Source organism: Dipodomys merriami, unplaced genomic scaffold (genome assembly GCF_024711535.1).
Source record: "Dipodomys merriami isolate MVZ:Mamm:240054 unplaced genomic scaffold, mDipMer1.0.p SCAF_30, whole genome shotgun sequence".
Classification (NCBI taxonomy): domain Eukaryota; kingdom Metazoa; phylum Chordata; class Mammalia; order Rodentia; family Heteromyidae; genus Dipodomys; species Dipodomys merriami.
The window spans coordinates 14,205,501-14,343,196 of NW_027204493.1; the positions used below are offsets into that span (position 1 = coordinate 14,205,501).

The 137,696-nt window shown below is 41.0% G+C and overlaps 5 protein-coding genes across 7 annotated transcripts; 3 read left to right on the top strand and 2 right to left on the bottom strand.

Annotated features, from left to right (window-relative positions):
- Positions 1-21,669: 21,669 nt before the first annotated feature.
- On the top strand, positions 21,670-31,527 carry Gzmk (granzyme K). 2 transcript variants are annotated; one of them, XM_070041167.1, is made up of 5 exons: positions 21,670-21,786; positions 22,042-22,189; positions 27,747-27,900; positions 28,666-28,935; positions 31,145-31,527. In XM_070041167.1, the coding sequence occupies exons 1-5, from the start codon at positions 21,726-21,728 to the stop codon at positions 31,304-31,306; spliced, it is 795 nt and encodes a 264-aa protein (XP_069897268.1). In that variant the 5' UTR covers positions 21,670-21,725; the 3' UTR covers positions 31,307-31,527. The 2 variants fall into 2 exon arrangements, with proteins under 2 accessions (XP_069897268.1, XP_069897269.1); XM_070041168.1 differs by having other exon boundaries at positions 27,750-27,900.
- A 36,934-nt stretch (positions 31,528-68,461) lies between these two features.
- On the top strand, positions 68,462-74,201 carry Gzma (granzyme A). The gene is made up of 5 exons (XM_070041169.1): positions 68,462-68,573; positions 69,312-69,456; positions 71,470-71,611; positions 71,799-72,068; positions 73,977-74,201. The coding sequence occupies exons 1-5, from the start codon at positions 68,501-68,503 to the stop codon at positions 74,136-74,138; spliced, it is 792 nt and encodes a 263-aa protein (XP_069897270.1). The 5' UTR covers positions 68,462-68,500; the 3' UTR covers positions 74,139-74,201.
- Positions 74,202-76,712: 2,511 nt separating this feature from the next.
- Cdc20b (cell division cycle 20B) lies at positions 76,713-112,302 on the bottom strand. The gene is made up of 12 exons (XM_070041170.1): positions 112,240-112,302; positions 111,749-111,811; positions 96,698-96,926; positions 95,662-95,783; positions 94,230-94,308; positions 90,432-90,548; positions 88,174-88,370; positions 86,337-86,431; positions 85,545-85,770; positions 82,971-83,096; positions 82,338-82,455; positions 76,713-77,296 (listed from the first exon to the last, which is right to left on the bottom strand). The coding sequence occupies exons 1-12, from the start codon at positions 112,300-112,302 to the stop codon at positions 77,178-77,180; spliced, it is 1,554 nt and encodes a 517-aa protein (XP_069897271.1). The 3' UTR covers positions 76,713-77,177.
- Gpx8 (glutathione peroxidase 8 (putative)) lies at positions 103,383-107,647 on the top strand. 2 transcript variants are annotated; one of them, XM_070040938.1, is made up of 3 exons: positions 103,452-103,697; positions 104,205-104,466; positions 107,069-107,647. In XM_070040938.1, the coding sequence occupies exons 1-3, from the start codon at positions 103,494-103,496 to the stop codon at positions 107,230-107,232; spliced, it is 630 nt and encodes a 209-aa protein (XP_069897039.1). In that variant the 5' UTR covers positions 103,452-103,493; the 3' UTR covers positions 107,233-107,647. The 2 variants fall into 2 exon arrangements, with proteins under 2 accessions (XP_069897040.1, XP_069897039.1); XM_070040939.1 differs by lacking the exon at positions 104,205-104,466 and having other exon boundaries at positions 103,383-103,697; positions 107,069-107,230.
- A 20,142-nt stretch (positions 112,303-132,444) lies between the features above and the next one.
- Positions 132,445-136,539, bottom strand: Mcidas (multiciliate differentiation and DNA synthesis associated cell cycle protein). Its single transcript, XM_070040940.1, has 7 exons — positions 136,423-136,539; positions 136,244-136,340; positions 135,967-136,058; positions 134,541-134,613; positions 133,786-134,018; positions 133,093-133,203; positions 132,445-132,879 (listed from the first exon to the last, which is right to left on the bottom strand). Exons 1-7 carry the CDS (start codon positions 136,537-136,539, stop codon positions 132,445-132,447), a joined length of 1,158 nt encoding a protein of 385 aa, XP_069897041.1.
- Positions 136,540-137,696: the final 1,157 nt, after the last annotated feature.

Here is a 137,696-nt window from a genome sequence, read left to right on the forward strand (position 1 = left end):
CAACACAATTACATTTCTTTGGCCAGTGTTTCCAGGCTGACCCTGAAAAATACTTCAAAATTTTTCAAAAGAGACTAATCAATGGTAATAGTGGTTAATAATAATGCCTAGCCTTTACAGAGATCTTGCTTTTGACTTGATACTATATTCAGCACTTTACTATGTTAAGCACTTTCCATAGACTGTCACATTTAACTTTTCAAATAACATTACAAGCTAGGTATTATTCCTCTATCTTAGATATGAGAAAACTAAGGCCTAGAGAAGTTAATCATCCAACATCACATGTAGGAAATGGTATAGGCAGGACTCTAGCCCTAAGACAAAGGGGGCTCCAAAGACTAGAATAAGGATTTTGAAAAAAAAAATCTATACAGAAGATAAACAAGTAACCAAGTTAAGAGAGTGGTGAGCTACACCAAACATAATTCAGAAGGCATAGAGTGGATTCAGTCATCTGAATTGCAAACAAGCCATGAATATTTCCCAAATGGTAGACAAAGACTAACATTGTTTTAGTAAAAGAAAAACACTAAAGGTAATACACTAAAGGTAATAAATCCGTAAGAGTAAGCCAAACACAGTACATGAAAGAGAGCAGAAAATAGGATCCATCTATGTATGGAACCATCATCAGGGTTCATCAAAGGTGAAACTATCTCAACACTTAGTACCTAATGCCTCATTTTGTATGTGGAGGAGGGAGATTACTAAAAAATATTTTTTCTAGTAATATTCCTATCTTCCCTAACTTTCTTTCTTTTTGGGCAGGGGGATCTGGTCATGGGGCCTGAACTCTGGGCCTGGGCACTGTCCTTCAGCTCTTCAGCCCAAGGCTAGTGCTCTATTTTTGCTTATGCGGTGCTGAGGAATTGAACCCAGGGCCTCATGCATGCAAGGCAAGCACTCGGCCACTGAGCCACCTTCCCAGCCCTCTTCCCTAACTTTCTAATAAGGAAAGTTAGCAATGAAGAAACCAGAATGTAATTAGCTAATTTTAATCTGCAGCTCAGGAAAAAAGTTAAGGTAAAGGCAAAGATGATGACACTGAGAGAGTGAAGTGCACCTGGCTGGCTTTGTGCTAGAAGCCGGCACCTCTAACTTTGCTTTACCTATGCATCACTTACCAAATCAAAGAATGACACAGGACACATCTTCACTATTCCAAAAATGAAAGTTCAAGCTACAGTGGATCAAAACAAACCATCTGTCTCTAGACACAAAGGATATAGCTAGTGATTACTGAAATGGGACTGAAGTGATATGACCAAAGTGTTAGTTTAACCCAGTTTAACCCAGTACACCATGCACTTTTTAAGTAGAATTGTGACTGATTTTTTTATCTCAATTCTTAAATTTTTCTTTAATTTTCCTTAAATTCTATTCTGCTAAGCCAAAAAAAATTCTAGATAAGGTACACTGGTATTTTGCACCTTATCTTGTACAAAATGATTGCCTATAATCACATACCAAACATTAATTGCATATAAGCTCATGGTTGAGCCAACTGTATGATATTAATTGTGCCTTTCCAATGAACTATGTCTACCAGGGAACTCTGATTTCAATGAAATTTCAAAGACACACTTGGAATATATTCCCAAGTAACAAATGAGTTTACAAGCAGAATTTTGCTTATGAGACATGGTTTTGAGTTTATTTTTCTTTGGAAAGTGTGTCTGAAAATCTTCGTACCTTGACATGTGCCTCATTCAAGGTCTACTATGTATTAGAAGTTGATGGTTAATAAACTCATAAATGAAACCAGCTCCTTCTCAGAATAATTATAAGAGGATAAATAATAAATTGAAATGGACATGAATGTGTTCCCTCTCTATCCAGGGAAGCAAGATGAGGGCCAGGCTGAACTGAGCTGCAGAACATGAGTGTTTCTTAATAAGAAGCTTTCAGAAATAGCAAGAGATACTGGGAATTGAGAGGAATCTGAGCAAACTGTAATCCTATCATGTCAGTTCCCCCACAGTTAATTCATTTGGCCTTTCTGACTTTCTAGTCTTGGGTTTGGTAGTGTTATATGGATCCCCAAGAAGTTCATGGGAGCCAAAAGGCCATGATAATACTCATCTGCCAAACACTTGATCTTTGTGGCAGTTACAAGTCAGCTACTGAAGCCAAAGGCCTAGGTTCTCTGGAAACAGCTTACAGGCATTCTAGAAACATCTCTGCTACTACCAAATGACATGATTTTAGGCAAGTTATATGCCATATGGTTTAGACCTCTCCTCTTTGCTTTCTACCTAAATAATGAGTTAAGAGCAGTAAACAGATCAGCATCTGTGAAACATAAAGACTATTATGATCAAGGTTATAATTTTGATGATTTATTTCACTCTTCAAAAATGCTTATGTCTTAGAGAAAGGTTTTTTTGGTTTGTTTTGTTTTTGTCGGTCATAGGGCTTGAACTCTGGACCTGAGTGCTGCCCCTGAGCTCTTCAGCTCAAGCAAGCACTCTACTACTTGAACCACAGCACCACTTCCAGTTTTCTGGTGGTTAATTGGAGATAAGAGTCTCATGGACTTGCCTTCCCAGACTGGCTTTGAACCGTGATCCTCAGATCTCAGCCTCCTGAGTAGCTAGGATTACAGGCGTGAGCCACCAGCCCCAACAAGGAAGCATTTTTTTTTAAAGAAACATATTATAATTCTCTACATTTCAATTTCTAACAAATACAATTTTCAAAGTCACAGGAAATTTACAAAAACTACATATACTCAGAAGAGTCAAGTGGAGGCCGGGCACCGATGGCTCACACCTGTAATCCTAGCTGCTCAGGAGGCTGAGATCTGAGGATCACAGTTCAAAGCCAGCTCAGGCAGGAAAGGCCATGAGAATCTTATCTCCAATAAACCACTAGAAAACTGGAAGTGGCGCTGTGGCTCAAGCGCACTTGCCTTTACCTGAAGAGCTCATGGACAGTGCCCAGGCCCAGAGATCAAGCCCCACGACCGACAAAAAAAAAAAAAAGAGTCAAGGGGAGTGGACTTATTTTAATTGGGCATTATGTGTATGTGTGCAATATCATGGTTTGAACTCTTAAGGCTTCCCACTCAAGCTTGGCTTTTCCATTCAAGGCTAGTTCTCTGCTACTTAGGCCACACCTCTAGTTCTAGCTTCTTTTTATTTTTTTCTGTTAATTGCAGGTAAGAGTCCCTCAGATTTGTCTGCCCAAGCTGGCTTCAACCACAGATCTCAGATCCTCATTCTCAGATCTCAGCCTAATGAGTAGCTAAGGATTATAGGCATGAGCCAACAGTGTCCAGTTCAATCAGGCTTGTTGAATGCATAGGCCTCTGAGTGAGTGTGGGAAGGTAAGGACAGGACATCTACCATATGTGCTATAAACCTTAACCCAGAATCTCCCAGCAGCCTTCAGTCAATGTTGCCACCATACCCAGATCTTTAATGCCAATGGAGTCTGAGGAAGCAGCCATAGAGTAATATAGTAATATATATAGCCATATAGTAATAGTTTTATTACTCTATAAAACAAAGTTTACCAAGAAAAGAAAATAGGCCACTAGTAAGCTTTCACATCTCACTCAGTCCTCCATTTCCCCCAATTTTCTGCAGAATGATCCAGATTCTCATTCACAACTCACAGAAGACCACGATTACTTTCAACATTCTTCCATAAGGAGAGTGCGCCTAGTCGTCTGCCTCATACCCTCGATTGGGGAGGGGGAGACATGACTGCATACCCACTAAGCTCCCTTCTAAGAGTTAAAAAAAAATCAATTTCCCTCTAATAACAACAGATTCTGGAGATGTGGTCAGATGGGAACCTTACTGCTTTGTTGGTGAGAGTGTATATTTGTTCAACCACTTTGGAAAGTAGTATGGAGGTTCCTCAAAAGACAATACATAGAGCTCCTTTATGACCCAGCAATCCCACTTTGGGGCATTTACCCAAATGATCAAAACAAGACCATACTAAAGCTACCAGCACAACTATGTTTATCACAGCATTATTTACCATAGTTAAGATATGGAACCAACCCAGATGCCCCTCAGTAGATGAATGGATCAAGGAAATCTGGTATATATATATAATGGAATTCTATGCCTCCATCAGAAAGAATGACACTGCCCCATTTGTTAAGAAATGGAAAGACTTGGAAAAAATATATTAAGTGAAGTAAGCCAGGCCCAAAGAAACATAGGTCTCATGGTTTCCCTTATTTGCAATAACTAGTATATGTCTGGGACAAGCAGAAATGGTCAAAAGCATGTATATATGGCTAGATACGATGATATTAAACAAAATGAACCCTGATAGGGACACAAGTGTTTTTTTTTTCTTTCTTGCTATTGTTTCTAATGTATTTATAATGTACCATGTGATTTTTTGTTTCTTTGTATGCTCCTCCCCCACAGTATAACCCCTGTTATCACCTTATTTGATATCAGTGTCTTGTACCTTGTATATACACTTCCCTAATTTGAGGAGGGGAAGGGAAAAAACAAAATGCTTAAATAGGGATACAGGTTGACCCATTGTAACAATGAGATGTACAAGATAGTATGTTGAAAAAGAACTTTTCAATTTAGGTGGGGGGGTGGGGGGAAGGGAGTGTAGTTGTGGAGGTGGGAGGGAAGGGATGGTAGGGAAAAACATAGGAGGAGGAAACAATGCTTGATAGGAAATGTACTTATTACCTTGCTCATGTAACTATAATCCCTCTGTACAGTAATTTTACAATAAAAAAAGTATTAAAATAAAAAAATCAATTTCTTAAATAACTAAAGTATTAGTTTAGAGGTTGGAAGTTTAATTAAATTTAGAAGCATCAGCCTCCCCCCCAAAAAAATCCAGAGATTTAATAACTCATATTCAAAGTTACTACTAAGATATTTGGAATTTTCATTAGGGATTTTGGAAAGACTGCAACTTCTGATTACCCAAGAATCATAGGAAATGATTCTGCTACTTTACTTCTCTAATAATGTGGCATTTCCTTTGTCTAACCTTAGACTGACCCCCTTTTATAATGTCATATAATATAATATTAATCAGAACCCCTCATCAGACTCACCAGTTTATCCAATGATGAGAGCCTTAGCCTTTTACATAGCACATGGGCTGAATAACAGAATGTTGACAAAAGAACAGTTACAGATCCTCTGTGAAAAGAGAAATAAGAAACATAACTTCTAGGCTCCTTATTTGTGACTCTTTAAGAAATTGGAAGCTTAAGTCTCACCCTTTAGTCTGATGGTAAAATACATTGGCTCCTTTATTCCTAGAATGTTCACTATACAGTGCCACACTTTGACCTATGGCCAGAGTGAGGGACCAAGGGATGGGGAGTATTTTAATTTCTTTCATTTGCCATGGAGTAAGAGCTTAGTGCACTGTAGCTAAGAGCCCTCTGACTTGGCTCTGTGCAATGCTCCTGGGAACAGCCCCGCCCACTCACCTGCACCATGGCAGCCTGGAAACTTGTTAGAAACACTACATCAATTAGCTGGGTCTGCAGTGGAACTAGGAATCAAACCTTTTAGTTAATAGGTTGATTTTTTTTAATTCAAAGCCTTGAAAAGCCTCTAAATAGTTTTCTTCAGTCATATGTCTTCCTGTTGGTAGGATTTGTATTTAATAAGTATTCTAGAGATTTCTCACAGGAAAAGTCTATGTTTAGGGGGTTGGCCCAGGTTTTTTAATTATGTAATAAGAATTATTTTTAACTTGTTTCGCTGATAATGAGACACACATCCTCATGATTTAACATCCATGAAGTTGGAAATCAGCCATGATTTAACTGTGTTATATTGCACGCACACATTAAAAACTACAGAATGGGTCCAAGCTTCTAAGAAGATACTTTCAAAGATACCTGTGGAACTCTCTTTTTTAAAATGCTGTATTATCAATGGTCTTATGGCACAGAGACCAATAGATGTAAAAAAATTTTTTAAAAAATTAAGGCATGACATTGGTAGATAATATCTACTAATGTAATGGCATGATGTCATTCTAGGAATATTATATGCAATTTATTCAATTTAAATTTCCCTTCTTATGAACATACAAGAGTTCTAAAGGATAAAAATATATATCCAAAGAAGCATAAAAGAGTGTTTTAATACAGAATTAGGTGAAAAGTAAATTATAGCCTATATAGCTTGCAACTAGAAGGATAACAGACAAGCCAAAACCTGCCTGCAGTGAAATGGAAGCAGAGGACTACAACAAAAAATGAAGGAGGAAACAAAAAGGACAAAAGAATGAGAAAATAAAATTGGTAAAATGTTGGTGTCACAATTTTAAAGGAAAGAGAAAGGAGATCCACCAAATAGAAAGCCATCCAATTCTACTACTTAATTAAGACAAGTTCTGTAATGAAGAAGACGGCTGAAGCCATCCAAGATGGCAGTGATGGTCTAAAGTGCAGTCTTCCAGTAGAATGTCTATGCTACATGCTATCTTTCTCTATTATAGTTCTTTTCTAAGAAATGTTCCCACAACCTTTACTTTCTATGTTCACATCTTGCCTGAATTCTTCTCTTGCCAGACAGAAAAAACAAGGCCCTTAATTGCTCTAAACTTTCTGGCAACATATTTGATGCATTGGCCAGAAAGTTAGGAAGTAAGTACGTCTTTTTCTCACTCATTGGAGGGTCCTACTTTCATTAAGTAAAAACACTAGCTCTGTAAAAGTATTATGTCCAAGTTTAATTCAAATTTTTCCTTCTTTAATGATACACACCAAGTAATGGCACATGCTATTCCAACATCCTAAAGTCAAAGAAATCCTTAGCAATACAGCACATTCTGTTTTATCAATCTTTAGTCTCCTACTAAGCTATTACATGATGAAATTTAAGATCTTCCTCTTGCAAGCTGCCTGACAAACATCATCCTAACTTGATCTGACTAGAGGTATTTTGGGGTTAAGATCTGTGTGTTAGAAAACCCAAGTTTAATATCCCACTCTCTGCTCCAAAGTGTAAACCCTCCTCCCACCAGCCTCCATCTCTATTAGTGGGCCTTGAGCTGGCTTCCATATCACTGGTCTGACAACATGCTGAGCCTGCCTTCCTTTGTAAATAGATTTAGGAAGTACTCGCTGAATAAAACATCAAACAATGCCCCTAAGAATGAAAGGAATCTCATCTTCTTTGTCTTTATGTACTCAAAGTGTTCTCAAGATGCCAAGTGAAAATTTCAATCTTCCTGTAGCCTAGTTTAGAAAACTGGTCTCTAGAAGATCATGTATTTGCCAGTGGATGATCTATGAAGCATTGACCCAGGCTGTTTTTTTAGATATTGATGTCTTCATTTTGTTCATTTAAAATAATAGAATTTCATTGACCACCTTCCAGTTAACTCCAACTCATTATCTAGGCATTTGATTCAGAAAAAGTCCAACTTAAGAAGTGGTTCAGGAACAATTGTTTATTCAACTTCCAAAGAAACTCAAGTTTAAAAAAAAATAGATGGGCTATTGTAATGTATTTTTAATTAAAATTATTTATTGGGATTTTGTAATGTATTTTAATTAAAATTATGTATAAATAAAATACTTCCTGAAGCTTTTTAGTTTTTCTTAATTTTGCTCTATAGTAGTTGTACAACATTTTTATTTACAAATGAATAACTACTCAATTTGTTTTCATAGAAACTAAAATAGATAAAATGGACTAGATCATAGGCAGATGTATGCATGTTTTTCTAAGTTGAAATTGTTATAACTAAGTATCACACCTGGGTGGCTCAAAAACAATACCAATTACATTTCACAGTTCTGAGGACTAGAAGTCTGAGACAGAATGGTTGTAATTTGCTGAAGACATTCTCCTGGGTTGTAGATTCTCAGCTTCTTTTTGTATCATTATTTAGTGGAAAGAGGTCAGTAGAGCTCTCTGGAATTTTCCCTTATAAGTATACTAATCCTATTCATAAGGGTTACTCTCATGCCCTAAATACTTCCCGAAGAACTTTCTCTCTCTCCTTCTCTCCCTCTGTCCCTCTCTCTCTCTCCCCTCTAGCCGTCTCTCTCTCTCTCTCTCTCTCTCTCTCCCTCACTCCTGCTCTCTTTCCTTCTCTCTTCTCATCCTTTCCCCTTTTTAAATGAACATGCTAATCTTGGGAAACTGAGAACAAGAGTGTCATAGTTGAGGCCAGCCCAGGCAGAAAAATCCTGGGTAGAAAAGACCCCATCTCAACCCATAACTGGACACAATGGCACCTGCCTGTCATTCTCAAGCTACATGAGAGGCTGATATTGGGAAAGTCCTGGTTCCCGGACAGTCAGGCACAAAAGCCCATGAGACTCCATCACACACACCCAGGTGGGGAAGTAAGGCCTTATCATAAAAATAGCCAGGGGAGGGGGGAGGGGGATAGCTAGAGGAGTAGTCAACAGAAATACAATAGCTTTACAAGTCTGCAGCCCTAAGTTCAAACCCCTAGTACCACCAAAAATGAATAAGCAAATAATAAAATAAAATGAGCATGCCAGAATCACAATCATACAGCAACACATTTTTAAGAACTGATGAGCTTGTTTTGCGTTGTACCTGGTTCTAACCCCTCTCCATCCTGTCTTGAACCAAGTCTATAGCTTCCTGTAACCTCTATCTCTTCCCAGAATTTAGGAGCAGATTTATTTCACCTTGCAAAGGTTCAACAACCTGAGTCTGAGTTCTGAGTATACAGTTGTTAACAGGACAAACTGGAAATAATACTTAACTGAGCCTAGATCTCTCTGGATACGAAAAGGGACACATGAGGATACCCACTTCTTAAGGCTGGCTATGTGCACTGAGCCCAGTTCTTGGCGAGTAGTGATCACTCAGAATATATTAATGACAACATGGCCTTTGGAACTTCAAGAGATGCCCCTGCTTCCCTGGGTCCCCCTGGCCCCATGATTCCCAATCTCCTTCTAGCACTAAACTGCATGAACACAATGGAAAAAGAGAAGATTCCCCAAGAAGTAATAGAAGCTCAGGCAGTGCCTCCACTCACCAGACCCTCACACTCAATTTACTTAGGGAAGGAGAGGGTAAACAATATTCTTGGTTCATACGAGAAAAAGTCACTGGTATCCCAAACTGTTGAAGTGGTTTATTTTTATAGATACGGCCTTACACATGTGGTCAGAGCCCTCGGTATTGGTCCAGAGACTTTAGGATCCAGCTAAGAGGCTGAAGGCCAAGAGTGGGCTTTATTTACAACAATCCAACAGTTTCCAAGGGAGTGAAACAACAAGACCTTGTATGGATGAGTCATACAGACTCACAGGATCAGAGAAGTCACAGAGGATCAAAGAACGGATGAGCCTTCCAGCTCACTGCCCCTCTGAAACCAAAAGGCGCATTTCACAGAGCTCTTGATAATCTGTTCCAACTAATTTTGAGGGATTGAGTCTAAAGGAAGATTCAACAGGAGATTTAGTTGCTACGGTTGCTTGGAATCCTGACAGGGTGGGCTTTAGCAGAGTAATGAAAAGCCTTATTTTCCCACAATACTTTCCCCTAAAGTAAGTGAATGAAAGTTGAAGCCTTCTTTATGCTAGAGGGATAAAAGACATAGTTGAGCAGTTCGCCAAGCATTCAAAAATAAACATGGACATCACGGAGTAACTCTCAATGCACCACAAATAAGGATTACTAATACAAATAAGTATTACCAATTTATTCAACTGCCCTAGTTATTCAACACTCCATATTCATTATGCTTATCATCTCACTTTACAAAGCAGAGTAGATAAGTAGTGCACAATGCTCTTGGCCTCAGAGATGACATGAGTTGATCAAGGCAATATGAACTAGTAGTCTGGGAATTAGTGAACTATCCATGTCTTACTGATGCCCCTACTACTCTGAGCTTCTTTTTTTCTAGGTATGTGGGGGCAGGGGGAGCCAAATGGTAAGCATAGGCCATTTGCACCAATTCTGAAAAAACAGAGTTCACTGGAAGGAGAAATTGCTTTCCCAATGGCCATGACTAGAAGCTAGATAGAGCTACACTTAGGATTGTATAATGTTCTATCTCCTTTCCTAATGCAATCAAGACAAGATACAAGAGTTAGACAATCTGTCATTACTTCAACTCTAGTCCTATCCCACTAGATGAACAATGCATTCTTGGAAGTTTGTTCTTACCTGAACTTCTAGGAGCTGAGGACTAAGTGTTTCAACTCTAAGATGTCACAAACTGGCTGCAGAATCTCCCATATCAACAACTTAAGTGAGGGTCAGTTTCCTGATAGGAACTGTTAGGAGTAGGTTTCTTCCAACACCCTGTAGTTCTATCCTCGTGGCCCAAGTCAGATGCTAAAACAATATCCTGAAGATAGCATAGTATGGGCACTTGACTTCCATTCTCAGATGAGTTTTCATCTGTCCAGAAGTGCACTCACGTGCACACACACACACACACACACACACACACACACACACACACACACACACACGCATTATTTCTCTAACTCAGGATTTTAGACTACATACGGATCTGTGGATAACTCAATCCAATTTTACCAAGTCTAATAAAGAGTTACCTTAAAAATACACATATAAACATAAATGTATATTATACATGCACTAAATATATATAACAGTCTATAAAATCAATTTTGGCAAGATCTAAGCCTTCATTGCTAAATTTCTATGAAGTCTTGTCTTCACTCTGATTCATTTGGCCAAATACTAGCAGCTTACTTCTTTCATTTCTTGCTTTCTATCTGCAGAAAAACTCTTTATTTATTAAGTTGAGGTACATGTATATATCTCCAACTACTGGGGAGGCAGAGATCAGGAAGATGATAGCTTGAGTCCAACCAAAGCAAAAAGAGAGCGACTCCCATCTCAACAAACAAGCCAGGTGTTGTAACACATGGCTGTGATCACAACTATCCAGGAGTCATATATAGGATAGCTAAGGCCAGCCATTGCAAAATATATGACAACCTATCTGAAAAGTGACTAACGTATAAAAGGGCTAAGGGCATGGCTTCAATGGTAGAGCATCTGCCTAGAAGAACAAGACCCTAGGTTCAAATCCTAGTACTGCCAAAATAAATAAATAAATTGAATTGTTACCAATGGTGACTATTACTACTTTTTAAATTAAGAATAATGATATTTCTCTAAAATGCCTAGTTTGAAAATAAAGTATAGATTTCTCATGTTTGGTTTTAACTCAGAAATTTCCCACCAATCTTCTGGCCCCTTCATCCAAAGGAGTACACATAATCTTTCTCAATGCCAGTTTTTTCTACTTCTGGATCTCTTCAAAGTATTCACAAAACAACGTTCTGAGGGACAACAACAATCATAAGAATAAGCAATGAAAACTGTTCTAGATAGAAATTGACTCTTCTGCTAGGGAAATTTTCCTTCTTCTTCGAGTAATGAGTTATTAAAAAGCCTCCTCATCTGTTAGAACATTTTGGATCCCTCAATAAACTCCCTTGGCACTGACTTGAGTTCATTTCTTTGCACAACGTCAGCTGGTATTTCAACCTACTAGCTTGAACCCTACCAAAGAAGTTATATAGACACTTCTTAAAATTTTTTCTGTCTGACTTTGTTATTAGAAAGTTAGGAACACAAGGAAGTGTCTGGGATGAACATTCTCCCCTAATATAATGCTAATCTACTATCTATTATCCAGTAAAGTGTGTGTGTGTGTGTGTGTGTGTGTGTGCGCGTGCGCGCACGCTCGCGCATGTGCACGCGCACACGTGTGCATGTGTTGTGTGTTAATGCAGCCTATAGAACTGGTAACCCATACAATTCCTGAGACCCTCATTTTTTCTTCAGAGAGGTGTTCAAAACTCATTTTAATATAAAGAGATTTTCCTGATTGAAAAATCACATTTTTCTAATCATCTCCCTATATCATATATACACATTGAACAGAAATCTATGCACCATAGCACTTCTAGTGTGACTGTTTTAAACATTCATCCAACAAGAACAGCTCAGGGACTTTGGGCAATCAACATATACACCAACACATGCACACCCAACGTATAACACCTCCTCCAGTAGCCTCAGTCACATGCTCAAAGCATGATGCCTGTGTGCAGCGACTTGATGGGAACAAAGAAATATTCTCCTCCCAAACTATCTCCATCCGTGCCACCACCCCAGATTTCTCACCATTAGGGGCACTTTCCTCTAAATCACTTTTTTTAACTGTATTTTTTTTTGTCTTTTCTTTTTTGGTACTGGGGATCGAACCCAGGACGTTGCACTTGCTAGGCAAGCGCTTTGCCACTGAGCTACATCCCAGCCCTCTAAATCACTTTTTAAGAGTTAAGACAGATTAGATGAGAATACACCAAACAGTGGAAAAACCTTAAACTGGTCTTCAAAAACAAGATGGTGATAGGCATTTGCTGACAATAGTTCTTTGCAGAAGGGTACTGTAATTAGAACTAGGAACAATGGGGAAAGAAGAGCAAAATAGGAAGAGTGATAGTAGAGATGTGAAGTCTTCCATGGCTAATTTCACCTGCTTCGGAAGTTGGGTTTGACTAGTTCTGATGATTTTTTGGCAAAATTCAAAAGTATAGAAACAACTAAAAAATATATACTTCAACTTCATTTTGTTTTTTAAGGGAGAAACGAGCAGAACTAGATTTTGAAACATGTTCTTTCCTGTTGACACATGTTCAAAGAATGTCTGGAGGAAATACTAAATTAAAATACAGACTGATTCAACTATTGGCATCAAATCACTTACAATGAAATATGGCTGCTCGCTTGAATACGAGGGAAAAAGAAGCTTCCCAACATTGCAATTTTGTTGAAGAAAACAATGAAAACCTTAATTTAGATTCTTTTTTATGTTATTTTGATTTCACATTGTGAATTCCCTTGGAGACATTCACTCAAAGTGACTCTATTATAAACTTGGTTCCTGATATGGTTGGTGTAAATAACATAGGGGGAAAGACTTTAATGTTTAAAATAGAGAATTAACAACTATAAATGTGCAACTGTAAATATTCCTCACAGAAAGTCAGGAAAGCTTTTAGACAGATAATGATTTATTAAATACTGACCAAACACAACTAGGTGACAGTCACTCAAGGCCTCATGCCGATAATCCTAGCTACCCAGGAGGCTGAGAGCTGATGATCAAGATTTGAACGAGACTTATATCTTTAATAAGCAAAAAGCCAGAAATGGAGGTGTGGCTCAGGAGGTAGAGCACTAGCTGTGAGTGCAAAAGACAGGTGCGAGGGCCTGAGTTCAGCCCCCATTACCAGCAACTTTAAAAATCTAGACTAAATGTATAATTTGACCAAGTTCTCCTTCTTTTCATTCATTTAGCACATTTGAGCGATATGAAGTGAAAGCTTAGCAGTATACTGAGATATGGCAAATGTCATGTCTACTTCCCTAACAGAACAACACTTTTGGTCTGGTCTCCATAACTCATTGAAGATGAATTAACCCTAGCTTGACTTGTGTCCAGTAGAAATCCCACTCTCTAGCATTATGGTTTGAATCTGAAATGCCCCCCAACTCTTTCCTCTTCCCTCTCTTTCTCTCCCCTCCTCCTCTTCCTCATCTTCCTCCTCTTCTTCTTCTTCTTTCTTTCTCCCCTCACTCTCTTTCTCTCTATCTCCTGCTTTCTGGCCTGTACCACATTCTCCTCCCACTTCCATGTGCCCAGAATCAACAGAGCCAAGGACTAGGGACTGAAACTTCTGAGTCAAAATAAATCTCTTGGGGCTGGGAAGGGGTCTCAGCGGTAGAGTGCTTGCCTCACGTGCATGAGGCCCTGGGTTCGATTCCTCAGCACCACATAAGCAGAGAAAGCCAGAAGTGGTACTGTGACTCAAGTGGTAGAGTGCTAGCCTTGAGCTGAAGAGCTGAGGGACAGTGCCCAGGTCCAGAGTTCAGCCCCACGACCAACAACAACAAAAATCTTTCTTCCTCTTAAGTTATTTATCAGGTATTTTGTCACAGTGACATAAAAGCTGAGTAACACACTTTGCCAGTTGTTCTTTGCAGGGAAAATTGGAGATTTGTCATTGCAAGGGAAAATGGTAAGATCCTAAAGAAGACCTGCAAGAACTGATTCCTTCTCTTTCACTTTATTGTAGCCAGGTAGAGCACTTAGAACCATGAGGTTAGCGGCTGAGATTCACTGAGCTACTCAAATTAATCAATCCTAGCCCTCGTATCTAACTTCTGAATTTTCTTTCACATGAGAAGATGAAATTTCTTCATTTTTTCATCCCTCTCTGAAAGGTTTCTGTTACTTTGCGGTTACTTACTTTCTGTTATAAAACGTATAGGTGCAGTCCTTAAGAAGCTAACAATCCTAGAGATGAATAGATTGAATAAATAGGGGACTATAAAAATATCACAATAGTATCAAGCAAGATATTAAATCTATCACTTCTAAGGTTTCCTCCTGCTTTGGACAAAGGAGAAAGCATTTCCACATAGAATGCTCAGGAAACAGCACATGGGAAGGTGATGTTTCTTAAGACTCAACTAATAGAGTAAGTACTTGAATGAAATAGAGTACACAGAAACAATCTATAATTGCAGTAAGGAGTCTCGAGGAATGTAGTTGAATAAAGGTTGGAGCAGTGTTATAATAAAGGGCCAAGATGGAATAATAGTTTCACACTGAGGCTGATGGTTGACGTTCTGAGAGTAGGAAAGTGCAGTTTTCCATCACAAGTTTTGTCAAGTCCTAATTTGCTGATGTGCTCTAAGTAGAAATTTCCATAGTCCTGCCAGTTTGAGAGACTTGGCTAACTACCTCTCTGAATATCCTTCTCCCATGTTAACAATACAATTTAGCATTTAATGCTCTCAGAAGTCCTCAACTCCAAATCCAGCCTAGACTTTGTTTGATTTCCTATGTTCCCCCCAACTTTTGAGCCAGAGGACCCTTTTTCAGGAGAATGTATGACTAGTGTTACATGGCACAAATTCTTGAAAAAATTGTGTCAAAGAGAATAGAAGAAGAGTAAATAGAGAACTTGGAAGACAAGAGGAAAATAAAGAAGGATCAAAGGAGTGAAGACTGTCAGTTCACACAGGCTAGAATCAAGGACAGAGAATGTGTCAAGGAAAAGCTGGTCAGCAGAAGGAAATAATGCCAAGAAATCAAAGACAATGAGTGGTAAGTAAAGATTCATTGTTTGGCACAGTAAAAAACAAACAAACATAAGAACAATTTGTCAGGATGACAAGAGAAAGGAAAATTTTCATTATGGAAATAATAATGATCATAAATTGAGAAGCAAACCTTCTCAGGTAAATATTATTCATAAACAGGTAAACCCATATGCTTTCAAATTTAAATTTTGTGCTATCTAGGGTTATATAGGGAAGGATGCATGGATGGAGGTATGGATGCATGGAAGACCCTGGAAGTGCTCCTTTTTCACCAAGAAGAAAAGGTCAGCAGTTAAAGAGACAGTATTCCAGTGATGAAAACAATTAAAGTGATGTGGTCTAGCCCAGGAAAGAATAAGATTAAGCTGAGTGCAGGTGGATCATACCTATAATCCTAGCTACTCAAGAGGCTGAGATCTGAGGATCATGATTTAAAGCCAGCCTGGGCAAGAAAGTTCATGATACTCTTACCTACAATTTACTAGCAAAAAGCCAAAAGTGAACCTGTGGCTCACACAGTAAAGTACTAACCTTGAGGACAATGCCCAGACCCTGAGTTCAAGCCAGGACTCTCTCTCTCTCTCTCTCTCCCTCTCCCTCTCCCTCTCTCTCTCTCTCTCTTTCTCTCTCTCTCTCTCTCTCTCTCTCTCTCTCTCTCTCTCTCTCTCTCTCTCTCTCTCTCTCTCTCTCTCTCTCTCTCTTCTTGACTTTCTTTCTCTTCTTCACTTTCTCTCTCTCTCACTCTCTCTCTCTCTCTCTCTCTCTCTCTCTCTCTCTCTCTCTCTCACACACACACACACACACACAGTTTAGAAAGGTTTTTGTAGTTAATGATCCAGACAATGAACAAGAGATGAGTAAAAGACAATAACACAAATAACTTGTAACTTGCTCAAGCTAGAGTGTTAGCCCTCTCTAGGGTTCTCTGGTCTTCTGCAACAATATTCTTTAATCTAAAATCTGAGCAAAAATAGCAATAATGACCCAGGATTAGGCATTCCATGGTGAGACGGAAAGAAATCTGAAGTTGATATGTGAGCCTTGTTAACATAACTATCTGTGCAGACTGAAAAAAAAAAGTCTAGTGTTCAGAGGAGGTTCGTGGACTTGGCTAAATTGCAAGAGGAACAATGATTTGAAAATCATGATGAGAACAGAAAGCATGCCCTCCAGACTCTGGAGAGGAGTTAGTTAAGAGATTATAACAGGAAAGAGTATTTACAAAGTTCAAGGTCTAAAAGAAGGGAATAAGACCAAAAGAAGTGAATTTCTCCCAAGCACATTGGATATGTGAGTGATCATTTCACAATGAAACCCCCTAATATTACAAATGTACACTAACTCAAAAAGGTAAAAAAAACTTGTTATGGTCTGACCATGAAATGTCCCCACAGGTTTGTGCATTGAATCCTTGGTTCTACATTAACAGTGCTAATTGGAAGGTTCTGGAAACTTGTGGAGGTAGGGCCTAGTTGAAGAAAGTAGTTCACAGGTGGTGTGCCTTTGAAGGTTATTCTCTGTTCCTTTTTATAGTCTTATTCTTTGCTTCCTGTCCACCATGAGATAAAGAAACCCCTTCACCACACACTCCGGCTGCAAGGATGTTTTGACCAAAAGGGATTCTTCCTGCCTTCTTCATTGTTTTCCTCAGGTATTTAGTCACATTGATGTAAAAAGTAACCAATACAAAATTATATGTCATTTTCTACTTTAACTCAAACTCAGTGAAAAATTATGGATTACTGAATTAATAAATAAAACTCATTAACTTCTAGTATGCCAATAGCAATCGCTATCTCATTGGTAAACAGATTATTTCATTCAAATTTCCTACTATTTTGCCTGCAGTGATTTTTTTCTTATAAAACCAAGATAATCAGTTTAAGCAATTCAACTGCTTTAGCACACAAAATTGCATCCTCTAACAATTTGTTTTCTGCTATGGAGAGAGGATATCATTTGCCATGGGACATATCCTAATGTCTGAGATGTTCATATAGAAACAGAAGTGGTCCATTGAAAGGTCTCCCAACCTCAACTCATTTCCTTCTTTCCTCAACAATATTTCTTTGTTTCCTTACCTTCCTGCTTCCATCTTCTCTTCTTTCCCACTATCTTGGCCATCATATTCCCCCCAGCTCTCTCTCTAAAGCGCTAGCTGGCTCACATCATCCTTACTTTTCTCTCTGTAAGGTCAGTACCTCAACAAGTCTGAACTGAAAAGCTTCCTTTGGAAGTCATCTTTGCTGAATGGATTCTAACGTATGTAAATCTCTTAAGACAAACATTGCAGAGAGTGTGTGAGTGATACGTTTTGGGCCTAGTGATACCACAGGGACTTCCCTATGTGGGACTTTCTCCATTCTTCCTATAATACTTTGGCTTTAAAAATAAAGATCAAAGGCCACCCTGAGGAGAATAGAAGAAGAAGAGGTGTTAAAAAGAAAAAAAGAAAGAGCAGCTGGGTGCAGGTGGCTCACACCTATAACCCTAGCTACTCAGGAGGCTGAGATGTGAGGATCACAGTTCAAAGCCAGCCTGGGCAGGAAAGTCCATGAAACTCTTGTTTCCAATTAACCACCAGAGAGCCAGAAGTGGTGCTATGGCTCAAGTGGTAGAGTGTTCACCTTGAGCTAAAGAGCTCAGGGACAGCACCCAGGCCCAGACTTCAGGCTTCATGACTGACAAAAAGAAAAAAAAGAAAAGAAAAGAAAAAAGAAGAGAAAAAGAGCAACTAGGGAGTAGAGAAAAAGTTGAGATGGGGACATTGTGACCAGTCAGGCAGCTCCAGGCTTACTCAGATTCCCATTTGCCAGATCCTGGAGATGCTTTCCTGCAGTTACTCCTTGTCAAGTACACAAGGCAATGAAGTTACTTCATAGTTATATGACTTGGAGAAGGCTAAAGAAGGAGGAAGAGGTTAAACTGCTCATATGTTACTTAGCTCAATAATAATCAGGAAATACCTCCATATTTGATAAGGAACACAACTAATTAATTTTCTTCATTAATTATTAAGAAAGATAATATAAAAAATGTGTTCTGATTAAAAGCTGAAGTGGAAGAGGATAAAATGAATTTTGTTTAATTCAATTTTCATCACCATTACCATCCCAAGGTGAGCTCATAAAGCAGTTCTCTGAAGTATTTGAATTTCATAGGCTCAGGGAAAGGCAGAGTTCCACATGCCCTAATCCAGCTTTCTCCATTTCTCCACAGTGAGTTAAGGTCTAAACCCCAGCTGTGAGTGGAGAATACTTTGTTTTCTTTTGCAATTGCACTTAAGCTCATTCATTTTAAGGGCCTCATGAGAAGGATGGTTATGACCAGCAGTGGGAACTTTGGACATGATAATCATCATACAGCATCCTAGCTCTTCTCCAACTCCAACTGTCAAAGCTGCCTTAGTTTCTACATGGTGAGCAGATTCTGTGGGTAACTTAGCTGAACTATCACTGAACAGCAATGAAGGCGCTAATAGTGAGCTATGGGAACAGCTGCCAAATCTTCATCTCCAAAAGCCACTTCCCCAAAAGTGTCTGGGGCTGGGGAAAGGACACCCTCTGATTCCTTAGTGGTAAGAAATGTTTTCAAAAGAGGCTGAAAGAGAATTAATGAGAAAGATAAAACTAAGTTACTTCACAGTTGGGCCTACTGATCAGTTCTTCTGAGACCATGTCTTAGGAGTTGCTTACTAACCTTGTTTTTAGTTTCAGTTCATCGTGGACTGATATATAATGCAACACACATAAACAGAATGATGAATTAGATAGCAAAGGCATATAAATTACATGCCCAACTTTTTATTAGATTGAATAAATTATGCTTCGTTGATAAAGTTAGTCATGTTAAATGGTTGGAGCAGTTTTTTTAAACAATTTCATTTGTCAGTAGTCAATAATAAACAGGTCAAATACTGTACAAGTTTGCAGGCCCCACTTTGAGGACATAGCCCCAGAGGGGTCTTGGATTCTTCGGGACAGCTGTTCTCTTGACATGCAGGAGGATTTCAAGAGGAGCTAACAGGAACAGAAACACACAAGCAACAAAAGAAACTCCTAGATGTGTGAAGCCATTTCCACGTTGAGCACTGCCTTGAACTTCCTCAGCCCAGCACAGCCACACAGCTGCTGCGAACGCCCTCCAAAGCAAACATGGCTTTCCCTACAGCAGACTCAACAGAGCAAAAACCAACACCCAGAAATAAATTAGATAGCCATGCTCATCATGTTACACAGCCCAGTGTCTTCAAATCCAGGATCCAAAGTATGATAACAAATGATACTATTAACTAGCTTCTCGGCCTAAAGCCAAAACGAACTATCTCATTATTATAAACCCACACAATTCTCAGAATTTTCCAGACCAGCTACAAGAAAGAGTTATGAGATGTCTTCTCAATGGTACTAAATCTCACTCACGTCTAATTGCAGTCTGCAAAGCTAAATCCTCTTTGTCTCCTGGGAGGCCAGCTTGCCTACTGGAACATGTAAGCCCCAGGGGCTCCTCAAAGAAGGGCAGGTTAACATGAACATGAGGCCTGGAGCCAGCATATAGTTTTAAGGAGCCCCTGCCAGCTGGGTAATCTCAAGTCAGCGTCTGAGCTTCAGATTCTTCATTCTTAAGACGAATGGCAGCCCCCTTCTTGCAAATATGATTGGAAATGATTAGCACCTGGAGAAAGCTATGCAGCTTTAGTCCTTACTACAGAGAAATAAGCAGCTCAGAGTTGTCCTTCGGCACACCCCCGCCATAAAGCTGTCTAGTAGAGTTTATTTTTTTCCCTATACTTTCCATTCAGGTGTCTTCTATATGTCACACACCATCTTTCTTATGTTCCCAACACCATTGGCATATGACAGGGGAATGGCATTCTCATGCCCCCTGACAACATGGAGTAGTGTGGCACACAAAGGATCAGAGGCACAGTAGTGACAGAGCTGGCTTTGAAAGTTTACAGGAACATTTGGGGGGGCGGTGACTAACAAGTTTGGTTTATCAAATCTGTGACTTTTCTCACTCTTGTTTCCTCTCTGTCTCATCTTTTACTCTCTCTGGCAGAAGTTACTGTTATGTATGCTTTGTTTATTTAGAAAGCTTTGCTGTTGCTGCATCACTATAAAATGGAAACTGACTATTTATCAAATTCTGTGCTCTGCCAGTATTATGATTAAGATGTAAGTTACTGTAGATCAGGCAAGGGATTTGGTCCAGCTCAGTTGCTGGGTGGCCTTTGGGCAAATTAGCCTCTTTAAACTGATTTTTCCAGTTGTAACATAAATATAATAGTTGTCCTGCCCTCCTCACATCAATATTAATGATCATATTAAGGTATTTTACTTATATATTATTAAATTATAATGTAGAATGTGCCATATTATTTATTCCTACTTTCTTGTCTAAGCAAAAAACAATTTGGCCAGAATCTCTTGCCACCTGCCAAACATAATAGCTTTGGATTTTAATTCCTGTTTATTTAAAAATAAAATTAAAGAGACATTGTGTATGTATTAGGGGGTTAAAGCTCTGTCAATTAAATGCAAATTTTGGTCAGTGATTCTAGAAAGTGTTGGGGTTTTAACGCCTGAGCTATCTATTTGTCTTTACTGTGTGATGTTTGCATTGTGGATCAGTACCAGTATTCACGGATCTTGGATGACTCTAAGTCTACTGCCTTTTGTCACCAAGGACAGTAGAAGACCTCCCAACGCAGTGGTGTCACATGATTCTGGGAAGAACGATGAAGAACAATGAAAGATATTATTGAAGTCCCAGGATAAACACAACTTAAAATGAGAAAAAGAGAGACTGAATCAAAATTATGTTGTCAATATTCTCCTTTGATATTATTATTAAATCTCTCCAAATGTAACTAATTATGACCAAATTTGGTCACATTTAGAGGAAATGGAAGACTAGGAATACATTTGCTACCAAACATACAGCTATACATTATTTTGTATAATATATGCTAAAAAAAAGAAAAAAGCAAATCCCACATCTGACTTCTTATGACAAACCACAGATGAATTAGGAAAAATGTATAATTTTTTTAAAAAAACATATGATCTGGGTTTCTCTATTAGTGCTCAGGCATTAGCTAAGCTATGTAAAGGAATCATGATTTGTTCAAGGCTTTCATGTGTATCTCCATCAAAAATGAAAGATATGTCCAAATGAAAAACAGAGGGAAATCAAACACAATCAATATCATGTTGTGCCAGGAAAACTGCTTCAGAGCAATGAGCATCTTTGAACTCTGTCTGCAACCTTATGGAGTTCTTATGGCTTGGATATTTTTTTAAATTTTTTGTCCACTGAGTATTCATTCATACAGATATCTGAGATGGTTGCTTCCAGCAATGAGTAATTCATTGCACATATACCTCTACCAAAATGAAACAAAACACCATTAACAGCACAGAAACTCCCCAAACTGATATATACTTTGAAAACTTGGGTGTGAAAAATCTTACCATTAGAGTGATTGAGGTGAGAAAGTTAAAACTTGCAAGAATAAAACTGTCTTCATAATCTTCTTCCTCATTAGTTGAACCAAACTAGTTCATCTGGATTTCTTAATTCTAAGTCATAAAAATGACTATGTTTTCTTCCTTTTTGTTTGTCCTAATAGCTGGGGCTTATATTACTCCAGAGTGTAAGTATCTTCTATTCCTGCAACATGTCAACCTTAAGTGAATTTCTAGTGAGTATATGTTATATTGATAATGAACAGAACTTTCATGATTATTTCTGTCTCTCTCAACTGCTACATGTTATACAATTGTTGGTCAATAATATTGGAATAACTAGTTGGTAAGTTGCTTTGAAAATAATCTAGTGATTATCATCAAAAGAATTACATGTAACTGCTTGGATGTTTTATGTGAATTCTTTCTGCTTATTTTTATAGGTTTCAGTATGGAGATTATTGGAGGAAGACAAGTGCGACCTCATTCCAGGCCATTTATGGCTTCCATCCAGTATAATGGCAACCATGTTTGTGGTGGCGTCTTGATCCACCCGCAGTGGGTGCTAACGGCAGCGCACTGCCATTCTAGGTAAGTCACCTGCACCTTTCTACACATATGTCTTTCTACTTTCTCCTTACATCCATACCTAGGATAAAGTTCAATTTATAAATTAGGCACAGTAATTGATTGGTGACAATAATAATAAAATAGAATTATTATAGCATACTATAGTGGAACTTATTTAAACTTTTATGAATTGGTCATTGCTGGATTTGAGATTTTTCAACAGCAAATTTTCACAAGTAATTGAAATCCAGGAGAGTGAACCTAAGAGTATTGAGAATTAGATATCTGTTCAGCTACTCTAGCTTGCTTGATGCATTTAGTAAGCACAAATACAGTGCAGCCAGTGGATTTTACAGACTCTTAATTAAGTTCCTTAGCCCCATCCTTTACCTCAGACATCTGAAGTCCACGGTTTGGAAATCATAGCTGTGAGGGGTAGCAGCTTTCCCGGGTTGGGCATAAAGCAGAAATTATACAAAATTTGTAAAAAGGAGAAAGCTACTGCAGATAGATCTTTAGAATGAGAGCTTTTTAAAGGCAGAATCAACTACTCCGAGTCCCTTTCAGGCTAGGAAGACCAAGAGATCTGCTTCAGCTAGTGAAATATAAAATCCATATTGATTACTACAATCCTCACAAGAGGAAAAGCAGTATAGAGCTAATTGGGTATTTGTTGTTGTGTTAGCTTCAGTTTTCTGGTGTTGTTTTTGTTTGTTTCCTTGGGTTTCTTGTTTGACCCAGCTGAGATGGAGCCTTCTCCTTTGCTTACAATCACTGCAACACTTAACTTACAAATCTATCTTAAACACTACAGTTTGCTATATGGGCATCAGCTCTGTCTCAATAGAACTGAAATGACTTGCTTCTCCATGCTTCTTCAAGAGTGTTGTTGATTGCTCCATTTTAAAGGAAGACTTTGAATGCACACTGGAAGTTGTTTTTTTTTTTACACTGGAAGTTTTAAAGCTTGCAAATAGGAGAGAAGACATCTGTTTTATGTCTGACTAGCAAGATGCTTATTTCCAATTTCATATGGTTCCTTCACTTAACCACCACTACACCCCCACCACTATTGTCCTTCTCTCCATAGCACTTGAAATTTTCATTCAGTAAAAAATATATCCATCTTCAACTATGCTTACAAGGCACATTCAAGAGACTCTACCTTCCCACACACAGATCTTCCCTTACACATGCTCAACAAATGCTACGTGGAAAGAAGGAAACGAATCCAAAGTTTGTTTTTACTAAGCTTGAAAGATGTGCATAAAGTCCTTCACAAATCAAAAAGTGCCATAGGATGATAAATAATATTAAGTTAAAATTTAAGTATACCCAATTCCACTTAACTCAAGGGAAGTGGATTCCCAAATTGGAAAATAAGATTACTTTTTTTAAAGACTGAAGAGAAGTATTAAGAGTTACAAAATAAATAAACACAAACTCTTGCTAAATATCATAGTAGATGGCTAGAGTGTAAAGAACTCTAAAATATGTGGATTAAATTTCTTCTACAGGAAACTTGGGTGTAAAAAATGTAGGCAGATCAGTGCTTGGAAAAATATTAAGCCTTATGAAATTCAAAATATTTATGAAAGAGTTCAATGATGGCTTCCCACAAATGTGCTCACAAGTGTCCTGTGAAATAGTTCACTAACCCAGGCTGCCCGCTCAGCACACAGTGATGAAGTAGGTCAAACCTGGGATTGTGCTTCCTTCTCTCCACCCATCCACCCGGTCCCTTCCTTAGTGTCCTGGCCCTTTATGAGTTGCCCTGACAAATACAAGATAAATGGGTACTAGGCATGGTAAGGTGTGCCTGTCACTGCAGCACTTAAAACACAAGCAAGAGTTAGGTTAGCCTAACTCTAACTCTTTTGACTCTGTCAAAAAAGAGCAAGAAGAGGACGAAGGGGTGAGCAAGAGGAAAGGAAAAGGATGTGGAAGGAGGCAAAGAAGGGAGGGTGGGAGAGAGGAAGGAAAAAGGAAGGAAGGGAAGGGAAAAGAAGGGAAGCGAAGGGAAAAGAAAGGAAGAAAAGGGAAAGGAAGGGAAGGAAAAGATAAGGAAGGGCAAGATCTTCCTGCATAATCTCATTTTCAACATTTTAACTTACCATAAGCAAAATCCTTACCAGTTTTCCACAGTCCTAGGACCCTCCAAGGCCCTCCCTCAACTGAGCCTGCTTAGCAAGTTATTAGATGGGACCTTCCACGGCCCCATCTACACACCCTTACTCCATCTCAAATATTCCCCTAGCAGAGTGGGTAAGGAGCCTCCATGTCTCCTAAACCTCAACTTCTTCATCTGGAAAATGAAGGTCATCATCCGACCTGTCTTCCTGGGCTGTTGTGCGAGAAAAATGTATAAAATGCTTAGCACAAAACAAATGGCCTTGAAAGAGCTTATCAGGTCTTTTATATACTGTTACCTGTGCTTTCCATGGGAATAACTGAAGAACTTCTCATGAGCCACTGGTGTTGATGGGATGTAACCAGAAAGGTCTGGTTCTCATAGAGAGCTGGGCCCAGCCCCCCCTCCCTTCTTTCCCCCCCCTCTCTCTCTGTCTCTCTCTCTCTCTTTCTCTCTCTCTCTCCTTCTCCCTCCCCCTTCAAAATATAGAAACCCTGACATTGCTGCCAGCCAGACCTCAGGAATGGGACTAAGCAGAATCACTGATGAGAATCAAATCAGGATGACCAAGAAATAAAATACTCAGGAAGACTTGATACAGAGCTAAGAGCAAAGGAAAGAGCACTAGACTTGGAGTCACAAATCCTGGGTTTGGGTCCTAATTCCCCAATGTGTGAGCTGCGTCACCTTGGACCAGTCAGAGAACATCCCTCTTATAAGTGACAACTAGCCCATAGCATTAACACTGAGATGGATGTGGTTATGCTCCATTGATATGTTTACAGACAATTCCAGCAGACAATGAAATAAGAACCTTGCTATAAACAATACTGTGGCTTCACTCTCCATGTATTTCCATTCTGGATAAGGCTGTGATGGAACTCAAGAAGCTCCTCCCCTCACCTTGACAGTACTAGGACTTGAACTCAAGACTTTATGCTTGCCAGGATCTATCCCTTGAACCATACCTCCAGCCTTCTTCACTCTGGTTATTTTTGAGATAGGAGTATCACATTTGCCCAGGCCAAATTGAACTACAATCCTTTTATTTATACCTCATGCCATTTCTGGGATTCCAGGCATACACCACAGTGCCATGTTTTTTCTATTGAGATGGTATCTCCCAACTTTTATTTCCCAGCCATATCTAGAACCACAAACCTGAGCTCAGCTTCATGTGTGGCTGGGATGACAGACATACATCCTTGCATCCAGCTGTATTTGAGAAGAGGGGCTCATGAAGTTTTTGCCTAAGCTGGCCTCAAACACCAGGCCTCCTGATTTCTGCTTCCTAAGTATTTAGGATTACAGGTATGAGCCATCAGTAACCCAACTAGGAAGCTCCATTTTAAACAAACACTTCCAGGTGATTCTAAAATAGTTCTAAAAACTATTCTTGGAGCTCCCTGTGTTGTACAAATAAGTAACTCTGCTATTGTTACTTCTCTCTGTGAGTTCACATCTAGGTTTAACTAAAAAGGTAGAATCTTACAACTCAGGTAATTCCACATATGCCTAGCCAGAAAACTTTGACTATAATAAGACAGATAACAGTTGAAGGGTCTGTGGAGTTGTAAATTCAGAAAGCATAGTAATCTGCTTTGGTTGTTTGAGTGTTAGCTTGACCCAGGGAAGACAAAAATATGCAAAAAAATATTTCAAAAGCAATTGCTAGTCAAGAAAATGAATAAAAGATGAAAGAAGATTAGACATTTTCTCAGCACCTCCTCCATCAGAATTTACACTCCACGTTTGTACCTCACAGCCTCCCTGGGTGCTATTTCTGTGCATCTTCACTTTTCTGTTAGAGTGTTAATCCTGCAACTTTTATGTTATTCTTACCTCCAAACTTTAGTGTTAGTGAGTACATTGAACTTGAATTTAGATCCATTTTTAAGAGATCCAATCCCTACCCTATGAGAAATTTCATCCAATTCTTTCACAATAGGCTAAGATTTCAACAGATAGAGCTAGAATTCCCAAAACAAACCCTTTTGGTGAAAAACCAAGAAAGTTTTTAGGCAATCACAGGTCTGCCATGTGCCGATCCTCCCTCTGCACAGTCTCCAAACCTGAACAATCATTTCTTCCATTTCTCTTCTTGCCCTTTGTATTGTCTAAAGAATCTCTACTAATCTGTATATGAGTGCTTCCACTGGACTCTGTCTTGATGGAGTAGCAAAGAGTTATATGTAAATGAAGAAATATAATTGTTTTTACAAGAAAGGCTCTAAGGTGGTTTCTACAAACACAGGTTTCCAAAATCTCCCACCCCCTAACCCCACCTGCAAATAATCACTTCTAATTGGATCATTGGCTATAAATGTAATTTTTTCAGATACACAGACAACCAGATCAGTTGCAGTATCATTACTGAAACACTCATAATAAAGCTGTGTATGGTCAAGGATTTACAATTAAAAAAAAAAAAAAAAACAAGTATTTCCTCACCTGACTCTCTGATTTACACTCTATAAATCTCCACAATGGAATTACTGGTGGCTACTAGCCTTGATGTATCTTCATTTTGTTTTAGCATGTATTCAGGACCTACAAAAGTTTTCCTTTCATGTTTCTAATTCAGGGACAGGGCTTTGGGCTTATTTCAGTGCCATGCAACAGCCTTGTGCTGCGAAGTGGAGTTCTCCACATGCAGACAAGCAAACGTAGAGCCAAGTCTTTACCTTCATTATTGAAACACTTAATATTTGGAAGATTGAAAAGTTCTGGAGATGAATGATAATCACAAGCAACAATATAAATGTAGATAATGTGATACTAAACATATACTTCAAAAGGGTAAAAACAGAATATTTTGTTGTATATATTATTTCTTTGTTTAATAGCGTATATTAAATTGTATAGTAAGGGCGTTCATCATGACATTTCTGCATATGCATACAAATTTTTCAACACAAGAATCCAATGTATATCCTATGAAATGAACAATTGTGAGGGAAGGGGTGGGGAAGAGTGTGGGTAGGGATGTTGAAAGGGGTGATACTGATAAAGATAAATTGTATTTATCAGCTGACTTATTAAATGGCAATTCTTTTGTACAACTACTTAATTTTTTTAATTCTTAATGGTAGTTGGTATAAATCTTCGACCATAACTCAAGAATATAATTTCCTGCTATATTCATGTAAATGAGCTCAAGTTTGATGTCAACTTGGAGTAAGTCAATTAGGATTTCACTCTTGTTTTCTCATAACCAGGTTCATATTCTATTATTCTTTTTCAGGGAAGACAAATTGGGCTGGGGCAGATTGAGGGAAGATGACTTGGTCCTTATGTGGTTCATTTTTGGTGTAACCAATGACACCTCTGTTGGTTTACCAAATCATTTTGAATTTCTCTCTGATTGTGTATGTGTATTTCTACCATGTCTGCTCACACCAGAGGATTCAGAAATCATTGCATTATGTCCATTCTCTTTGCGTTTAGTAGGTTTACCAATGGCCAGACCCCCACAGTGGTTTTAGGAGCACATTCTCTTTCAAAGAATGAGCCCTCCAAACAAACATTTGGGATAAAAAAATTCATACCATTCTCAAGATTGCCATCAGAAGCTAAGTCGAATGATATCATGCTGATAAAGGTATGTGACATTGTCTTTCTTCCATTTGTATTACATTCTATACAGCATGACCTAGTTAGTTAGTTAATCAGCTACTTGGAAGGATTTGATTAGCAACTTTCCATGTTTGAATGCATATAATATCATTTTGTATGTTACTCCATATACTTTCTTAGAAGAAAGAATAACATATCACAAATAGATCAAAACTATGTTTTAGACATGAAAACCAACTCTGATGCTCACACATGTAGGAGGAGACTAGTCCAGTAGGCCCAGGAATTCACATTAAAAGCTTTCTTCTCCCAAATGTTTTTCTCATTATCCATGAAAAATGCAGCAATTGTTTATACAAAAGAGCCAACCAAGTGACTTCCAGGCTCAGAAGTGAGTTACAACCTAGTCTAGACCATTCTTTGATAGTCCAAATGCAGTCTAGACCATAGTCCAGAATCCTATCCAACAGGAAACAGCCCAGCCCTCAATGTCAAGACCTAGGGTTGTCAATCCACAGAAAGCCACCCAATGCAGGGCAAAGGCCAGTTTGCTTGAGACTGGACAGAATTTTTTCTGCACATTCTCCCTCCCTAATCATCAGTGAGCTCCATAGGGATTGCAAAGCCTGTTCAAAAAAGCAAAGATCACAAGTCTAGCTGTAGGCCCCCATCAAAGTAGATTCGAGAGAACGGGAGGCCCTCCAAAGGCAGGGAACACACACATAATGCAATCTAATGATGGAATGTTGCTGAAAAAGGATGATACTTTACTCATTTTTCCACCTATCAGCTTCACACAGCTGCAGAACTCAACAAGCATGTCCAGCTACTCCCCCTAAGATCCAAAAACTATATTAGAGATGGAGCCAAATGCCAAGTTACTGGCTGGGGATCCACCAACCCAGATTCGTTAACCATCTCTGATACCCTGCAAGAAGTCACCATTACTGTCATAAGTCGAAAACGGTGCAACAGCCAAAGCTATTACAACCACAATCCTGTTATAACTAAAGACATGATATGTGCGGGAGATGTGAGAGGCCAGAAGGATTCCTGCCAGGTAAGAATTCTCATTCATACTTCATTCAGATTGTTGGAACTGCTCTCTGCCTGTTCATGAACACTGAAGAGATGCCTGGAGAATAGGAAGCCTCCATTCCAAAACTTCATTCTCCACCCCCAGCCAGTATTCTCTCTTCCTACCAATGTCAATAGGAAGAACTTTCCCTGGTGCTTCAGAAGCACTCATTGAGTGGTAGTTAAGATAAGAGACTACTGTTACAGGCTTTCTATGAGAGGTTGACCATCCTTAGAAAGACTACCAGTCCTGAGAGGACTTTTACTTACCCAAGAAAGAATCACCCTTTAATCGGTAGAGAGGTCTTTTAAAATTCAAATGCAAAAGGCTCAAATACGCAGTATTTGTTTCTTAAATAATGTTGACTATCTTAGACTATTTTGGCTACTATTACAAAATACCACAAACTAGGTGGTTTATAACAGAAATTTATTTTTCATAGTTCTGGGTTCTAGGAAGTCTAGATGAAGATGCCAGCAGAGGGATGTCTATGAGGGATTCCTTCTGCTTCATAGTTCCTTTTCACTCCAACCTCCCATTGGAGGAAGGTGGGGTTCCCTCAAGACTCTAATAAAGACCCTATTCCCATTCATGAAGCTCCTCCCATAGCCCCTCCCCCCTTACCATCATCCTTGAATGAGTACTTGAACATCCATGTCCTTTGGAGGTAGGAGACAAAAATATTCAGACCACATAGCACTGACAAAAAGGAACAAAGATCATTATTTTTTCAAAGCCTTTAGTTCATAGCAATAGTAAGAAAAAACATTGGGTACATGTTTATAGGTGATAAATGCAGTACCGGTAGGTTACTTGTTTTTAAAAAATAAGAGTGCAATAGTCACCTCTTATTTTAGTAAGCGTTAGGGTTCTGTAATGACTTCCTCAGTCCTAAGAATCTACGGTGTTCCAAGGCTGTTATCCTCCTGATAATGTGATCATGGCCAGCAGGCCAAAAGGCCCTGAAGTTTTCCATGTGACTGGCAGCTGAGTCAGGTCTTCACATATGAAAAATGGCTTTTTGCCTGAACGTTTATATTATCCCCTCCAAACTTGTTCACATGTGACAGAATTGAGTTACCTGTTCTGTTGTTTGAGCGGGTCCTCAGAAACCATCTCATTTGGTAAATGCAGAACACATGCATAGTGCTGCATTTACCGTCTGAGGATGCAAAAAAACAAAAAGTAAAATGATACAAAAGTAGACACAGCCCCTGCCATATAGTCATTTACTATACTATGCCATTCTTTTCTGCTGTTCTCCACTTTATTGTAGGTTCATGAACACCAAAATGAAATGGAGATTTTCATTTCAATGAATAGTTTCATAATAGACCCACCTATTCTTTAACAAATAAATCTCTGTAGCCACTGATTACCAAAGGAAGGTATGTGCACATACACGTGGATACAGACAGAACAAAGACATAAAGTGAACATAGACAAAGTCATAGAGACAGAGACAAAGAGAACAACAGACAGAAACATTCTCCTAAACATACAGAGAACCTACATGAATAAGAGGCAGTATCTGGTACTTTTCAGATCACAAAGGCCCAGGTAACAATACTTGGATCCATTCATCTATTGTTGTGTACCTCGGCTAATTCCATAGCGTGGTAATTGTGAATAGTGTTGCTGTAAAGGTGGGTGTGCATGCATCTTTATTGTATGTGGTAAATAGATACAATGGAGTATTCTTCAGCAATAAAGAAGAATGATATGTTGTCTGCCGGAAAAATATATGGAACTGAAAATTGTTAAATAACCCAAGCAAGACAAATATCACATATTTTCACTCATCTGTAAACTCTAGATCTAGAAATAATGACATGATTATAAAGAAAAGCAGTTTGGAGGGGAACCAATAGAAGGGATATATGGAAGACAGAGGATGATGGGAGTTCAACATAACCAAAATATATGCTATGTATCATATGTATGAAAATAGCATGATGAAGCTCACTGAAAACTGTTCAAAAGTAGAGGAGAAAGAAGGGTTAAGAAAGAAAGAAAGTGGGGTGAATTTGATCAAAGTATATTTTATGCGTGTGTTGACTATCACAGTGAAACCACTGTACAATTAATTTATGCCAAGAAAAATATAATAAAATACTTGGACAATCAACAGTTGGTGACAGAAACATCTCAACAGCTTCTCACAAGTATCTGCTCATTTTCTTCTCTCCAGGGTGACTCAGGTGGCCCCTTGATCTGCAAAGGTATCTTCCATGCTATAGTCTCTGCAGGTCATAAATGTGGTATTGCCAAGAAGCCTGGAATCTACACCCTGCTAACCAAGAAATACCAGGCTTGGATCACCAGCAAGCTTGCCCCTTCTCATGCACGTTGAAACTGAAATGACTTTCTCACATCTGCCAGGTCCTTGCTTCATTTTTTTTTCCCCATGATATTCTTAGAGAAATGGCAGGATATACACACAGCAGAGCACAGGCAGAGTAAATTTGTGTACCCTGAAGACTCGGTTTATTAAGAAATCAAGTTCTTTCTCATGTGTATCACGGATGTATTTTTACCATGTTGATATCATTCTAAATAAAATTTAGAAGACTCTGTTTGTGTTTTATGGAAACAAAGTAATATCCACCCCCATTCTGCCCACAGTCCCTAAAGGACAATTAGGTGACTACACAAGATAATAATGGCACCATCTTCCACATGTTTATAGTATGATTTCTGCCACATCATTCCAACTTTTGGGGTTGTTTTAACTGTTGAAAGAATGTTTAATGTAGTGGTGCTGTGGCTGAAGTGGTAGAGCACTAGTCTAGGGCTGAAGAGCTCAGGGACAGCACCCAGGCCCAGAGTTCAAGCTCCATGACAAACCAAAAAAAAAAAAAAAATGTTTAATATGAGAGCTACCCTCTTCAGAAATGTTTATGGGTATACTACAGTATCATTAATTATAAGCATGGTCACCTCCAATAGATCTGTAGAATTTATTCATCTTGTAAAACTACAACTTCATATTAGGTAAATAATAGCGCCCTATTTTCCCCACACATACTCACACATCCTTACCCCCAGCAGCTACTCTTCTACTCTGCTTCCATGAATTTGATTATCCTATGGTAAAATAATAAGCAAATACAAACACCCAATTCAAAAAGAATCAAGATCTATACAAATATTCTAGTCATAATTATTTTGTCACATCTTGTTTCAGAAAGAGATTAATACCAGGCGCAAAAAAAATACTTGGTATAAAACAAAACTTAAAGTAAATTGAACTTAAAGTAAATTGGTAACCATTTAGGAGCAAAAAGAAAAGGAGAATAAGAAAAACGAGAGGAAAGCCACCTCATGTGGCCTTCTGAGTGTGGTTTTACACTAAACATTAGCTAGCAGGATTCACATTAGCTCTATGCTTCATCCACTGTGCAAAGATGGACACATCCTGTTGTGTCAACTGTGACATCCAGAATATAAAAATAAGTTGTTTGCCCAGAAGTAAGGTCCCTGGTGATGGAACTGTGACCTAGAGAGGACTTTCTTTCACAGGTCTCTTAAGAAGGACACTGTGATGATGTACACAAGATGAAATTATCACATGAGGCCTCAAAAATATGTAAATTTGAGGTGCCAATTAAAAGGTACCTATAAAACTGTACCAAATTTTCCACATCTCTATCAACTCTACCAGATTCCATTAAGCAGAAATTATTTGAAATACAAACTGTGCTATCCTCTTGGCCAGAAATTCAGATTGAATAGGCTTGAGGTGAGTCTGAAAGTCAGCAGCATCTTTTTGAAAATAATTCAACTGACTCTGATACGTTCGAAAATCTGGAAGACACTGATACTGAGCATTCTTAATAATATCCTACAATAAAGACAACAGTAAGTATCAGGGCATTTTAATATAAATTCTGATAATGGCTGAAGACCAAAGTACAAGTCATTGGAGGGCTCAGCTGGGTTGAGCTGTCATCATCCAGTGATTATTTTAAAGAACAACATCCTTTAAATTCCTTTAATTTAAATTCCTTTATGAAGATTTATATCATCATAAAGCTATGGCTAATAGGACTGCTGAGATTGTCTTTAGTCCAATTGATGAGTACCCTGAGAGTTGTATTTAACTATTGGATGTTAATAGCCCAATCAGACCAGAGTACCAGAATAGAAACTATTTTGAATAAATACAGAACAGCTGACAACTCTGAAGTGGTAGGCTAAGCAGTGTCTTGACCAGCTGCTGCTGATGAGGGAGTCTAAGACTCAAGAGTACCTCTATCCTTTCAGAGAATTTATATATTGTTAAATTTATTGTGTTTTTGTTGTGTGTGTGTTTTTTTTGTCAGTCGTAGGGCTTGAGCTCTGGGCCTGGGCACTGTCCCTCAGCTCTTCAGCTCAAGGTTAGCGCTCTGCCACTTGAGCCTCAGCCCCACTTCTGGCTTTTTCTGCTTATGTGGTGCTGAGGAATCGAACCCAGGGCCTCATGCTTGCAAGGCAAGCACTCTACCACTGAGCCACCTTCCCAGCCTTGTATATTGTTAAATTTATAACAATATTTCCCATAGCTTTCCTTAGCTCCTTAATAAAGACACATAGCACATAGTATTTTAAGTTAGAGAGGTTTGTTGTTGATTCTTTTTCAATATATATTTTTATTGTAAAGATACTATACATATGGGTTACAGTTACATGAGTAAAGTAATGAGTGCATTTCCTCTGGAGCATTGCTACACCCTCCTTTGTTTTTCCCCTACCATCCCTTCCCTCCCACCTCCCCAACTCCTCCCTCCCACCCCACCCCCAAAGTTGTAAAGTTCGTTTTCAACATAGTGTCTTGTACATCTCATTTTTACAATGGGTCAACCTGTATCCTTGTCTCAGCATTCTGTTATTTCCTTTCCCCTCCCTAAATTAGAAAAATGTATATACAAGATGCAGGGCACTGGAATCAAATACAGTGAAAACAGGGGTTATACCATGGGGGAAGAATATACAAAAGAAACAAAACAAATAACATAGTATATTAAAAACAACAGCAACAAAGACAAAACCTCTGTGTCCCTATCTTAGGGTTCATTTTGCTTAGCTTCATCTTATATGGTCATGTGTACATAGCTTTTGACCTTTTCTGCTTGTCTGGTAAGATTATCCTAGACATTTTCTTTGATTCTTTTTCTATATGGAAAAGGAAATCCAGACAAGTGCTCAGATTTTAAAACTGCTCAAAGACTTTAGGGGGAAATGATTTACTGTTATCATTCTGAGTCATCCCACAGGGTCCCTCCTTTGAAAACTATGGACATGGGGTATTTGCCTTCCCCACAGATACAAAAGAAGGCTTCATGCTTAATGTCTACTGTGCTTTAATAAGGTGACAAAGCTAAAAGTCATTAGTTCAAATACAAGACACCAAATAAATCAGTACTGATTCGGATAACCCATTAGTCCACTCTGGGAACAGTTGGCAGAATCAGCCCTCCCTTTGGATTCTGTCTCTGCTTATACTGAAATTAAAGAGTAGGATTTCAAACTTGACTATTGAAAGAACTCATTAAAGGAATGCTGTTCTTGGTCAATCAAAGCATCTCTCCTCCCTTGGTTAAACTCTTAATTGGGAAAGAATACTGCCATAGACTAAATTATGTCTCTCTCTCAAAGTTCATATGTCCTAATTTTCAGTGGAGTGTACTGGAGATAGAGACAAGCAAGTAATTAAGGTCAATATAGCCACCTAGTCTTCGATAAGGGAGCCCAAAAAATAGAATGAAAGAAAGACAGCCTCTTCGGTAAATAGTGCTGGCAAAATTGGTTAAACATCTATAGAAAACTAAAGTTAGATCCTTGTATATCACCCTGCACCAGAATCAACTCCAAGTGGATTAAAGACCTTGAGGTAAAAAGACACCCTGAAAACATTACAGGAAGGAATAGGAGAAACTCTAGGGCTCTTTGGCTCCTTATAAAGACCCAGAAACACAACAAACCAAAGAAAGGTTGGACAAATGGGATTGCATTAACCTGCAGAGCTTCTGCATGGAAAAGGACATAGCCAGCAAGATCAATAGAAAGCCCAGGAATTGGGAGAAGATCTTCACTAGCCATAAAGACAAAGATCTCATATCTAAAATACACTTAGAACTCAAAAAATTAACTCCCCCAAAAATAAATCCTCAAAGAAACAACCACACCATTAATAAGTGGGCAAAAGATTTAAAAAGAAACTTCTCTGGGGCTGGGAAGGTGGCTCAGTGGTAGAGCACTTGCCTTGCATGCTCGAGGCCCTGGGTTCAATTCCTCAGCACCACATAAGCAAAAAGAAAAAAGCCGGAAGTGGTGCTGTGGCTCAAGTGGTAGAGCGCTAGCCTTGAGCTGAAGAGCTGAGGGACAGCACCCAGGCCCAGAGTTCAGGCCCCACGACCGGACCCAAAAAAAAAAAAAAAAAAAAAGAAACTTCTCTGAAGTGTAAATAAGAATGGCCAATAGACACATGAAGAAATGCTCAACTTCTCTGGCCATAAAAGAAATGTAATCAAAACATTGAGATTCCACATCACCCCAGTTAAAATGGCTATAAGCAATAACAACAGATGTTGGAGGGGATGTAGCCAAAAGGGAACCCTACTGTACTGATGGTGGAAGTGTAAACTTGTTTAACCACTTTGAAAAGTAGTATGGAGGTTCCTCAAAAGACTGCACATAGAGCTCCCCTATGACCCAGCAATCCCACTTCTGGGTATTTACCCAAATGATTACAAACAAGGCCAAACTAAAGCTACCAGCATAACTATGTTTATCACAGCATTGTTCACTATACCTAAGATATGGAACTAACCCAGATCCCCCTTAGTAGATGAATGGATTTTTAAAATGTGAGAAAAAAATATATATATATATGAATTCTAGGCCTCCATCAGAAAGAATGGCACCGTCTATTTGTTAAGAAATGGAAAGAGTTGGAAAAAATAAGATGAAGTGAAGTAGCCAGACCCAAAGAAATATAGGTCCCATGGTTTCCCTTATTTGCAATAACCAGTATGTGCCTAGGATAATCTTATCAGATACACGGAAAAGCTCAAAAGCCATGTACATATGAACATATAAGATGATGCTAAGCGAAATGAACCCCAAGATATGGACACATAGGTTTTTCTTTGTTGTTGTTGTTTTAATCTACTGGGGGTTTTTTGTTTCTTTTGTATGTTATTTCTCTATAATATATCCCCTGTTGTCACTGTATTTGATTTCAGTACCCTGCATATTGTATATACGTTTATCTAATTTGGAGTGGGGAAGGGGAACAACAAAATGCTGAAACTAGGGCACAGGATGACCATTACAACAATGATACTCACAAGACACTACGCTGGAAATGATCTTTACAACTTCCGCAGGGAAGCGGGGAGTAGGGGGGAAGGGATAGAAGGAAAAAAGAAAGGAGGAGGTAAAAATATTTGACAAGAAATGTACTCATTACCCTACTTCTGTAACTGTAAACTCTCTATACAGCATCTTTACAATAAAATAAAATTTTAAAAAAGAAAAAAAGAAAATAACTAAGGTCAAATATGATTTCAAGGGTAAGACACTAATGAAATCAATGTGTAAATCAGAACCTCAGAAAGCGCATGGATGGTTCATGGTCAAGAGCTTCCTCTTGATCATGGAAGACATGTTTGATGGCCGTAGCCTTCAAGCAAGTCAGGAAATGGACTTTCTCAAAAAAGAAAAAAAATCAGCATCTTGATCTTGGACTGCACCTCTAAAACTGCGAGAAAATTTTAGAAGCAGCCCAAGCTATCCATGACACACCTGTGAGGGAGAAGACAGACAGCTTCCCAGGGCCAGGCACTCAGACCCGGAAGTTAATAATTTCTGAGATTACTAAGAAGACATTCGTAGGCTGTCTGACCAAACTGTTTTTTAGTTCCCTGACTTGTGAATGATTCAGCCCTGAGTGAAAACTTTCACACATTAACTTCCTGTTGACAAAACAAGATTGACTGTTGATTTCTTGGGTCTTCTACTGAGTCATCATGCTACCAATTTATGACCCAAGCTGCTTTCTCCCTCTGGGAATCTCAGATCCTATAACAAAACTAGGAGCCCATTATGCAGTAAAATGATGTTTATTCTTTGGCCAGAGAATAAGCAAAGCTAAGATGAAAAGATTAACCATCAGCCTCTCTTCTAAACAAAGGCCAGGATCCATCTAAGAGTAAATTTTTTAAAAAAAGAGGTGAATAGCAGGTCCATGGGCATCCTTTCTGGCTGGAACCAGTTTGTCCAGTTCCATTCTGCATTTGAGTTTTGTGAGTGTCTGGGTTTTTTTTTCAGGAAATTAATTATTAATTTTATTATTTTAACTTCATGTAACAGACAAACATATAACTAGGGCTATGCATATTAGCAACAACACGACAAAAAAAACAAACATCTCAGAAGCAAGTTGATTCTTCTTTTTTTTTTTTTGTACTGTTGGAGAGTATACTCAATCTTCATGTTCAAGATTCTACCTGATTCTACCTTTACTTCAGGTTTTTTTGCTATGAGTTTGTCATATTTGTCCACCCATGCTCTCTTCAAACCTCCATCCTCAGACTTCAATCTCCTGAGTAGCTAGGATTACAACACACATTGAATTTTCTTCTTTCTCTCGCTATAGTTGTTCTGCTTAAGTGTTATGTTCTTGCCTTAAACTTTCAACAATATTAACTCATTCCATAAAGGAGGGTTTTTGGATTTCAAAAGATTTGGGAACTGAAATTTTCATGCAAACATATATGTGCACTGGACATCATGGCTACTTCTTGTGATTCTTTGTATTTTTCTAACATTTTTATATGTTTAATCTGAGTGCTTTCTACTAACACACATCATCTGAAGCTTTATGAACTCTCCTATTAGTATGAGTTTTCTTCTGCTGTTTGCAGTGGACAAGCTTTTCAAATCATAGCCTTCTGGCTCTGCAATTGACCAAGATCACTGGTGTTGCAGCCCTAAACAGTCAATGCCGTTAGCTCAGTGGCAGTCAATGCCTACTGGCGCTGCACCTTTACACTGCTGCCATTACCTTTTTCCGTTTCTTGACTCAGGAATTTGATGAGTGGAGTCCACTTACCACAAAAGGTAAGTGCAAAGAACTTTATTCAAAAGAAAAGTCTGTTGAAAGCCTCTGCTACTCTCTCGAGGCGGCTGAGTCTAGGAGTTTTTATACCTTAGGGTATGCTTTGATTATGACAATGCCCCTTTTATAAAATGTGATGTTTTTACGGGTCAAGTCCTGGAACATATTGACTAGATGGTTTCATAGTGACTGTAAATGTACTCATTATAGTCAATGTATATTATATAAAAATTGAACTATGTAACTTGGGGACAGGTATGGGAAGGGGAAGACTGGGGGAGAAGGATGGAGAGATAACATTGATCAAGATGGCATTGTACTCATAACCTGATATTTGGGATTGAAACCTCTTTGTACAACTAAATAATAATAATAATAGTCGAACTCCTACAGACTGAGCAGAGACAGATAGAGACCTGGAGGCCCCCATGCCTGTGAGCCTTCATGGATGTCTGCTTCAAGATTAACAAGTCTCAGGCCTCAGCAGTCCACCTAGAAGGGAGAAGCATAATCATGGTTCTGGAAGGAGCCAGCACAGGCTTTGAGTCACCAAGTATTGCTAGAGCTGAGAGGGAGGCTAAAGCCCAGCCATTTTGTTTAGCCTGATTCCATTAAATACCCAGACACTTTATCTGGTCTTTTTCTGATTCAATTCATGTTCCCCAAGCAAACTGTTAAACAATTGCAAATGAACAAATATTTGGGTTTTCTACTTGATAATATTGACCTCTAATTGGGGTTATTTGAATTTGAGAAACAAATACAGATGGGATGCGCTAAGGGAAAAAAGTCAAGTTCCAATTCCTGAAGCAATAAAGTACAAACCCTGTATTTTGGTGAACTCACCAAGATGGTGAATACAAACTACTCCCTGGGATTTTTCAGGAGATTGACAGTCCATTTTTCCCCCTAGCAAGTCCACATGATATCCTCACAAACATTCTTATTAATGTCCTGTCATCTAAATCCAAGAAGCAGTACAGTGTTTTACCTGTGGTCTATCTGATCCACTTAGTAGGACAGTCTATGATTTTGCTACTCAACAGTCATTTGTTCTTCTTCCCCGATAACAAAAATCTGATTTTACTTCGGGTCACAAGTATGCATATTCTAGTCTCACTACCATCAGTGGTTAATAAGAACTAAGTGGCTGGGGGCTTCTAAGGAATTCCTTTGAAGAGAGATGATTCAGCAGGAAGGAATGCTCTTCCTCTTCCTCCTCCCTACTGTCTAAATTACAGATGTGGTTGTTGCACTTCTGGTGACAGTGATGAACAGTGAAGCAAACGTGGACAGAAGCCAAGTGCTACTGACAGTGAAGCAGAAAAGAAGGAGCTTGAAGTGAAGCCTGGACTCTTGACCTGAGGCTTTCTTTAACATGAAAGAACAAAGAAAATGAAATATTGAGTTGGCTGTTGCTTGGAGCTTTTTGTTATATAGTAGTCTCTCCTTCTCTGTGGTTTTTCCTGTCATGGTTTCATTTAACCATGGTGAACGGTAGTCTGAACATATCAAGTGGAAAATTTCAGAAGCATACAATTTGTAAGTGTTCAATTGCATGCCATTTCGAGTTGTAGGATGAAATCTCACACAGCTCCCCTCCAGCCTGCCTGGGCCATGAACCTTCCCTTTGTCTAGCATTTCTACTCTATACCCACCTATGGGTCATGTTGAGACTACCTCCGTGAAGCCTCATCTTTGTGATCAGATAATCACAGTATTTCAGTGTTTGCGGTCAGCTAATCCTTATTTTTTTAATAATGATCCCAAAGCACTTTTTTTTGGTAGTGAGGTTTGAAATCATGGCTTCACACTTGCTAGGCAGGTGCTCTAGTGCCAAGCCACAGCTCTAGACTTTTGCATTGCTTATTTTGGGGACAAAGTCTGACTTTTTTGCCTGGTTGCCCATCAGGACCACATTACCCCTATTTTATACATCATGTGGTAGCTGGGGTGACAGGCATGTGCCACCTATGGGGTGAGAAGGGTTCTCATACGTATGCCTGCCCTGGCTTTGAACCACAATCCTTCCAATCTCAGCTTTCCCAAGTAGCAGAGGCAGGAGCCACTGGCACGCAGCTCCCACGTACATTATTAAAGGGATGCTGGAAACTTGGATGTGCCAAAGAAAAGCCACAAAGTGCTTCCACTAAGTTGAAAGTTTAAGTTCTCAAGGAAAGGAAAAAAAATTGTATACTGAGGCTACTAATAAAGATAACATTCATTAAATAATTAATAGGCCATTTCCTCCTCACTGTTCCAGCTATGACTTGACATGAGGAAAATGTATCTTAATCTTAGCCACCTATTGCTATATGGCAAGCATTGTTATTCTTATAAAAAAAAATAATACTTGAGCCAGGTACTAATGGCTTACACCTATAATCCTAGCTACTCAGAGGCTGAGATCTGAGGATGGAGGTTCAAAGCCAGCCCAGGTAGAAAAGTCCCCGTGAGACTCTTATCTCCAATTAACCACTCAAAAACTAGAAGTAGGAGCTGGGAAGGTGGCTCAGTAGTAGTGTGCTTGCCTCTCATGCATGAGGACCTGGGTTCAATTCCTCAGCACCACATAAACAGAAAAAGCCGGAAGTAGTGCTGTGGCTCAAGTGGTAGAGTGCTAGCCTTGAGCTGAAGAGCTGAGGGACAGTGCCCAGGACCAGAATTCAGGCACCACAACCGACAAAAAAAAAAAACACAGAAGTAGACCTGTGGTTTAAAGTAGTAGAACACGAGGCTTGAGTAAAAGAGCTCAGGGACAGCACCCAGGCCCTGAGTTCAAGCCCCACAACTGATAAAATAATAATAATAATACTTGGGACAGGTGCTGGTGGCTCATCTTGCAATCCTTATTACTGAGGAGGCTGAAATCTGGAGGATCCAAGGCTGGCCTGGACAGAAAAGTTGGCTAGACTGTATCTCAAAAATAACCAGCAAAAATTAAGGGTTGAGGTATGGGTCAAGTGATAAAGTGAAAACCTAGCAAGTGAGAGCCTTGGGTTCAAACTCTATTACTTAAATTTAAAAAAACTTGGCAGACAGTAGTCTGTAACAGTATATTCTCCTTTCATTTTGTTAGTGGATCTTGTAGAACTGCTTTCCATAAAGTCCCATAAAAAATAATTCTTTCTGGCATTTGAGATTATTATTTGCTTTATTATTTCACAATCATTTGAAATAATATAGCAGTTTTTCCATTCAAATTATTAAAGCAACTCCACTGGAAGATAGTAGAATGCAGCAATGTCCTGAATATTAACAGCATTATTTAAAAAAATAAATCAAAACAGTCCCACATGTTGTTAGACCAATGGTCAAAATGGGTGGCCATGTTAACGACATCTAAATGAACCCAGGATCCGCACTATTTAGCAGCCAAAGAGAGCCATTTATTCATTTATTCACTCAACAAACATTTTTCAGGCACTACTATTTTCCAGGCTCTGTGCTGGTTATAGAAGAGCTAAGAAGACAGGGACAATTAACAATCCTGTGGGAACTCACAGAATAGACATGTTAATATTTACATGCAAATAAATATGGACATGCAAATAAATAAACACACTGTTGTTATACTTTGGATATGAAATGTCCCCTAGAGGCACATGAGTTAAAGACTTGGTACTCAGCTTGGCACTACTGGAAAGGAGTGGAAACCTATAAGACCTATGAGAGGTGGAGCCTAGTGGGAGGTCGTAAGTCACTATTCCCCCTCTCTCTCTTTCTTTGCCTCTTTCTCTCTCCTCCTCTCTGCCACTAAACTTCTCTCTCTTCCTTCCTCCCTCCATCCTTCATCCTTTTATCTTTCTTTCTCAGTGCTTGAGATTGAACCCAGGAACTTAAGCAACAGTTCTACCACTAAATTATAACCCTGTTATAATTCATAGCTCCTGTTACAAATTACAACCCTGATATAAATGATCGCTATCTCTCTTTTACTTCCTGTCTGTAATGACATCAGCAGCTTCTTGTGTCATGTGTTACTGTTCTTCTTCACCAATGGCCTGAAAACAATAGAGCCAATCAACCATAAATGTAAACTTCCAGAACTGTGAGCTTAAAATATATTATTCCTCTTTTTAAGTTGCCTAGCTCAGGTATGTTGCTACAGTACCATAAAGGTGACTGACACAACTGTGTCCAAAATATGTAATAACAAGAGTCGCTCAAAAAAGTGATTATAATAGAAATGTAAACATTGGATAGAAACCTCATTCAAGCATGAGTCCCTCAGAATTCCTGAAGGACAGTTTTCCCTACCCAGCTGGGTCTATTCAGATGAAGCCTGTTTCAACAATGTTTAAGGGCAGAAAAAGGAAAAGTTTAAATCACCAGATATGTGCTACTCACCTCTGACCAGGCAAAAGAAAGCAATAACTACAAAAATTGCTACCATAAAACCATACCAATAGAGGTAAGAGGTTTGCTCCTTTTGAGAACTTGAGCTTTCTCTCCCACCTACCCCCATTATAGTGATGCCCAAAGCTAAGCAATGTGAGCTACAGGGAACTGTTCTATTCCCTCAACTAAAGATGATTTGGCTAGTCTGGTAGGTCAAAAATGGCTATTCATTTGACCTTTCTGAAACTTTGACAACTGAGAGAGCAGAAGAAGAATTTACAAACCCCACACATTGGCACTGCAACATTGGGATATACCCATCCAAAACTATACCTGCAACTACTGGGTTCTTAATCATAAAAAAAAATAGCATTCAACAATACAGTATAAATATAGAGTGGGCTGATGAACTAGTTTCTGTGTCAGTATCCTGCCTTGCCCAGAGAACACTAGGATTGGTCAGTCTCCTCCCTCACAGTAAGATCCAATCAGAAATCTGCACACACTACAGGTTCAGGCCTGTCAGACTCAGCTTGTTTTACAAGGCCTCTGCTCATACTCCAAAGATTTCACACTCAAACCTGTGTAGGTAAAAATATTACCTTAGATTAAGCATCAGAGTCTTAATTAAGAAATACTAGTAAATCTCCATACTGGAACCAATCATGAATGTAACAATTGAAATCACCTTTGGAACTCTTTCATGAAGGCAAAGGGCTAAGGATTGTGTGGAGTATGAAGTAGATAATCTAGAAAATTCCATGGTTGTCTAATAAAATTTGGAGTTCCATGGTGGAAAAAAAACCACCACATATAAACATTGAATACTATTATTTATTTGAAGAGCCATTCTTTTTCTCCTTCTCCACCCCACCTTTTTTTTGTTTTGTGTTGTTGTTATTGATTGTAGGGCTTGAACTTGGGGCCTGGGCACTGTCTCTGAGCCCTTTTGCTCAAAACTAGTGTTCTACCACTTTGAGCCACAGCACCACTTCTGGCTTTTTCTGTGATTAATTGGAGAGAAGAGTCTCACAGACTTTCCTGCCCAGGCTGACTTTGAACCACAATCCTCAGGTCTCAGCCTCCTGAGTAGATAGAATTACAAGCATGAGCCACCAGCACCTGGTCTGATGAGTCATTTCTTTTGAATAAGGACAAAAAGTTATGAAAGTAATTAGCATATCTGATCTGAAAGTGAGTATGTTCACAGTTATTTATTTTGGCCGTGTCATTATGATCTAAATTCTAGATTTGTTTTATGAGACTTTAGCAATATTGAACCTTATGCTGTAAATTAGCTTAGATTTTCATAAATTAGCTTTATAATTTTCATAAGATAAATTTTCTAAGTTCACTATATCCTTAAAGGATTATGAATGCTAATATTTTCCAGTTCTAATGTTATAACTGCCAAGGAATCTTGTGGCTTCAACGTGGACCAGTAAATCCAAGGATGGCTAGAGCCTACAAATCTTGCAGATGCTGATATTGATTTTAGAAGAGATGTGAAGTAATTTACTTCTTGCCAAATGCGGATCTTTCTTATTTTATTTAGAAATATGTTTTCTAGGGGCTGGGAAGGTGGCTCAGTGGTAGAGCGCTTGCCTTGCATGCCTGAGGGCCCTGGGTTCGATTCCTCAGCACCACTTAAGCAAAAAGAAAAAAGCCAGAAGTGGTGCTGTGGCTCAAGTGGTAGAGCGCTAGCCTTGAGCTGGAGCGCCCAGGCCCAGAGTTCAGGCCCCACGACCGGACCCAAAAAAAAAAAAAAGAAAGAAAGAAAGAAAGAAAAAGAAAAATACTGACAGCAGTATCGGAAGTAGGAGAGCACCTGCCTGGCAAATTTAAAATCAGCCAGTGGTTTTCACTAATTCTCCAGCACTTCCAGCTTATTCTGCTAATAGATTGGATGTGTTCCCACAGCTCTGAGAAGAAAATGCCTTTGGAGAGAGCTACAGGCTTTTTAGTAAGAGCTTTTGTTGTGTGGAGATGAATGTAAATGCATATGAGTACTAACAGCACCAACTGATTTTGCTAGATTTGTTTTAGAAATACTTGCCAGACCTCCCTCCACACTGCCTTTAACTTTGATTATGATTCCCAGCATAGAGGCTTGGCAAGATGACTAGCTTTTTTGGATTGGCAATGAGATGTTAATGATTCCCATGATTACATTTGCTACATGTTCGATAACACATTTGATTATAACATCATCTTTAATATCCTAATCCAGGGCTGAGACTTTCTGCTTCTGTGTCACTGGAATGAAGGAGATTTTAACATCCTGAAAGCATATCCTACAATTCAAATAGCCCTATACGAATTTCCCAACAAACCTATTGGTCATACCCATTTCTGCTGCTTGCATCTAGAGTCCTCTCTGAAGACCTAGAAAACATTTACTAAATAATGCCAGCTAAATTGGTCTTTGAACTTTTTATCTATCACTAACCCATTAAATCTTCACAATGAGATTGTAACGTAGGTGCCAGTATTGAATCTCATTTAATAGGTGAGATACACAGAGATTGATAATTTGTCCAAAACTCAGATCATCTGACTCTAGAGGTTGCCTATCCTATCTCCTCCTTCCTGGGTATAACAAGCAAAATTCACACAGCCTTATTCACAATCAAGAATGAGTCATAACTTCGCTAAGGAGAATTCTCCAGCCAATTACACCAAGTGCTTTAAAGTCACACCACTCCCTCCCCCCCAACACCAACACACTTCCCACTAGCCACTCTATCCTTTTACTGAAAGGATGGAAAGTCCCAAAGCCAGTAGCATATGGCTCTAGAGAATTGGTGGTAGAGAGTTCATGCTGAAAACAAAGGAACAAATCGCAGAGCCACCACCCTAGATGCTATGTGGAAGAAATGCGGTTCTGGTTCCATCTCTGTCATTAGCTGTACAATCTTAACCAAATCACTTTATTTCTTCAGGCCACACAAGTGATCTGGACTAGACAAGATATGAGACTCCAAAGGGTCCTAAAAACCCACACCTTATAGTAAGAAATGTTTCTCAATTACTCTGCTGCTACATTGAGGAAATGTTTTCTTTATGGTTGTGATTACTATCATTATTATCTTTAAGTCCTTGTACAAAGGAGGTGCCATTCAACAAAGCAGTTGATGAACACAATGCATCTTGCTCAATGTCACCCCTTTCACCATTCCCCCCATCCCTCTGAACCCACCACTTCCCTTAATTTTCTTAATTTTGAAAGATATGCTTCGCATTTTATGTCTGCATTCTTCCCCCCACCCACCTTCCTCACTTCATTGGTCCACCCTCATAAAGGTAATATTTTCTTGCTTGCTTTGAGCAACTGGTCTGATGCTGGACTCCCCTCTTCTCAGATGCCACAATGTTTCCAAGCCACAGCCACAGATGGCTGTTAGGTATCGGTATCAGAGACCAAATGGCAGAAGCAGAGCCCCTAAAGAGCAAGTCAGCAACCACACAAGGCTCCTCACCCCAGTCTCAGTTTCACAGGTTTGGCAACCCCCAATTTTTCTTACATGAGGGGAGCATACGGAAAAAGTATCTCAGCAAAGTCATTTTTCTTTTTGTAATAATATTTGTTGGTATCTAAGGAAACAGGAACCAGATGACAGATCATAAACATAGACCAAGCCTAAGTGAAATCAGAGAGTAAACCTAGCATTCAGCAGGCTGCTTCTTTCATGATCAAACTGCTGTTATAAAAATTTTCACCATATGCAAAAAGTAGGTACTTCAATACTCACCATAAACCTATCCCCTAGCTTCAACCATATTCAGTTCATGGTCCGCCTTGTCTCCCCAACTCTGGATTATCTTTTTCTTTCCTTTATGCCAGTCCTGGAGCTTGAACTCAGGGCCTGGGCACTGAGTCTGAGCTTTTTAGCTCTAGGATCGCTCTCTACCACTTGAGCCACAGCTCTACTTCCTGATTTTTAGTGGTTTATTGGAGATAAGCACCTCACAAGCTTTCCAGCCTGGACCAGTTTCTAATCTCAATCCTCATATCTCTGCCTCCTGAGCTAAGATTAAAGGTATGAGCCATCAATGACACTATCATCATGTGATATTGCGTATAAGCAGTTCACTCTGGAGCTCTAAAAAACAAGACACTTTGAAAGCATAACCATAAAGCCATTATTGTGGTTTTTACAAATTCTTAATTTGTACCCTTTGGAAAATTAATCATTTGTCACGTTTGTTGTTTTTAGTTTGTAGTGTTTTGTTTCATTTTGTTATGGTGTGTTTGAGACAAGGTCTGCCTTGAACTATGATTCGCCCTCCTCAGCCTTTTGAGTCCTAGGATTACAGGCATGTGCCAGGATGCCTTTCAAACAATAGTCAATGTCAAGGTTCCCTGATTATTCCCGTTTATGGCCTACATATTGAAATTGATCAACAGGTATCTTACATCTTTTTTTAATTTAAATTTATTGTCAAGGGGTTATTGTACAAAGGGGTTACAGTTACATATGTAAGGTAGTGAGTACATTTCTTGTCAAACATTGTTACCCCCCTCCTCTCCCATCTTTTTGACTATACAAAATTGCCATTACCATTTTCTCTAAGGAAAACTGGGGCAATTTTTTTCCCTATAGTTACCCAGAGTAGATTGTTTTACTATTGCAACTCCATGGCCTCATTGAAAATGCTCTTACCTCTCCCTCTTCTGCTTTCTATGAAGTGACATTCTTGATTAGATTAAAGTTCCATTTTGGATCAAGGTGTGGTTCCTACTTCTATTAAGAGCACATACTAAATTCCTCTCTTGGTGTCAGACAGCAGCTATTGAGCATTGTCTAGGACCACAAATTTACTAGAATACTCTTTATTGGATTATTGTTTCCATCAACCAACTGATTAATTAACAATGATTAATATTAAACATTAATTTTAAACCATTAATTATTAATTCCATACTCCTTACTGGATTAATCATTCTTCTCTGTACACAAAACTAAAAGATTTTTGGCTTTGTTTGGAAGAAGGGGTGTTTGTATTTTTTTTAAATCATATAATAATTTTATACTGATCCTTCCTATTTGAAATCAGGTCCACAGGATAGTCATCTGATTCTTGTATTCATATGCATTACAAAAAGCACAATTACTCATTTAATTTTTTCACAAAATATACATATAGTAATCTCACAATGACAATATCAACATTACCAACAAAAATAGGATTATTGGATGCTTTAAAGATTTTTTGCTTGTTGACAGAGATTTGTTTACTTTTGTAGAGATTTGTTTTCTCTATAACATATGCTACTAAATATTTATAGACAAATTTCTTTGATTTACAGTCACTTAAGCTTATGACATTGGACATATCCTCATTCATGTATTTGTTGATCCATTGAAAATTTATAGAGTTCTTACCACAGACACAAAACTCACAAAACTCACTGTCACAGTCCAAAGAGGGGGAAAATATAAAGTAATGCTGGTTGTGACAGAGATCTGTAAGGAGCTGGCGTAGATGGCATAGAAAGCGGTTCACTAGGATGAGACAGAGTGAAAGTGGAGCAGAGCAAAGGAAAGCTCTATAGTAGAAGAGAATCTAAACGAGGCTTTAATATGAGCTGATTTCCAAGTAGATAAAAAGGAAGTCGTTATAAGCAAAATGCACAGCATGAGCCAAGGCACAAAGGTAGGAAGAAAAGGAAACAGCAAGCAACTCCATATAGTTGGACCATGGGATGGGAGGTGGGGAGGGAAGTCATGAGAGAGAAGAATGTGAACTAGGTGAGAGATAGAATGTGCAGGCCTGCATCAAATGTTAGAACTGTAGTTTTCCTCAAGAAAAAACTCAGGTAGTTCCAGCTATAGGAAGGAAAATACTGCACACTTCCCCTTTGGTTGTGGCAGAATTGAACCTTCTTTCATGCTTGATTGTTATGACTTACTCTGTTTAGGTACCAAAAATAGTCCAACAGAATCAGAGAATGGAAATAGTTGCCAGAAGACAGAGGAGGAATGATGGGGAATTTCTAATCACCAAGCCCCAAGTTACAGCCCACCAAGAAGAATACACTGCTCTGCAGATCTGATGTATATATGCCTATGGTCAGCAATATGTGTTCTACATTGCATTTATTAAGATGGCAGCTCTTATTTACATGGTAGTGCTCGATAAACTTTCTTTTAAATAATCCCCTCTTTACCCAGCCAAAGCCCATTTCAGTCAACAGTCCAACAATTCCAGGTTCCCCACGCACTGCCACAATCATATCCCAAAAGAGAAAGAACCACTTAGTGGTCCATTTGGGTCTGCCAACAATTTAAAGTTCCAGAACACTTTGCCATGAAGTTTATTTATGTTACACTGCCCTGAAAATGAAAATGATAAAATAAGAAAGTGAGAAAGTAAGATAAAGAACTAAGGCTGAAAGGAAGACCTTAAACTAAAGGCTCCACACTTAATCTTATCATGAGTGAGGGACCCACATATAAGAGTGTGGCCTGAAACTGATGGGCTCCAGTCAGAACACCATGTTCATCTGACAGGCCACAGAGAAGGCAGCTACAATCCAGGGAAGGATTTGGGCCTCTGATGCCAACCAACATTGCTGCTGTAGACTCTCCTGCACTGGCTGACCCCCTGCTGTGGTCAATGTGATGAATACTGGGTCCAAAGGCCGGACCACAGACTCCACTTACGTTCCATCTACTTCAGTGTTCATGCTCTTGGGGAGGGGGTAACAACCAAGACTACACAATGTTTTCCCGGAGCTGCAGCTCAACCTCTAACTTAGGATAGTCATGTAATACTGTTGAGTGCACAAGCTCATAATTTAGGAGATGCAAGAGAAGGAAAATATTCTCTTCCATATTTTGTTTACTATGTTCTTTCTTTTTGATATTCCAAGATTACTTCCCTTATTATTTTCATTCTGTGTAAAGAACTTTCTTTAGCAGATTCCATTCTTTTAAGGTCAGTCAAATGGGAAAGCACTAGCCTTGAGAGGAAAAAAAAAGCTCAGGGACGGCACCCAGGCCCTGAGTTCAAGTCTCAGGACCAGCACACACATACACACACAAAAATATATAAAGCTCATGTTTAGTTTTGATCACAACCCCCAAGAGATCTCATTATATACACATAAATATTTCAAAATATCCCAAAAGTCCAAAATCTGAAACACTCTTGTTTGATCCAAAGTACATTAAACAGGAATATATAACTTATCCCACATCAGTATATATTTGCAAATTTTTATCAAAATTTGTTTAACTGGTGTACCCAAAGATTTGTTAAATTGTGGCTTCTTGCACTAAGCCCTCACCAAATATATTAAAGGCCCAAAACAATATGTTTCCATCATAATAAACTATAGCAAGTACTAGCTTTATAGTATAATCTGTTTCAAAAATAACATCAGTAGGGGATAGAAGGTGGATAAAGAAAGATTAATATTACTTCACTCTCAGAAAAGTAGACTACATTTACTACTACACCTAAAGAAGTAAATGGAGATCAGCAAAATGTGCTTGATTATTCAAATCAAAGCAACAGATAATCTTGCTCTTGAGGATTTTTGTGTATTCCCAGGGCCCAACACAATATTTAGTACACACATAGCAGATATCAGGTTTTCTGCCATTGGCCATTGTTTCTCACAACCTTCAGTAGCAAGTTCAATGAGCTTAGCTACAACAAGACCTATCTAAGGAAGAAATGGTTACAAGAAATAAATTCCGGGCACAGTGCCCACTTCTCCAGAAATCTAAGGAAAAGCTTCTTGGAAATTTTCAACGTATTGGAAGGCTTGCAGGAAATTTTTTTATTCTATATCTCACTTCTAAACATCCATTAATTATTAAGGAAGATCAACTAACTACCACCTATCTGTAACAATTCAGTGAACAACCACATCAAAGTCAGTTTCTCCTTAGACTGATAATGTCTCCACTACTGATCAATTTTCCTTTTCTGAAGAAATATTCATGTTGGTTATAGGTTTGTTAGCCACCAACTGAGGCCAGCCAATGCCTTGCCCCAAAACTCTAAGGAAAACTGATCTTCCCACCAGTCACCTATTCGGGGTCTCACTTTTCTCCCTCAGCAAGATCTCCTTCTCTGAGTGCCTGGCTGTAAATTTCATCTGCTCTAAATTTTTTGAGTGAGGTTTCTATGGAATATTTCCATTGCCAATAGCATCAGTGTAAAAAAATAACCCCTATCCACATACATTTCAGGTCCACATAAATCCTCCCTTAAGAGATCTCAGTGTTCTAATCCCCTGCTAGGTTCAGTTTCACTCCCCACAGTTTCAGTTACCATGGTCAAAGTGGTCAGAAAATATTCAATGGAAAATTCTAGAGAGAGGAAGAAACCACATTCACATGACTTTTATTAAAGTACAGTGAATAATTGTTCTAGGTTATTATTAATTATTGTTCATCTCTTATTATTCCTAATTGTAAATCAAGCTTTATACATATACATGTATACACACATGTGCACATACACAAACACTTGAATTCAAAGGACTAAAGTTAGCCTTCCTCAAAACAAACAGTAGGTGCCTCCATTACCCAAAATATTTACTATTATAATTGTGTCCAAAGCACCAGTGAATACACAGACATCAACCCAGCCAATGTGCTGTCACTCCGCTGTAATTAGGCAAAGAAACCCTTAAATGCCAAGCTGCCAGACAGTGTCTCCAAAGGACAAAAAAATCATGCAGCTCGCAAAGCCCCAGGCAGCTGCCCAGTGGGTCACCTTGACTGGATTCCCTCAGCTCCTGACCCCCAACATCACCTCTGTACTTCACAGCAACTTTCACCCAAAACAAAGTCATAACAAAAATGTCAGTGTATATTTGTCCAAAACTTCATTTTGCCAGATGAATTTTACACACTTCACTAGACTCTAAGGCCTTAGAGTGACTTCATGTCTAACTGTCCTCCTTTAAGAGACAGAACTGTAGTTACAAAGCAAAATAAATAAGTAGGAATACAGTAGTCAACAGGGCACTCACTGAGAGAGCCAGGGTTAGTATCCAGATTTCCTGCAACTCTGCATCTACCATAATCACAGGCTGGCAGGTTGACTAGCTCCTTCATGTTAGAGATGAGTTCAGACATGACCACTGCTCCATCCTTCTTGTAGACTTCCTGACTGCCCAGGTGTCACCATATGCCTGGCATGCTGCACACACCTCCTGAGCACACAGCCCTCACATAGCTCCCACTGCCCATATAACTCACTACCGTGCAGGCCACGCAGATGCACAGGCAGCACTGAGACACAGTGCTTAAGAAAGAGCATGGGCACTTTGGATTTGTATTCCAGATTACAACTCATTATCTATGCCAAGTCACTTAGCCTCGTAGATAATGACAGAAACTAGATCACTGGGGAAACCTGTAAGATGTCACAGTGGCAAGTCAATATTATATGCTAATTATTAAAGAAGAGAACTCTCTCTTAACAGTTGAGCTATGATAAATTCTGTTCTATTTTTATTCTTTAAAAAATAATAATAACGGGGGAGGGAAGGAACACAAAAGAGGGGGTAACAATGGTCAACAAGAAATGTACTCATTACCCTACTCATGTAACTGTAACCGCTTTGTACAGCATCGTTACAATAAAATAAAATTAACTAATAATAATAAAAGGTGTTACCTTGGAAATTTTCCTACCCAACCTTTTCTCATGAACTACTTAACTTTTCATTATTTTCTTGGCCTCATTAAAATTGTTTGTTAAACTACAGATATCTGAATGGCGCCTTCACTTTCATGACTGATCTGTTCACACCCTCCTTCCCATATCATCCTGGCCCACTGCTTAACTTCTCTATCTGTCGATTAAGACAATAAAGAGCTCCTGTGATTCATTTGCCCTCTCCCAGTGTAGTTTATGTTTTGCTAACAAAATGCTTGAGCTGAGGTGCTATTGTTTGGACTTTGGATGTCCCCTAAAAGCTTACCTGTTGAATGCCTGATCAACAGGCAAGTGTTAGTAGGAGATGGTGGAAATTTCAAATGGGTCACTAGGAGGTCTTAATAGGAATACATTTGAGAGGAACCGTGACCTCACCACTCCCCCCTCCTTTGTTTCTATTTTGCTCCCTGACTGTAGATAGAAGTGATTTTGCTCCATTACACCCTCCCACCATGCTGTGCTGTGCTGCCTTGCCACCAGCCTAAAAGCAGTGCATCACCCCAATTTCAGACTGGAACCTCTGAAACCATGAGCCAGAATAAACTTTTTTTCTCTCTCTCTCTTTAATCCCACTGCCCATTTTGTTGTAAGATTGGAAGTTGACTAAAACTCTATAATGTTTAAGGAATAGAGATTTGCTTCTTATCGTTCCAGAAGTTGGGAAATCCAAGATGGATAAGGTTAATGATCTTGCACTTAGCAAAGACCTTCTTGTTGGAGGTATTGGGAGAGAGGAAAGAGAAGGAGGTGATGGAGGAAGAGGAGAGAGAGGAACAGGAAATGGAGGAAGAAATGAGGAGACAGAAGAAGAAATGAGGAGACGGAGGAGGAGAAGGGGAAACTCATCCTTTTATAAAGAATCCACTCCTGCCAGTCACAGTGGCTCATGCCTATAGTCCTAGCTACTCAGGAGGCTGAGATCTGAGGATCATGGTTCAAAGCCAGACCATGCAGGCTGGCTTAACCTCCAATTAGTCACAGAAAAATGGCAGAAGTGGTACTGTGGCTCAAGTGGTAGAGCACCAGCCTTGAGCAAAAATGCTCAGGGACAGTGCTCAGGCCCACGACTGACCAAAAAAGAACCCACTGTATGATAATGGTAATGGTATTCATCTATTTATGAGAACAGAACTGTCATGACCTAATAGTTCTTAAAGAGCCAATCTCTCAAGACAGTTACATTGAAAAGTAAGTTTTCCAACCCATAAATTTGGGGGGCACACTCAAACCACAAAATTACATCATTGACCCTCTTCATATGCAAAATATGTTCATCATATCAACAGGACCAAAGTCTCAATTCATTCAGTTTAAGTTCAAAGTACAGGGTCTCATCTGAGTGAGACATGGGTGGGACTCAACGCATGATTCATCCAGAGGCAATTTCCTCTCCAGCTGTGAGTCTGTGGAATTAACAAATCGCATGCCTCCAATACAATGGTGGGACAGGAATACGATTGACATTCCCACTCAAAAAGGGAGAAATGGGCAAGAAGAAAGGATAACTGGTGCCCAAAGCCTAAAACCCAACATAACGGAAACAACATAAATTCTTACAGCTAGCTAGCAAATAATCTCCTTTTGCCCCATAGTCTGCATCCTAAGCACACTGTCTTTGGCATCCATGGCTTGTAAACTCTATGTGCCCAATAGATGTGGCACAATGAAGAGATGCTGTAAACACCCAGTGCTTGCATCTGAAGTCATAGCCGGGCCTGCTTGAGCTGCGGCTGAGGAGCAGAGTCCCAAGAGGGTCATGAGCATCAAAGTCTGAAGTCCCAGGATTATTTCTCATTACATTTTGTCCTCAAGGTTCTATTCTGGACGTGTAATAAGAGGGACAGCCTTGAAGATCACAAGATGCCTTCAGAGTCTTTATCCCATTGATTTAATGAATGTCACCAGGTCCCATTCTTAGCAAAGGGTCCCTTGGCCAGCCCTTTGTTTGCTCATCTAAACATATCTTTGCATTATTTACAGGGCTAAGCTGGGATTTTTTTTTTCAAAACTTTGCTCTGCTTTCCTTTTCATTAAAAAAACTCATCTTTGAATTAATACTCTCTTTTATATCAAGTGCTTAAAAGAAACTGTGCTATATCTTGAATGCTTTTCTGCTTAGCTATTTTTTCTGCTCAGATATCCTAGTTCATCACTACTAAGTTCTACCTTCCACAAAACCCTAGATCTAGAACATAAACCTGCGAACTTCTTTCCCACGGTATAACAAGAATGGTCTTAATTCTAATTTCTCAGAATGACCCTATTATTCACATTTCTACCACTATTTATTTTTGTCAGTCGTGGGGCTTAAACTCTGGGCCTGGGCGCTGTCTTTCAGCTCTTCAGCTCAAGGCTAACGCTCTACCACCTGAGCCACAGTGCCACTTCCAGCTTTTTCTGCTTATGTGGTGCTGAGGAATCGAACGCAGGGTTTCATGTATACAAGGCAAGCACTCTACCACTGAGCCACCTTCCCAGCCCTCTACCAATATTTTTATCAGAACCATTTAAGTAATTGCTAAGAAGCCTCAGACATTCTCCATTTGCAGTAATCTAGAGTTGTTAGGTTTGGGTTTTTTTTTTCCCTAGCCTTCTCCAAAATCTCCTAGCCACTACCCACTACCAAGTTCCAAAGCTGCTTCCAGGTTTCTAGGTATTTGTCAGTCACAATCCTACTTCTCAACACCAATTTTCAGTCCCAGTTTTGTTGGCAGCGATAGCAGTATATTGGAAACTGGGAAATTTATAAAGAACATAGATTCTTAGAAGTCTTAGAAGTCCAAGGTCATGGGCCCACATCTGGTAAGGGCCTTCTCTTTGGCAGAAGGCAGAAGAGAAAGAGAGCATACACAGAGTGGAGAGAGATGTGAGGGGGCTGAACTTAATTTTATCAGGAGCCCACTCCCCAAAACTGCTCCACTGCCACACTAACAGCATTAACTCATTCTGAGCACATCCAAAGCTCCTAACACATGAACATTCAAGCCATACACCATCAACTATCTTTCATGAGAAGTAATTAAATCTATTCTAATAAAATATTCTGGTGAGCCAGGCACTGGTGGCTCATGGCTGTAATCCTAGCCACTTAGGAGGCTGAGATTTGAGGATCCCAGTTCAAAGTCAGCCTGGGCAGAAAAGACTCTCTCTCCAATTAACCACTCAAAAACTGGAAGTGGAGCTGTGGCTCAAAGTAGTAGAGCACTAGCCTTGAGCAAAAAGAGCTCAGGGACAGTGCCCAGGCCCTGAGTTCAAGCCTCAGGACTGACTGAAAAAAAAATGTTCTGATGGACAAAGAAAAAGATCCTACTGCCCACAAGAGCCCCCTAGCAATTAACTTTATTCTCCTACCACATGACATGTGGTTTTCAGTCTGAACATTTATTGTAGTCAGATTCAGTATCTAAGCTATGGAGCTATAACTTCCTGCCCATCTGCTGTTTTCAAATGACTCAGTGTGTGACCACAGAAACTGTATTGCTGTCTATATACACCACAGAAAGTCAAATAAAACTATATATTTCTTCTGGTTCACTCAGACCAATTAAAACACCTCTATTACCTTTATAATAACAACAAAAAATAAACTTTTTTAAAAAAATCATCCATCTATCTCAAAATTACCAATAAAAAAAAATAAAGACTAAATGTTTAGGGGCTGGGAAAGTGGCTCAATGGTAGAGTGCTTACCTTGCATGCATGAGGCCTTGGGTTCAATTCCTCAGCACCACAGAAACAGAAAAAGCCGGAAATGGCACTGTGGCTCAAGTGGTAGAGCACTAGCCTTGAGCTGAAGAGCTGAGGGACAGCGCCCAGGCCCAGAGTTCAGGCCTCACAACTGACCAAAAAAGAATAAACATTTAAAATACGGTAAATTGGACTTGACCTTTTTTGTGTCTTATTATAATTGCCCAAATTTCTTGTCAGAAAAATATGAGATATTTAGTAAACTGATAAAAATCAATAATGTCTCACTATATGAATGATGAGGATAGATTACAAGCTCACTTTTTAAATACTTGATTAACTTAGGAGGAAATGCCCGGGAAGACCTCAGGCCACGTGTTTAATAGTCAGGACCATAGTCCCATGAACCAGGGTCTATGGAGCTCACTCGTGATATTGATAGTCAATTGTTGGGCTAGGGTTAGTTACTGCAATATTATTTAATATGCTAATTCATATTTTAATATAACAATGATAGTTTGTGACTCCAGCTGAGAGAGCAGGGAGCACCAGATCTATCTGGCCAGTTAGCTGCCAGCTAGATCTAGCCCATAGTAGATACTTCATCGGAATCTTAGGTTGAACACATGAATACTCTATGTTCTAGAAATCAAATTTGAGAGGTAAGACTGTTCACATAGTTCACACTAATGAAAGCAAGAATGAGGAGACTGCACTGGGGATAAAAGGCTCACCCTGCCTATCATGCTTCGAATACTCCTCCTGCCCCTTCCCATTGAGGTTCTAATGGCATGATTATTAGTTTGATATTGTCCTACAGCTCTTGGATAAGTCTTCTCTGAACTTGTTTTTGTTTGTCTCATTTTGTTTTCCACTCTTTCCTCTCTTCCTCCTTCACTTGGGGCAATTTTCACTGACTCACCTTCAACGCAGACCTCGTTTCCTCAGGTGAGCTGAGTCCACTAATAAACATATTGACATTGCTAGGTTTTCATAACAGTTTTTATTTCCAGGTTTGATATTTCCTCCTTCTTACACCTTCCATCTCTCTACTCATATACTCACGTGAGCAACCTATTTTCACACCTTAGACGTTAATACATTAACTGTAAATATTTACATTTCCTACCTCAGGCCAAGAATTCTAGCTACTTAGGAGACAGAGTTTGAAAGGATCATGGTTCAAAGCCAGCTCGGACAAAAAATTACTGAGACCTCATCTCAACAAATAACTCAGGCATAATAATGCATACTATAATAGCAACAACACCAGTATCTGAAGTAGGAAAATTGCGATCCAAGGCCAACCTGGGCAAACTATACAAGACATTAACCAAGATGGGTTGTATTCATAACCTGCTTTACTGAATGACAAATCCTTGCTACAACTACTTAAAGATAATTTTTTAAAATATAAGACACAATCCAAAAAATAAAGCATACAAGGCTGGGAGAATACCTCACGTGGTAAGGCACACATGAGGGACTGAGTTCAAACCCCAGTACCACCAAACAGTTAAGCTAAATCCTCTTTCTGATCATTCAACTATCTGGGCCATGTGTGAGCATGAGTCAGTCGAGTGCTACCTCTTGACTGTGTGCTGGTCTTCCTCAGCTCCGTGCCTCAAAGCACGCAGGTCAGTAGCTGCTAGGGTAAACAGCTTCATGTATGGACATGTGAATAACTTCTCTTTATCTGGGCTGCTGCTGTGTGGAACTGAGTCACTGTGGTCAGAGTTCATATCCCATCGTGTTCATTGTCATTGCCTTGACTCTCGGTACACCACAGATTTTCCATCGGTCCAGTATGACCTGTACTTAGCGTGAGGTGGGTTACCAGAGAGGTTGGAGGAAGGAGAGTCTATTGGCTGTTTATTTTTCTCTTTTCTTCTTCTTTTATTTTGTGGTGGTAGGATGGGGTTTGAACTTCAACTTGCTAGTCAGATGTTCAACCACAGCCACATCCCCGGCCCTAGAAAGTTTCTCACAATGTTCTATTCCACTTCAGCCTTAGGCTTTCACCATGATCTTGGACCTCAAAGAGATTCTCTCTCCAGGCTTTTGTGCCTTCCTCTAGTAGTAAAGTGTTTTGTCTACTCTTGCTAGCCTTGTTCATGCCACTTTCTGCATCCTGCTTCAGCCTCTACTGTGTGCCTTCTCAAAAGTTGGACAATCTCAGGGGTCCTACCTCCCCCTAGTGGTGGAGAGTTTTATTCGCCCTCTTCCCACATTGCAATCTTCCTACTTCAGCTACTGCTGTTGTTGCCATTACAGTATGCATTATTATGCCTGAGTTATTTGTTGAGATGAGGTCTCAGTAATTTTTTGTCTGAGCTGGCTTTGAACCATGATCCTTTCAAACTCTGTCTCCTAAGTAGCTAGAATTCTTGGCCTGAGGTAGGAAATTTAAATACTTACAGTTAATGTATTAACGTCTAAGGTGTGAAAATAGGTTGCTCACGTGAGTATATGAGTAGAGAGATGGAAGGTGTAAGAAGGAGGAAATGTCAAACCTGGAGATAAAAGCTGTTATGAAAACCTAGCAATGTCAATATGTTTATTAGTGGACTCAGCTCACCTGAGGAAACGAGGTCTGCGTTGAAGTGAGTCAGTGAAAATTGCCCCAACTGAAGGAGGAAGAGAGAAAATAGTGGAAAACAAAATGAGACAAACAAAAACAAGTTCAGAGAAGACTTATCCAAGAGCTGTAGGACAATATCAAGTATCAGCCACAACACTTCTTTACCTGGACCTTGAAGTAAGAGCATTTGCTGTCCTTTCTCAGCAGCATAGGGCCTTTATTCTTGAAGAAAACAAGGATAAGGCATCCAGGGTAAACCTAGTACTTCCCTGAACTGAGAGGCTACTCTTCTCCTGTGGCCTAACAGCAGTGGCATTCTTTAACCTACTGCCTCATTCCCAGTCTTCCAAATGGAGAACACCTTGCTAGCAGTCACGAATTCCATTCCAGTATACGACTCCCATAGGCAATCATCTTTTCAACCACACTTAGCCATTAGACATTCAGAATTTCTTCTGACCAGTTTCTGTTCATGTCTAGAACAGTTGCTCCAGGCAAGAAAGACATATCTCTTCCTGGAGCACCATACTTTCCCTAAATCTCGGGTTGATCTAGGCCTCAATTCTCTGAGAAGCTCAAGAAAAGTTATGAGTTTAGGACTGATGATTCATGCCTGTAATCATAGTAGTTTACGCATCCCACATAGAAAAGTCCTTGGAACTCCATCACCATGGACAGAAGATGGATGCAGTAGCACATTTCCACAACCCAATGAGGTTGAGAAGAAAAGAAGGGAGAGTCTAACCTAAAATAACTAGTGAAAACAGTGGTTCAATGGAATTGTGCCACCCCAGCAAGCATGAAACCCTGAGTTCAAACCCCCAGAACCACCAGAAAAAGAAACAAAAACGTATGGCTTTATAGATTATCCAGGTATTTCTTTGTTGTAAGCAAAAGATCAGTGTTCTTCCTACTTCCTCAAAAGAGGAATACAATGGAGACTATAAAGGCCACACAAGCCATACCTATGGCAGGCCGAGGGAAATGGCGATGAGAGTGAGGAAGTGAAAGGGAAATGGTATGAAGGACAAAATGCTGATGTGAAGCAGAGGTCAAGAATTGAGAGGCCAGGCCATTGTGCAGACACTGAAATCACCAAGAGTTATGATACAGTAGATGCCACGCATGGTAACACATGCCTATAATACCAGTTACTTGAAAGACAGAGGCAAGAGAATTGTGGCTTGAGGCCCGGCTGGGCAAAGTTACTGTAAGACCCTATGTCAAAACAGGAGGGGACATGGTGAGTAGTAGAGCAATTGTCTAGCATGAGCAAAGTTCTGCAGTCAATACTCAGTATTGAAAGAAAATTAATAGAGAAGAAACAATAAGTTAGATACCAAAATTGTTTAAAAACTAGAGATTCCCCCAAAAGGCTAAACAGAATTACCCTATGATCTAACAATTGCCTCCTAGGTACATACTCAAAATCATCAAAAAAGAGACACCCGAACATATTTTTGTACAGAATTTTTAAAATAGGTTAGTCAGACATAAGAAAGACTGGATCTGATGTGTGCTGTAACATGAATGACCTTACAGACACTTTGCTAATTGCAACAAGCCAAACGAATATTGTATGATTCCAATGATACAAAATATCTGTAGCAGGCATATTCATGAAGATGCAGCGAAGGGGTTATGATGGGCCATGAGGAGAGGAACATGGGAAGGTATTGCTTAATGGTTGGACAATTTCTGTGATGGGAAAGTTCTGGAACTTTCCACAACATTTTGAATATAATTAATATCATTGAAATAGTTAAATGGGGTACATTGATGCAATATACCCCAATTCATGAAGTTGTATATATTTTGGGGGGGTCTGGTCATGGGGCCTGAACTCTGGTCCTGGGCGCTGTCCCTCAGCTCTTCAGCTCAAGGCTAGCACTCTACCACTTGAGCCACAGTGCCACTTCCGGCTTTTTTCTTTTTTGCTTATGTGGTGCTGAGGAATCGAACCCAGGGCCTCAGGCATGCAAGGCAAGCGCTCTACCACTGAGCCACTTTCCCAGCCCCTGAAGTTGTATATTTTAAAGGGGTAAATTATATGGCACGTAAATAATCTTTCAATGAAGTGGTTTTGAAAAAGAAAGAAAGAACCATGCCTTGGTGCAGGGGTGTGTGGCCACAGTGGGTGTGGGTGAGTGATTTAGATGGTGATAAGAGCTGTTGCAAGCAGAACAAGCAGCTTCATTACCTAGAAAACCTACCACAAAGAAATGTCTATGTCTAAACCACTTCTAACTGACCAAACTCTGACCAAAGGATTTGATGAGAACCTCATAAAAGTCTGCTCTTATGACAAAGTTCCATCTCACTACAGCGTTCAGAAAGTCAAACACATGATAAGCCTGTGTCACCAAGCATTTCAGGGAAAGCCTGGTACCCACCCTTGGCCTTCGGTGAAGGTGTGAGATGGAGCAGTTCCTGTCCTCTGTCTCTAGAGGGCTTCCAGCCTCCCCACCCCTTCCCATGAGTTTCTACGTGAGTTCCCTTCCAAGCCACATCTCATCCTCGCTGAACATTCACTTGAGGTTAAAATTGGGTATTGCTATGAAAACTCTGCTGCACAACGATTTCCAAATGCTTATCCTCCAGCACATTGTTGTTCCCTAAACCCTTTATTACAGCCATTTTGAAGCTGCCACTGCCTCCATATTGGTACTAAAGATATCTCTCTCAAGAAAGACACAATCCTCTGTCTGCCTCAAGCTCTTCACTGATTCCCCCTTGTCTTGTAGCAGTCTGTGGGCCTTACTTTTCTTGGTGCTTAATATTATCCATAATGATTATATTTCAAAACAAATTTTAATGTCGATTTGGACTATGGTTAGAACGTATCCCTCCAAAGTTAGCATGTTGGAAAAGTCGTTTCCAATGCAACAATATTGAGGATGGAACCTCTAATGGTAATCAACTCAGGAAGGCCCTGCCCTGGTGAAGAGATCAATGCCACCCTTGCAGAAGTGAATTTGTTATCAAGGGAGCATGAGCTTGCCCCTTCTCTCTCTCTCTGTCTCTCACACTTTTACCATGTGCTGACTTCCGCTATGTTATGAAGCAGTAGGAAGGCCTTTGTAAGTGTGGGCCCTGGACTTCGGACTTCCCAGCCTCAGAACCTTGTATAAGACATAAATCTCTGTTCTTACAAATGCTCTAGTTTCATATATTCTGTTACAGCATCACAAAACAAACTAAGATATCTGGAGTTCTCAGCTTTTAAATAAACTCGTAAGATCTATTTTGACAACTTTTTATTGAAACATATTTGAACATCTTTATGATATATATAATGATAAGTTGACACATGTAGAAAACATAAAATAATAAATCCAGGTAATAAGTACTTCTTTCTTTTAAAGTATTTATCAGATTTATGTGTTGGGAATTCCATGCTCTACTATATCCTATGTATCTACATAAAAAATATGAAAGCATTAACTATATCTGGTAGCTCTAATAAATCCTATTCCTATCTATAGAGCAAGTCTATAAGTAAAATAAACTAGTAAAGCTATTTTTTTTTTGTCGGTCGTGGGGCTTGAACTCTGGGCCTGGGCGCTGTCCCTCAGCTCTTCAGCTCAAGGCGAGCGCTCTACCACTTGAGCTACAGCACCACTTCCGGTTTTCTGGTGGTTTATTGGAGATAGGAGTCTCACGGTCTCTCCTGCCCGGGCTGGCTTTGAACCACGATCCTCAGATCTCAGCCTCCTGAGTAGCTAGGATTACAGGCATGAGCCACCAGCGCCCGGCTAGTAAAGCTATTAAATTGAGGGTGTTTAGGTACTTACTAACTGGGTTTCCCAATCATACAACTGAATGTTCCCAGATAAGTATTAAAATTTTTAGTTTCAATGTTTGTTTGTAGATATATATGTTCATGTCCAGTGGTAGGGGTGATAAAGAAAACAGTAACATCAGCATAAAATAATTCATTAAATTATGCATATGTATACTCATCTCTAATAAAACTCATAATTTAAAAATATGATTCTGATTATTTTGCCTATGTTAATTTGTATAATCTTCTTAAGTATCATTGTTATCAGCGCCATGTTACAGATGAGGAAACTAAGACCAGAGAGATGCAATATATCTAGAGGAATAGCACAGAAGTAGGGCCTGGATTTAAGCTCCAAGTTCATGTTTTCAACCACATATTGTGACATATAGTACAAGGATACCTTTAGAGCTAGAGTTATCATGGAGTCCATAACTCTTAGCTATGCTAAGGCCACAGAAAAATCCGTGACTCTCATATTTACTTGCATATGTTCTTCTTACTTGACTACATTCTTGCAACTGTATTTAAAAAAAAAAAAAAAAAAGGAAAACAAATAAGGAGATCACTCTCGAGCATGGGGAAAACATTGATTTTGGGCTAGGACACCACACTACTTTACCCAGGTTAGCTGTAGGAACCTGAGCAAGTTAATTGTCCTGTCTAAACTTCACCTTTCTCATGGAAATGGAAGTAAGAACATCTATCTCCCATTCTTATAAATATTATAAACAGGGCTTGCCACTACTATGTCAAGCAAAGATGTTTAGAGACGGTAAATCAGAGACACTTACTACAGTTGCTGATACCTTGGCTTCCATTTTAACATAACATATTACATTGTAATTACAAAGGATCATTTTGCCGTGAGACACTGTAAGATTTTTAAGATCACAATATCTAACCTGGGACTGAGACAATCCCCCTTGTAGTGGAGGTGACCAGTCTATGGATGGCTGGGGATTAGGAGAAGGGGCTGCTACCCACTCTGCTCTGACAACAACAGGATACAACATGATACTGGGTCTTTAATCTCTTTGTTTCTCAAAGTTTAAGAAATTACCTGGCTCTTCCTACCTGCATTTTGAACCAGGACAGGAAGACAGGAATGAAACAGATATATTAAAGGTATTTCCATTCTTTGGGAAAGATTCAAGATAGATTTATTCCAAGGGATTGTGAAAATTTATAGAAGGTAGGGTAACTAGTGGGGAATAATAGGTCAAGTTAGAGTTTTAAAAAAGCACTTTGTTAACAGTTAAAATGTTAAGGATTGGCTCTAAGACACAATCAAATCTGGAGCTCACACATATTTAAACACAAAAGATGCTTAAGCTAAATTTAATTGTCTCTGGATGCCATGTTTGATTTTTTGTAATCCCTATCAAAGCTGCCTTTTACTTACATCATAACTAACCTGCAATTTCCTCTAGCATCACCTGTTGAAATTTTATACACCTCCCAATTTCCTTCAGAGAAAAATTCTTTCTTAATGAACACTTTATGACCTCCCTGCCAACAGCAATTCCTCGGAGGTCTCAGTTCCTAAAGTTTCTCCTGTACCTTCTCCCCAAGCATCTTGGAGCACTGTCATCTTTTATGTATCTGTGCACAGATTTGTGTCATCCATCTTCCTACTGCTAATGCTCTTTGATGGCAAGAACCATGTATCATCCATGCTTTTACTCATTTTAACTGTGTTTCCTCAAAAATAATTGCATGGAGAAAACTGAATTGGCTTGCTTAAAAAAAGAGGTCCTACAGCGCTCAGGCCCAGAGTTCAAGCCCCACAACTGACAAAAAAAAAATTTTAAAAAGATGTCCTGGCATGAATTCAGCCTGGATTAAAAGTGTAGTTGATACCTTTGATATTTGTCTCTCCCTGTTGGTGGCATTCATCATTCTCTTCTGTAGCTGAATAACACATTGTATAGCCTTCCTCTTCCCATTATTTCCTTCATTTTCTGCATAGATAATAATAAAAAGAAAAAACAAGTAAGAGCCATTAAGAACTTAGCATTTATAGTCAGTTGTATTCAGTGCAAAATGATTGCTCAGAGAGCTAGCTTGACATGGGGCTCAGAAAACCAAGATAATGCGCTGAATTTCTTTATAAATAGACTAACTGCCCCCAAAGGACACCTTGCTAAGAGGCAAAGGTTGGCTGAAGTTTGACTCTGTCTGTAGAGCTCCTGCCTAGCAAGCACAAAACCCTAACTCCAAACTCCAGTACTGCCGACACAAACAAACAAAAAGGGATGCTAAGGTTGTTTTTATTTACACAGGTACATGCTTTAGTAATAAAGATTGTTTTCATATATAACAGTCCAAGAATAATTTCAGTACCTTGACCCATGATCCAGAACTACTTCAGATGCCAACTGAAGAGCAAAAAATTAATTTTGGGGATTAGAGCAAAGTCATGGCTGCCTCGTTATGACTTCTACAAACCCGCTCTCCCTGCGTCCTCTAGCCTCTAGTCTGTGGTCTCTTGATCCTCCAGGCTATCTACCCATACCATGTATCAAAGGACTCTTATGTGAAATAGCCCCTGCCAGAATGACGGTATGACGGGCAACAACAGACCAAATTATCCTCAGGTTATAGTGACTACCTACATCAAAATCACCTAGAATACTTATTGAAAATTGTTTGAACCACAATTTCCAAGGTGGAGCTAGGGCATCTGCATTTTAACTAAGCAATTTGGGTTATTCTTTTTTCTTTATTTATTTTTTGCCAGGGCTGGGCTTGCATTCAGGGCCTGGGCACCATCCCTGAGCTTCTTTTGCTCAAGCCTAGTACTCTACCACTTGAGCCACAGAGCTACTCCTGGATTTTTCTGTTTATGTGGTACTGAGCAATTCATGCATGCTAGGCAAGTACTCTACCGCTAAACCACATTCCTAGTGCAATTTGTGTTATTCTAATGACACAAATTTGAGAATCATTGTGTAATCTTTTTAAGTATTTCTATGTATTCACCACTTTTACTCAACTAGAGTAAAATTAGAGAGGGGGAAAAAGGGAAAGGGGAAGGTGGAAGGGAGAAATGTCCAGAGAAAGACAGAGGAGAGTAAAAGACAGAAACCAAGAAAAGAAAAATCTGTTTACACATGTGGTAGGTACAAAACAATGTGTAATATAATTTTTAAAAAACTACTTGCAATAATACTAACCCAAAAACATAGCACTAAACTTAATTTAGAAAGCATCATTAAGCACTCACATTGTAGGGAACTCAGCCATAGAAGTGAATGCTGCAGAAGAAAGCACCAAGCTAGCATCTCCTGACTGCCTAGTCCACCCTCCTTCATACAGAATGCAAGTCAATGAACTTGAGTTTGAGCCCCATGACCAACAGGAGAGAAAAAAACCATTATGTTCAGATTATCGCTAAACTGAATAAGCCAAATAAATGTCCATCAATAAAATGTAGTTTTCCATATAATGGAAAATTATTTGGCAATAAAGAGAAATGAAATACTAACATACATTACAATGTGGATGAACCTCAAAATCATAATGCTAAGAGGAAAAAACTAAGACACAAAAGATCACATTCCAGCCAGGCGCCAGTGGCTCACACCTGTAATCCTAGCTATTCAGGAGCCTGAGAGCTAAGGGATGCCGTTCAAAGCCAGCCCAGGCCAGAAAAGCCATAAAACTCTTATCTCCAATAAACCACCAGAAAACTGGAAGTGGCGCTGTGGCTCAGGCCCAGAGTTCAAGTCCCAGGACCAACCAAAAAAAAAAAAAAAAGATCACATTCCATCTATCTTTTGAGGCAGTACTGGGATTTGAACTCAGGGTCTTGTGTTTGCTACTCTTCATTTGTCTGACATGTCCAGAATAAGCAAATATATAAAGACAGGAAATAGATCAGAAATTGACTAATGAGAGTGACAGCTAATAAATGCAAAGCTTTTTAAGAAGATGATAAAGTTCTAGAGTTAAAAGTCTGGTGAAGGCCCAAAGAAGCATAGGTCCCATGGTTTCCCTTATTTGCAATATCTAGTATAGGTATGAGTCAAGCAGAAAAGGTCAGATAATGTGATGTTAGGAAAATGAACCCTTAAATATGTATTTTAATGTTTTCGTTTCTTTCATGCATATGTTTCTAACGCATTTATAAGATTATTTCTTTGTTGCTTTGTATGTCCCTCCCCCACAGTGTAACCCCCGCTTTCACTATATTTGATGTCAGTATAACATGTGGAGGAGATGGGGGCAAACAAGTCGTTTAAGGATTCAGGTGGACCTGTTGCAACAATGAGAAGTACAAAATGTCATGTCAAAACCAGCTTTACAATGTCGGTGGGGGGGGGTATATTTGGGTGGGGGGAGGGGGGAGGCTGGGAAGGGAGGTGAAGGGTAAACAAAGGAGGAGGCTGCAATGCTTGGTAAGAAATGTATGCATTATCCTGCCCATGTAATTGTAGCCCCTCTGTACAGTATGTTCTCAAATAAAATAAAATAATATTAAAAAAAAAAGAAATGTATGCATTATCCTGCCCATGTAATTGTAGCCCCTCTGTACAGTATGTTCTAAAATAAAATTAAATTAAATTTTTAAAAAAAAGAGTCTGGTGATGACTATAAACTCAGCAAAAATACTAAAATTTAGTGAAGTATGTACTCTTTTATTGGAGACCGGGACTCGAACTTGGTATCTGACACTTCCACTCATTGGCAGGGGCCATACCCCCTGAGCCATGCCTCCAATCCTAAGTATATACTTTAAATGAATTAACTTTATGGAAAATTAATTATATCTCAAAAAGTGGCTAAATGTCTATATAAATGCAAGAATAGCAGCCATCGGTATATAGAAACAAACTTGTTAATGTTTCCTTAAAGAAATTCTTAGCACGTGTTTAATTTTTTTAAGTCTACACAAAATTGATCACCAAAATCAGAGCTGGCATCCCACTGTATTACTATAAATGATGAACCTTTGATGCACTAGATCTGGGAAAAGGAAACTAAGGGGTCTTAGCAGGGCTCCCTTTTAAAGTCATAGGACTTCCAAGAAAGTAACCACTAGGTCTGAAGTCATCAGGGTGTTAAGTATGGGGATGGTTATTTCAACATCAGACATCCTAACAGACCATAGGATAAATGTGTCATAATAAGAACCACATCCTCAGCTCAGAAAAAGAGCTACACACGTTTCTAATGGAAAGCACACTCCATGCTGCGCCTCTCATGACTGAGCTTGATTCTTCTCCAGTGTTTGGGACAAAGTAGCTACATCTAAATCCCATTTTACTTCTCTGTTCAATGTGTAAAGAAAGAGGAAGAAAGAAGGGAGGCAGAAGGATGGGAGAAAGAGAGGGAGGGAAAAGAGGAAAGAAGAGAGGGAAGGGAAAGGGGAGGGAGAGAAGAAGAGGATGAAGGAGGAAGGGAGGGCAAAAGAGAGAGGGAGGGAGGGAGGGAAAAGGGAAGGGAGAGAGGAAGGGAAAACTCTAGATACAATATCTAGAATTACAGTACTAACCATTTAGTTTTGTTTTGTTTTTGTTTTTGTTTTTTGTTTTGGGGGGTTTTTTTGGGTCCGGTTGTGGGGCCTGAACTCTGGGCCTGGGCGCTGTCCCTCAGCTCTTCAGCTCAAGGCTAGAGCTCTACCACTTGAGCCACAGTGCCACTTGCGGGTTTTTTCATTTTGCTTATGTGGTGCTGAGGAATCGAACCCAGGGCCTCAGGCAGGCAAGGCAAGCGCTCCACCACTGAGCCACCTTCCCAGCCCCAGTACTAAACATTTGGGGAAAACACAATCAGAGGGCTGAAAGGGCCAACAGCCTCTACCCCACCATGCCATGTCCCTAAACCTATCACAGATTCCAGGTAGGAACACAATAAACCTCCTCTACAGAGCAGGGAAGTTAAAAAAAAATCCCAACAGAGCTCGTGGTACATAAATCTCTTTCTTGATCTCTACTTGCACTTGGCCTATTAATTCTTATATAAACTAAAAGAAACAGCTAGAAAGTTTCTTAGTTACCCATTTTAAGGCTTGAACTTTGGGTATTGAAGATTGTATTGCCACTGATGAGAAGGTCTTCAAAATCTCAGTGAGATGTCTCAAGTGCTCTGTGCTGATGGTCATGAGGCTTCCCGGGCACCTGACAGAATCACAACCTGCCCTTCAATGAGCCTAGTAAAGTAAGCGATGCGCTGGTGCCAACGACCAGGCACCAATTCACTGCTCTTACTCACTTCTGTTTCATTTTCTAGTATGAAACCTGGAAATTTAAAAGAAAGAGAAGAAAGGAAACCACATCCTTTCCTTTCAAGTATAAAGGTAGAAGCAACCAAGAACAAAAAGCAGATTTTGGTGTTGATTAATGTAGTGACACCAGCCATGATGAGGAACTCTTATGCATTTCTGACATCATCTCTCTTGATTATCACATTTCTCCTGCTCATTTCTGAAGGTAAGACTGACTCTTGTCATTTCCAAACATTACCACTAAATGAAATGCAACAGATTTTCACTGAACTTTTGTTAATATTACCTTACTATGCTAATAGAAGATATTTTTCTCCCAGGCTTAACATGACTGACATTGTATTTGTATTCCACATAATTATTTTAGGGGGAAAATGTTTTAGAAGAAAATACATCTTTAGTTATTTTAGAAGAAAAAGATTTCTCATTTATAATTCCTTTTCAAAAGATAACAGAACCATTTCAGCTTCTTGCTGGTGATATGTAGAGCAAAAAATTCTTTAGAAAGACAGTGTAAAAATGGGTAAACAAACCAAAAGATACTCAAGTCATGAAAACAAGTTGTACCTTCCAAGAAAGAAAGAGTAGTGGCCTCATCAGGTCTCTCTTTCTCTCCCCTCCGGAAGGAAGGAAGGAAGGAAGGGAGATAGGGAAGGAGGGAGGGAGGGAGGGAGGGAGATAGGGAAGGAGGGAGGGAGGGAGGGAGGGAGGGAGGGAAGGAGGGAGGGAGGGAGGGAGGGAGATAGGGAAGGAGGGAGGGAGGGAGGGAGGGAAAAAGGGAGGGAGGGAGGGAGGGAGAGAGGGAAGGAAGGAAGGAAGGAAGGAAGGAAGGAAGGAAGGAAGGAAGGAAAGCTCACCTAGGCATAGTTGTTCTTGAAACATAGCTTTATGAAGAGCTCTTTGGGGTGGATACTGACCTGATTTGCCTTTTTCTACTGAATAGATGGCTGTGTACAAATCATTGGAGGAGATCAGGTAATTCCTCATTCAAGACCCTACATGGTCCTAATTAAACTGCATAAGAAAAGGTTCTGTGCTGGTGCTTTGATTGCAGACGACTGGGTGTTGACTGCAGCCCACTGTGTCCTGTAAGTGCTTGGCTTTTAAAACTCATTTGTAGAGATATTCTAAGTTGGGTTGATAATAAAAAAAAAAAAGAGTCTATCTTACTAAGCCATGGGAGATGCATATGTATTTCCAGATCACTAAGGTCTCTGGCAACTTACTTCAACCTTAAAAAAAACTTAAGCCCAGACCTGCCTCCAAATTACAAGGCCAAGGAGAGAGCAGAAAGAAGCCACAGCTCTTCTGAAAGTCTCCTCTAGACACTCAGGGCTCATGGCCTGAAAAGTGGTTAGCACACACAAAATGGTCAAAGTTGTGTACTCCCTCAGGGGCCTGGGAACAGTCCTCAAGTAGAGAAAACTTATTTCCAATGCCTTCTCCTACACTTCAGTGGATGACCCTCATTCCTTCAGCCATCCCTTTTAGTCCCCGTCAGTTACACCCTTGAAGCCTCTTCCAGGCTAGGTCTTTTCTTCACCTTGAAGAAATTTGGACTATCCAATAGGATAGCCAGGTGTGGCTATGCAAATTTAAATTAAGCTAAACAAAATTACAAATCTAATGTAAATGTGGCCACTAGCCACATTTCAACTCCTTAGTAGCCACATGTGGCTAGTGGCTACTCTATTGGACCATGCAGATTTATAGAGCATCCAGAGTAAGCCCTACTGGAAAGCATAGATTTAAGTGATCTCAATCTCAGCTGTTGTAATGGAAAGAAGCAAGTGTGACCATGAGGAAGTATGAACTATAATAGGTCCTGAATGATAACAGGGTGTTTTGCATTAATACATCAAAGAATATTTTTTAACAAAAATTAAACCTTTGGGGCCCTTGTTCAAGCCACCATCTCTGCAATGAACACACACTTTTGTAAGACATAAATAGGTGCTCTTGTGAGCAATCTATTTCTGGAAGTTTTCTCATTCATGATGAATTAGCTGTTCTCTTACAAAGATCCCAAGTGCTGGGCTAGAGCACTGGCTTAGCATGCACAAGGCTTTGGTTCCAGCCTCAGAACCACAAGAAAACAAATATCACCTCAATGAACCATTTTACACATATTAGGTAGAAAACATTCTTTTTCTTTTTCTTTTTTTTTTTGTCAGCCATGGGGCCTGAACTCTGGACCTGGGGGCTGTCCCTTAGCTCTTCAGCTCAAGGCTAGTGCTCTACCACTTGAGCCACAACTTCCAGCTTTTTCGGTTTATGTGGTGCTGAGGAATAAAACCCAGGGCCTCATGCATGCAAAGCAAGCACTCTACCACTAAGCCACCTTCCCAGCCCCAGCTATAAACATTTTGCTTCTATCTCTAGAGTACTGAGATCTCTGGTAATACTAGATTGAGTGATCTGTGGCCTAATTCTCAAAACAGGATGAAGGGGAATGGTAGATAACACAAGACCAGGTTTGCTGCCATAAAATTATCTTGTGTATCAATGAACTTAGTTTTTATAAAACAAGCTGGTCGATGTGACAATGTGATTACCATGGTTTGGATATGTTCATTACCCAAAGGTTCATGTGCTAGAATACTGGTATCCAATATGACCCTACTAAAGGTAATGAGCTCTTTAAAAGGCAAATGAGTCATGAGGGATTAATAGTGAAGGGTCGAACACAGGCTTGAGAGTTACATAGTCACTGTGAGATCAGGTTGTTATAGAGCAAGTTTAACTTCTTTGGTTCATTTTCTTGCTTCTATTAATTCCCTGCTCTACACCCACCCACTTCCCTTCTAATTTTCTGCCATGAATTGCCACAATATGAGATCCTCAGCAGAAGCCAAAAAGACACTGATACCTTTCTTAGACTCCAGCTCCAAGAGCTAAAAGAAACTTCTTTTCTTTATAAAGCACCCAGCTTTGGGTACTAAAACAATGATTATAATGTATTTCTAAACATCTTACTTTTTACCCTTTAGAGCACACATTTTCTTTCAAGACACAAAGGCTCTCCAAAAGAGCATTTACAAATGACACCATCAAATGCACGTAAAAGATAAACCCAGTAAATACTTTTATGTCTATTCCAGGACCAAGACATCTGAGATCATTCTTGGGGCTCACTCAATGAGCAAGAATGAGCCAGAAAAACAGAAACTGTCCATTAAGAAAGAGTTTCCCTATCCATGCTTTGATCCAGATACACATGAGGGTGATCTGAAACTTATACAGGTGTGTACCTTCGATTGTCTTCTCCAGTTGCAGGACCTCCTACAATGTGGCCCTTACATGGAAAACTTCCCTTATTGCCCCTACCGATATAAACTCATGTAAGGGGTCTGATTGTTGGGCTAGAATTTATGCTAAAATGTTAATATTTGTCTCATTCTGTTAACTCTTTATGCTTGTCTTCTCACAGCTGAACAGAAAAGCAAAAATTACCAAAAATGTGGCTATCCTGAATCTACCTAAACGGGGAGCTGATGTAGAAGCAGGAACCAAGTGTCAAGTTGCAGGATGGGGCATAACTAATAATAAGTCACCTATGTCCGATACTCTGAGAGAAGTGAATATCACCATCATAGGCAGGAAAATCTGCAATGATCACCAGCACTATAATTTTAATCCTGTGATTGGATTGAATATGATTTGTGCAGGAAGCCCCAGTGGTGGAAAAGACATATGCAATGTAAGTAATATAAGATGATCCCATGTATTAGCTGTGAAGAGTAAGACATATAGATACAGACCAGTAATGTCAGGCTGTATCTTGGCCTGGCATTAGCTTTAATAGGGTTCCCTTGCTTCTTGAAAGAAGTCTGAGAAAAAAACTCTAATTAATTTGCTCAACTTAAATGAGTCACTAAAAATAAGGTGACTGAGAGTGCATGATTTACTACATCATCTTGGTTTTATATTTTTTTTTAAATACTTGTCTTTTTTTTTTTTTTGGTCGGTCGTGGGGTTTGAACTCTGGGCTTGGGCGCTGACCCTGCGCTCTTCAGCTCAAGGCGAGCACTCTACCACTTAAGCCACAAAGCCACTTCCAAAAATACTTGTTTTTCATATTACCATATATGTATCTACAATACAAAGGCATGAAGCAGAGCTGAAATCAGCATTGCTCAAAGGCCTTTGATCTCATATCCCGCCTGAGCATCATTCTGAAAGTCCATCTAGCCTAGACATGTTTGAAAACCTGCCATTCTCAGAATGGCTGAGGACCTGAGATTGGACCCACAGCATGCTAGAACTGTGCTGGATACCCCATAAACAACCCCTACCCATGGACCATACCAGGGAACATGTCAGCCTCCATCACAGGGTGCCCAGAGAAAGGGAGGGATTAAAGACAGGGCCCTGATTCAAGACAAGAGTAAAATAAACACTGCACATTTTTTTAATTTTTTTAATTTTATTCCATTGTAAAGATGCTGTCCAGAGGGGAACACTACACATTTTTAAGCTCTGGGTACTGACATATTTCTCTTTAGGATCCAAAGATTTTTTTGGGGGGGTGGGAGGGTCCAGTCGTGAGGCCTGAACTCTGGGCCTGGCCTCAGCTCTTCAGCTCAAGGCTAGCGCTCTACTACTTGAGCCACAGCACTACTCCCGGCTTTTTTTCTTTTTGCTTATGTGGTGCTGAGGAATCAAACCCAGGGCCTCATGCATGCAAGGCAAGCACTCTACCACTGAGCCACCTTCCCAGCCCCAGGATCCAAAGATTTTAAAGAATTTTATTGGGTAGGTGTAGTGTGCCTGGTTTGGGAGCCACCAAACCAGGTTGAAGGTCTCTGTCATATCCAGGAATCACAAGCAACCTTTAGGACCAAGGCTAGCCAAATGGTAGGAAAAGATGGCATTTGTTTTCGGCACCCTTCCACTTTCTCTTCTTTTCCCTCCCTTACCCACTTTCTCACATTCTCTATTAGAGAACCCAGGAGCGTAAATGTCCTGCTTTTGGACTTCAGATTCAACATCATCCTTGGAGGCTAGGCCCTGCCCAGAGCCCTCTCCATCATGAACCTTAGCCAGCCATCCTGCCTTAGAGTCTAAGAGACTCGTTCTGAAAATACCAAGCACTATACTAAGCAGCAAAAAAATGACTATGAAAGGACTTCAAGTTCTCACAAGGGTTTTTCATTTCATATACCCCTAAGACCAACTTTTACTCCAAAGGGGCTATTTGATTTTGTTTCTTTGAGAAGATCATTTATCTGCTAGAAGGACTGGAAAACCTAATTCTCATTCTTTGCATTATTGTGTCATTTTCACTTGACTATTTTACTCCTTACTTTATGAAGTATTTTGAGGAAACAAATAGGAAAGGTTGCCTTTCTAAAAGCAGAGACTCAAATCTCAAAATTGGTAGACAACAAGTTTAACTTCAACTTACACTGGTTTATAAATGAACACAGTGAATCACTTTTAAAATAGTTAAACATTTCTTAACATTTTTTTATTTTCTCGAGCACTAATTTTCAGTAAAGTCGAGGTTTGTCTTTTTATTAGTAAATGCTGTAGAGACCCTCCTGGTTTGCCTATGGTCAGAATCCAGCCTGATCCCGTGGCACCTCCACCCTCTTTGCTTCCCCAGGGAGATTCTGGAGGCCCACTGCTATGCCATGGCACTTTCCGAGGCATCGCTGCCTTTGGCATGAATGGGAAATGTGGGGACCCAAGAGCACCTGGTGTCTATACGCTTCTCTCAAAGCACTATCTCAAGTGGATCATCAAGACTATGAAGGGGGTATCTTAAATAATTATATTTCCTTTGCTGTCATTTCTTAACTTTATCACAAATAAAAATGCATATGCCTGACCCTGTTTCTTTCCTATAACATTCATGGGTGGATCCATAGCAACTTTATGAATAATGCTAGGGGGAGATTGGGGAAGGAGTTTCACCAGTGTCACTCATACATTGAGTGATGGGAGAATGTCTCTCTCAACTACTCACTACCTCAATGAGACCTAGCAGGATAGATCAGTCCTGCTTAGTAACAAGCATGGGGTAGGGGGATCGGCAATTCTGTGGGGAATGTTCTAGATAGTCTAGAACATTCAGGAAGAAAAGAAATAAGTCTGCCCTTCAAAGGTTGTTGTTACATGTTCACACTTTCTAGTCTCATTTATATGCCAAAATTAGGCTCTGGGAGAAACAAATCAGAAATGACTAACAGCATTTTGTAAACACAAATAAGAAATAGATATTAAAGTTCCAGAAGAAACAAATTAAATGCTTGACCAAACAAGAAAATTATACAATACAAAGTCAGCTTTGTTTCTTAGCAGTCTGTATTTAATCAGCAAAAAGCAGGATAGGAAGAATGATTTAAGTGATAGAGCGCCAACATAGCAAGTGCAAGGCTCTGAGTTCAAACTCCTGTTCTGCAAAACAATAAAGGGTTGTTTTGCTTTTGTTCTATTTAATAAGACACATCAGTCTGGTGTAGAATTAGTTTTTTATTATTATATAGTTATACAAAGTGGCTACAATTTCATAAGTCAGGTTAGAATTCAGTTTCTTTTTTAAAAATGTTAACAAGAAAGGAGCACAGCTTAGACTGGTTAATATGCTAATCACTGGCTTCAAACATAGCTGCCCAACAGACTCAACAGATTATTTAAATTTAGCAGTGCCCAAAATCCATCTAGAGATTCTGATTGAATTGCTATTTGGTAGGTCCCAGGACAAAATAATCTTTATATGAACTCCCCAACAATGCCAATATGCAGCCAGAGATGAGAAATCCCATATAGAAAGTGACATCTGGTACTGACTTCTACAAGATACTCTGGCAGGTACCAGGATAATAAGTCTAGACACCTACTATAATCCTGAATTACTTAGGATTTTAACTACAATAAAAGGATGGAATATCCCCCAGTGGCAATATATTTTACAAATTTTGAATTCATTCATTGCTAGTAGAAGTACAAAGTAGTTTCTCTTTCTTGGCAAAATTATACATATCTATCAATACAATATACACACATATGTGTGTGAGTGTGTGTGTGTGCATGTGAGCATCCTCTAATCTAGCAATTCCATCCTGAGTATATGCCACACTGGAATAAGTGCTTTTATCCACCAAAGATGTGTTTGATAATACACAAAGCTTTCTTCTTTTTTTTTTTTGGGGGGGGGGGTCCAGTCATGGGGCCTGAACTCTGGGCCTGGATGCTGTCCCTCAGCTCTTCAGCTCAAGGCTAGTGCTCTACCACTTGAGCCACAGCGCCACTTCCAGCTTTTTTCTTTTTGCTTATGTGGTGCTGAGGAATCAAACCCAGGGCCTCATGCATGCAAGGCAAGCGCTCTACCACTGAGCCACCTTCCCAGCCCCACAAAGCTTTACTCTTAAAAGTCAAAACTGGAAATAACTCAAATATTCGCTCATGATAAAATGAATAACATTCATATAATAAATATCAAAGAAAAAGAAAAAAACTACAGTTCAACATAGACTCAACATATGAATATTGCATAGAATATTCCATTCATTTGAGGGTAGCATACGAAAATTCTCATCCATCATTGATCAAGGTCAGAATAGTAGAGTTCACTATATAATACTCACTATAAAAAAACATTTACAATCATTATATAAAATCACTATAATAGCAATTGTTTCTAGAAAAAACAAATTAAATGCTTGGCCATTTAATGAAATGCTAGTTCCCTGCTAGCAGGCAAAGATAGAGATGCTTTTAGGATACCAGAAATGTTCATATCTTTGTATAGATGGTAGTTACACAGTTTCATAACTATACACTTAGGATTTATGTGCTTTACTTATATGAATTGTCACTCATTGATTCACTGTGAACCAATGAAAAGAAAGAGCTAGAGTTGGGTGCTAGTGGCTCATGCCTATAATCCTAGCTAATCAAGAAGCTGTGATGTGATGATCACGGTTCAAAGCCAGCCCAGGCAGGAAAGTCCCTGAGACTCTTATCTCTAATAAACTAGTCAGAAAAGGCTGTAAGTGGCTCAAGTGGTAGAGCACTACTCTTGAGCCAAAGAAGCTCAAAGACAGTGCCCAGGCCCTAAGTTCAAGCCCCAGGACTGGCACAAAAAGAAGGAAAGAAAGGAAAAGAAAAGATGAGAAAAAAAAAGAAAAGAGGGCTGGAAAGGTGGCTCACTGTTAGTGCCTGGCTTGCATGCATGAGGCCCTGGGTTCGATTCCTCAGCACCAAATAAGCAAAAAAGGCCGAAGTGGCGGTGTGGCTCAAGTGGTAGAATGCTAGCCTTGAGCTGAAGAGCTGAGGGACAGCACCCAGGCCCAGAGTTCAGGCCCCACAACCAACCAAAAAAAAAAAATCCAGGCATCAGTGGCTCATGCCTATAAATCCTAGCTACACAGAAGGCTGAGATCTGAGGATCACAGTCCAAAGCTAGCCCATGCAGGAAAGTCCATGAGACTCATCTCCAATAAACCAGTCAGAAAACCAGAAGTGGCACTGTGGTTCAAGTGGTAGAGTGCTTTGAGCTGAAGAGCTGAGGGACATTGGGAAGGAAGGAAGGAAGGAAGGAAGGAAGGAAGGAAGGAAGGAAGGAAGGAAGGAAGGAAGGAAGGAAGGAAGGAAGGAAGGAAAGGTAGAAGAAAAAGTGGGGGTAAAGAAGAGGATGGAGACAGAAGAAAGCAGAGAGAAGAAATCAGTCTCAGTTAATCTATGGGAGATACATCAGGAAGAAAGCACATACAGCATGCTGAGAGTGAGGAGAGTGGCCATGCACACCGGGAGAGCTCTTCACGGTGCCCCCTGCTTAACGAGCTCCTGGAGACACTGGAAGCTAGGAAGAGCTGGGTGACTGGTCACACTTCCACACATAGGCTGTTCCATCCACAGCAGCAGAAAACACACGGGTCTGGTCAGGACTCAATGCCAGGTGCAGCACTCTGCCTCTGTGGCCTGAGGGGAGAAGGAAGGCAGTTCTTACTTCACCTTCAAGGCTGATGCTAAAGACTAGAGATGACCTAAAGTGAGGCCTGAATCATATCTCTGGATATAGGCTTCCAATAGCCATGGGTTCAGAGTGGTGCTCATTAATGCTAGCCAGGTTATAATGCTAGCCAGGTTAACCCAGGCATCACTATCCAGTGGCTAAGTTTGGCTCAGGGTTTCTCTTCTTCCCTTATTCATGTCCTACAGCTGACCAATCAACAACCAGAAATTGGGTGGCGAAACACAGCAGAAGCTGATTCTCTTCAAGTCTGAGATGAAGTCAGAGAAGGCTCCAGGGAAGTCTTATCTCCCAGTTTCTAGCAGATATTGGCCATCCTTAACTCATTTCACCTATCTCTTTCTCTATGGTCACATCACCTCCTTGTCTCTGTGTTTCATACAAGAAATTATGTCATTGAACTTAGAGCCATGATCTCATCTCAAGAACCTTCACTTAATCATATTTTCAAAGACCCTTTGACTAAATAAAGTCATACTCATAAGTTCTACATGGATATCTTTTGGGAAACAATTTTTAGCTGACACAGATGATGACACCATCATTCACATCCAACAGTTATTAGTTCTGCTTTCTATAAACTCCAAAGAAATGTCGTTGTTGTATTCCTACCACCCATTCTATCCCTTCCCCAAAAGCCATCCCTTTGAGACCTAAAAACTAACCAAATAAACTCATGCAGCTTAATGCAAAAGGACACCAAAATTCCGCCACAAAGTTTCATTTATGAAAATCTGGAGAAATTTTCCTCCCTTTATTGACTAGTCCCAAAGAATAACATAGTAGCTTTATGTAATGTTACTAGGTATTAAAAACAAAGAGAGCTCTAGATTAGGAGACGTTAAACATGGTTCCTTTTCTCAGGACTTCTTTGCTTTACGACTGCTATATACATAATAAATGTTTTGGAGTTGAGATTCCAAAACATTCACAAGTGTTTCTAGATGACTTGTCCAAATAGTCCTTTTGACTTGAACGTGGCAGAGGACTCACTAGTGTTCTGTGGAAAACGCATTGCAAAACCTAGTTTAACCCAATAAGGACTTCAATCAAAACTCCAGGCCCAAATAGAAAAACAGGAGGCTGGACTTGGAGGGTGGGAGAGAGGAGGGACAAAAAATGTTTTTGAGTAGGAAGGTATTTGGAGACAGTACTAAAATTAAACCAGACAGGTGGTGATCTCTTCCTAAGACCAGTATTGCTTTCAACTCATTTGAGAGCAGGAATTTGTGACATAATGATATACACTACAAGATTTTCAACAGAAAGGAGCGTATAGACACTACTTCACTCCTGAAGAAGATGTATCTTAGATATATGGTGCTTTTCTATCTACACACATTCACACCTAATGCTCTGCTTTGTGCACAACATATACACACACACACACACACACACACACACACACACACATACACACACACACATATACACTCTAGACAAATCAAAGAGGATATAAGATTGGCTTTAGGTGTGTTGGTACATAAAGGTTAGATCATAGAAACAACACAGCTCTCTTATCTTACAGATGAAGAAAGAGCTAGGGACATCAAGAACCTTGCACAGAACACATATCTAATTAATGGAAGAGCCAGAGCTAGGATTCAGTTCAGTGGTCTGCTACATCAAACTCCAATCCCAGAAGAAGAAAGAAAAATCTATTTTTCCATTGAAGCCACTGACTATTTTTTTATTTAAATTTTAAAGGAAAAGAAGCTTCTTTTAAAAGAATAGAGAACAATTGCACTAATCCTTTTAAGTTATCTTAACCTTGTTTCTTCTCATTTTAAGAATCTAATTTGCATTTTTACAATAAAAAAAATATATAAAATTTTTTTAAAGAATCTAATTTTGTTGATCTACCCAGGAAACTTGTTCCTTTTAACCACTCTAACACAGAGACATAAATTTTTTATCACAAGCAAGAAGTAAATCTTTAGAAATAGGAAATATGTATAGATAAGAAAATATGGTCAACAAATCTAATTATAGCTATTAATTTTAAAGGTTCACTTGAGAAAGGGAAACAAAGGAGAAGTCTCCCTTTTGTGCTACTTTCCTCTATCTATTACCGGGCACAAAATTCTCTTATGAAAAAAATACTAATATATCTGCTGTACTGAGTTTATGGAGAAAATTGCCACTCAGAGTTCTCTTTCTCGAAATCTCAAACATTTCCATCAAATTCTGCCAGAAAGTCTCAGGCATGTCACTCTTTTGTGCAATTCACTTTCCTAAACCTTATATTAAAATTATGCTCCACACTTATCTGACCATATGGCCTGTTTTGTATAAGAATAAAGGAACTACTGTGTCAGAGTACCTACAAGCTCTAAAATAACCATAATTTCCTCAACTACATATTTTTTGGGGGGATCCGGTCGTGGGGCCTGAACTCGGCCTGGGCGCTGTCCCTCATCTCTTCAGCTCAAGGCTAGCACTCTACCACTTGAGCCACAGTGCCACTTCCGGCTTTTTTCTTTTTGCTTATGTGGTGCTGAGGAATCAAACCCAGGGCCTCATGCATGCAAGGCAAGCACTCTACCACTGAGCCACCTTCCCAGCCCCTCAACTACATATGTTTTAAGATGAGAAAAAGTTAAGTGAATTCTTTGGAATCCTTTCTAATAATACTGGGGGGGGAGGGGGAGAATACACCTCTAAGAATGTTTGTTTGTTGCTACACTATATAACCCAATTGACCACAACACATGATCATTCTCCTTTGACCTCCCAAGTGCTATGATTACAATTGTTTGCTACACTACCGAGCCAGTGTTGATATTCTTATTCCAAGTATCAGAAGATGATTTTAGTATCTCTCCAACACCCCCACCTAGGTAAGGCCCTAAACAACTACTAAAATTGTTATCTTGTAAAGAAATAGAGTTTAAAGCTTGGTTGCAAATCTTTCTCAAATCTCAAAAGCTCCTGGGAATTCCATGGCTTCTGATTAACAGTAAATTTCTGGGGTCATGGTTTAAGTGGTAGAACACCTGCCTAGAAAGCACCAAACCCTAAATCTAAACACAAGTACTGTCAAAATAATAACAGTAACAATAAAAAGTGGAATGCAGAAACAGCTCATGTTCTCCTACACTTGTGCCTAGCCACCAAAACAGCTATCAGGAGTTGTATGGATTCTTATATAGCAGACCACAGAGGACACTGAAGAGCATGAAGGACATTGTGTGGCTGTCTGACAGGAGACCAGAACTGTGTCTTATTGGGCTGTTTTATTGCCAAATAACATTCTCAGAACCTCCAAAGAGAGGCATAGTATTAGCATTACCTTATTTTTTATATGTTTATTTTCTGTATGCTTCATCTCATAAACATATAGGTTCTAAGGGCACTATCTCTCTTGTTTACCTGTGTATCTCCTGCATCTTAAAAAGTATCTGGCACCTTATAAATGCTCACATAATTAATGAATACATAAATTCTCAGGCAAGGCTGAGTAGAGAGAGAAGGAAGATGCGATATATTACCAGACTTCTGTAAAAGACTGGATGCAAGGGCTCTGTCATCTTCCTGTCTCCAAGGAATGGGGAAAGAAAAAGCTCACTCACCTCAGGGCCCCTTTAACATTCCAGACAAGGTCCAGGTATCCTTCCCTCATCACGTGTCTTTCTATCCAGAAAGACGCAATAAAAATTTATAAAATTAAACTGAGAAAGGACAGCAGTATGGGGCTTGGAAATTATCACAGTGGTAGAACATATTCTTAGTATACACAAAACCATGGATCTGATACTCAGAAAAGGAAAGGAAAGGAAAGAGACAAAGAGAGAGGAGAAAGGGAGGGAAGGAAGGAAAAAGGAAAGAAGGAAGGAAGGAAGGAGAAGGGAAGCAAAAGAAAGGGAAGGGAAAAGGAAAGAAAGAAAGAGAGAGAAAGAATGAAAGAAAGAAAGAAAGAAAGAAAGAAAGAAAGAAAGAAAGAAAGAAAGAAAGAAAGAAAGAAAGAAAGGAAGGAAGGAAGGAAGGAAGGAAGGAAGGGAAGGAAGGAGAAGAAAGAAAGTAAGAAAGAAAGAAAGAAAGAAAGAAAGAAAGAAAGAAAGAAAGAAAGAAAGACAGAAAGAAAGAAAGAAAGACAGAAAGAAAGAAAGAAAGAAAGAAAGAAAGAACAAAGAAAGAAAGAAAGAAAGAAAGAAAGAAAGAAAGAAAGAAAGAACAAAGAAAGAAAGAAAGAAAGAAAGGAAGAAAGAAAGGAAGGAGAGAGAAAGGGAGAGAGAAAGGGAGAGAGACGAGGGGAAAGGAAAGGAGGGAGGAAGGAGGGGGGAGGAAGGAAAGAAGGAAGGAAAAGGAAAGAAAAGCAAGAGAAAGAAAAGGAAGAAGAATGAAAGAAAGAGAAAGGAAAGAGAGAAAAAAGAAAGACTAGCAGTTTTCATAGAGGAACCTTGTGACTTCTAGAGGCCTTCCAAACTATGACCCTTTCCCTGCTCCATTTTCCACACGGCTAGATGTTCTACAAATAACGTGTGTAACACTAATCTCAAATTCAAAAATCTTCCAAGTCGGGGCTGGGAAGGTGGCTCAGTGGTAGAGTACTTGCCTTGCATGCCTGAGGCCCTGGGTTAGATTCCTCAGCACCATATAAGCAAAAAGAAAAAAGCCGGAAGTGGCGCTGTGGCTCAAGTGGTAGAGCGCTAGCCTTGAGCTGAAGAGCTGAGGGACAGCGCCCAGGCCCAGAGTTCAGGCCCACGACCGGACCCAAAAAAAATAAAAAAATAAAAAATCTTCCAAGTCATCACTTTATACTCCATACACATATGTGAGAAGAAAGGACAATTTTCAGTGATAATAAATCAAATTCAGAAACACTCATCTATATATTAGCTGAGGTAGGTTGGGTGTAGGACGTTTTGCTCTATTGAAACATGTGCACCAAAGAACCCAAAATAGAAAACCTCTCATTCATGGTATTTCCCACCAATGACAGCTCACTCTGCCATAGAGACACAGCATTTTACTCACACATTTACTTACCAAAAAACCCTGCCAACCTGGACAGAGTGGGACAGGTCCACAGAGCCACGTCATTGCTAGGAGAACCTTGGCCTGTTGCAATTGCCTTTGTCTCAGGTAGCCAGATTAGGGAACAAATCTGCCATAATATCCATAAAATACAAAATTTTAGCAAGTTCTGATTCATTGTGAATTTATTAAAGTTGATTCTATACAGTATTCTCTGTCTAAACTCTTCTCCCCACCCCCCCACCTGCAGCCCACGCACATACTCCAGTCACAGCTGGCGTTCTGGTAATATTGGAATTCTACTTGTTCTAAGAAAACAACAAAGGACAAAGACTGCAAATCAGGTGTTACAAATGATTAGTTTATTTGATTTTCCATCACTGGCCAGGAACAGAAAAGACCAGTTTTACAAAACAGTGGTGAAAAAGAAAGAAAAACAAAAATTGAAACAGAAGCAAAATACAAGTTAAATTAACTTTAGGACTCTCAGATTAAGAGAGTTTACAGAAAAGGAATTCTTGAGAACTGAAATTTCTTATGGAGTCAGTAGGTAAAGAGAGATGTGCTTAGGTTTTATGCTCTATAATCATTTTCAGAAGATTCTAGAAGGTGGGGATGAAAGTAGACTACAGAAGAGATACTGACCTGTGAGTTTGTGCTTGGGGTCTTGATGCTCGTCCCAGTCTTTATATCCAAAATGTGCAGACATCCGTCCTTCATTCCTCCTCCAATAGCAAGGACCTCAGACTGCCAGGGACACCAGTCCACGGCCTTTAAAGTTAATAGCAACACAAGCAGGTTAGACTTGGAAAAGGTGAGCTCAAGAATGTGATGTACACGGATAAGCACCAGTCCCAGAGGCCTACAGCTTAGCAACTCTCTTGGGCTTCCTATTCAAAAGCAGGAGGAACTATACACCCTTCAGAAATCATTTCTTGGGGAGGTGGCACTGTGGCTCAAGTGGTAGAGTGCACACCTTGAGCTGAAGAGCACAGGGACAGCACCCAAGCCCAGAGTTCAAGCCCCAGGAACGACCAAAAAAAAAATCATTTCTTGGGAATTGAAAGCCACTCCTGGAAAGAAAGGTACCTGATGAAGAAGACTCTTCCTGGTTGTTCTTTATTTTATTTTTGGTTTAGTTTATATAGGGTTCAGTTGAGTGGCTAGGGGGAAGTGGAATTTTCTTAGTTTTGTGTGCTTCCTTTGCTGTTATTTAAAAAAAAAACTAATATATTCAATTATTTTGGTCATGACAAATTTTTAGGCAAATTGTAAATTTCACAATTATGGCTATAACATTTTTCCAAACAGTTATAAGTTTTTGCAACACTAGCATCAGATAATCATGCTCATTTCTTACTGGCTAAAGGTTATTTGAAATAAAAAGTTATTTTGCATGTAATAGAATTATAATTATGAAACAGATTATACAGATGATTTATTTTATATTTCTTTATTAACAACAATGGACTTTATCCTGTGTTCCTAACACTTCCTCCTTGTGAGTTTTTGTTGTCCTTTGGCCGATTTAAATATCAATAGTTTCTTGGTTTTCTTAATTTTGATTCCATTTTTTTTTTGTCTTTTGGTGCCAGTCCTTTTCTTTCTTTTTTTTTTTTTCCAGTCTTGGGGTGTGAACTCAGGGCCTGGGCACTGTCCCTGAGCTTCTTTTGCTTAAGTCTAGTACTCAACCACTTGAGCCACAGCACCACTTCTGGTTTTTTTCTGTGTATGTGGTGCTAAGGAATTGAACCCAGGGTTTCATGCATGCTAGACAAGCACTCTACCACTACGCCACATTCCCAGACCTTGGTGCCAGTCCTATGGCTTGAACACAGAGCCTTGCCCCTGAGCTTTATTTACTTAAGGCTAGCTCTCCACCACTTAAGCCAAGTACCTCTTTAGCCTACTCATAACTCAGCTCCCATCTTTTTTACAACAGATGAACTTACTATGATGTGGGGTTACTTAAATCATATGGAAATATTTAATTAAAATCAGTTTAGGCTTCAAGATGAAAACTAAGTTTCTATTAAAAACTAGGTTAAATATTTTGGAAGCCCTGTATAAATGCTAGTCCCTAAAGATAAATGATCAGTTAGATGTGGCTCAATTAACTACTTTAAAAAGAACTATTTTATGATCATTTGCACAAAGTGTGAGTTTGATTACTTCATGCATAGGCTTAGGAACTGTAATGCTATCTATCTATCATCTAATAAGACTTTGCCTGCTCCCTTCATCAGGAGGTAGAATGTAATCTCCTTGCCTTTGAATGGAGGAGGACTCCTAAGAGCCTCATAACCAGCACAATGTGGTAAGGCTGACTTTGGAACTAGAAAATTAAAAAGGTCGCTAAAGCGCCAGACCAACTCTCAGGGTGCACAAATTCCAGCTGTTTCGAAGTGAGCCCTATTGTAAAGGAAGCCCAGTCTACTCCAAGCAGTGGGAAATGCTAAAACCTCAGCAAGCTCCAGGGAAGGACTTCCTGGCTGGCTCACAGCCAGTCCAGCCCCAGACCTGTTACCTTCTGCCACCATACTGCATCTCATGAGAACCTGAGCCATGATTGCTCAGGCTTTTCCCAGAGTCTCAACCCAGTAAAACAGCAGAAAGATTAAAATCAGTGTTGTTGTACAGCACTACATTCTCATTAATTTGTTCTACAGCAATAGGTAAGCACAATTACACCATACATGGAAACCTTGGACAATGAAGATGTTAGAGTTTGTACAGTGCCTATCTCTCTCTGGTAGCCATCATCCATGGGGATGTGAAACGTGACCAAAGGCAGCCTCAATCTTCCCAAGTACTTTTCTAGTAGGAAAGATGGCTTCTGATCCCACACCCCTCAGGGAGAACTGAAGTTGAAGCTGCAAGAGCCAACTTGCCCACCAAATGGAGTCTGAAGGACAAAGCACCCTAAGGAGAGACAGAGACAAGTAAAAGGCAGGCTTCAGATGACATTACTCATGGCCTTAGATCCAGCCAATATTTCAGCTTAGCTATTCAGGACTCCACAGTTTACAGGAGAGAACACTATTTTTTGTTTTGGGTTTTGCTTAAGTTCAAGTTTAACTTTGATTTCAGTGACCTACAGTGGTGACCAACACCTGAAACAATTCTGAAGGAAGAGAACTTTGAAAGCTTTCTTTAATAGTCTCTGTAAAAATAAATAAATATCGAAGAGGAAAGCCGGACAGCTGTTGGATTTCATACCTTAACTGCTGTGAGTTGAGGTATGACTGTCAGAGGCTGGATTTGGGTCCCGGCACCTGGATGGTGTGGCCATATTGTCAGCAGGCCGTCACTGCAGCCACTGGCAAGCAGCCTGCCGTGGGGGGACCACTTCAGAGCACACACAGCATGCTTGTGCAGGAGCGTTCCGACACGGTGCTGTGCTACCCGAACGTCATGATGATGAACACGTCCCAGTCTGGACCCACTGCACAGAGGGCAAGAGGCAGGGTCATGTGACAGAAAAGTGAAGCCCACTGCCACATAAGGAGGGGAAAGAAAACATGGGCAAAAATATGATTCAACTACTAAAAAGATTTCTGTTTGCAAACAAGCAGAAATCCCTTCTGTTAATAGAATATTAATATTAATATTCTGCCTGGGTCATTCTTTTCACAGTCAAAATAGATTTGTCAGCCAGAGTTTCAAGATACATTTAAAAGACTTCTGGATCTTTGCAGAATGCAGTTTATGCATATTTCATACTATCTCAATGAGATGGTTTTAGTACATATTTATAGGAGGAGGTTAAACATAGTCATTTATTATTATCATTTTCTAGCAGGTATATTCTTATAAACCTATAGATCCACTCTTGTTTTCTAGTTGCAAAGATTTGTTTACATTTTTTACTTAGTATCAATTAGCTGTGGAAGCCCAAGGTACTGGTGTTCTCTTTTTCTTTTTGGTTTTGGTTTTGGTTCAGTCAGCGCCACGCACTCTCCACCCCTCCCACCCCCAGTCAACTGGTGACACAGAGTTGGCTTAAGTTACCTGCTGAGGGTACAATGATTCCAGCTCAGGGCCCCAACCACTGACAAATGACCATGCATATTTCTCAGCCGCTTTTTAGTTACTATGTCCCATAACTGAAAAAGTGAACAGAGTTATGTAACATTGGCATCTTTAGAGCCCTCTGTCTCCTCAAAGGCCTGACAACCAATTATCAAGTAACTAGGCGAAAACTCAGCACCTTGACTCTAATCCGTATTCTGAGAATTCGTAAGATTACTTGTGGAGCCTGTAAAGAAAGCACTATGGCTGCTGGCAATACTGATTCCACTGATTCCGTTGGCAGAGGAGAGAGCCTGGGGAGGTGGCATTTGTTTTAAAGCTCTCCAGATGAATTCAGTGGGCTGCAAGAAAATGAGAATCATTGCAGTTGTCCCTCCTTCTAAGCTAAGGGAGTCTCAAGTCTGGAAATCCTTCCTCTATTACCAACAAACAAACAGGTTGGGCTTAGAATCTTATCAGTTGAGTATCTCCCTACTCCAAAATCTAAAAGGATTCATAATCTGAAGTGTTTTTAGTTAATCAGTATGAATAAAATCGGAGTGCATGAATGCTTCCTAGAGTCTGAAATTCAACTTACTGCTGAGACTCATTTCCTACCAGCTACAGCTGATATCCTGACCCTAACCCATATGAGGAAGAACAAGATTAGTGTGAGAAGAAATAACATAACCATCACAGCATCAGCATCACTGTGAAGAAAAAGTAGCAAGGGCCATCCTGGGACTCCAAAATCATCAAGTACACACTGTTTACTGATAATAAACAACAATAATGATATGTGAGAAATTAGGTAGATTAATGGGAGCTTGATAAATACTCTTCTCAGCTTCATCACTGGAAAAATGCATTCATTTAACAATTCATTTAACATAGCTCTACTCCTAACCACGCCTTCAGAAAGAACTGGAAGCGCATCTTCCTCTCTCCAAAGTCCCAAAACTAGGATGTCTACCAACCTGACTTTAGTTTTTGATGGTACTGGAAGTTGAACTCGGGGTCTTGTGCTTGCTAGCAGGTACTCTACTGTTGAGTCATGCCTCTGGTGCTTTTTTGCATTGGTTATTTTTAAGCTAGGGTCTCATTTCAAGCCCAGGTGTGAATCTGGGCTGCAGTCCACCTATTTTATGCTTCCCATCATAGCTGGATGACAGCTGGTCTTCACTATACACAACGATCAAGATACAGTTTCCTGGACTTTTTTGCCCCACCTATCCTGGAACTGAAATTCTCCTACCCTTGGCTTAAGATTACAGGTGTCAGACACTGGTGTCCGGCAGAGAAGAGAAAGAGTGAGTGTGTGTGTGTGTGTGTGTGTGTGTGTGTGTGTGTGTGTGTGTGTGTGTGTGTGTGTCGGTACTGGGGCTTGAACTCAGGGCCTCAATGCTGTCTTTTAGTTGTTTGCTCAAGGCTGAGACTATACTACTTGAGCTACAGTTCCATTAACAGCTTTTTGGTAATTAACTAGAGATAAGAGTCACACAGACTTTCCTCCACAAGCTGGCTTCAAACCACAATCATCAGATCTCAGTCTCCTGAGTAGTTAGAATTACAGGTATGAGCCATCAACACCCAATAAGAAAAAAAAATCTTTTTAAAAACAACAACAAATGAAACATAGCAGAAGACTTAGAAAGAAACTAAGAAAAGTATTTTTTAAGTCTTGATAAAATGCCATTCAGAAAAAAAATTATCTCTCTCCACTTCCCAAAGCTTTAACTAATCTAGTTTCTCTGTGTATTAGAAGTCAACTATAAGAGGTCAGTTCTAGTTATCTTATAATTCAACAGGGAACAAAAGACAAGAAATATTCAAGTACTTGTACTTCTCCCTCACTGGTACCAACTGCCAGGCATGAGCCCTCTTTTATCCAGGACACAGAAGACACATAATTACAGGTGAGACTTAAGTCAATGTTTTCAATCTCAGTATGATTTTCTCCATTCCATATGTAGACTATAGATCCAAGGGCTATAGCAACAAGATTTTGTAAATTCCAGTCTAGGATATTCAGATCTGTAAGAAAAGCACTTCAAATTAGAGTAAGTATATACCAAATAAAAACATTTTCAAACAAACACTTTTGTTTCTAGGTAGCAATGAAAAAGTAATACTTCCTCATGGTTAAAAAAACAATACTATACATCAAAGTTGATCATTAGAAGCTCAAAATGAAAACTGGACCATGTTGGGTGTCAGTAGCTCACACCTATAATCATAGCTACTTAGGAGCTAACTTCCTCAAATCACAATTTGAAGCTAGCCCAGACAGACAAATCATCAAGACTCCAATTAACCAACAAAAAGCCAGAAGTGGAGGCATGGCTCAAGTGGTAAAGTGTCAGCCAAGAGCAAAAAGCAAAGCAATAGGACAAGACCTGCACAATTCAAACACTAATGGAGAAAGAAAAAGAAAAAGAAAAAAACCTGGCCAGGCATAATGGCTCACATTTGTAACCCCAGCAATCTCAGTGTTACAAATGTGAAGGATAGTGGTTGAAGGGCAAAAAGTTAGTGAGAAGCCATCTCAACCAATAAGCTAGATATGGTCGGTGTGCCTGTTATCCCAGTTACACAGGAGACATAAATGGTGAAAATCATGGTCCTGGCCATGACATTTTATTCAAAGGAACATCTGAAGCTAGAAAGGGTGAGGAACTTGGCTCAAATGGCAAGGCTTCTGCCTAGCAAGCACGGGGCCCTGAGTTCAAACTCCAGTATTGCTTAAAATAATAGTAAAGTAAGAGCTAACATACAGTCTGGTCCAAGACTCATAATTAAAATAATGCATATAGCTTATGCTCAATATAACTATTTGGAGGCATTTTAACAATACTGGCAGAATCATCTACCATTACTAAAAACTAAATATACATAAAAATTAAATATGGATGATCATTATGATTTTGGACTTTTTTTTGGGGGGGGGGGAGTCCAGTCGTGGGGCCTGAACTCTGGGCCTGGGCACTGTCCCTCAGCTCTTCAGCTCAAAGCTAGCGCTCTACCACTTGAGCCACAGCGCCACTTCCGGCTTTTTTTCTTTTTGCTTATGTGGTGCTGAGGAATTGAACCCAGGGCCTCAGGCATGCAAGGCAAGCGCTCTACCACTGAGCCACCTTCCCAGCCTGATTTAGGACATTTTATATAGGAAATGGCACCATCATTTCTAACCAACTACCACCTAGTGCATATCATGAAAAGATAGTGACTCATTTGTGAAAGTTCTCAGCAGCATTCTCTACCTTATGCTAATAACAACTCTTTGTTAAAAGAAAAGCATATTTCTACAGACACAGAGCAAAAAATGCTCTAGCCAAACACCATGAACTTTCCTCCACTGATTCTTTCTCACAAGCAGGAAAGTCTGTGAGACTCTTATCTCCAATTAACTACCAAAAAGTTCAAAGTAGAGCAATGGCTCATATGGTATAGTACCAGCCTTGAACAAAACAGCACCCCAACCCTGACTCAAGACTCAATATTGGGGGAAAACAAAAACAAAAACAAAAAAACAATGTACTAATCTCCAATGTGTCTACTTTATTGCCATTGTCAATAATTACCAACATCCTGCCTTTGCTCATGTTGTTAAGTTTACCAAAAATGCTTTCTTCTCCCCTCCACCCATCTTTCAAGACCAAGTGTAAGTCAGAATATCTGAATCTTTCTGGTCAACTCCAGAGCTCACTGAGCTCCATAATTCACATATTCAATATTCTACATTGGGATGTTGGTATCAGTTTTATGTGTTAATACTGCATCATAACTGAACAAGTGATTAGATTTGCCTATGTTTAAAGTGCATGCATAAGAATATGCCAACATTAATGAAGCTTCATCTAACACAATAAAATAAAGTGTTTATGAGTAACCACGCTCATGCCTCATCACACCAGCACCCACTCCTGAACACAGAGGCTACACAGGAATAACCAATTACATTAACCACAGATTAATGGTATAACATTGAGACACTGGCACATCGGGGTCTTCCAGAATCAAATTCCAAATTATTGTCAGAGCACTTGATTTTTTTGTCATTTCAGCTTCTCTGGTCACATTTAAACAATAACTTACAGTAGTCATTTCGAAGACCAGTAAGATGAATTTTCGCCTCCGGTTGGTATATGGGATAGTTTATATTGCTGCTCCTTTTAAGATGGAAAGATTCATCTCTGACTCTGTCTCTGCAGCCTACAAAAGCACACAATGTATACATCTGTATGGTTCCAAAAAAGATAATATTTATTGTTGTGGATATTAGATGACAATGTGAGCCAAGTGCTGTGTCTCATATCTGCAATCCTAGCTACTCAGGAGGCTGAAACGTCAATGAGACTCTTATCTCCAATAAACTACTTAAAAAGCTGCAAGTACCTTACTCATGTAACTGTAACCCCTCTGTACAGCACCTTTCCAATAAAATAATTTTTGTAAGCCACAGTACAGCTGTGGCTCAAGTAGCAGAGAACTAGCCTTGAGCAAAAGAAAGTCCTGCATTCAAGCCCCAATAACACCACACACACACACACACACACACACATACACAGACACACACACACACACACACACACACACACACACACACACACACACAACAGAGACATTACAGTGTGGGAAGAAAAACATGTTCATCATGATAAAATTTTAGTACAAATAAAAGAGGAAGAAAAGAAATAGAGAAGACTTCAGTACTAACTTTTAAAAGAATATTAAATGGCACTTTTTAATTAAAAAAAAAGTACATGAGTACCAGACCTAAATATAGGCAAAAGCTCTTATTGGTCATTATTGTTCTGTTGTTTGAAATATTAAAACCAGTGTATTTTCGTATCTGTATGTTCACCACACCGTACTTATCTGACAGACCAAATCTCTACTCTGAATCCTTGTCAATATTTTTTGATCTGCTGATGTCAGCTTTTCTCTCACCATTTCTGTATCAGAACACATGGCTAATTTTACCCATGACTATCTGTAGTCATTTGAACTATTTGTTCTTTCTTAAATTCTCATCAAGACTCCACCAACTCCAAACCACAAGCCACTATCTTTTCATCTTCAACCATTCAACCTGTGGTCACACTAATATGATACAGTCAACAGGAACCCAGACAACTCACGTGACTTTTGGTCGCTAGGACCAAATGACTTCAGATAAAATATGAAAGCACCAGGAAACCTAAATGTAACTCATAAAATCCTGCCTCCATGTCAGTAATGCACACATGCAGTGGCAGTGCTGCAAGGTTGCTAGATATATTTATGTCTTCCCATAAAGGATAGTGAACAATTTTTGAAAGAAATCAATACCCAAAGATTTAACATCAGGGTAGAGTTGTAACTTTTCTTGCCCATACAAGTCTCTAGCTCAATCCCTATCACCACCAAAGGGGAAAAAAAAATCCCAGTGATAACAGCAAAAAAGCTCTTGAAATTAATGAGTGATCAGTGATTATACTAAGGTTGCAAGATATAAAGTTAATATCCAAAAATCATTATGACACATAATATTTCAATAAATAACTTGTAATATTCTCGTGAATAAATTTTAAGCTGGACTTCAAAATTTAAAACTTCTGCTCTATAAAAGACACTATCAGAGGCTGGGAAGGTGGCTCAGTGGTAGAGCGCTTGCCTTGCATGCCTGAGGCCCTGGGTTCAATTCCTCAGCACCACATAAGCAAAAAGAGAAAAGCCGGAAGTGGCGCTGTGGCTCAAGTGGTAGAGCGCTAGCCTTGAGCTGAAGAGCTGAGGGACAGCGCTCAGGCCCAGAGTTCAAGCCCCACAACCGGACCCCCCCCCCAAAAAAAAAAAGACACTATCAGGGCTGGGAAGGTGGCTCAGTGGTAGAGCGCTTGCCTTGCATGCATGAGGCCCTGGGTTCAATTCCTCAGCACCACATAAGCAAAAAAGAAAAAAGAAAAAAGCCAGAAGTGGCTCTATGGCTCAAGTGGTAGAGCACTAGCCTTGAGCTGAAGAGCTGAGGGACAGCGCCCAGGCCCAGAGTTCAGGCCCCATGACTGGACCAAAAAAATTAAAAGACACTATCAAAAGGGTACAATGAATGTATATATTAAATTCTCAGAAGGAAAACCCTTGTAGAACTAACAAAAATGTGAAAAAGTAAGTCTAACACTAACTTTTTAACACTAAAAGTCTAACACTTTTTTAAAACACTAACACTCTAGTTAAATAAAAAATGGAGAAACAAAAAAGACACTATCAAGAGAATGAAAAGCAAACCATAGACTAGAAGAAAATAAACCCCATAGATTCATTTACCAAAACTATCCCAAAGGGAAATGCAACAGGCTAGTTTCCTTGATATTTACAAAATGAACCCCTGGTTCTCTCAATAGGTTTCTCATAGAGAATTCCAATTCACAATCCATAATAACCCCATAAATGACACAACTTCCAAGAGGGAATAAGTAAGGGAGAACACATAGGGATCAGGGTAAAATGACTTTGAACATCTAAATGTAATATGAGACAAGGAACTTTCTGAAAAGTACCCATCGGTGGTTCCCTCTCCAGGCCATTGCTGTAGACGTTTTCTCAATTTACTGCCACCACACCACCAGCTCCTTCCAGTTTGGGGTTCTTTCCAGCTTGAAAGTCACTGTGAGAGTTCCAAGACTTAAGCAGATATGGATAAAGGATGAAGAAATACCTCCCATATACAGAACTAGATAGAACTTGTCCCAGATTCCCAGTAACATATGATGGAGCCATGTCATACTTTAGACATGTTTATTTCTTTCTTTTCTTTTAGATCTAAGACTGGGACACAAACTCAGTACCTGCTGCTTTGGCTCATTGGCTAGCACTCTACCAGCTGGGTCATGCCTCCAATTCCACCTTTAACTTTTTCTAAAAGTACCTACTTAATCTTGAGGGTCTCACAGCTAGTCTTGTCTTCCAACTTCCTCTTCTTCAAATCTTTCCTCAGTGCGGCCACAAAGCCATCTCACTAAAGCTGCTATTTCCTCTGCCTCTTATTTGCAGCCTTACTAAAGTGAAAGAAAATGACTGTTCTAAAGTGTGAAGACACAAATACAAAAAATAAGAAGTGAATATTGTGAGTAATAGAGAGTACAAGTTTCTAAAATGTGGATAAAGGGTTATGAGTTGGCAAAGAGCATAAAAAATACATGTAAGGGCTTTGACTTTGTATAGTACTACGATATAAATACTTAGTACCTTGTTTGCTTGTTTATTTATTTGTAGTTCCAGGGTTTGAATTGGGAGCTTTGTACTTGCTAGAAAGGTGTTTTACCACTGAGCTACTCCTCCAACCCACTTTTTTTTGTCCATCATGGGTCCTGAACTCTAGGCCTGGACACTTGTCCCTCAGCTCTTCAGCTCAAGGCTAGTGTTCTACCACTTGAGCCACAGAGCTACTTCTGGCTTTTTTTGTTTATGTGGTGCTGAGGAATTGAACCCAGGGCCTCATGCATGCAAGACAAGCATTCTACCACTGAGCCACCTTTCCAGCCCCTCCAACCCACTTTTTTAAAGTATGATATAAATATATCCAAAAACTGAAGAATAAAGTAAGCAGAGAACTAAGTTCATATCTACTATTCTAGGGAGTCATTGCAAGGAATTGCAGTTTATCAGCAGTATAATGAAAATAGATGGCAATAGCAGGGGAATAGCTAGAAGAGCTACGAGTCGTCACCTCACAAAAATGGTCCTTGGAGGTTGAGGACAGTTAGGACAGAGTATTAGGCAAATTGTCTACATTTTACAATTATGTTGGTTTAATCTAACAAATATTTTTAATAGCATTTTCAGATAAAGAAGAAATACAGGAGTCAGGGAGACAAGAGGGTAAGAAAGGTCACACGGAATATCTTTGGCCTATACCTTTCCAAACACATTGGGACTTCTCACAGCGCTGCATTTTCCCACTCATTTGCTGGATCATCTTCTGGTTCATATATAGCTGGTTAAGACATATATAGAAAATACTTCTTTAGAAACATATATGCATACCTGAGACGTGATGGACACAGTTATGACTAACAATTGACTACAAAGTTCAAAGAGTCTACATTACTAAATCAATACTACAATTAATTGCTATGGTTTATTATCATCACTGTGTAATGAACAGTTTATTCATATATATATATATATATATATATACATATATACAATTTCTAGTTTCTTCAACAACTGTATATGGCAGATATCAGCTATATTAAAATTCTTTTTTTTTTTTTGGTCAGTCATAGGGCTTGAATTCTGGGCCTGGGCACTGTCCCTCAGCTCTTCAGCTCAAGGCTAGCGCTCTACCACTTGAGCCACAATGCCACTTCCAGCTTTTTTCTTTTTGTTTATGTGGTGCTAAGGAATCAAACCCAGGGCCTCATGCATGCAAGGCAAGCGCTCTACCACTGAGCCACCTTCCCAGCCCCAATTCTGTATTTTCATGTGTATCATTGTGACTCGAATGGTTCCTGGAGAGTATATTTTTAACAAAACCAGTTAAGAAAATTAGTAGTGAATGAGACAAAACGTATTTATGGGAACCTTCTCAAAACATCAAGATGAATGAGTACTGTAGAGAAGACTTTTTTTGTTCTTTCACAACAATGCTTTTTTTTTTTTTTCCCTGCCAGTCCTGGGGCTTGAACTCAGGGCCTGGGTGCTGTCCCTGAGCTTTTCTGCACAAGGCTAGTTCTCAACCACTTTGAGCCACAGCACCACTTCCAGTTTTCTGGTGGTTAATTGGAGATAAAGGTCTTACTGACTTTCCAGCTCTGACTGGCTTTGAACCGCAATCCTCAGATCTCAGCCTCCTGATAACTAGGATTACAGGCAGGAGCCACCATCAGCCAGCAACAACAATGCATTCAATCCTATATAGGAATCATCGTTGAATCTCCACAGCACAGACTGAAGTCTCTGTGACAAGGATCATTTTCATGTTTTGGTTTCTTCCTCCCCTTAATGTTATCATATAACAAACAGAGCCAGTTAATGACACGAGGTTTTTTTTATGTATTCAAGGTAGAACAATTAACTCTAAAGTACAGTTTCCCAAACTCAGCACTATTGGCATTTGGGAGAGGTAGTGCACTGTGGTGGGGCTGTCCTGGCCATAGAAGGATGTTTAGAAACAGCTCAGGCCTTTGCCTACTAAGATGCCCTCCTCAGGGTTTATAACAATGGAAAATAGCCTCAGACCAAATGTCCCCTGGGAACAAAATCACCGCTGAGAACTACTAGAACCTAGAAGCTAAGACATTAGCTCCTTGAACTATGGGATATGCAGCTGTCACTTTCTACCTACCTGGCCTTTAGAGTCAACATCTTTCTCATTGAGGACATGAGGTTCCTTGCAAAAGTGGAGAGCAGAGTCGTTTGTTTCAGAACTTCCTTTGATGGGTGTCTTCAGTGTTTCCTCATAGGATCCTGCAAGAAAGACTCTGAGCCTTGAATTTTGTTTTGAAAACAAGATAATCACTTTGATTGGAGATCTGTCCATAGCATCTTTCACAGAAGAGCAGAATGTGAAGGCCTAGGTTCTCTTTACATCCCTAACCCCCCCCACAATCCCCTCCCCCCACCCCAAGAAAGGAGGGTAGGAGGAAGAGAGGCTCAGGGGCCTTATCCTCAACACTAGATTCATGCCTGAATACTCCTGAGAAACTGCCTCAGAGCCTCAGAATAGGAAGGAAATGCCAGGATTAAAGGCATGACTCCAGCTGCAGCAGCTGCTCTAAGATGCTTGCTTTCTGCAAGAATATAAAGAATGGGTGGAAATAGTTCAATAGTTTAAAGTGATGGCAGAGTATCTGCCCAAACTGTGCTGGCTCCACCAGGAAATCTCTATAGGATGCTCGCTTTGCCAGTCACCAACATTCACTCTGTGATCATGTAGGACTACAGGCGTGAGCCACCAGCACCTAGCTTTGAAGTAATTCTTCTTTTTTGTTCTCTCTCTCTCTATCTCGCTTTTTTTTTTATTTTGGTCACTCTTGGGGCTTAAACTCAGGGCCTAGGCGCTGTCCCTGATCAAGACTAGTATTTACCACTTTGAGCCACAGTGCCATTTCCAGTTTTCTAATGGTTAATTGGAGATAATCTCACAGACTTCCCTGCCAGGGCTGGCTTCTAATCACCATCCTCAGATCTCAGCCTCCTGAGTAGCTAGGATTACAAGCATGAATTTGAAGTTTTCTTTTGCTACAAGATTTTCTTTACTTTTATTTCATCATCCTCTGTTTTAGAAATTTCCAATTCAGAGGAGAGAAGGGGGAAACCATCCTGCAGGATAAAGATTATCTCAGGGATACATCCTTTTCACATCTCAAAACTGGGCTCACCTAGAGTCAGGGTGTCCTTTTCAGGCATTACCCTCAGCTCTGACCCCACAGATTCTTCTAGGCCCAGGGTAGAACTCTCCTCCCAGAGAGGCCCGTAGGCCAGGTCCTGGACTGGACTCTGCTGCCATCTTGTGGTGATTGGGCTACTGGCGACAGGAACCTGAGCCCACAGCCTCTTCATAAAGTTGCTCTTAAAGTTAGAATATGGAGTCGTGACCGGGTCAAATCCCTATTTAACAGCAAAAAGTGTTGTGAGTTACAGTGTCTTCAATGAGCAAAAGGAATTTTTCCTTAGTAAAGAATGACCTGGCAAGCCGGGCGCTGGTGGCTCACGCCTGTAATCCTAGCTACTCAGGAGGCTGAGATCTGAGGATCGCGGTTCAAAGCCAGCCCGGGCAGGAGAGACCATGAGACTCCTATCTCCAATAAACCACCAGAAAACCGGAAGTGGCGCTGTAGCTCAAGTGGTAGAGCGCTCGCCTTGAGCTGAAGAGCTGAGGGACAGCGCCCAGGCCCAGAGTTCAAGCCCCACGACCGACAAAAAAAAAAAAAAAAGAATGACCTGGCAACTGCTAGACCCTGAGTTCAAACCTTAATACTACCAAAGAAAGAAATTTACATGAGTTTTGTCTAGTACAAAACTGAATATGTACATAACTTTCTGTGACTTGGGAAATTATTTAGATAATAAATATGATATATTTAGATTATAAATTATATATTACAAATAAGTTTTTGTTGACTTAAGAAATGGGTTAAGTGGTAGAGCACTTGCAAAGCAAGCAAGCCAAGCAAGCACAAAGCCTGAGTTCAAATCCATGTACCAGCCAGGTGCTAATGGCTCACCCCTGTAATCCCCACTACTCAGGAGGCTGAGATCTGACGATAATGGTTCAAAGCCATCCCAAGCAGGAAAGCCCTTGGGACTCTTATCTCCAATTAACCACCCAAAAAGTTAAAAGTGGAGGTATGGCTCAAGTGGTATAGTGCTAGTCTATAATGGATAAAGCTCAGGGACAGTGCCAGGCCTTGAGTTTCAAGCCCCAGGACCAGCACCAAAAAAAAAAATCTAGGTACCAATGACAATGGCAACAAAATTATTTAAAATAACATAAAAACAACAAAATGCTATTGTACACCTAGAGTCTCTAATCAAGAACATGTAGACATACAGAATAGTTGCAATCATAACTATAGTGACAGACCATTTCTGTTACACAAGTGTGAAATCTAACATGAAATGACATTATATGCTGAAATTTACATACTTTATGTTTCGCCACTTTTCAAAGATTTCAGCTGATTCTAGCTTTTGAAACACTGTGAGACTATCTGTGGCCACACTCAAGCGATCTCTGCACTTCATCCAAGCTGCCCTTAGCCTGGCCAAAAGGGAGGAGGAGAAAGAAAGAGAGGAGATACCGTGTTTGAAAATATATTTAATTTACAAAAAAAAAATGAGGAAGAAGACCTGCTCAATGGTTTTTCTGGTGTCCAAAAATTAAGTAAGCTTTAAAAAAAAAGATTGAATTTAAAAGAAGAAATTGGCAATATGTCAGCTAAGCAAAATGATGAAAAAAATTTCACACTGGCACCTTGGCAAGTCTGTGTCTCTCTGACTTGGCTTGTTACTCTGTCCATCTTGAATGCTTTCCACTTTAAATCTCTCCCATAATTCTCTGCCAGGGTAATTCCTAGCCTACCTTCACAGCTCAGTTTACCACCAACAACCTCAGAAAAGTGTCCTAGACATTCCTTCCTAAGGGAAGCAATATTCAGATCTCAATTCTGCAGCCTACAAATTTCCCTTTATGTTGCCTTCCATGGCAACAGGACTTTGTGATGTGGTTAGGGATTAACCTACCATGAGATGGGGTTCCATCCTAAATTGCCCTAAATAACATGTATTATCATCAAAAGGCAGAGAAAAGGGAAGTGATAACAACAAGTCCCAGGCCAGAGACTGAGGTGTTGACTTCAGCAAGCCAAGACATGCTGATCATCACCGGAACCTGAAGTGTGAAGCACAGAGCCTCCCAGGAGCCTCTGCAGAAAGCGGGGCCCTGAACCTTAGTTTCTACCCAGTAAAACTGGTCTCAGCACTCTGGCCACCAGAGTGCATGCTTTAAGCCATTGAGTTTGTGCTCATTTATTTCAGCAGCCATAGGAAACGAATGCACACTCCCCACTGGCCCTGCATAGCTCACTGTGTATGCTTCCCACTAATAATATTTATCAATAATCTTACTCACCTTACTAATAATATTGAGCTCTTAATGTGCCCAGACACTGGGATATACGGATTGCATAGTTTAAGTTCCATCACAATCCTGTGAGGCAAGTAGTACCATTAGTCACCCCATTCTGCAGAGCCTGAAAATGAGCCTTAATGGGGTTATATAACTTGAACAAAAAATAGTAAGCCAGGAGTCAGTAGCTTCTTGCTACTCAGGAGGCTGAGATGTGAGGACCTTGGTTCAAAGTCAGCAAAAGCCCACGATAATTTTGTTCCCAGTTAATTGCCAATAAAGCTGGAAGAGAGGCTGGAGCTGTGGTACAAGTGGTAGAGCACTAGCCTTGAGCACAAAAAAAAAAAGGTGTGTAGGCCCTGAGTTCAAGCTACTCTGAATATAATCAATGAATAGTCAAGTCAAAGTATGAAGTAAATAACATCTGGTAGCTGAAGGTGGCAGAAGTCACAGGGAGGCAAGCAAACAATGAAGCTTGGGAGCTACTGAGGCTGTGCTGGTCTAGTTCATCTTCCATGTTTTTAAACTTTTGTTCCAGGATCTACCTCCTGCTCAGGAAATGCCTGTCACATAGTTTCAATGGCACAAGTATTTATGAATAGAGGGGAAGAGGAAAGTAAGGGAAAGAAGACAAAGAAGGGAAAAGGCCAAACGACTCTGCTCAGAGCCCATGGTTCAGCTCTTTACCTTGTGAGTTCCTTATCATGGTGACACTATATTGGGAGGAATTCAGAGCCTCAGGACCAAAACAATAAATAGAAAGGACCCTAAAAAGGTTAAAAAAACAAGGTCAGGAAGTCACAACATGGAACAACTCACACAGAAACAAATGTACTGGAGATTAAATCATCTGACATTTAAGTATTTAGCAGGTGCAAAAAAGACAAGCTAGGGCTGGGAAGGTGGCTCAGTGGTAGAGTACTTGTCTTGCATGTATGAGGCCTTGCGTTTGATTCCTCAGCACCACATAAGCAAAAAGAAAAAAGCCGGAAGTGGCGCTGTGGTTCAAGTGGTAGAGAGCTAGCCTTGAGCTGAAGAGCTGAAGGACAGCGCCCAGGCCCCACGACTGGACAAAAAAAAAAAAAAAAAAGACAAGCTATGGCACAGTCTGGCAAGAACCTGGAGACAAAGACAAAAGTCACAAAGAGGGATGCTGGAGCTTTCTGGTGCTACCCTACACACACACACACACACACACACACACACACACACACCACACACACACACACACACCACACACACACACACACACACACACCACACACACATACACACACACACACACACACACTGTTTTCCTTAGGTCTGTGTGGCAGTTCCCCACACCCACGCTATCACCATCCCAAAGCAGCAGCATTCTCTCTACAAGCTACTTCAGATTCAAGGTCCCAATACTGTTCCAAATTACTCATAAAGAGCAAAAGATTCATCTCCCCATTTTTGAATCTCATTTTCCTCACATTTTTGGGCAATATAACCCAAGTCAAGAATGATAATGTACTGATGTTTCAAAATGATGGGAGAGGGGCTGGGCAGGTGGCTTAGTGGTGGAATACTTGCCTAGCATGCATGAAGCCCTGGGTTCCATTCCTCAGTACCACATTAAAAAAAAAAAGCCAAACCAAAACATGGGAGAAAGAACTTTGAATGTTTTTACCATAAAGAAGTGAGCAATGTTGAAGATTTAGACATGTGTGACCTGATTTGAATATTATACACCAGCATACATTCGTGGAAACATCATAATGCCCCATAAACATAAAAAATGTTTATGTTGTGTTAAATCAGCTAAAAGTTAATTTCAATCAAAGCTGATCAATATGGTTTTCCAGTAGTTATTTACTATTCCTTATTACCACTCCCTGCCACTAGGGGGCTCTAGACCATCCTTAGTGTTCATCTTTCTATCACATTTGGCCAAATAAATCTTCAATCACACTTCATCATCTCTTAGCTTGGCTTGCTGCTCTGAAGATCCTGTGTTGCCTTCCAGACAACCTCTTCTCACAAGGACAAGTGTATGTCATTGTTCTCCATGCCTTGTCCTTTTCAATCCTTAATGAGATATTTTATAAAACTACATTTTAATGAATATGAGACCTCCATCATAGTATTATACCATTCCTACCTTCAGAGTCTTCCTCTAAATAAATATATTTTGCCTTTTTCAAAGAAATGGTTTAAAGCAGGTGAAATAGTTTTGGTTATGAAACTAAAAGTTGTCAGCTCTGTTTTTGATTGTTCCACTCATACTACTGTAATCTCAGCTGAGCTATTAACACCTTCCTATTTCAAGTAATTGTTCTGCAGGAAATAATCTACTAAAGAAGACTGAATGCAATATAAATTTTAGGAGCATAAGTGACTTCATTTATGTACCACTTCTGATTTTTTTTATTAAAAAATTGTCATTTATTTAGCATTCAGTTATTGGATGCCTTGTATTCCTTCCATTTTATGTGTATTCTCAAATTTCCTTAGTTGATTTGAAATTAGCAAGAGGCCGGCCATTTCACTAGTACTTTCTTCCTGTCTTCTATAATGCCTGAGTTAGTAGATTACCAGTTGGTGGCTTTTCCCACTGTTGACACCCTAAATAAGCTTCAACTAATCAATCCTTTCTTCTCCTTTAGGAAGTCTTTATCTACTGAAAGATTGCTGTGCTTTTCCCTTTTTTTTGGGGGGGGGGGAGGTCCGGTCGTGGGGCCTCTCTGGGACTGGGCGCTGTCCCTCAGCTCTTCAGCTCAAGGCAAGCGCTCTACCACTGAGCCACCTTCCCGGCCCTATCTGAATATTTTTATGTCACCATGTCTCAACTTCTGGGAACCTGTCATTATTACTTCCATATCCTGTATGTCCTAAGATTATTTCAGAATAAATATATGAATATATGAAGGCTGCACATTTCTCGGTACAGCAGCAATGTGCTAGGAAAAGCACAGCAGGGGCTGGGAAGATGGCTCAGTGGTAGAGCGTTTGCCTTGCATGCTTGAGGCCCTGGGTTCGATTCCTTAGCACCACATAAGCAAAAAGAAAAAAGCCGGAAGTGGTGCTATGGCTCAAGTGGTAGAGCGCTAGCCTTGAGCTGAAGAGCTGAGGGACAGCGCCCAGGGCCAGAGTTCAGGCCCCACGACTGGACCAAAAAAAAAAAATATATATATATATATATATATATATATATATATATATATATATATATATATATTCAGATAGCTAGGCACTAGTGGCTCATGCTTATAATCCAAGTACTGAGATCTGAGGATCACAGTTTGGAGCCAGCCAGGGCACAAAAGTCAGATTCTTATCTCAACTAGCAAAGAGCTTGGAGGTGTGGCTCAAATGGTGAAATGTCAACCTTCAGTGGAAAAGCCTAGTAAAGCCAATAGGCCCTCAGCTCAATCCCTAATACTGACACAAAAATATATTTTTTAAAAAGAACAGTGGCCACACATGCATTGCACTTCAAAGAAGTATTTCAGGAAATTTCCATGTGTTTCTGTGTGTGTATATGTATGTGTGTCCGTGTGTGTGTGTGTGTGTGCACATGCAAACTCAGTTCTATTGTAGAGTATGTATCTTTTTTTTATTTTCTTTTTTGCCAGTCCTGGGACTTAAACACAGGACTTGGGCACTGTCCCTGAGCTTCTTTTGCTTAAGGCTAACACTGCCACTTGAGTCACAGCACCACTTCTGATTTTTTTTCTGTTTATGTGGTACTGAGGAAAGGAACCCAAGACTCCATGCATGCTAGGCAAGCACTCTACCACTAAGCCACATTCCCAGCCCTAGAGTGTGTATCTTACCAGGTGTCATGATTTAAAAAAAAAAAATTCAAAACAGGGAACTATTCACCATAGAAGAGGGCTGCCAATGCCTTCATTGTTTTCTATCTATTCTTGCCATGCTCCCTGGAACTTATTTACCTCTACTGCAAGTAGTAACAGCAAATAAAATAGCCTTTCAGCAATCTCATGGCTCTTTCTAGTAGAAATTCCTTGAATGCCTGAAATATGTTTAATCCATACATAAAATACAAACTTCTTTCCAGCCATGCATCACATTACAAGATCACATTTAATCCCTACTCCACACTGTTCCTCGGTTTTCTACCCAGTTCTACCCTTTTCTTAGTAAATATCCACACTGCCATACACAAACACACACACACACACACACACACACACACACACACACACACACACACACACACACACATGCCCCTGACTATTTCAAGTTTTCGAATTACAAGAGCGCCATCTTCTGGTGGAAGAGCATCTTTGTAGGGAGGGTGTTAAGGAACTACCAAAAATATTCATTTTTCTTGGGGAGAAAAATTGCCATTATAACACAAAGACATCGAAATTGTGTGGAGTTCCTTCTTTAACTGGGAAGTTTTGTCCAATCTGCCCTGTGGGAAGGGTCCTTGGATTTCGTAGCTGTAAAAGTTGTCTATCCAGAGTTTTCCTTTCAATTAAGCAAGGTTTCAAGTTTCAGCTCCTCCTTTCATTCCAGCCTGCTGAGGGAGCCTCCCTCCAGAAACATCCAAAATGGAGCCTCTGGTCGCTCACCCATTAAAATGTTCCGGGCCCAAAGCTAAGATGTTTGCAGTTTTGTTATCTATGATACTCTGTACAGTGATGTTATTTCTTCTACAACTAAAATTCCTAAAACCTAAAATTAACAGTTTTTATGCCTTTGAAGTGAAGGATACCAAAGGAAGAACGGTTTCTCTGGAAAAGTTTAAAGGCAAAGTAAGTTATATCTTCTGTCTTCATTTCTATTGTTTTCCCACCTCTCTGCTTATGCTCTTAACAAAATAAAATGTTTTGAAGTTGCATGCTCATAAATTAGATGTGAATGTTATTAATATATCACATGAGTTATCAGAGCTTATTAGACATCTAATGGATAAACTGTCATTCTCAAAATAAAAGATTGTTTTTTTTCTCAAAAATGCTGTAACTTTTGAGCTGAATTAATACTTTAAAGTTTCTAGAAAATGTTTGTGGCTAATACGGGGACAGTTATTAATACAAGTTAGTTCTATAACCTAACCACACAAGAAAGATCTAGGCTGGAGTACTAACTCACACATCTGGATTACAGTTTCCAGTAAAGTTGGATATTATCTAAAACTAGAAGCCTCTATGAGAGGCTCCCAAAATGGCTTAAGAGTTAGTTTAACTGTCTACAGGATTTTCTTTACATTTTCTGCTTCACTTTCCGGTTGGATTTTTTTCTCTCTCTTTTTCTGGGAGGTTTCCCTAGTTGTCAACGTGGCTAGTAACTGCCAGCTCACCGACAGGAATTACTTAGCGCTGAAGGAGCTGCACAGAGAGTTTGGGCCCTATCACTTCAGCGTCCTGGCTTTTCCATGCAACCAGTTCGGACAAGCAGAGCCCCGGAAGAGCCAGGAAGTGGAATCTTTTGCCAGAAAAAACTATGGAGTAACATTCCCCATCTTCCATAAGATCAAGATTCTAGGACCTGAAGCAGAGCCTGCATTCAGATTTCTTGTTGGTAAGTATCTACCTTGCCTCTTGAGCACAATTGGTTGTTGTTGCTGTTTTAATTGCTTTTCATTTAAATACCATTTGCCCTATTTATTTTAAAAGATTTCATTGGAAAGTCTCATTAAGCTAATCAGAGCTAGACTCTCATCCTTTGTAAAGGTTTGTCTATAAAATCCATGGTGAAAGAATTCAGTTGTGAGGTATTAAATCCTGAAGACTTTAGTGTAGCCCATGGTTGTTTTCACAGAATTCTTCTCTCACGTAACCAGTATTTATGGGCAAGTCTCTTTCCATTTTAAAGCTGCACATTTCATGAATTTTCATGGTTGAGCACTATCAACTGAACTATCTTTGTGATCAATTTGATATTACACTTACCTGAGACATTATCCTTAAAGTTGATTATCTCACTTTACTAGAGTTTTGCCAAAATTCAAAATAACATAATTTGAAGCTGGCACTGTGGCTCATAACCTTAATCCTAGCTACTCAGGAGGCTGAGATCTGAGTACTGTGGTTCAAAGCTACGCCAAGCAAAAAAAGTCTATGAAACTCTGACCTCTAATCAACTTTCTGAAATCCAGTAGTGGAGCTATGGCTCAAAGTGGTAGAACAATAGATAGATAAGATAGATAGATAGATAGATAGATAGATAGATAGATAGATAGATAGATAGATAGATAGATAGATAGATAGATAGATAGATAGATAGATAGATAGATAGATAGATAGGTAGGTAGGTAGGTAGGTAGATAGGTAGATAGGTAGATAGATAGATAGATCTTAAGACTTCCCAGGGGGCTGGGAAGGTGGCTCAGTGGTAGAGCGCTTGTCTTGCATGCATGAGGCCCTGGGTTCCATTCCTCAGCACCACATCAGCAAAAAGAAAAAAGCCAGAAGTGGCGCTGTGGCTCAAGTGGTAGAGCGCTAGCCTTGAGCTGAAGAGCTGAGGGACAGCGCCCAGGCCCAGAGTTCAGGCCCCACGACCAGACCCCCCCCCAAAAAAAAAAGACTTCTCAGGCTTCAGCAGGGTGCTGGTGCCTCAGGCCTGCAATTCTAGCTACTGAGGAGAGTGAGAGCTGAGGATCTGCACTCAAAGCCTGGGCAGGAAAGTCTGTGAGATTATTTCCCATTAGACAGGAAAAAGACAGAAGTAAAAGTGTGGCTCAAGTAGTAGAGTGACTGCCCCAAGCAAAAGAGTCAAGGAGTAGTACCAGGCCATAAGCTCAAAGTCCCAATAGCAGTGGACACACACGCGCTCGCGCGCACACACACACGCACGCCACACACACACACACACACACACACGCACACACGCACACACAGACTCCAAGTTTAATTAGTACAAAGATTATATGATATAGTGATAGTACATACTTTGGTCTCAGACTTTCTGGGCTCAAATCTCTGCTCAATTGCTTTTGCTGTGTGGCTTCAGGCACATGACTTTCCTTAGTTGCAAGACTAGTCAAAAAAATAGTATCTACTTCTAAGATTTTCTGAAGGATTAATTTTTAAGTAAAAGACACTTATACACTGCCATAGCTAATAGTTATCTTATCTAACTTAGATGGCATCTTCTGAGTTTTCAATCTAATTAATTTGCACTTTGATGAAACTATGGCCTCAGGCATATTAGGCTTCAATCAAACCAACAAAATGCTTTGTAATATTCTACACATGTGTACAATCAGAATCTTCTAAGAAGCATTGCATTTAATTTCTAGGGGTAGTTGATAGAATGCCTAACACCATGAAAGAAAACAGTGTAGTCTTCATCCCCTTTTATTTCTGGGGTATACTGAGGAAAGAAAAGCCAGAGCACAAGCCCTCAAGCTGTGAAATCACTCATAGGGTATTTGTCTTTATGATCGAATCCCTGCTCCCTTTTGAAATCATTGGTGTGCTGAAATGGAGAGATTCCCAGATCATAGATGGGGAAGGGAGGAGGGCCGAGGGGTCAAGAGTATAGCACAGAGGTAGACCTCACTAGTTATACCATTTTCAGTCCAGGCCTGTGATCCCCATCTGTAAAATGGGGCAACACCCACCTCCCAGGGCTCCTGTAAAGATTAACTGAGCCTGGCTCTGGTGGCTCACACCTGTAATCCTAGCTACTCAGGAGGCTGAGATTTCAAAGCCAGCCTAGGCAGGAATGTCCGTGAGACTCATCTCCAATTAACCACCAGAAGACCAGAAATGGCGCTGTGGCTCAAGAGGTAAAGCGCTAGCCTTGAGCTGAAGAAGTGAGGGACAGTGCCCAGGCCCAGAGTTCAGGCCACACAAATGGCAAACACACACACACACACAAAAAAAAAAAAAAGAGGGAGAGAGGGAGGCAGAGTGGGAGGGAAGGAAGAATTTGGATCCACAAGCCTAAAATACATGATTTGTTTCATTTCAAGATTCTGGCTCAAGGCACTGGTCACCAAGTGAATTAAAACCTTGCTACTCAAACCTGTGCTCTGTTGTTTGGGGGTTTCATTGCTGTTGCTATTATAGCAATGTTATCTGATTCTAAAGTGGTCACCATGCAGATATTCACAGAAATGAAAATCTTGAAAAAAGATATACAATTATGCTCATTAAATATTTTCTGGGCGTTTTAGACTCTTCAAAGAAGGAACCGAAGTGGAATTTCTGGAAGTATCTGGTCAACCCTGAGGGTCAAGTTGTGAAGTTCTGGAGGCCAGAAGAGCCGGTAGACGCCATCAAGCCTCTAATCTCACAAATGGTTGGGCAAATCATAATAAAAAAGAAAGAGGATCTGTGAAGAGGCCATGGAGGAAGGGGGGAATACAGTCCTCAGAGCAAACACATGGCTCTGTGGCACTGTCCTCAGATTGAATACTTTGACAACTAAATGGGAATTTTTATGCTAGCTTACTAGTCACGGGTAATGAATGTGTTCAGGATGCAGATGTCACCCAAGGCAAAAAAAAAAAAAAAAAAAAAATAGTAGCCAAAGAACCAAAATGCAATACATTAAATCCTTCATCGGACCAAACTGAAAATGTTTGGGTACACAATCACTAATGTGCTACAATATTCTGTTGTTCAACTTGGCCTTTTCTATACTTGTACTTTATAGAAAAGCCAGAACCCAAATGCCACTGTGTGGATTTCAAGAATACTTTGTAAGACTGATATTTTTTAACAACTTACTATAAATGGCTACATTGATGTAATAAACTATAAATGTTGAAAAATATAAAATACATAGTTTCAAATCCTTCTGTCTTTGTTTAGTACACAGGACTTTATTGGGATTTTTTCTTTATTGAAGAATTGGTCTCTACTGTTTACTCTGTCATGCTAAATAGTAATTTACCAATGGTATCATAATATTTTTAAAAAGCTATGTGCCAGTGGCTCACTACTCTTCGCTACTCAAGAGGCTGAGATCTGAAAACCAAAGTTCAAAGCCAGCATAGGCAGGAAAATCCATCTCCAGTTAACCACCAAAAAGCTGGAAATGAAGCTATGGCTCAAAGTGGTGGAGTGCAAGCCTTGAGCACAAAAACTCAGGTACACTATTCAGGCCTTGAGTTCAAGACCAGGACTGGCACTAAAAAAACAAAAAGAAACGCTTCAACATTCAACATTTTCAACCTCTCTCTCTTCTCTGTGATCTTTCTAGAAGCACCTCAAACTCCATAAATAGAATATCAACAGTGAAATCAGTCTTGCATCTAGCCTTGTATATACATCTACATATATATACATACTCTGCATATATATACATACATACACATCTTATTTTCTGTTTGGTGAGTGCAAATATCACTTTGTGTCTTGCTGTTTAATATTTTAAAAATTAAAACAGAAAAACAAGCCTTCTAAATTTACTAAGTTTTATTTATATTGACAGGTCAGCAACTATTAAAAATAACATTGAAATTTAACCTGTAAAAAGAAGATGAAACAGTATTTACATAGGAAGAATTCTTCAACACAAAGGATCTAAAAATAAGAGAAATACTGGGCAATTTGAAAGTAATAAAATATACCAAAAAAAAAAAAAAAACTATAGGTGCTGTTTACTCTATGTTTTAGAAATATGTCTAAATTTAAGGAAGATAAACATAAAAATTATTTTACTTATGCTCCACTATGGTAGAGTATGATGTAGCTCCCATTCAGGGAAGAATTAACATACCAGACAATCAAAGTAAGTTCTACTAATTTGTGACAAATGTCCACATGTGACTCAACATTTCTCACTCTGCTCCCTGAGCCAAAATGTCCTCTAATTGAATGAGAAATATTTAAGCATTTTTGGTCAGACTATTTATGGTCAGACTACTGCACAAGTTAATTGCAAACTTCAACTGTATAAATCAAGACACAGGGGCTGGGAAGGTGGCTCAGTGGTAGAGAGCTTGCCTTGCATGCATGAGGCCCTGGGTTCAATTCCTCAGCACCACATGAGCAGAAAAAAAAAAGCCGGAAGTGGCGCTGTGGCTCAAGTGGTAGAGCGTTAGCCTTGAGCTGAAGAGCCGAGTGACAGTGCCCAGGCCCAGAGTTCAGGCCCACGAAAAAGACACAATACTTTTACAGAACATGAAAAACTGAGTCAAATCTTTCAAACAATTCAAACCATTCCTCACCCCCCCCAAAAAAAAAAATCCCTAATTTTCTTGATATTTCAAGTGAAAATGTTTTAGTCAATTAAGTAAGCTTAAAAGTTACCTCAATCTTCCCTTCACCTGGAGTACATGCATGATCACAGGGATCCACTCTACTGCCCAACTAAGGATCCAGAAAGAATACCAAAAACTTAGTTGAAAACTTGGGGGAACCTTTGAGGCTTCCATTCCAAATTGTCACCATATTCTAAATCTTATTTTTTTTTAATTATATAATTTCACAATGGCTCTGTCTAAGCAAGACTGAAAATATCACTTACATTTTTAATTAATTAATCATAGTGCCCTTTTCTCCATTGTAAAGCTGTCTGTTTGTTCGCTAAGTAATCCAATAGCAATAATAACTGTCATGATAAATAGTGCTCTGCCTCATAGAAAATACACATGCACATGTGCACACATCTTCAGATATACACTCACTTTATATTTGATTATACTCTGGTGTCCATTGTATATGCAATGAGATAGCAGTTGCATGTTAGCTGATGCCATTCACATATTCAACCAGCTAACAATACACTGCCAACCCATCACACACAGGTAGTCAGTGCACTCCAATCACAAGAGGAATTTACCCAGAAGCAAGTGGCAGGGTCGTTGTGGCTGCTGACTTGGTCCAAAGCAGCCAGCTAACAACACACTGCCTACCTGACTCGGGTCATTGCTGCCTTCCATGGCCATGAAGTTCTCAAGCTAAATTTGAAATGTGGAACCCAGTGGCCAAACTGTAATCTTAATGGGCACATTATAGAACATTTATAGGCAAACTTGTTTCCACAAAACTACAAGATATAAGCTGGGTGCCAGTGGCTCAGGCCTGTAATCCTAGCTACTCAGGAGGCTGAGATCTGAGGATCACAATTCAAAGCTAGCCCAGGCAGGAAACCACCAGAAAACCAGAAGTGGCACTGTAGCTCAAATGGTAGAGTGCTTGCCTTGAGCTGAAGAGCTGAGGGACAGCCCAGAGTTCAAGCCCCATGACCAACCAAAAAAAAAAAAAAAAAAAAAAAACTACAAGATACAAAGTCAGTATTCACAAAACGTAAAAATTTGGGAAAAAAATAAACTTCTAGTATACTTACAAAAACTTAGATTTTCTGAATTAAAAGTTTAAATAATAATAAACTTACACTGCTGTAGTTATATAACTATAGTTCTTCAAATTACCTCTATTTATTGACACAAAGGTCAATTGTCTGTTTTAGGAAGCATAATACCTAGGAGTCATGGTAATAAATAAACTATGCACAAGATCTATAGAAAAATCAATATTTAAATAGTTTAAAGGCTTAAGTATAAGTGGGGTGCCGGTGGCTCATGCTTGCAATCCTAGCTACTCAGGAGGCTGAGATCCCAGGATGTTCAAAGCCAGACCTGGCTGGAAAGTCCATGAGATTCTTATCTCCAATTAACCATAACTGGAAGTGGCTCAAAGTGATAGTGCAGCTAGCCTTGAGCAGAAACGCTCAAGGACAAAGAAAGAGAGAGAAAGAAAGAAAGAGAGAGAGAGAGAGAGAGAGAGAGAGAGAGAGAGAGAGGGAAGGAAGGAAGGAAGGAAGGGAAGAAAGAAAGAAAGAAAGAAAGAAAGAAAGAAAGAAAGAAAGAAAGAAAGAAAGAAAGAAAGAAAGAAAGAAAGAAAGAAAGAAAAGAAAGAAAGAAAGAAAAAAAAAAAAAAAAAAGGAAGGAAAAGCTCAAGGACAACTCCTAGGCCCTGAGTTCAAGCCCCACGACCAAAAAAGAAAAGGCTTAAGTATAATTATTTTTCCCCAGTATATGACCTTAGTCGTTGCATTCCACTATACATTCAATTTGGTATGTCACCATTTATATATATTGTAGAATATACATGATCTAGAAAAATCTAAAAACCAGTGATGAGTTTGAAACAAGAACCTAATAGACTAAAGGTAGGTGAACCAAAGAGAATGATTATGACAGATGTAGGTCGTACAAATGCTGTTTTCTGGTAATAGTTCAAGTGTGTTCAATTTTTACCCTGACTACCAAAAAAAAGTACTGCCTTGGGGCTTAGTCTTTCATTGGGAAAAGTATTCAGTTGGATCAAGTTTAACCTTGGGTTATGCCACTTCTCCTATTGTCCATAAGATGGCACCATTTTCTTTTTCTCCCGGGAAGCAAGCCACTGTGTACAATAGTGTCAAGGCAAACCAGTAACTCTTGGGAGACATTTTAGCAGACATCTAGCAACGCGCTGCCGCTGCCGACCTGACCCATCCATGAGACAGATGACCCATGCTCTTGACAGAAACTAGAAAACACTATTCACATACAAATGATTACTATTACTTGTGAGAGTCCCTCAGCTTCGTAAATTTGTTTAGTACATAATTCGATTCTGTGCTTACACATATTGACTTGTTTTTTATTGTAGAAATACTGTGCAGAGGGGTTACAGTTACTTGAGTAAGGTAATGAGTCCATTTCCTATCGAGCATTGTTACCTCCTCCTTTGTTTTTCCCCTACCATCCCTTCCCTCCCACCTCCACAACTCCTCCCTCTCCCCCACCATTGACTTCTTTTAATTCTATTTTCCGACCAGTTCAGACTTCCTCCAAATGCTTTCCTTAGCAAAAGGTCAGAACGAAGACAGGAAGCCAGGGCACGTCCTGCACACTCACCTCGGGGGGACCGCGGGCTCTCTGCTGCTTCAGGTCTTTGGAGAACACCTTCATGACATTCTCCTTTGAAAAGACAAATAACACATAGAGAGAGACTGTTTATGGAAACCATCGGGCATTTTTCCCTTGTCCGACCACATTCACCTCCTTTGAAACAACGAGCCACGGAGCCTGTGATCGTAGCTCCTCGGGAGGCTGAGATCCGAGGATGGCAGCTCGAAGCCAGCCTGGGCAGGGAAGTCCCTGGGCCTCATCTCCAAATAACCACCCAAAAAGCTGGAGATGGAGCTGTGGCTCTAGTGACAGAACGCTAGCCTTGAGCTGGGGCAGCGCCAAGGCCCTGGGTTCAAACCCCAGGCCCGACACACACCGAAGACCAGGTTGTCGTTTGGTGCCACCTGCTGGTCCTAATCGGGTGCTGCAAACGGCGCCTTTCGCGGGAAGCCCGGGTCAACAAGGGTCAGACGAGGAAGGCGCAGGTTGTGACTGACCCACAGGACGGCTTCTTCCGTGCGGACCCTCCGCGGGGCGGAGCGCTCCAGCTTCCACTCCATCTCCGCCGGCCCTGTCTCCGCGGGGTGCTTCTGGTCCCCGTCAGGGCTAAGCCTTTAGCACCGACGGTCAACCCCTGGAGTCTCGTCCTCGGGGACCGCCGCGTGTCCGCGGCCCCCGCGGCTCTCCCCGGAGCCAATTCCCCAGGGTACCCTTTAAAAAGCCCGCGGGGCGGCCCCCAACGCGGGAATTCCCCCGGCGGCTTGTCATTGGCCAGCGCTCTGGTGGCGTCAAGCCGGGGAGGGCTTTCCCCGGAGCGCCTCGCCCGCCCCGCCCTCGGGCCCGCGGCCCCGCCCCGCCCGCCTCTCACCCGCGGAGGCGCGCACTGCAGCGCCAAGCTTCGCCGCGGGCCGTGGCGGACCTGGGCCCGGGCCAGCCACCGGGACTGCCAGGCCGGCGGGAGGCCAGCGGGCTGGTGGCGGGCCGAGAGGCGGGTTCTGGGCTTCACCTTTCTCTGCCTAGCCACAAACACACGTGCTGGGTTCCCAGAGGCCGTCGCCGTTACCTCCTCCTCCAAGCGCCCCCGACAGCCGCTAGGGTTCGGCCCCGTCGGTCCTCGGCGGTCATCTGGTGTGCACGGCCGGGTGCGCAGCAGCAGCCGGTCCTCGTCCGAGCGAGCACTGACACCGCGGCTTCCCCCTCGCCTGCGCTCGCAGGTCAGAGCCGGCGGCCTGGAGGGAGCTCCAGGCTCACGCCTGGAAGCCTAGCTACTCAGGAGGCTGAGATCTGAGGATCCCGGTTCAAAGCCAGCCAGACTCAAACACCGGAAGTGGTGCTGTGGCCCAAAGAGCACTAGCTTTGAGCAAAAGAGCTCGGGGACAGCACCCAGGCCCTGAGTTCAAGTCCTAAACACGACCCAAAAAAGGAGGCGGGGCGGGGGGGGGGGGTAAGGGGAGGTGGCAAGAAGGCCAAAACAGCCTTAGCTGCCATCCCAACTGCCATAAGGGGCCATATTGGCAACAAGATTTTCCCTTGCCACCCACCCCACCCACCGCCATTTGAGACTAGATGTCACATCGCTCTAACAGCATGCATGATTTAAAATGCCTTTGTCTAGCTAAGGGTTCTAGATACTCAAAAGACACTCAAGCTCACTCCATTGCTTTCCTTGATTATCAAAGGGGGAGAAAGGTATCAAAGCTAAGATCCAATCTTTGACTCCTTTCCCATAACAAAAAATTATGGGAAACTGTTGCACAGGATTAACTTCATCTTAAAATGATATTTATCAAAATGCTTGATAGTCAAAAAACTCTTGGATTAAAAGATGTTTCACCCACAAGAATTCTACCTCCTTTATAGTGCATTTACAGGAGAGCTCATCCCAAGTTCAAGTTCCAACAAATCCTTCCAGCAAACATGTAGGTTAAGTAAAATAAAGTGAACCATCTTTGGATGAGTCAGATACACTAACTTCAGTGATCAGTTTTGCAAATGTCAACCCAAATTAACAGTCCGTTGGAAAGATCCAACACTGTGGCCTACCTATGTAAGGGGAAATATTTCTTTAACATGACATCACAACTTTATCAAATATAGTTTAGGAACGATGAATGTCTTCCCTCCAATTTTCATGTACTTGTAATGATCTTCAAAATACAGGGTTTGCAGGAGGAGGTGTCACAAGGAGAGGGAGAGTGTAGATTTAGCAAAGGTGAGAGAAGAGTTGGACCAGCCAGGAAGAGAAAGCTGGGGGACAGTTTTCTCCACCCTCAAATTTTCCTTTGCTCCAAGAGTCCCCGCAGCTCCCCCACCAGAGGAACTTGAGGATCTAACTTTCCCTGATGGAAATCTCTCATATATAATATATGATATATAACTGTCCTTTCACCCTAAGTAAAAACCTTACATCCCAGAGCGCAGTGGCTCTGCCCACGCTCCCGCCTCGTCTCCAGGTATTCCACACACCCATTCAGCCCGCACACAGGCAGTGTGGCCCCGTTAACCTTCCCACACAAAAGCGGGATCTCTCGCTGTACTCAGCGGGTTTTTTGCAGCTTGCCTTTTCTACTTCCCGGTATCCGCGATTGTTTTTCCAGAAATGCACCCCGGGAGAGCTCCCCATCCTCAACAACAACGGCTGCTTGGCGCGCCGCCGGCCCGCGGCAACTCCCGCCCCACTGCAGCCTGACCCGCGCCCGCCCGCCCCGCGCCCGCGCCCGGGCCCGCGCCCGCGCCCGCCGCCCCCAGCGCCTCCCGCGCCCGGAGGATGCGCCCCTCCCTCCCGCGCGCCGGCCCGCGCGCCTACTGGACCAGAGGGACGGTTGGAGTCCGTTTCAACTGCCCTTGGTAGCACGTGCCCTGCCAGGCGGGGTTGGAGGAGTGGGGCCAGGGGACACTTGGGGAGAGGGACTTGGGGGGGGGCGATCAGCGCTACGCAGGTGAGCATTAATAAAGCACCATGGGGGGGGGCTGAGCCTCCATGTCCTGCTGGGGCGAGGAAGTAAGCCCTGAACCCGAAAGAAAAAGAAGATTCTCCTGTCCCCCCCACACACACATACCAGCACCTGCCCCAGAGGGATACTAATACACTCAGTGCGCCCCAACCCCGATCAGATAGCTCAGAATAGCAGCAAGGACCTGCAGTCAGTACCCTGCCACTTCTGCTAGTATGGCTTTAAAATTAATAGTTCATGTATTTTCTTTTCCTATTTCTGCCTGATTTCTAAGCACAAAGCTTGTCCTTCACCCACAGCCCAATTAAGGAGGATGGAGAGTCCAGTTGGTCCAGCTTTTAAAGCATGAAAAAGAGATCACATTTCCTATAATGTGTTCTTTCCCTTTGCTTATCAATCAGGTACTACCCAAATAACAATTCACCACACTTTTAAGGCAATGTAAAATCCACTCCTATAAAGATGATGCCCCCTCAAAGAAGAGTTGGCTCAGATGCTCTAGACTTGAAAATCTCGCTTTCACGTGATATTCTCTAAACACTTCAAACACAACCATGGCACCAGTGGCTCATGTTTGTGCTGCTGGCCACTCAGGAGACTGAGATCTGAGATTTAAGGTTCAAAACCAGCCCAGGCAGAAAAGTCTGTACGAATCATATCTCCAATTAAACAGCAAACGACCAGAAGCAGAGAGGGTAGCTCAACTGGTAAAGTGTCAGCTTTGAGAGAGAAAGCTAAGAGACAGTGTGCAGGCCTGAGTTCAAGCTCGAGAACCAGTACAATAAGAATATAAATTTTTAAAATGAAGCCAAACACAGGTGGCTCACACCTGTAACCCTAACTACTCAGGAGGCTGAGATTTGAGGGTCACAATTTGGAAGCTGGAAGTGGCACTGTGGCTCAAGTGGTAGAGCGCTACGCTTGACCAAAAGAAGCTCAGGGACAGCACCCGGGGCCCTGAGTTCAAATCCCAAAAACAAACCAAAAAGGAAATTAAAAAAAAAAGAATGCACAACATGAAGGAGAGCCTTTCCAATTCCCATTCTGTCATTTCTTCATTACTACCCCGTTGCCCATTCCACTGTCTTTCTGGTAGAGCATAGTCAAAAATCAAAGTCTTCAAGGCTTTACCTTTCTTTTTTTTTTTTTTTTTGGTCGGTCGTGGGGCTTGAACTCTGGGCCTGGGTGCTGTCCCTCAGCTCTATCAGCTCAAGGCGAGTGCTCTACCACTTGAGCTATAGCGCCACTTCCAGTTTTCTGGTGGTTTATTGGAGATAGGAGTCTCACAGTCTTTCCTGCCCAGGCTGGCTTTGAACTGTGATCCTCAGATCTCAGCCTCCTGAGTAGCTAGGATTACAGGCGTGAGCCACCAGCACCTGACAAGGCTTTACCTTTCTGTATGCCAAGTTTAGGTATAAGACAACCATCTCCCCTGTCATCAGTGCATGTTGATTAAGTGTGCCATCCTCCTGAGCAATAGCACTAACCTAACTTCTAACAAAACCTTCAGTGTCTATCTTCTCTTCATTTGACACCTTCTCTCCATGGTGTCCAGAGAGTGCCATGGAATAAGCGTTACTTACTGCTTACCAGACATGCTGATGCTTTTTCAAATCATATAATGGATTAATTGAATAATGGAAAATAAGTTTAAAGCAGACAGTGTGGCCAAAAACACAAATGATAAGCCTACCATATTGGGCAATGGGCTGCTATCATAAAATAAAAAAATACCCTTCATGTAATTTTTGAAGGTCAAAATTAGAATATACTTAAGAGCCTGCATGTTGTAATCATTTCTACATGATTAACATGATTAGTCATGTTTAACTTATGTTGTACTTCATTTATAAAGAACATTGAAAAATGAAGTGCTATATTATGGATTAAAAATGTAAAGATCTAAGATATTATGTTTAAATTAAATATTTTAAAGGTATTTTTTAACTTTAAAATTAAAAAAAATACAACTAAAACAAATTGAGAAAGCAGCTAACATGTCCATGAAGAAATAACTTCATTTAGTCAAATTTCCCTATTCTGGAAGTAGAAGTGTGTCTCAAGTGGCATCTGTGTGGAAAAAAAAAAAGGCCGAGAGTACAAGCTCTTTCCAGGCACTGGTGGCTCATGCCTGTAGTCCTAGCCACTCAGGAGTCTGACATCCGAGGATCCCCATTAGAAATCAGCCTGGGCAGGAAACATCCATGAGGTTCTTGTCTTCAGTTAACCACCAGAATACTGGAAGTTGTGTTGTGGCTCAAAGTGGTAGAGAGCTAGCCCTGAGTGAAAAAGCTCAGGGATATCACTCAAGCCTTGAGTTCAACAAAAAAAGTGCAACAAAAAAAAGTGCAAGCCCCTGAGACTGCAGCTAGACTGGAAGAGAGCAGGCACTGTCTTGACAATGGATTAGACTAAACACTGTCCTAATTACACCTTTAGGGATGACCTTGTCCCTCCAACAAGGATGCATTCCTTAAAATGAACACGTTTCTCTCCTGAAGGTGGCGCTGTGAACACGGAAAGTAATTGATTCTGTAAGTAATTGAATTCTAAGGCTGTATTTCTTAGGATTTCCAAATGGTGCACATAATGTGCACCTTATTTTGATTTTCCAACCATTTTATTTGCTCACTTTGAATACCCTTTCTTCCTTCTAGAAGCAATTGGACTGTGTATAGTAACTATGTCCATTAACTTTCTTGGTTACTTATTTGGTGCTGAGGATAGAACCCAGGGCCTGACACATGCTCAACACAGTCTACCACTGATCTCTCCTCAGCCCACCACTAACTCTTGGGTGAAGTCTTATCAAAGTATTCTCTTTAAAAAATTAATAGCTAAATATTTTAATGCAAACTATGTGCAGACACTATCCAAAGCACTTAAAATATATTACAGGATCAGACCTAGAACCCAATCTTTTGTATTTGACTGAATAAAAAGAACTAATTCTTATAAAGAGGCTCCAATGATCACACAACTCCACCTCACCTGATTTTCCTAGGGAAATGAAGAATTTAGACGTGTTTCTCTGCCTTCTTTATCTAGGACAAAATATAAGGAGGCAGAATTGTTACAGTATATTTTTATTTTTAAATGAAGACCTACTGAAATAAAAGCTTTTGTTTTGAAAAGAAAGAAAGGAGAGCGAGGGGATAGAAGGAGGTGAAAGAGAAGGAAGTAAATTAGAAAAGGGAAAAGAAAAAGGAAAAAGAAGATCTATATCAAAGATATTTTCTGAACTGGATGCCTGTGGCTCATGTTTGTAATCCTAGCTACCTGGGAGGCTGAGATATGGAAGAGCAAGGTTCAAGACAAGAAAAGTTGGAATGAAAAGTTTGTGAGACCCCTTCTTGGAACTATATGTGGTAGCATGCATCTATTATCCTAGCTATTAGTGGGATGCCTAAAATGGGTGAATAGGGGTCCAGGCATGCAATCAAGAAAGAAGTGAGACCCTATCTCAAAAATAACCAGCACAGAAAGGGCCAGTGGCATGGTTCAGCCATAGAGCACCTTCCTAGCAAGCACAAAATCCTGAGTTCAACTCTAATGCTGCCAGAAAACAAAAACATCACTACTAACCCAGGCAACAGTGGTTTGTGCCTGTAATCCTAGCTACCAAGGAGACTGAAATCTGAGGACCATAGTTCAAAGCCAGCTCCCAAAGCCATGAGACTTTTTTTATTTAAATTTGTATTTTTTATTGTAAAAATACTGTACAGAGGGGTTACAATTACATGGGCAAGATAATGAGTACATTTCTTATCAAGCATTGTTGCCTCCTCCTTTGTTTCCCCTTCCCATCCCTTCCCATCCTCCCCCCACCCCCCAAGCCATGAGACTTTTATCTCTAGTAAACTACCAAATAAAGGGGGGGGAGAAAAGAGAGAGAAAACAGGAGAGGAAGAGAGAAAGGAGGAGAGGAAGAGAGAGAGAAAGGAGAGGGAGAAAGAGAAGGAAGGAAGGAAGGAAGGAAGGAAGGAAGGAAGGAAGGAAGGAAGGAAGGAAGGAAGGGAAGGAAAGAAAGGAAGGAGGGAGGGAGGGAAGGAGGGGAGAGAAGGAACGAACGAACGAACGAATGAATGAACGAAGGAAGGAAGGAAGGAAGGATAGATGAGAGGAACAGGAAGTGAAGCTGTGGCTCAAGTGGTAGAGTGCTAGCCTTGAGCAAAAGAAGCTCAGGGACAGTGCCCAGGCCCTGAGTTCAAACCCCAGGCCTGGCACAAAAATGAAAATGAAACAAGGGCTGGGAAGGTGGCTCAGTGGTTGAGCACTTGCCTTGCATGCCTGAGGCCCTGGGTTCAATTCCTCAGCACCACATAAGCAAAAAGTAAAAAGCCAGAAGTGGCACTGTGGCTCAAGTGGTAGAGCGCTCGCCGTGAGCTGAAGAGCTGAGGGACAGCGCTCAGGCCCAGAGTTCAGGCCCCACGACTAGACAAAACAAAACCACCAACTACCAACTAATTTAGCTAAGTACAAGCAATAAAGATTGTTATCATCTAATGTGGGACATAATTCCAACAACTTAAAAGTTTAATTATTGTAAAGGTTTGCAACATCAGAGTTTGAGACACTGTAATTTGAATGCATGAAGTTGGTGTGTGGTATGCTTCTTAGTTTTCCTGTAAGATTCTGTAGCTTTATCTTCTAGACACTTAGTCCAGAAAAGTTGAATTAAGAGTTAGTTATAGCCGGGCGCTGGTGGCTCATGCCTGTAATCCTAGCTACTCAGGAGGCTGAGATCTGAGGATCGCGGTTCAAAGCCAGCCCGGGCAAGAAAGACCATGAGACTCCTATCTCCAATAAATCACCAGAAAACCGGAAGTGGCGCTGTAGCTCAAGTGGTAGAGCGCTCACCTTGAGCTGAAGAGCTGAGGGACAGCGCCCAGGCCCAGAGTTCAAGACCCACAACCGACCAAAAAAAAAAAAAAAAAAAGAGTTAGTTATACTCTAGTATGGAGAACTCACCTCTCAGCGATACCACAGGATCATCAGCTCATAACCCATAACTGAAACACTTCCAACTTTGCTTATCCAGTGTGTAAACATATCTGTGTAAATACATATGCATTAACATGTTTTTCATGTTATAATTTCAACCCAATAGGCTTAACACTTCAGTAATATTATACACAATATTATTTATTAAAGTAAGGCAATAAAGAAAAGCCCTTCCCTTCTTCATGGGAGGAGGCAATACTAGCATACTAGCAAAATTTGTAGTCCCCTGGCTGGCAATGCCTACAGTTACAAGAGTTAGCATAGTGACCACAGGCAGGACTAACCCATCCTGCTCTCTCTGCATCTGAGATGTCACAACTACATTTTCACTTCAAGCTTTCTTCTTCACAGTTAGTCCTCTACTACTTGAATCATCCCTCCAGTCCTGATTTTTGCTGGACATGGGGTCTCACCGCCTTTTCTATCAGGCACAACTCAGTCCTTTAGATTTCAACCTCCTAAGTAGGATTACAGGAGTGAGCCCCCAGCCCAGGGTCATGAATTCTGTTTCTGGTGCTGAGGATTGAACCGATGGCTTGTGCATAGAGCATGTGTTCTAATATGGAGTTATGTCCCTAACCCCTCTGCATTTTTCTGTTTTTATTTTTATTACATATATACATATATATTGTTGGTTGAGGGGCTTGAACTCAAAGCCTGAGCACTGTCCCTGAGCCTCTGTGCACAAGGCTAGCACTCTATCACTTAAGCACAGCACCACTTCCAGTTTTTGAGTGGTTAATTCTAGATAAGAATCTTACAGGGGGCTGGGAAGGTGGCTCAGTGGTAGAGCGCTTGCCTTGCATGCCTGAGGCCCTGGGTTCAATTCCTCAGCACCACATAAGCAAAAAGAAAAAAAGCTGGAAGTGGCGCTATGGCTCAAGTGGTAGAGTGCTAGCCTTGAGCTGAAGAGCTGAGGGACAGTGCCCAGGCCCAGAGTTCAGGCCCCACGACCGGACCCAAAAAAAAAAAAGAATCTTACAGGGACTTACCTGCCTGGGCTGGCTTTGAACCATGATCCTCAGATCTCAGCCTCCTGAGTAGCTAGAATTACAAATGTGAGCCACCAGAACCCACCTATGAAATACTTTAATGACTTCATTATATAGATACAGAAATTTTTATTTAACCAATTACCCTGGTTGAATATTTAACAAATATGCCCTGGATCCCTGACTTTTTCTACAATTATTTCAAAAGTAAATCAAATGCTAAGTGAATCAACCTAAAGGCAGTAAGGCATTGCTTCCAAAATTTAACCTTTGGGGCCTTTTCAGTGGTGGTACAACTTTAAATTCTGTAATCTAAGGTAAATAGTGAAACCTGAAGACTCAGAGGACAGTAAACAAACCATTGAGAAATAGGAATTTAAATTATTTAACCTGACCAAAAGAAAGCTTTGTGTACAAAGAATACATGCTGCTGAAGTTTCTATTTTCTTCCATGGTATTATTCTCCCTGGCCTAAATGTTGTTGTTGCTGTTTTTATTTTGAGATGCTGTCTCACTATATAACTCAGGCTGGCCTCAAACCCACAGCCTTCTTGCCTCGGCCTCCCAAGTGCTAGGATTGCAGGTGTGCACCCTCTGATCCCTAAATAGAGTTTTGAGTGTCAAAAACAATCTGTTCAAAATGTTACTGAGGGAGAAGGAATGAAAATTATCCCAAGTGCTTGTATTATCAAATGAGAAAACGTATGTAAGAGTACTTTTAAGATGTTAGATCACTCTACAAATAGTAGTTAACATTATTACACTATGACACTGAACATGAGCGTGTTACTGCATTCATTTGTATATATGACCTGTGGATGGATAGTCTACACTTTACTGCATTCATTTGTATATATGACCTGTGGATGGATAGTCTACCTACAAGTGAAGTATGCCATCCCATCATCTCCATTGTCCAGATGGAAAACTGAGGCTGAAAGGTTATATAACATGCCCAGGATGCCACAGCTAGTTGGTGTTTAACCTAGAATGCAAACCCAAGTAATCTTCTTTAGAGTACCTCTTAGCCACCCTGATTGTAGTTTTGCTGGTATCAAGGTTTGAATGCTGGGCCTTGTGCTTGACTTGTTTGCTCTACTGGTGCTCTATCACTTAATCCACATTTCTAGCCAGCATTTTGCTGATTGTTTTGGAAATGAAGTCCTGGCTGATTTTAAATAGGTTTCTGTCCTGGCTGACTTTAAACCATAATCCTCCATAACTCTGCAGCCTGAGTAACTGGATCACAGGCATGAGCCACCAGAGTCTGGCTACTTTGTGTGTGTGTCTGTGGGTTGTGTGCACGCACACACCTGCACACACGCACACACACACACACACGCCTATTCTAGAACCTGAACTTTGGGTCTGAGCAGAAGCTTTTTTTTTTTTTTTTTTTTGGCTGAAGGCTAGTGTTCTACCACTTACGCCACAGCATCACTTCCAGCTCTTTGGTGGTTCATTGTAGATAGTCTCACAGACTTTACTGCCCGAGCTGATTTTGAACCATAATCTTCACATCTCAGATCCTGAGTAGCTAAGATTACAGGCATGAGCCACTGGCACCCAGTGTGGCTGGGGTTTTTTTTTTTGTTTTGTTTTGTTTTTTTTGTTTTTTTTGTCAGTCGTGGGGCATGAACTCTGGGCCTGGGCGCTGTCCCTGAGCTTTTCAGCTCAAAGTGAGCACTCTACCTGTTGAGCCACAGTGCCACTTCTGGTTTTCTGGTAGTTTTATTGGAGATAAGATTCTCGCGGACTTTCTTGCCCTGGCTAGCTTTGAACAGATACTCAGATCTCAGCCTCCTGAATAGCTAGGATTATGGACATGAGCCACCTGGGCCTGGTGTGGCTGGTCATTTTTAAGATGGCGTTTCATTTCCTGCATCATGGGCCCCTGGACTGCAATCTTTTTGTCTTAGATTTCTAGGCATTGCTGGGATGATACCACATCTAGCTTCCCTCCATAACAGAACTAAGAGAAAAGCTTGTTCAGGTAACTGTACATGAAAGGTATTTTTTTTTCCCAACTAAAGCCAAGACAATTTATAGAACCTGCTTCTCATGCCACAAGTGGTAATACTATAGAGATCCTGTTAAGGGCAGAATGCAAAAGCATTAACAACCATGAACAGATAGAATATAAATAAAGGAATATTATACTCCCTACATTTCCTACATCACATCAATTTGCTGAGTAGGAAATGAGCTGAGAAACAGCCTGCCCTACAGAGTACAATTAACCGATTTCAGCTGTTTAGCCTGCAAGTTTGTGTTTGAAAGACTGAAGTTTAAAGCAGCTGTGGACATAGACAAAGGATCAGTCACTTTAGGGAAAGTAAAACAGGCTCGAATGGTAGGGGATTACCAGCAGGAGGAGGGACTACCAAAAAGGATGAATGAGGTCGAATATCCTAGAAGTAGTTTAATTTCATGTATGAAAATACAACCAAACTTGTTGAAATTGTTTAAAGAGGAGTGGATAAAGCCCCCCCATCAGGATACATTGTATATACATGTGGAACTATCTTAATGAAACTCACCCATGTGAAACTGTTCACCCACCCACCCACACACACACACACACACATACACACTCTAGTTCAATTTGCAACATAGTTGCCAAGTTGCCTTCTCTAGGTATCAAGATATTATCCAATACAATTTTATTAACAAATCAGAATGCCTGTCCCAACAAAGATAAGATCAGATTATGGATAATTTTTTTAAACTAGGCATATGGTGGCTCACACCTGTAACCCTAGCTAGTCAGGAGGTTGAGATCTGAGGAGCAAGTTCAAACCCAGTCTAGACAGAAAAGTCCCTAAGACACTTACCTCCAATTAACCAGCAAAAAAAAAAAAAAAAGCCAGAAGGAGAGGTGTGACAAGTGGTAGAAAACCAACCTTAGCAAAAACGCTAAAAGACAGCACCCAAACCCTGAGACCGAGCCCTGTGCTGGCATACACAGCAAACGGCTAAGTCAATTTCAAGTGTAGACTATCAGCAAATATAGAAATGGGCTAAGGACTGATTCAAAAAAAGAAAGGGGAAATGTTTTTTCAAAGAAGAGGACAGAGCGCAAGTTTTGTTGAACGGCTCTGTCCCGGGCTTTGATAGTACTCCAGTGGGAAATGACAGCCCACCTCTACCTTCTGCTTCCCTTCACTATCCTTCTCTCTACTTCCTCCACCTAGCAGAACTCTTTGCTCCTGGTACACACTGGTTATGGTAAGGCCACTTGCTATGAAGTGTTTACTTGTTGAAAAAAAAATAAGCTATCAGCAAAACTTTCCAAATATAAATGTAAACATATCTTGCTTTCAGTCTAGAAGCAAAAGAACCTAAATCTAAAGTTTCTCTAAGTAGTAACACCTGTAAGTTCTGTGCCTGAGATTGGATCTGTAGCTTGTATTTGCGTGGTGCAACACCTGTGTTCAACTTGCTTTCCAAGCAACATCCTCATTTGGTATTTTTGTTTCTGCTTATTGATGATTTTCTAAGCAGTATGAAAACCCTGCTGTAATATATCCTCTCCAATCTAACGTATGTGTAAAGTTCATTATTTAACAATAGGAAAGTTTGATGCCAAAAACAATAAATAGGAAGCATGTTTTAAGTCTTACTATTTATAAACTCATCAATAGATAGTAAGGCTCAGTACAGTGATGGGAAAGCTAGGAATCAATGATAGAAGTGGCCCAGGCATAGATTTGGTGGCAAATTTAGTAATATCACCTAGAACCACTTCATTTCTTCATGTGAGAAATGGAGTTACTTAAGCTCTAACCTGTAGGCTAAACTGCTGAAGAAATTTTTTTAAAAAGGTATTTTTCATATTTTTAGGTAAAAGTCAAATATTAGAGCTGGGCACTGGTACCTCAAACCTGTAATTCTAGCTACTCAGTCTATAGGTTTCCATCTCCAATTAACCAGCAAAATGACAGACTGGAGTTGTACTTTAAATGGTATCTTTCATGCTATGTGAAACCCAAGTTTCATGAAACCCAAGTGAGAGTTCAAGGGCCTGAGTTCAAGTTCTGGTATCAGCAAAGAAGAGAAACAAGGAGAAAAGGAGGAAGAGGAGGAGGAGGAAGAGGGGAAGATTTTTAAAGCTGTTTTCCCTTGTTTGATCTAACAAAGAATAGCTATTTAGATGAGAAGGAAAGGCTGATGTTAGGAAGGGGCAGAATGTAACATGTTGCTTAAAATATGCAAGCTTTCCATGGACCCAGAAGTTCTGAGTTGGTATGGGTACATTAACTTGATCTCAATCAAGTTAATATATAGATATAGATACAGATATATAGAGAGATACATAAATATCACACTGTATACTTTGATTACATACAATGTTTGTCAGTTGAATATTTTTAAATTTAAAACATTTTAAACAAGGGTGACCACATATCAGACAGAGCAGTTTTCAGAGCAAGTAGCAATGAAAAAGGGACCCTATATAATGATAAAGGGTGTTGATTCACCAAGAAGGCAGAACAAAACTTAGCCTGCAGAAGCCTCACAACAGATCACCAATATAGAAGGCAAACATTAATGAAACTGGAGGGCGAAATGGATGTATCTATCATCGCTTGAACAGAACAGCAAGACCCACTGCAAAAACAACATGAACCCAATTCCAAAATGACCTGAAGAGTTTAAAGGACAGCTTCCCAAACAAGATGCTCAGACAGCCAGCAGATACATACATGTGAAAAGCTGCTCTAGATCATTTGTTTTCAGGAAAATGCAAAGTGAGACCACTACACACCTCTTAGAATGGCCAGATTCCAGAACACTGACAGTCCTAATGCCAGAGAAGCTGGACATTCGTAGTCATTGTAACTTCAGTCAGTTCAGTCAATGTAACTTCATTTGCTGGTGGGGCTGGACATAGTACAGCTACCATGAAAACATTTTGCAGTTTGTCAAAATGTTAAACCTAGAGTTATCATTCTACCCAGCAACTCCACTTGTAGGTACATCCAAGAAAAGCAAAAATACTTCTACACAAACACTTGTGCAGAATTTTCATGGTAGCCGCCTCCTCCTTTTTCTTCTTCTCCAGCTGCTCCTTCTCCTGTTTTGGTGCTAGTCCTGAGGCTTGAACTCCAGGCCTAGGCATTGTCCTCGAGCTTTTTTTCCCCAAGGCTAGTACTCTACTACTTAAGTCACAGCTCCCCTTGTGGCTTTTTGGTGCCTAATTGGAAATAAGAGTCTCACAGACTTTCCTGACCAGGCTGGCTTCAAATTCTGATCCTCAGATTTCAACCTCCTGTGTTGCTAAGATTATAGGCATAAGTCACCAGTGCCAACATTGCCAAAAAATGGAGACACTCAGGTATTCATCAACTGATGAGTGAGTGAATAAATGACTAAAAACAGATACCATGGGCTCTTGCCTGTAATCCTATTCAGCTACTCAGGAGGCTGAGATCTGAGAATCACAGTTTAAAATCAGTGCAGTTAGGAAACTGTGAGACTCATTTCCAATTAACTGGAAGTGGCACTGTAGCTCAAGTGGTAGCGTGCTAGCCTTGAGCAAAAGAAGCTCAGGAACAGCGCCCAGGCCCAGAGTTCAAGCCCGAGACCTGAAAAAAAAAAATCTGCATACAAAGAAATACTATTTGATAAGAAGAAGGAATGTAGTACTACTGATGTGTGCTACAACATAATGAACCCTGAAACAGTTAAAAGTTAAAACAGTCACAAAACACACATATAATCTGACTGTATACCTAGAATAGACAATTTTATAGAGACAGAAAATAAATTAGTGGTTGCTTTTACTGGGGATAAAAAAGAGAAGTGATTGCTAGCAGGATTTCTTAGGGAGGACAGCAATATTTTAAAATTAAATACAGGGGTGGCTATAACACATTATGGATATACTAAAAATAGTAAATTATACATTTTAAATGGATGAATTGTATAGTATGTGAATTATGTCTCAATCTTACTTTGATGATATTAGAGTTTGAACTCAGGGACTTGCACATTTCAAAACACTTTGCTACTGCTTGATCCATAGTCCATCTTTTTTCTTTTTTTTTTTCTTTCTTTTCTTTTTTTTTTTTTTTTGTCATGTGGCTTGAACTCTGAGCTGGGTGCTGTCCCTCAGCTCTTCAGCTCAAGGCAAGTGCTCTACCACTTAAGCTACAGCACCACTTCCAGTTTTCTGGAAGTGTGGCTAGTTGGAGATAAAAGTCTAATGGACTTTTTTGTTTGTTTGTTTCGTTTTGTTTTGTTTTTGGGTCCTGTCGTGGGGCCTAAACTCTGGGTCTGGGCGCTGTCCCTCAGCTCTTCAGCTCAAGGCTAGCGCTCTACCACTTGAGCCACAGCGCCACTTCCGGCTTTTTTCTTTTTGCCTATGTGGTGCTGAGGAATCGAACTCAGGGCCCCTGGCATGCAAGGCAAGCGCTCTACCACTGAGCCACCTTCCCAGCCCCTCTAATGGACTTTTCTGCCCTGGCTGGCTTTGAACCACATTCCTCAGATCTCAGCCTCTTGAGTAGCTAGGATTACAGGCATGAGCCACTGGTGCTCAGCTTTTACTTTATTTTTGGGATGGTTCTCACCGTTTTTGCCCAGATCAACCTTTGACCATGACCCTTCTTATCGGGGCTTCCCACATAGCTGAGATTACAGGTAAGTGCTACCAGGACCAGCTTATTTAGTAAGGTAAGATCTTGCTAACTTTTTTTTTTTTGGGGGGGGGGGGTCCGGTCATGGGGCCTGAACTCTGGGCCTGGGCGCTGTCCCTCAGCTCTTCAGCTCAAGGCTAGCGCCCTACCACTTGAGCCACAGAGCCACTTCCGGCTTTTTTCTTCTTGCTTATGTGGTGCTGAGGAATCGAACTCAGGGCCTCATGCATGCAAGGCAAGCGCTCTACCACTGAGCCACCTTCCTGCTAACTTTTTGCCCAGGGTTGACCTCAATCTATGATCTTCCCAATATCTGCCTTCTGAGTCACTGGGGATTACAGGTGTTCACTATCATTTCCAGCTCCAGAAATTTTACTTACAAAAAAATTAAAAAACTCTTAGTAAGCAATCAGTGATGATGAGATGATTGGGAGTGGAGGTTGCCATTACAGGAAGGGTAGAGAGGAGACCAAATCAAACAGACCCAGACTTGTGTACTCAGAGCTATCCCCAGAAGAATAAAAAAGGATTAGCACAAATGTCTAAGCACATCAAGAGGTATCTTGTACATTTGGTATTTCTATATTAAAGAAATAGAAGTGTCCAGTGGCTCATGCCTATAATCCTAGCTATTCAGGCTGCTAAGATCTGAGGGTTACAATTCAAAACCAGCCTAGGCAGGAAAGTCAGTGAGACTCATCTCCAATTACCACCCCCAAACCAGAAGTGGAGCTATGGCTGAAAGTGGTAGAGTGCTAACCTTAAGCAAAAACACTCAGAGACAGTGCCCAGGCTTTGAGTTCAAGCCTCACCACCAATGAAATAAAAAAGAAATAAGGAAGGAAGGAAGGAAGGGAGGAAGGGAGGAAGGAAGGGAGGAAGGAAGGAAGGAAGGAAGGAAGGAAGGAAGGAAGGAAGGAAGGAAGGAAGGAAAGAGAGAAAGAAAGGAAGGAAAGAAGGAAGAAAGAAAGAAAGAAAGAAAGAAAGAAAGAAAGAAAGAAAGAAAGAAAGAAAGAAAGAAAGAAAGAAAGAAAGAAAGAAAGAAAGAAAGAGAAAAGGAAGGAAGGAAGAAGAAAGAGAAAGAAAGGAGGGAAGGAAGGAAGGAAAAGAAAGAAGGGAAAGAAAAGAGAGGGAGAGGAAGGAAGGAAGGAAGAGGGAGAGAGAAGGAAGGAAGGAAGAAGGAAAAGAAAAGAGAGGGAGAGGAAGGAAGGAAGGAAGGAAGAAGGAAGGAAGGAAGAGAGGGAGGGAAGGAAGGAGGGAGGAAAGGAGGAAGGAGGAAAGGAGGGAGAAAGGGAAAGAAAAAATCCTGAAACCTTGAGAGTGAGGCCCAGTCTTATGCAAGTGCTCAGAGCTCTTATTGTCACTCACCGAAAATGGCATTCAGACATATTTACTTTCAATGGTGGCCTGGCTTAGAACTAACTGAAATTTCCACACCCTATAACCAAGTGCAATTTCTAATTATCACTTGGCTGCTCATTTAAATCCTGAGTAAATCTGTGGAGTTTCTTTTCCTAGTACAACATAAATACATGCAAGTAATTGTCATGTCTGATTTTACCTAGTATTTTGTTAAGCAGCTAAAAGTAAATATTGGAAATAGTTGTTAGCGGTGAGAGTTTGAACAGGTGTTGGCCTGAAGGAAGGGTATAGTCTTTAGCAGATCACTTCCCTGTCTTAATTGTGCTGATTTCCTTACACTTAATAGTGTTCAACTTTAATGTCCTGTTTCATATACATTTTCCTGAATAAGCTGGCAATAAAATGTGAACTCTAGATGAAGACAGTAAAAAGGACCTCAATAAGTGAGTGAATCCAAGCAAATTGTACCTCAGGACAATTAAGGTATGGTGGGAAAAAATCATTAAGCAAGATTTTTATTTATATATATATATATTTATTTATTGTCAGTCATGAGGCTTGAACTCAGGGCTTGGATGCTGTCTCTAGAAGTACTGAGATTGCTGTGGATGTCTTCTAGAACTTAAAAAAAATCTGCTTGCTCTGATTAGCATGTGCCTTGTCTTCCAGGGATTTGTTTTTGTGCCAGAACTCACACTCTTGCTTGGCATTTTGTTGTTGTTGAAGGCTGGCACCTTATAACTTTAACCACACCTTCTTGTCTGGCTTTTTCCTGGTTAATTGGAAAAAAGAGTCTCACAGATCTATCTACCCAGGATGACTTTGAATTAAGATCCTCAGATCTCAGCCTCTTGAATAGCTAGGATTACAGGCATGAGCCACCAGAACTCAACTCCCCTACCATCTTTTTTATCTGCTATGGATTGGAAGGTTGTGTGCCCTGAAAAATATGCACCTGCCGAAACCTAGTGTGATCGTGTTAGGAAGTGAGACCTTTCAGAGGTAGTTAGAGGAAATCATAGGGGTAGAACACCTTGATATGCTTTGTGCCTCTCTCTCTCTCTCTCTCTCTCTCTCTCTCTCTCTCTCTCTCTCTCTCTCTCTCTCTCTCTCTCTCTCTCTCTCTCTTTCTCTCTCTTCTCTCCCCTTGCCCTTGCCCTTGCCCTTGCCCTTGCCCCATATGATTATCCAATAAGAAAGTGGCCACCTGCAGACCGGGAAAAGGAAACCCAATCAACCAGTGTCTTCAAACCAATTTGTTTTTTGAACACTGGGGTTTGAACCTCATGCTTACTAGGCTAGCACTCTACCACTTTAGCCACACTTCCAGCCTTCAGCCATCATCTTGATCTTGAACTTTCAGCCTCCAGAACAGAGAAATATCCATTGTTTAAGCTGCAGGTCTATTTTGCTATAGCAGCCCATGCTAACTAAGAAACTGTCCTTACTCCTTTTTGTTTTCCTCAGAGCACTTTTATTATTACCTGTTTGGTATTTATCTCTTCCTAGAAGAAAGTATATATTTTGTTCTTTTACTACTTTTTTTTTTTTTTTTGTCGGTCGTGGGGCTTGAACTCTGGGCCTGGGCGCTGTCCCTCAGCTCTTCAGCTCAAGGCGAGTGCTCTACCACTTGAGCTACAGCGCCACTTCTGGTTTTCTGGTGGTTTATTGGAGATAGGAGTTTCAGGGTCTCTCCTGCCGGGGCTGGCTTTGAACCGCGATCCTCAGATCTCAGCCTCCTGAGTAGCTAGGATTACAGGTGTGAGCCACCAGCACCCAGCTCTTTTACTACTTTTTTTAGTGGCAACATTACTGAGATTCTCAGCAACGTTCAGTGAATATTTGTTGGATGAATGAATGAATGAATCTAATGTTTTAATTCTACTACCACTACTTGATGAAAGTTAGTCCTTTGTGCCATTAGTCACAAGGGAATTTTCTCTCCTTAGAAACGAAAATTACTTAGGTAGAGTTGCTACTAGCTAACAAGACAGTTATAGGTCTGTAAAATGAAGAGCAATATGAAGTATACATTTTCTTAATCTAGGCATAAGATATACAGAAATACTTTTGACAAGTCTGTTGTTTATCAGGACAGGTTAAGTGACTTTCATTTCTTTGCTTCATAATGTTTTTTTTTAAATCATCTGAACTGTGGTAATATTATAGTTGAGCTGATAAAAAAAAAGATCCATAACCACCCGCTTTTTAGTCTGTTAGACAAAATATGAGGAAATGTAGTAAATTTTATCACTGCTTTTTTTGTTGCTTCTAAATGGCTATTTAAATACAGATAACAGTACCCAGCACAAGCTGAAGAAACAGGTTGTGCCACAGGACCCAACTCACCTGTTACCTGATATGTCCACTCCAATGGTAGAACCAGCAATGCAGGGTGGAGTAACACACTTGGAGACTTGCCCAAGCTGAGCCCCTCAAATACAAGTAGTCCCATTTTAAGAATTATGGAGGTTGGGACAAAACATTCCGTGACCTATATGTACTCACGGACAAAGGGATTCCCCCCTCCCCCACAACAAACAAAGGGAAAAGAAGCAAAGTCAAAGGCATTATATGTAACATTTTTTCTTAGAAGATCAAGCCAAGCAATGTAAAATTTGCATATCCCAGCTTTATCTGTGGGCTTCAAGTAAATGGTTTACTTTCACCAAAATTTCCACACACAGTTTGCAGCAAGAACATGTGATTTGGCTGGGGGCGGGGGTGTCTTTGGGCTTAAATTCAGGGACTATGTGCTGTCCTTGGGCTTTTTATTTTATTTATTTTGCTCAAGGATAGCACTCTACCACTTGAGCCACAGCTCCACTTCCAGCTTTTTGGTGGTTAGAGACAAAAGTCTCATAGACTTTCCTGCCCGGGCTGGCTTTGAACTGCCACTCTCAGATGTCAGCCTCCTGAGTAGCTAGGATTACAAGTGTGAGCCACTGGCACCTGCCCAGCAATGGTCATCCCCCACCCCTTTTTTTTTCCAGGTAGAATATGCCAGTTGTTGTTGGTTTTTTTTTTTTAATCTTTCTTAGCAAAATTTGGCTTGGGGGGGGTGGTTATTCTGTTTGACCAAATAAAAAAGTGTGAGTATAAAACTTTCCATAGATATTGCAAATATTTATATGAATAATTACTACAAATAAATATGCCTCGCATTTTTTTTGCTGACAACTCTGGCATCTGGGAGTCTCCGTTCTGCTCAAGCAGCTGGTCAGGCTACTGATACTTGATAATTAGATTTCCTTCCAGGATTGAAGAAAGTTAAAGGATGCATTGAGAGTCCCCCAACACTAGTGGGCCTAGACTCACAATTTCAGCGATGCCTCCTGTAGAGAAACGACCTCGCTTTGTAGCACCTCTTTTAGCCTCTTACAGAACTAGGGCAATGTATAACCTTTATATATATATATATATATATATATATATATATATATATATATATATATATATATGGCTAATTCATTTTCCAAATTAGAGGTAAATGGTTTTAAACGTGACTGGACGTGGGTATATGTACATGCACGGATTCACGGTGGAGGGGAGGGACTACACTACGTTTCGGAGCAGGACTTTACAGTGCATTACTCACAAGACGTCTCTGGTTCCTGAAAGAATACGTTACCGAGTGGCACTCGCCTGCTCAGAGTTCTGCAAAACCAGATTTGGGACAGTGCCAGCTGCTGGCCCTCGGCCTCAGCTGGGGTATACGGAGCAGCGTTTTCTGGCACCGCACCCCCCGATCAGCTGGGGACCCATCGGAATTTGTACCCCCCATTGGCTGTCCGGATGGTGAAGGCATTGCCCTGGGGGAAGGCGAGGGTGCGGATGGTGCTGTGGCTGCGGATCGGGGTGCTGAAGGAGCCGTCCTCCTCCAGCTCGCCGCGGCGCAGGTTCGAGGCGCTGCAGTCGGTGCGCAGCCCTCGGAAGGCGCCGTGCAGGTTGCCCGGTCGGTGGTCGGCGCTCGCGGGCTCGGGCTGCAGCCGGGGCCGCTTGGGATCGCGGCGCTGCAGGGCTTCGTCACAGCGCTGGGAAATCTCCCTGAGGATGGCATCCACTTCCGCGCCCTCCTGGCCGGCGGCACAGAACAGCTCCTCCAGGCTTCTTTTGGCTGACGCCTTGAGGAGGAAGGGCTCGGCCTCTGCCCCGCCATCCCGGGACTGTGAGATCATCAGCTTCTAGGGGAGATGGGGGAAGAGCGCCGCCCTAGGGCCAGCCGGACTCGCCCTGCGCGCCGTGCGCAAAACGAGGTCTGAGCCGCACTGCGCGCCGGGTGGCCCGCTATGGCCCCCGACCCCGCGGGGTCCCAACACTGGGAACGGGGTGGCAGGGACTGTGGAGAGGTTTCGGCAGCCCGGTGTGTCCCACACGTCTGCCTAACCCCCACTTACATCCAGCACCGACGCCAGGTGCTTGGTGCGGCTGGCCAGTTCTTTCAACTGTCCGTTCCTCTCCTTGAGGGAAGCGATCTCCTCCTGCTTCTGGGTCAGCGTCACGTGCAGCTGCAGGAGGAGACCCAAAGATGGAGACAGGCCACCGGGCTGGCTCTAGTCCGGACCAGCGAAACCGAGTCTCCAAGGCCTTGCTACTCCGGAGGACAGACAGTTCCACTTTGTTTTCTTTGTCTTTTGTCTTCAATGCTGGATTTGGAACTCAGTGTCTCCTACTTGTACGAAATTGCTGTACTACATAAACCACTTCCCCAGGCCTCCCCCTATCGTTTGGCTTTAGTTTATTCTTCAGATAGGTCTCCTGCCTTTGCCTCGGTAGGCCTCTGACACAGATTCTCCTACCTCTGCCTCCCAAATTGCTGGGGTTACAGGTGTGCACCACCACAGACTAAAGCAAAAGTGGAGGGCTGGGCCATAAAGTGAGATCTTGTCTGGAAAAATAAAGCCTGATGAGGTGGGGTTATATCCCTCTAATCATGGAAGTTGGAAACTAAGGTGGAGGCCCTGGAGAACAATAGGAGAACCATATGTTGATCCAGATGGTCACATCCTGGCGCTTGACAAGCCCACCTCCGCCCTGCTCCAGACCCTGTCCTGCCCCAGGGGTTCTGGCGGCCAGCCCAGTGCCCCTACTTGGTTATTCTCAACGAGAGCGTCCCCCAGTGCTCTCTGGTTCTGGTCGGCCACCTCCTTCCAGTACTGCTCTGGCGGAGGGGCAGGCGCGTCTGGACCACTTGGAGGCGGTGCCTGCAGAGGTGACGGCTCCAGCGACGACGGGGAGAGGCAGGGCCCGAAGGGCGACACTTCACAAGGGGAAAAGGGAAAGTCATCCGCGGCCAGGGAAGGCGACATCAAAGAAGACGAGTCTGGGGAGAACGTGAAAGCTGCCCTCAGACTCACGGCCAATCAGCTCCAGGGACAAAATGTCACGCATTTGCATATTACCTGTATGAAGGAAAACATCCCTAAACTCCTCAAAGCCGCCCACGATTGCCAGGCCCTTCTTGAACCTCCATTGCCCACATAGAAGGTGCTGCGTAATGTGCCCGCTGAGGTCGCCTGAACAGAATCAGGAGAACCAGCTTGAGCCTGGAAGTCTCCAGTCACCTTTTGGGCCTCTGCATACTTTGCCAGCCTTTCAGCATAGGGATCTTTAACCCCCAAATCCACACTGACAGACCCCAAAACTTGCTATAGATCCAGGTATTCAACGTCTCCATTGGAAGGATGGAGGTATCCTAAACGTGAAAAAGTCTGACCCTCAGGCGAGATGCAGGCGGCTCCTTGACAAATGGGGAGGTTTGCCACCGTCAGGAGCACGCAGCCTGACTAGTCTGAATTTGGGATAGGGGGCATGGGGGGGGGCGCTGTTATTCAACTGCACTTGCCTGCAATGAGATCATCCACCGTGTCCCTGAAAGTCTGCAGATCGAAGTCTGCTTCCGTTTGCAAAGAATGGTTCTAAAACAAACCAGGAAAGTTAATCGGTCCGCATCGAGTCTGGCCCGTCCAGAACCATTCCTACACGGGCAGACATCTTCCCAGGTTCTGCTGTGGAAGTGTGTTCGCAGCAGAATCGCCTATTTGGAAATGGCAGGCCCCATTCGGAACCCAGAACACAGCAGGTTTGCACTGAGCCTGGCGCACCAGTGTCAGCTGGACCACTGGGCCGCAACCAGTGGATTCTGCAGCCTGCAGCAACTATGCGCATCCATCTTCCTGCAGCCTGCAAGGCTGTCCTGCACCCAGCGCCAGGCTTTGAGCAGCAGTCGGTACCGCTCATTGGCTCACCACCAGCGCTGATGTGTGTGTGTGTGTGTGTGTGTGTGTGTGTGTGTGTGTACCTCATTTCCAAAGTACACCCCTTCCATACCAGTGAAGGTGCTATCTCTCTAAGAACAGAGAGCCTGGCACAGACACCAAGTCTTTCCTCCCAAGGCCTGTTGGCACACAGAGTCCTCCAAAGAGGAAATTGAAAGTGGTGCTTCCTGCAAGCTCCCTCACAGCACATCACTCTCTCTCCTTAAAGGAGGGGAAGGGAGGGGTGTGATCCAAAGAGCCAGGTGTACTAGGAAAATGCTCTATTCCGTCAGGTGCTGCCTGCATTTTCAGTCTCTCCAAAATAGGGCTTTTCCTGTACATTGGATGCACAAGGGCTCCTCTCGGAGTGTCTGGAGAGGGGGGTGGGGCGAGGTAAAAGGGTGGAAGCCTAGGAATCTTATTTCCTTCCCTTTTGGACATTGAAGTTTTTTAAAATTCTTTTTTTAAGAAAAAAAATGTAAGTCTATCAGTTAATCTTCCATGGTTTTCCGGGGAGTGCCAGCCTCGTCAAGTGCGGAAAGGTCAGGATGGGAGAAAAAGGAAAAAAAAAAAAAAAACTGCCTCTCAGCCTCAGGATGGCAAGTGTCGAGAGCTTGTGGAACGGAGGAGAGGACTTTACTTAAAAAGCGCTCATCTGCACAAGTGCCTGCTCTACAGAGGACAACGTTTTTCTTTGATTTTCTTCCAGAGTCTTTACTTCTCTCTTCTATTCTGCTTAAGTACCCACGGAATGTAGTGAGTGAGGGTCGGAGAACAGACAAGACAGCATCGGTGCCTAGATGGGAGAGGATTCGCGGTCAGAACAGCTCTGGAAATCTGGTCTTAACCGCATTCGATGAGGGAGAGAAGATTCGGGTCTGGGAGGCTCTGGTCCTCGCACTCCGCCTCCCTGCATCAGCTGAACGTGCTTGAGCTCGGGATCGGTACCCAAAGAAACTAATAAACCCTTCACTTTCCAGTAGGGATGGGGTTACCGTGAAAAGGGAAAGGTACCTGCGATGTAGCCGGGTCACCACTAGGCGGCGCGTCGGACCCGAGGAGCGAGGTGCAGTCCGCGAGGTCCTGCAGGTCTATGGTGGTGAGGGCTGCGCGGGGAGACCGGGAGACACGCGCCGGGGGGGGGGGGGGGAGGGAGAGGTGGTCCCTAAGCCTTTCTGCCAGGCTCGCCAGGACGTCGGAGCCCGGGGAAGAGAAGCTCCGAGACGCGATCGCAGCACCCACCCGGCACGGGGGAATCCGCGGGGTCGCACAGGTGCCTCGCGGGGCTCACCTGGCAGCGCCGCCGGCTCCGCGTCCGCAGGGTCCTCGTACACGGACACCGGGCTGTCACCGCTGCATCCCGGAAAGAACTTCCGCGGAGGGGCAAACTGCGCGGGCGAAGCAATGGTGAATGAGGGTCAGGAGCATGGCGCGTCAAATCTGGAGCGGCCCCGGCCCGCGATCGCCCACCTTTCTCTCCGGCTTCCCGGGCTTGCCCACGGGTCGAGCCGACAGCTCCAGCATCCTGTTGGGGCAGATGCTGTCGAACGCCCGGCGTCCCACCGCGCCGTCCCCGCACGCCTGCATCCCTTCTCCCAGCGCGCACGGCTCGGCCCTGCTGGCCCGTGCGGGGATCGCGAGCCACGCGCGCCACCACCGTGCGCCCCCGGCGCCGGCTGGCTCGCGAGTCGGCCGAGGTGGAGGGAGGCGCGGGGCAGGGAAGGAGCACGGAGAGGGCGGAGAAGAGAGGGAGGACCGCCGCGCGGGAGGGGCGGCTCGCGCCTGGGCGCCAGAGGTGGCGCCTTCAGCCCGGGGCAATCTGTGAGCGGGCGGAGGCGTGAACCCAACCTGGCAACCCGGCTTCCCCCGGGAGCTGCGAGCGCGCGGCCCCGGCCCGCGAGCGCTCTTTCGGGGAGCGTTGGCGCCGCCAGCTCCTGGCCTCTGCCAGACGCAGGAAGGGGAAGAACAGGATGGCGCTGGCGGGAGGGGGGGGGGGCGGACAGAGAACCCCACTGGTCCCTGGACCTGAGTAACGCCTTCCGATTTGGAGACATCACAGAGAGGCAAATTAGCGATCTGTTTCCTTTTTTTTCCACTCCAGCCACCAGGCTCACAGTACACTTGGAGAGACACCTGCCACAGCCCGACTCTGCTCTGCAGAATTTAGAAGGCAGGGACTGCCTGGAACAGACCTCGGGAGACCGAAAACTCTTCCCCCAAATCTTGGCAGCATCTAGGTCTTAACGAGACTTCCACTTGGTCTCTTGGCCAAGAGCTCCGCTCCACACCTCAGCCTGGCAAAAGAAGAGGTGACATCTACACATCCTCCTCTAGCTTCTGAACACCTCATCAGGGACAGTGCCAAGCCTCCCGAAAACCCATCCTCGCCTTCCCCTAAGACCCCAGCTGAGCGTCCCACTGTTTATGCAGCTGTTTACAGCTGCGCTCTTTACAGCTGGCTGCGCCAGTCTTAGCTCCCCTTTCCTAGCAGGAATCCTCTCTCAGGAAGGACAGGGCCCAGGAAGGACCTTCCTCAGGACCACTCACATTCATCCACTTAACTCAATCAGCTGAAGTTGCATTCTGTGTATCTTCTCGATGCATACCTTGGTTTTGCCTTCTACTTAATACTAGAAGCCAAAGATCCTCTTTTAAAGGGCCCCTGCAGGCTGGGAATGTGGCTTAGCGGTAGAGTGCTTGCCTAACATGCATGAAGCCCTGGGTTCGATTCCACATAAGCAGAA

Coding starts and splice junctions, on each gene's coding strand:
- Gpx8 (XM_070040938.1), top strand. CDS start 103,494: ATGGAGCCTCTGGTCGCTCACCCATTAAAATGTTCCGGGCCCAAAGCT. Junction 103,698..104,204: donor TGGAAAAGTTTAAAGGCAAA/GTAAGTTATATC, acceptor TTTTTCTGGGAG/GTTTCCCTAGTTGTCAACGT. Junction 104,467..107,068: donor TGCATTCAGATTTCTTGTTG/GTAAGTATCTAC, acceptor TGGGCGTTTTAG/ACTCTTCAAAGAAGGAACCG.
- Cdc20b (XM_070041170.1), bottom strand. CDS start 112,302: ATGGAGTGGAAGCTGGAGCGCTCCGCCCCGCGGAGGGTCCGCACGGAA. Junction 90,549..94,229: donor GTCCCAATGTGTTTGGAAAG/GTATAGGCCAAA, acceptor GTGCTTTTGTAG/GCTGCAGAGACAGAGTCAGA. Junction 82,456..82,970: donor CCCCAAGCACAAACTCACAG/GTCAGTATCTCT, acceptor ATATTATGGCAG/ATTTGTTCCCTAATCTGGCT.
- Gzma (XM_070041169.1), top strand. CDS start 68,501: ATGATGAGGAACTCTTATGCATTTCTGACATCATCTCTCTTGATTATC. Junction 71,612..71,798: donor GTGATCTGAAACTTATACAG/GTGTGTACCTTC, acceptor GTCTTCTCACAG/CTGAACAGAAAAGCAAAAAT. Junction 72,069..73,976: donor GTGGAAAAGACATATGCAAT/GTAAGTAATATA, acceptor TTGCTTCCCCAG/GGAGATTCTGGAGGCCCACT.
- Gzmk (XM_070041167.1), top strand. CDS start 21,726: ATGACTATGTTTTCTTCCTTTTTGTTTGTCCTAATAGCTGGGGCTTAT. Junction 21,787..22,041: donor GGCTTATATTACTCCAGAGT/GTAAGTATCTTC, acceptor TTATTTTTATAG/GTTTCAGTATGGAGATTATT. Junction 27,901..28,665: donor ATGATATCATGCTGATAAAG/GTATGTGACATT, acceptor TCCACCTATCAG/CTTCACACAGCTGCAGAACT.
- Mcidas (XM_070040940.1), bottom strand. CDS start 136,539: ATGCAGGCGTGCGGGGACGGCGCGGTGGGACGCCGGGCGTTCGACAGC. Junction 134,614..135,966: donor GTGACCCGGCTACATCGCAG/GTACCTTTCCCT, acceptor GGTTTGTTTTAG/AACCATTCTTTGCAAACGGA. Junction 134,019..134,540: donor GGTGGATGATCTCATTGCAG/GCAAGTGCAGTT, acceptor CGTTCTCCCCAG/ACTCGTCTTCTTTGATGTCG.